Below are 144,179 nucleotides of genomic sequence, written 5' to 3' on the forward strand. Positions count from 1 at the left end.
CCTCATTTCAGATCTTCCCCTTAGATTTACAGTAACTACACTTCCAAGTGCACTTTCAGAGCACTTGTAGTGCAAAGTGGATTTGTCTTTTGTAAATAACCCCCAATGAGTAGGTGCAGTAATGTGAATTGGTGATTTCCTCTTCAGTGCAGTCACACCTTAATGTGCAATGGCTCCTTACCTTACCGCTGTAAGGTAACAGTGTAAAAATAGCCATTGGCAATCTGGAAATCCGGGGTCCTGCAGTAGGCAGGGCCGTTTGAAGAAATTTGGGACCCCAAGCAAAATGGACATGGAGGCCCCCCCCCCCCGCACGCACACAAAGCCTACAGGAATCACAGCATAGCGATACAGTTGAAGTTCACCGACACTTTACATAATATATATTAAATAAAAAACTTGACAGTGCAAATATTGCTGTTGCATATAATGTGCATAAAATTTGAACATTTTTAATAATTGAACATTTGCAAAAAAAACACCACTGTACCATAAAATCAAACATACATGAAAAATTTGTCATCTGTCAGTGTCCTCTCCTGCCGCCCCTTATCCGCCTCCTCTGCACAGTGCACTGAGAGGCTTGCTATCTCCAGGGCAGGCTGACACACACTCTGGGTTTCTTTGAAGTGCTGACAGTTCAGCACAGAACTCTGGCTGCTGGGGGAGAGTTGACAGGATTTTAACCCAATGGATCTGTCATGTTGGTGAGCACTTTACTTGCCTTTCTACCCTGCAATCTGTCTCAAGAGTTTCTTCTGCATGCCGCTTCCTGGCTGGACTCGAGAACATACAGGGAGGAGGTGGGTGGAGCTAAATCACCTCCACTGTGATAGGTCTCTGTCTCTCTCCTGCTCATGACGTCACTGGTTGCTACACGCCAAGCAGGTGGCAGGTAGCAACCAGTTTGGGCACTGAGCCAGCGGTGGTGGTGAAGGGTCTCTGCAAGCTAGGGGTCCACCACAGACTGAGACAATGACAGACAGAGACAATGCAAAGGCTATTTTAGGGGCATTAGATCGACCATGGGTGCAGCCAATTGCGGGATTGTCCCGGGCAATCCGGGAAACGGGCACTCTAGGCTGGGGCCCCAGGCCACCTCGGGGCCCTAAGCAATTGCTTGTTTTGCCTGTCCTATTGCGGTGGGCCTGGCAGTAGAAGAATTTCTTATGGATGGCAATATAATAAGTATCATCTATGGAGCCCGGTGTCCTGGTGGATGGTTCTCATCAAAAAAAAAAATCTCCATTAATGATATAGAGAAAGAGAACACGGGACCCAGACAGTGAAGTATATAAGCACTGGGTATTTATTTAATAACAGCCAAGATTGGTACTCACATAAAAGCAGATGTATAACACAAAACAAAACTCGCAGCGAGCTCGCAGTCTGACGTCAATTCCGGCCATTCATCTTCGGAGACTTTCAGCGTCTTCTTGTCCTCTGTACTGCGCAGTACAGGGCGGACACTATCCGACGGGGGACAGTATTTGACACTACACCCAACTATTCCGATGCGTATTGTCACGGTCACGTGACTTCATCAGGGAATCAAGTAGTCTTCTTTTTTTCTTTTTTGGTGAGTCTGCCAGTCTCCAGATTATTTTTTATTTTTTTTATAATGTAATAAAATTCTCATTGTGAACCCAGCAACATCATTATATGCAGTGCCCATTTGTATATAGTTTTTCCACTGCCTATTACTAGGTACTTTAGAACTAAGAAAATGTTAATTTTGCGTCTTCTTTAGTTGCTCTTTAATTCTATATGCTTGCCCCACATGTGATGTATTATCCTTGAAATGAAACATTATTGCTTGTCTGTGCTAACCTAATAAGGTTTAAGAGCAATATTTAATAAAGAAAAGCCAACGATTGTGGAATCACATTTCCATATGCTGACCACACACTAAAAAAAGACTACAATTTGATTGGTTATAATACAGTAGGTGATTATACATCATGACACTTTGTGTCACGTTTTTTTTACAGTGTGCTTGAAAATTGACTGCGATACAAGATTCTTAAACTGTATAATAAAGACGCTGGTTTAATAATTATAGGTTATCATACCAGATTATCACATATGTAGATTGGAAAAAAAATAATTATACAAAACAAAATAATGAAACTGTAACTGGAATTAATTAGATCACACAAGTGATGGCTTGTTCAATTTGGGTGCATCAGGCATCATGCAAGATATATTTTTCTATATTTTCCAGCACGGGTGATAAGCATTGACAAGAGAAACCCATTGTTTTCAATAGGGCCAGTTCACACCATTCAATTGTATTGCAGTGGATTTGGAAAAAAACAAAACAAAAATGTTGCATTTTGAATACACTGACCTACATGTTGTTTATCAAGTCAATACAATTCTTTTGAAAATGAGATGCAGTTCAAAAAGTCTAAAAAATTCCATCAGTGAAACTCATGTTAGAGCTAATACACCTTTACTATTCCCTAGGATGTCCCTGACTCTGTGTGTTAATTGATAGAAGCAGAACCCTGCAAAGAATTTTGTTGTTGAATATTTGTTGTTTGTCTTGTATTCTCTTCATTATTTCTCTTAATTTTGGGGATTTTCAAGTTCATGACATCTCTTGTTGGTGCTCACACTGAATTCTTTGGCATTCAGTGTTTATTTAGTGCTAAATACACTCTTTCTATTGTGAGTAAAACATATTTGAAAAATACAAAGAACAGCTAAAACTATTATTCAAATTAATTTTAAGTAGGTATGAAATTTCATTTTTTGTTCATTTTAGATTTTCAGCCACTAGATGGAGATTTAGGCTGAATGAGTCTATTGGATAGAGACAGTCTGAAAACAAACAGGTTCTGTTGTGCTCTCTCTTTAGAAAACCCATAATGCTCTGCCAATCCTTTGTGAATTAAGTGTTTATTTGTACAATAAAGGCTTTATATACACAGTAAAAAACATCAAAACCAATTACTGTAAAAAAGTAGATATCGTGACCAAAACCCATCAAACTTCAAGTTCCACTTCTATTTGGCATTAGTTAAAGTGATATTAAAGCCTTTTAAAAAAAAAATAACAAACATGTTATACTTATCTGCTCTGTGCAGGGATTTTGCACAGAGCAGCTCAGATCTTCCTCTTCTCTAGTCCCACGACAGAGCTCCTGGCTCCTCCCTCCTGCCAGGTGCCCTCACAACAAGCAGCTTGCTCTGAGGGCCACCAAGCAGGCGCGTTCCTGACCCACGGCTCTGTGTGAGCATTCACACATGGAGCCGCTGCTCTGCGTTGCCCCCTCCGTCTCCTGATTGGCTCACTAACTGTGATTGATATCAGCTGCCAAAAGCCAATCAAGAGTGCTAGCCCCTAGAGAGGCAAGGCTCTTGTGAACATCACTGGATCCAGAGGGGTGCTCGGGTAAATATTAGGGGCACACAAAAGGTTCTTTACCTTCATGCATAATAAAAAACCTTGTGCCTTTACAACCACTTTAATCAGCACAGTGTGACACCAGTAGTTTTTAAATACGTGTGGGAAAGAACATATAAGTAAATTATGTTTTTACAGCTTTAACCTTCCGTGGAACTTCTCAATGATATTTAGCATACTTAAAGCTTTACTACTCTGCATCTGAGCACCACAAACCAAAAATGCTATTTAATTCTCTTATATTATTCAAAGTAGGGGTGGACCGATTATCAGTGGCCGATATCCACTTTTTTTTGAAGCATAGGTATCAGTCACAAACTTACTGATGTTACCGATATTGCTTCAAGGGGTTGAACCAAGGTGATGTCTGCAGCTGATGCCAGGGTGATGCCTGCAGTTCTTTAGAGCGGATGGTTGGCTTTCTTGTAATTACAACCAGCATGGCTCAGCAGCCGCTCGGCTGTTATTATAAGTAGCGTGAGAAGACATCCCCCTCCCGCCAGCTTCCTCTGCTCCACCCAGGTCTCTCGTCCCACTGGGAGGCCCCAGCAACCAGCAGGCATGTCTGCTTGCCAAAGACTTGAACAGGGCAGATTGGCTTTGTTCAGGTCTCGGATCTAGTAACCCGGAAGGGATGTCATGAAATCACTTCTGGATTACTGCTATCAGTTCAGCGAAACTGGCCCCCTACAATCGGTACAAATAAAAGCTCAAGTGTGTTTCTTTAGTGCTATGTTTGTGCTGTTTTTATTTTTAAGATAGAAGATATTAGCAATTGTTTTTTCCAGACTATGACATCACCTAGCCCCCCTACAACAGCCAAATGGCATGAAGCGGGTCTCATTGGTTAGTGCTATGTTTGTGCTGATTAAATTTCCGTTCTATCTTTTATTGTTTTTGCGTTATTAATGATTTATTAAAGGTCACTCAGCCCCCCTACAATGCCCAAATGACACAAAACTGGTCTCGTTGGTTAGTGCTATGTTTGTGCTGTTTTGTGCTGCTAAAATTTCCATTCTATCTTTTATCATTTTTGGGTTATTAATGATTTATTAAAGGTCACCAAAGGTCACTCAGCCCCCCTACAACAACCAAATGACATGAAACTGGTCTCGTTGGTTAGTGCTACGTTTGTGCTGCTAAAATTTGTATTTGTGCTGTTATGGTTTTTAAAGCGGAGGTCCATCCTAAAGTGGACCTTCCACTCAATGGAATCCTCCCCCCCCACCGGCACCACAATTGGCACCTTTCAGGGTGGAGGGGGTGCAGGTACCTGTACAGTACAGGTATCTGCACCCACTTCCGGCGTAGATTCTGCAGAAGGTACGCCCCTTTCCGCAGAATCTACGCCCCTTTCCGAAAGTCCCCCGCTGCCTGCTGGGAAACACACGGATCCCAGAGACAGCAGGGACCATCCTTATTGCGCAGCACGACTCGCGCATGCGCAGTAGGGAAACGGGAAATTAAGCCTAAAGGCTCCACTTCCTGATTCCCATACCCAAGATGGCGGCGGCAGCACCCGAGAGACGATCGAGAGATCGGCTTCGGGTGCCGACATCGCGGGCGCGCTGGGCGGGTAAGTGTCACTATTTTAAAAGTCAGCAGCTGCAGAATTTGTAGCTGCTGGCTTTTAAAAAAAAAAAAACGGCGGACTCCCGGCGGACTCCTGCTTTAAGTTATAACAGTTAATTTTTTTTTTCAAACCTCACTCACTTTGCCTCCCTACAATCAGCACAAAGACTCAAGTGTTTCTTTAGTACTACGTTTGTGTTGTTTTGTGCTGCTAAAATTTCCGTTCTATCTTTTATCGTTTTTGGGTTATTAATGATTTATTAAAGGACACCAAAGGTCAGTCAGCCCCCCTACAACACCCAAATTACACAAAACTGGTTTCATTGGTTAGTGCTATGTTTGTGCTGTTATGTGCTGCTAAAATTTCCATTCTATCTTTTATCGTTTTTGCATTATTAATGATTTAGTAAAGGTCACCAAAGGTCACTCAGCCCACCTACAGCACCCAAATGACATGAAACTGGTCTTGTTGGTTAGTGCTATGTTTGTGCTGGTTTGTGCTGCTAAAATTTTTATTTGTACCATTATGGTTTTTAAGTTTTCAAACCCCACTCACTTTTCCCCACCTACAATCAACACAAATGAAAACTCAAGTGTGTTTCTTTAGTGCTACGTTTGTGTTGTTTAAATTTTCGTTCTATATTTTATTTTATGTTTTTGCGTTATTAATAATTTATTAAAGGTCACCAAAGGTCACTCAGCCCACCTACAGCACCCAAAAGACACTAAATGGTCTGGTTGGTTAGTGCCTCATTTGTGCTGGTTTGTGCTGCTAAAATTTTTATTTTTGCTGTTATGATTTTTTAGTTATAACAGCTTGTTTATATTTGATAACACCTACCCTTTTTGCACCCCATGTTATTAAATCTTAAAAACAAACATACTATTTGTTGTGTTAAAAAAAAAAAATTGTGTTGCTTTTATTTTTAAGATAATAGCAATTTGTTTTTTCCAGACGATGACATCATCCTGCCCTCCTGTCACGTACCTGGTTAGTGAGCTCCTGATTAGACAGCAGCCATGGGAGCACAGCGAGGTATGAGTGCCTGTGATCAGTCCAGTAGACTGCGTCAGCAGTCAGCAGGTGGATGTGGCAGCAGAACAGGCTGGTGGCAGATGAGCTGGCACTAGCTTTGTGAAGTTGGCACCCCATGTTTGTAAAACGTGAATAAAAATATACTATTCGCTTGTGCCGCGTTTATGCTGATTTGTGCCGCAATAATGAGCGTTTGTGCCGATTTGGTTTCTGAGATATTAGATACTCAATTTAATGTAAGCCCTGCCCAATTTGCACCCCATTTTGCTGAATTTTAAAAACAAACACGCCATTCGTTTGTGCAGCATTTGTACTTGTTTGTACCGCAAAAATGAATGCCACTTTGGTTTGGGAGATATTGTGTGTTATAGTTGCTTAAACCCCACCCACTTTGCAACCCATGTTGTTGAATTTTAAAAACAAACACGCCATTAGTTTGTGCCGCATTTGTGCTGGTTTGTGCCTCAAAAATAAACTTTTGTGCCGCTTTGGTTTAGAAGATATTGTGCGTTTTATGTTGCCAAACCACACTGACTTTACACCTCGTTATTAAATCTTGCACACATGCTCCGCTTGGGTTTCCTTAATATAATGCTCCTCCCACTGTAACGGGCACTGCACTTCATACTGTACCCTGGAAAAGGCATGACCATTGTAGAACAGATGTTCCATCCTTAGCCAATAACTGGCAGACCAACCCCATACGCCATCCCACCCGTACCATTAAATCCCATTAATGGAGACCACACCATAAATGGAGTAAAAAATTGTCTCTTGGAGCCTCTCTATTAACAAATAAACTTAAATGAACATAAACCATAAAAAACATTTATTAAACCAAAAACCCATCAGTCACTAATCGCGGTGGTCTTTGCAGGAACCCTAACTATCGTGTGTTCAAGAATGCACTGCGGTACCTTTTACTATACTAGGCCTCCAGCTGACATACTGGCTCGGAGATAACCCACTAACTGCAGGGACCTATACCACCAATGGGTCACAAATCCTTCTTTATCCTAAGTTTCTTCATTCGCCAGCAAAGACAAACCTCAGCCACAGCGCACAAGGTGAAGACTGTACTCTTGAGTGCCCCTCCACACCCTCAAAGCGGTTGATGACTTGTACCACCCCAAGATTGTCACCGTGAAACTGCACTTTAAGGTCCTTCTTAGGCACGACCCCTATGGGGCGAGATCACCAAATCTGCTAAAGGCTGCGAGGGGAAAGGGCCACCCATGCGGCCCAATGCAAATTCCTTCTGCAATTTCTCAGAAATCACTGCAGGATTCTGGGACACTGGTGGAACAGAGGCCAGGGAACAAGGTATGCAAAACCCACCTCTAACAACCGAGCAGCCTCCCAATCCAGATATCTATAGAGGAAAGGATGCATCCTTTCCACCCTCACTAACGTCATCCCTTTTGTTAACAGATTCACCGGCATGGCTCTTCCCCTACTTGAAGCAGCGGACAAGGGATGCAAACCGCTGGAGCACTTGTGCTGGTAACGGCAAGCCTCCCCAAACACCCAGGAGCCCTCATTATACTGCCAGGAGACACCCCTTTTCTTTGCGGCCGGTTGTTCGGGGGATGCTGTGCCTCTGGCCCCCCCCTGAAAAAAAAACTGATTAAGGGCCAGCGCCGAGGTCATAAGTTGCATCCACAAACTAATGTCCTTGTGGTCCCACCACAAGGACGGGCGGATAGATCTCTGCTGCCAGAACTGCTCGTCGTACCTCAACCAAGCGGATTCCCCATAGACCCTGTAGGCCTCCCTGATGGCGTCAAGATAACAGAAGAGCGCTGAACAGTGTTCCGGAATCTTCTCCCCAACAACACTTGCAAAAGCCTGCAGCCAGTTAGGGAAAGTCTGCGGGATAAGCCTTTACAGCCGTTTTTCTTCATCCTCCTTTTTGCTCTCCTCTGGCTTGACCCTATCCAGATAACATTTTTCCAGGGGTAGCAAAGAGAATATCCCCACATACTCGCCCTTCCAATTTTTTTGCAGAATTCTGGCTGCAGGTGCACACCCAGAGGCCCCTCAAAACAAACATAAAGCTCACATTTCGCATTGTTGGCCAATCTAACTGAATCCTGTTTGGCAACGGCCTCCCCCGCCTTGTCACTCAAGACCAACTTGTGCCCTGCCGCAGACTGGCCCGACGCCGCAATTGCCACTGCGGCAGGCACTACAGGGGGATCAACCCTGGACACTGAAGCTAGCCTCGTTGCCTCTGACCCACCCACCGGCGAAACCAACGGCAACTACGGCATGGCACCCAGGGCCCTGGGTGCTCGCCACTGGTCTCATATCGCCGCTTCTCCGCACTTCTGACATCACCTGGTGCTGGCCGGTCCTGAGATGTAAAGGGCCTGGGGGCCATAGCAGCACGATTCCCCTGCCGAGGCTCTGCCCCGCTGACTCATCGCCGGGGGAGGAGCCCGCCTGTTCCTGATCATGATGCCAGGCGGACCGGGGCGAAACACAGACACCCCCGGAAGCCCCGCCCCCAACGATGAAGCGGATTCCTTCCAGGAGCACTACCCACGGGAGCAGCCGATCGCTTTGCAGGTAGTCCTGAAGGGGCACTCATTGGACTCCTAGTGTGGCACTGAGCTCTGGGGTAGGAGACCAGAGAGAAGCGCTCCAAGGGCCGAGACCTCTGAGCTCATTTGGACTCCTGCCCCTCTGTCCCTGGCTCAATCTCGCAGGACAGATGAGAGCTGTTCCTGCAGCCACTCCGCTCCTCTGGACGCCGCCTCCGCCCTGAACTGGGAAAGCAGCCTGTCCACATCTGCCATCTCGCCCAGCAACCACAGGGGATAAAAGTTGCTACCTGCGCTGTGAGATCCTCTGGACGCTGAGTTTCAGCAAATATAACGCACAATATCTCCAAAACCAAAGTGCCACAAATGCGGCACAAATGAATGGCGTGTTTGTTTTAAAATTCAGCAACAAGGGGTGCAAAGTGGGCGGGGCTCACATCAAATTGAATGTTTAATATCTCAGAAACCGGACCGGCACAAATGCTCATTTTTAACGCACAAACGCAACACAAACAAATGGTATGTTTTTATTCAGGTTTTACAAGCATGGGGTGCCAACTTCACACAGCTCAAACGTAGCACTAAGCAACAAGAGTTTTGTGTCATTTGGGTGTTGTGGGGGCTGAGAAACCTGGTGATCTTTAATAAATCATTAATAACGCAAAAACAATAAAAGTCATAAAGGAAATTTAAACAGCACAAAACAGCACAAGCGTAGCACTAAAGAAACACACTTGAGTTTTTATTTGTGCTGCTTGTAGGGGGGGGGGTCAAAGTGAGTGGGGTTTTAAAAAAAACTGTTATAACTTAAAAACCATAATAGCACAAATAGAAATTTTAGCAGCACAAACCAGCACAAACATAGCACTAACCAACGAGACCAGTTTTGTGTCATTTGGGTGTTGTAGGGGGGCTGAGTGACCTTTAATAAATCATTATTAACCCAAAAATGATAAAAGATAGAGCAGAATTTTAGCAGCACAAAACAGCACAAACGTAGCACTAACCAACAAGACCAGTTTCATGTCATTTGGGTGTTGTAGGGGGGCTGAGTGACCTTTGGTGATCTTTAATAAAGCATTAAGAACTCAAAAACAATAAAAGATAGAACGGAAATGTAAACAGCACAAACGTAGCACTAACCAATGAGACCAGTTTTGTGCCATTTGGCTGTTGTAGGAGGGCTAGGTGATGTCATAGTCTGGAAAAAACAATTGCTAATATCTTAAAAATAAAAGCAGCACAAATGTACATTTTTACGGCACAAAACAGCACAAATGTAGCACTAAAGAAACACATTTGAGTTTTTATTTGTGCTGATTGTAGGGGGGCCAGCTTCACTGAGCTCCATCCTAGAGGCTTTAAAAAATCGAAAGTATTAAAAAACGCTGATCTTGACGTTTTGAATACTTTCAAGTGCAGAGGAGTAGTTTGGGGCCTTATAGACCCCAGATCCTTCCATAAAGAGTACCAGTGCTGCCTATTACTGTCACAAGGGATGTTTACAGAATCATCTACACTTAATCTACAGAATATTGGCACCTGATATCGGCTATCGGCCTCAAAGACAGCCAATAAAATCGGTATTGTATCGGCCCTAAAAAAAAATTATATTGATCAACCCCTAATTCAAAACAATCTCACCTATCCATCCATTTCTCCATGCTTTATTTTACTGAGAAATCATTTAGAAAAAGACCCCCTAGGTTTTGTAGCCGTGGCCATCCTGAGAAATTGCAAATTAATTATGTAGCATTTAATTTCTGGAATCCATCTGCCCTGAGCTCAGGCATGCAGGCAGGAGGGTGTGCTTAGCTGGGAAAACCCTCTTCCCCATCTGAGGTCTGCTGGAACATAGACCATTTACCTAGTAATGGAAACCAGGAAGTACGAGAAGAAATGTAAAAAAATTATATTTTCTGTGGGCCAATAGCCAGACAAAGGTTTAATTGCCTATGTATGCTGTGAATGAGATACTAATGGCAGTCTCTGAACTCCTCACTGCATCAGACTTTTGTATCCGGTCGGCAAAAGTCAGGCTTTAAACCCAGCAACGCAATGAAAGAGGTTATCTGGGGCATTTGCAAAATTGTAACCAGCTGATAAAAAATTGCACAATAGTCCAGAAAGTGGAACTACGTTGAACATACATGGTACTGGAACTGGGGCCTTGCAACTAAGGGTTGTCTGTTAAGGGTCAAAGAGGCCTCCTCTCATGAATAGAGCAGTGATTGGGCTAAGGTTCAGATGCTGTATAACTACAAAGCCTTATTACTGATGCCTTTGCACTCAAGTACTGCACTCCTTTTAGTATCAGTGATGCTGCCAGTCAGCATTACACTGCACCCAAACTTCTTTGAAGAAGGTTAGTGAAGCACAAGAAGATGATTCATTTAACTTCCAATGTTGTATTGAATTCAAAAGTGGTAACTCATCGACTGCAACAAGGAAAAGCAACAGAAAAGTTATTTAGCCAATATACTCTACACTATAGCTAACAGGCACTCACATATATACTTCTACTTATGGTTGTTAGAAACTCACAGCCGTAACTAGCTTTCCACAAAGACTGCCAGTGATGTGCTTTAGAAATAAAAGTGCTTTTCAATTTACCATCTTACTCTATTGTCACCTTCACTGCCCCCAGTTTATAATTGATGGCATCCCACTTAGATATTGGTGATCAGTGGGCTAGAATATACTCTATGCACTCCAGATTGTGACCCGCTGATAACTGGGAAATCTCTTATCAGCTGCCACAGTTCTCAAAACTCTACAGTCCTTGTAATTCCACCCTGTCATAGCCATAGTTTAACAATAATCGGCTACAAAAGGTTCATATAGATGAAGGATGCCTGCCATTGTTTATCTGTCGCTATGGTAAGGTGATGTTAGCATATTTTTTTATAGGATACTCCTTGGCTTGACATGGGCTGATAGCAAATCTCAAGAGACTAAGCAACTTTCTAGCTATCCAGAGATCACATTTTTTCACTTACTGTTCCTTATATCCAAAGTAATGCAAGAGGTCCTGTGAGCAAATGGAAATCTAGTTTAAAAATAAATAGATTAAATATATTACTGCATCATTACATTTTCTTAGAACTAGGTTGTTATGGTCTAAATCAGATCATTTTCCTATTATCCTGTTTGAGCTCACCAAGTAATTGGCTGTTTATGGTCCAGTATACCTAAAATCAAAAATGTATGGAAGAACATTTTCATAAAACTGATGACTCAAAAGGACATTTAGTATCATGCTATGTAGTTGTTACTTGTATTACTATGAGGTCAGCAACCACAACCCACATTATCACACCTACTTTAACATCTAGATGCCCAAATTCTAGATTAAAGTGGTTCCGCACCTTTAAAAAAAATATTAAAAGCCAGCAGCTACAAATATTGCAGCTACTGACTTTTAATAAATTCACACTTACCTGTCCCAGGGTCCAGCGATGTCGGCGGCAGATGACGAGCGATCGCTCGTCTCTCTACTGCCCCCGCCGCCATCCTCTGTCAGGGAATCGGGAAGTGAAGCATTGCGGCTTCACTGCCCGGTTCTCTACTGCGAATGCGCGAGTCGCGCTGCACGTCTCTGCTGGTCCCCGCTGTGTCCTGGGAACTGTGTGTTTCCCAGAACACAATGGGGGGGGGGGCGGGGCATCTACGGCGGTCTGCGGGGGTCTTTTCCCAGAAGTGGGTGCAGATACCTGGATTATCCAGGTGCCACAATCGGCACCTTTCAGGGGGGAGGGATCAGATGAGCGGAACTTCCACTTCAGGGTGGAGGACCGCTTTAACATTTATCCACATACTATTGTAGAACTAGGAGTGTGTTCTCCTTCTTCTAAGCCCTTGTACACACGGTCGGACATTCCAACAACAAAATCCGGTGGATTTTTTGGGACGGATTTTGTCCGAAAGTGATGTTGCATACACATGGTCGGACAAAGTTGTCGGAAAATCCAATCATTCGGAACGTGATGACGTTCTTGCCTTGCGACGGGACTACGTTGCGGCTAGTAGCCAATAGCTTTGGTGTCGTAATTTCATCTGAACATGCATGCCACTTTGTCCGATCGGAATTCTCTACAAACGATCGGACAAAGTCATCTGATTCTGATCATGTTGTCGGAAAATTTTGTACTCCAGCTCTCAAACTTTGTATATTCCGAATATATTCCGGATATTCTGACGGAAACAGTCCGATGGAGCCCACACATGGTCGGATTATCCGATTGGACATTTTCCGTCTGAATATCCGACTGTGTGTACAAGGGCTAAGACTATGCTGTTCCTGATTTTTGCTGGTTCACACTATTGATCAGGAACCTTGGAGAATGACTGAAATTTTGTTGAACTTGATTTGTGTTTTGAAATAAGTAGTAGTTTGTGTTGTGATATTTGAAGTTTTGCGTTCAAAGAAAGTTTGCCAAAATGCAAGGTGTAATTAGTACAAAAAAGAGTCATTTGTAATTTATTGTATTAAGGACTTCTTACCCTCTTATTCACATCATTTTTTACTCTGTATACTGAGCTGAGGATGCCGGTTGCTGGCATTAATTAACTTTCATGAGCCTGCCCAGGAGGTGCATCATCATGGGCAAGCCAATCAAGTCATACAAGATATACTATTAAGATGGACAAAGATGGTGAACCTGGAAGAAACCAGCTAGAAATAACATGGTGGGGCTAATTTACTAAAACCAGAGCGTGCTTCTTATTTATGTTATGTTTTCTTATCAGCTTCCACGTTTTTCTTTGAAAGCTTAACTTTACAAGCTGAAGTTAGAAGCTGATTGGCTACCATGCACATCTGTACCAGATTTTGCATTCTCCTGTTTTAGTAAATCAACTCCCTTAGTGACCACTGAATCAGGCAGACTACAGCTTTTACAGTACAGTACAGTGTGTAAATAAAAAATAATTAGTTAACCATAAAGGTTCAAAAATGTTATTAAAACTATCATGGGTAAATTCATAAAAAATATTCATTTTTAAAACATTTTTGTTTTAAAAACTTGAAAATTTAAAAATCATTGGGTGGACCATTTCATTTTAGAGTTATAGTCAATCTACAAGCACAAGTCATAAAATAAGATAATAATTGCCTCATCCAAACAAACACAGACAAATTATAGGATAATATCTGGAAACAACATTTCCAGTACCTACAATGGTGGACTATAGCATCTACTTTCCAGCTGTGGGTGGTGACACCATAGAACTGACGGCTCAGACATAGATGGGATCTCATATTGGGTTGTTGATCCCCATTCCTGTGGATGATTTAATGCATTACCTAAACTAGAAGCACTGAGCAGTGTGTGTACAAGGCTCTTCCCATTATACCCATACAATTACATCTATATAGCATTTATACAGTATTGGGTTTTCAAGTACTGTAGTACTGATGTCTATCTATAAGGAATTCTGGTATCCTTTCTCTACATCAATATTCTATGTTCTTGAGCCTCTCTTCTGGTTCTCTCTCACCTGCATAGATGCCTCCCTCCCCCCTGGAGGCTCGGGTGGGGGTTCTTGGTCTGGTGTGCCCCTAGGCCCGCCCCGGGGCAATTTATGTGTGAGCTCCTTTACTACATGTGATCACTGGTATAACTTTTTCACCTTGCTATCTGGGTCCTGAGGAAGCCAAGTGTAGGGCAAACCATTGACCTTGCAGACGTTGTCTTATATGATGCCAATTGTATGTTTTTGATCATGCTCACACCTTGACCATGTATGCTTTTATCCTGTATTGGGTTACATATTGGTACCCCTGGGTATAGGGGGTTACCATGTCTATTTTTTTGTAACTATATATTTTAGCAATGTATAATGAAAATTACTTTTTTATGATATTCTTGTCATGATGCTGCCACTATAGTCCACCATTGTAGGTACTGAAAACATTGCAAACAGGTGCATACCAATGCTGCTACATTTGGTCTGGGTAGCTTGGCTTTAATGACCTCTGGGTTTAAACAATACATGAACAGTAGCTTTCGTTAAACCTTTACACTGTTCGACCTCTTGCACATAAAAGGTAGATTTATAATTTTCAATGAATCTTTTTTTTTTTTTAATTATTGAAACAAAGAAAGCAGACTGTGAAAATTAATGGAAAATCCAATACAGATTAGCAGAAAGTGGGTAATCAAGCTTAGCCATAATACCTGGCCATGCATCAATAATTGAATGTTCAAAGAATTACCCACTACAAGTTGCACAAAGCAGCAGACATGGAGGCTCCATAATTTTATATTGCTTTATTAAAGCATCAAAAATAAATATCTCATTTGCCTATGTTTTCCCTTAATTGTTAATACACATATGGTAAAATCTCCTGGATCATGAAATTATATTCAGTGTCAATAAGCAAAGGTTAGGATGTTGACACGGATAAAATATATCTGCTACTTCAAACATTTTCACAGCTAAAGTTTTGTTAAAAAAAACACATATGGTTTTCAAAGTGCAGTTATAGTGCAGTAATAAAGTGTCCAGTCATTCCTGGCCATTATATCAATGTAAAGCACACCCTACTGCTGCCTGTAGGAGCTTGAGAGCACACATCAGAATGCACTTCACAGCTCCATTCCTGAACTTGGTCAAGAATATAAAGAGAACCAGTCATGTGACTGGGCCTATGTAAAGATCTGAATATTAAGCTCTAAATGATTGGAAATGTGAAAACATTGTATGAATGATTTATATTTTTCTCTTTTTTTTGAGTGTCTTCTTTTGTCCGAGCCTGACCTTTCAGCTTGAGTGTCAGTAAGTCAGAGGTCACCAGAAGTCAGGCAGCTGATATCTGGTCAACAGTCTGTCCTCGAACACTTTCTCCCAACCGCCAGGAGTCTATAACATTTTTATATTACAGAACCTTATGGTTGCTTACATGCAAGTTAAAGTTAAGTTCTTTTCAGTCAAGAAAGCTACCATCTTGGTCTCTATTTAATCTGCAACTGCCATGGTGCTGCACATCAGTTATGACACCAGCCATTTGATGGTTTGACAGTTTGGTTGAGAACACAAGCAAAGGTGACAGTTTGCAATCCTGGCAGGAAACTGTTAAATCAATAGGTTTAGCTCCACTTTAACAATGGGGCTCTTCTACTTGACTCAGGTGTGTACTTAGGTGACTATTATGATGTTAAGCAGCTGACATGCCAATAACTTTAAAATTCCATATGATCTTTGATGCCTAACATTTGAACTGAACCGTTATATTGAGGCTTAATGTATGCTGTCAATTTTACAGGTGGATCTGAACAGAAGCTCCATGGACAGGCATCCTTTTTGAATTATTTTTTATTTTTTTTGTCTAAATGTGACATATCAGAGGTAGAAGGATGTAAATAGATGCAGGTGCATTTACATCTATCTGCCTAGAGAACAATATAGATCAGTTTAGCTTGAGCCAGAAAAAAATGAATGGACACAGATGTCACAAATAGTGATGGACGAACTTCCGACGGGACGTTTCGCGAACGCGAAACGCGAACGGACACAAACGTTCGCGAAAACGACCGTTCGCCGCGGGCTCCATTGACTTCAATGGGAGGCGAATTTCGCAAACCTTTAGGTCGAATTTGCGGCCACGGGGTAATTATTAGGGGGTAGCACGTAGTCCCACCACCTGGACAATAGCATAATACATGTATGAGGTGAATTTGGGATCGATAACTACAAGCATTTTTTTTTTATTTGGGAAATTGTTCTGACAATTCAGGACTATGGAGCTAATGAAGGCAATGGAGGAGAGGGAAGGTCAGGGACCAGGGTAGGCAAACAAGAGGGTGCAGGAGATACAGAGCACTGACAGCAGCACCGTAATACAGAGCACTGACATCAGCACCGTGACATACAGCGCTGACAGCAGCTCCGTGACATACAGCGCTGACAGCAGCTCCGTGACATACAGCGCTGACAGCAGCTCCGTGACATACAGCGCTGACAGCAGCTCCGTGACATACAGCGCTGACAGCAGCTCCGTGACATACAGCGCTGACAGCAGCACCGTGACATACAGCGCTGACAGCAGCTCCGTGACATACAGCGCTGACAGCAGCTCCGTGACATACAGCGCTGACAGCAGCTCCGTGACATACAGCACTGACAGCAGCTCCGTGACATACAGCGCTGACAGCAGCTCCGTGACATACAGCGCTGACAGCAGCACCGTGACATACAGCGCTGACAGCAGCTCCGTGACATACAGCGCTGACAGCAGCTCCGTGACATACAGCGCTGACAGCAGCTCCGTGACATACAGCGCTGACAGCAGCTCCGTGACATACAGCGCTGACAGCAGCTCCGTGACATACAGCGCTGACAGCAGCTCCGTGACATACAGCGCTGACAGCAGCTCCGTGACATACAGCGCTGACAGCAGCTCCGTGACATACAGCGCTGACAGCAGCTCCGTGACATACAGCGCTGACAGCAGCTCCGTGACATACAGCGCTGACAGCAGCTCCGTGACATACAGCGCTGACAGCAGCTCCGTGACATACAGCGCTGACAGCAGCACCGTGACATACAGCGCTGACAGCAGCTCCGTGACATACAGCGCTGACAGCAGCTCCGTGACATACAGCGCTGACAGCAGCTCCGTGACATACAGCACTGACAGCAGCTCCGTGACATACAGCGCTGACAGCAGCTCCGTGACATACAGCGCTGACAGCAGCACCGTGACATACAGCGCTGACAGCAGCTCCGTGACATACAGCGCTGACAGCAGCTCCGTGACATACAGCGCTGACAGCAGCTCCGTGACATACAGCGCTGACAGCAGCTCCGTGACATACAGCGCTGACAGCAGCTCCGTGACATACAGCGCTGACAGCAGCTCCGTGACATACAGCGCTGACAGCAGCTCCGTGACATACAGCGCTGACAGCAGCTCCGTGACATACAGCGCTGACAGCAGCTCCGTGACATACAGCGCTGACAGCAGCACCGTAAGCAGCCCCAGGAGGAAGTCAGCACAGCACAGGGATGGTGTGATCCCCTCATAATAAGAACCCCCAGGAGGAAGTCAGCACAGCACAGGGATGGTGGGAGCCCCTCATAATAAGAACACCCAGGAGGAAGTCAGCACAGCACAGGGATGGTGGGAACCCCTCATAATAAGCAGCCCCAGTAGAAATATGACACCGCTCAACCTCTTCAAAGAGGAGGGTAGGGGCATATAGTACGGTGTGCTTTTTTGGGTCAGGGAAGTGAGCCAAATGAATTAAGAAGGTCTGTGTGCTTGATTCCAAAAATTGTTTATAGACATATACATGGTCTACTGATCACATGTGTTGAATTCCTCCGAGATCCATGCCTCATTCATTTTTAGAAATGTGAGGTAGTTAACACTGTGGTGAGCTAGGCGAGTACGCTTATCGGTCACAATCCCCCCTGCTGCGCTGAACGTCCTTTCGGACAGGACACTGGATGAGGGGCAAGCCAACAGTTCGATTGCAAATTGGGCAAGCTCTGGCCAGAGGTCAAGCCTGCCCACCCAGTAGTCTAGGGGTTCATCACTCCTCAGAGCGTCCACATCGGCCGTTAACCCAATGTAGTCGGACACCTGACGGTCTAGGCGTTCCCTGATGCTGGATCCGGATGACACCTGTCGATGGGTCGGCTGAAAGAATGACCTCATATCCGAAGTCACCAACACATCTTCAAACCGGCCTCTTCTTGCAGGCGCTGTTGGATTGGTACCCGCAAATCCTTCTCTGGGAGTGGGAATTGCTCCTCTGCCAGCGCACGCAAAAGCAGAATGCAGCATTTCTCGAAGCAAGGCCTGGAAGTGCTGCATTCTGACAGCCCTCTGCGACGGCGGTAACATTTCCGCCATTTTGTGTTTGTACCGGGGGTCTAAGTACGTTGCCACCCAGTACTGGTCCTTGACCCTCATGCTTTTTATACGGGGGTCCCTATTAAAACACTGGAGCATGAAGGCCCCCATTTGCACTAAAGTGGAAGCGGTGTGGTGGCCTGGCTCCTGCTCATCATCCAGGATAATGTCGTCCTCTTCATTCTCCTCTCCCCATCCTCGCACAACAGGGATCCCAGAAAGGTTTAAAGCATGCTCTTCTTGCTCCTGCTCATCCGCCCCGGCACCATCCTCCTCTGACTCCTCATCAGACTCCTGTTGTTGACTTGTCTCAGATAGAGTAGCCCCCCCTGGGAATTCATCCAGCATTGCGACTTCCTCATCTTCCCGCTCCTGCTCCTCCACAGCCTGATCAATGACACGACGCAATGCACGCTCCAGAAAGAAGGCATAAGGTACCATGTCACTGATGGCGCCATGGCTGCGACTGACCAGTTTGGTGATCTCCTCAAATGGCCGCAGAAGTCTGCATGTGTCGCGCATGAGCAGCCACTGGCGCGGTGAAAAAAAACCCAGCTCCCCAGAACCGTTTCTTTCGCAGAGTTCATACAGGTAGACGTTAACTGCACGTTTCTGCTGGAGCAGCCTATCAAGCATATAGAAGGTTGAGTTCCATCGCGTCGGGCAATCGCAAATAAGACGTCTGACCGGCAGATGGTGTCGCCGCTGAATGTCAGCAAGGCGAGCCATGGCCGTGTAAGATCTTCTGAAATGGGCCGAGATTTTCCTTGCCTGCCGCAAGATGTCCTGGACCCCAGGGTATTTGACAAGGAATCGCTGCACGACCAAGTTTAAGACGTGTGCCATGCACGGCACGTGCGTGATTTTGCCCTGTTTCAATGCGCTAAGCAGATTGGCACCGTTGTCACACACCACTTTACCAACTGTCAAATTGAGCGGTGTTAGCCACTCATCTGCCTGTGAACGCAAAGCTGAAAGGAGTGCCGGGCCAGTGTGGCTCTTTGCTTCCAGGCACAACAGACGCAGCACGGCATGGCAACGTCTCACCTGGCATGTGGAATAGGTTCTGGGGAGCTTGGGCGGTGCAGTGGAAGAGACGCTAGCAGCGGAAAAGGAGGAGGCAGCTGAGGAGGAGAGGGAGGAGGATGGAGTAGGAGGAGGAGAAGAAGAGTCAGGCCTGCATGCAATCCGTGGCGGTAAAACCAAATCTACACGGGTGCCACGGGTTACATGCTTGACGGCCGTCAGAAGGTTCACCCAGTGGGCAGTAAAACTGATATACCTTCCCTGCCCGTGTTTGCTAGACCACGTGTCTGTGGTCAGATGTATCTTGGCACCGACACTGTGTGCCAGAGATACATTCACTTGCCGCTGAACATGGCCATATAGCTCTGGGATGCCCTTCTCTGAGAAATACTTCCTTCCTGGGACCTTCCATTGTGGTGTTCCAATGGCCACAAATTTGCGAAAGGCCTCCGAGTCCACCAGTTTATATGGCAGTAGTTGGCGGGCTATGAGTTCTGACAAGCCAGCCGCCAACCGTTGGGCAAGAGGGTTATCCGGCGTCATCATTTTTTTACGCTCAAACATTAGGCCCACGGAAGCCTGCCTTTTTGCAGAAAAATGTGAGCTTGGCGTGATGGAAGGTGGAGTGGAGGACAATTGTGAGGAGAGAGGAGAAGGAGAAGTAGAAGACGAGGCTGGACGGTGAGAGCCTGCAGTGTGGCTTTGTGTGTTCCGTTGCTCCCACTGGGCTCGGTGATGGCTGCTCATGTGCCTTCTTAAGGCGGTCGTCCCTAGGTGAGTATTGGGCTTACCGCGACTAACGCGTTGACTGCAAAGATTGCAGATGGCAACGCTATTGTCAGCAGCGGACACGTTAAAAAAAGCCCACACTGCGGAGCCATGTGCCGGTGTCCTGGGAGCGCCAGATGTGACCGTACATGGTCGATGACTCGCTCCTGATACATTTGCAGTCTGCTTTGTCCCTGCTGTGCAATGTAAGTCATTGCTGCTTCTCCTCCCTATCTGCTGGTCCATATCTCCCTCTGAACTCCCCTCCTCTTCCTCTCTTGTGGGCACCCACGTGACATCACTAGACACGTCATCATCAACGTCACCTTCCCCACCGCTATAAGTAGAGTAGGCAGCAACACCGGGGACCAACCTCCTCCTTGGGCTGATCTGGGTACTGGCGTCAGACTGCTGAGTAGCGCTTGTTGCTACCTCCTCTTCCTGATCCAATACCAAGAGTGGCTGCGCATCAGAAATGTCCTCTTGATATGGATCGGAAAATAATTCCAGTGACTCAAGCGGAAGGTATGTGGTGGTGGTGGTGGTGGTCGTGTTGTTGGTGGTAGTGTCTTTGGGGGTGCACATAGCAGAGAGTGAAGAAGAGGGTGCAGATCGAGAGGATGAGGAGGGTGCAGAAGAGTAAGGCTGAGCGAGCCACTCAACCAAGTCTGGTGCATCCTTTAAAGTAATTGAACGCACCTTCTGCAACTTCCCACTTTGGCTCAAGCCTGTTGCTCCTGCCCTACCCCTACCACCCCTGCGGAAGGGCCTGCCTCTTCCTCTGCATGTCATTTTTTAAATGACCCTGTGACAAAACTCTTAGTCCCTATACCGCTGAAGGACTGCTGCAGTATAGGTGAGCGGTCAGCAGTGGTGCACGTCAACCCTATCTATTGTGGACCTATAGCGGTCCTTACAGAACAGCAGACTGTACCGCACTCAAGCCTATGTACCGTAGCACCCTATACCAAGTTACCAGTCCTTATAAGAACTTTTGTGGACCAAGCAGGTTGTGTATTAGTGTTTAGCAGACTGTACGTCAGTCCCTATACCGCTGAAGGACTGCTGCAGTATAGGGCAGCGGTCAGCAGTGGTGCACGTCAACCCTATCTATTGTGGACCGATAGCGGTCCTTACAGAACAGCAGACTGTACCGCACTCAAGCCTATGTACCGTAGCACCCTATACCAAGTTACCAGTCCTTATAAGAACTTTTGTGGACCAAGCAGGTTGTGTGTTAGTGTTTAGCAGACTGTGCGTCAGTCCCTATACCGCTGAAGGACTGCTGCAGTATAGGGCAGCGGTCAGCAGTAGTGCACGGCAACCCTATGTATTGTGGACCGATAGCGGTCCTTACAGAACAGCAGACTGTAACGCACTCAGGCCTATGTACCGTAGCACCCTATACCAAGTTACCAGTCCTTATAAGAACTTTTGTGGACCAAGCAGGTTGTGTGTTAGTGATTAGCAGACTGTACGTCAGTCCCTATACCAATGAAGGACTGCTGCAGTATAGGGCAGCGGTCAGCAGTAGTGCACGGCAACCCTATGTATTGTGGACCGATAGCGGTCCTTACAGAACAGCAGACTGTAACGCACTCAGGCCTATGTACCGTAGCACCCTATACCAAGTTACCAGTCCTTATAAAAACTTTTGTGGACCAAGCAGGTTGTGTGTTAGTGTTTAGCAGACTGTGCGTCAGTCCCTATACCGCTGAAGGACTGCTGCAGTATAGGGCAGCGGTCAGCAGTGGTGCACGTCAACCCTATCTATTGTGGACCGATAGCGGTCCTTACAGAACAGCAGACTGTACCGCACTCAAGCCTATGTACCGTAGCACCCTATACCAAGTTACCAGTCCTTATAAGAACTTTTGTGGACCAAGCAGGTTGTGTATTAGTGTTTAGCAGACTGTACGTCAGTCCCTATACCGCTGAAGGACTGCTGCAGTATAGGGCAGCGGTCAGCAGTGGTGCACGTCAACCCTATCTATTGTGGACCGATAGCGGTCCTTACAGAACAGCAGACTGTACCGCACTCAAGCCTATGTACCGTAGCACCCTATACCAAGTTACCAGTCCTTATAAGAACTTTTGTGGAACAAGCAGGTTGTGTGTTAGTGATTAGCAGACTGTACGTCAGTCCCTATACCAATGAAGGACTGCTGCAGTATAGGGCAGCGGTCAGCAGTAGTGCACGGCAACCCTATGTATTGTGGACCGATAGCGGTCCTTACAGAACAGCAGACTGTACTGCACTCAGGCCTATGTACCGTAGCACCCTATACCAAGTTACCAGTCCTTATAAGAACTTTTGTGGACCAAGCAGGTTGTGTGTTAGTGTTTAGCAGACTGTGCGTCAGTCCCTATACCGCTGAAGGACTGCTGCAGTATAGGGCAGCGGTCAGCAGTAGTGCACGGCAACCCTATGTATTGTGGACCGATAGCGGTCCTTACAGAACAGCAGACTGTAACGCACTCAGGCCTATGTACCGTAGCACCCTATACCAAGTTACCAGTCCTTATAAGAACTTTTGTGGACCAAGCAGGTTGTGTGTTAGTGATTAGCAGACTGTACGTCAGTCCCTATACCAATGAAGGACTGCTGCAGTATAGGGCAGCGGTCAGCAGTAGTGCACGGCAACCCTATGTATTGTGGACCGATAGCGGTCCTTACAGAACAGCAGACTGTAACGCACTCAGGCCTATGTACCGTAGCACCCTATACCAAGTTACCAGTCCTTATAAAAACTTTTGTGGACCAAGCAGGTTGTGTGTTAGTGTTTAGCAGACTGTGCGTCAGTCCCTATACCGCTGAAGGACTGCTGCAGTATAGGGCAGCGGTCAGCAGTGGTGCACGTCAACCCTATCTATTGTGGACCGATAGCGGTCCTTACAGAACAGCAGACTGTACCGCACTCAAGCCTATGTACCGTAGCACCCTATACCAAGTTACCAGTCCTTATAAGAACTTTTGTGGACCAAGCAGGTTGTGTATTAGTGTTTAGCAGACTGTACGTCAGTCCCTATACCGCTGAAGGACTGCTGCAGTATAGGGCAGCGGTCAGCAGTGGTGCACGTCAACCCTATCTATTGTGGACCGATAGCGGTCCTTACAGAACAGCAGACTGTACCGCACTCAAGCCTATGTACCGTAGCACCCTATACCAAGTTACCAGTCCTTATAAGAACTTTTGTGGAACAAGCAGGTTGTGTGTTAGTGATTAGCAGACTGTACGTCAGTCCCTATACCAATGAAGGACTGCTGCAGTATAGGGCAGCGGTCAGCAGTAGTGCACGGCAACCCTATGTATTGTGGACCGATAGCGGTCCTTACAGAACAGCAGACTGTAACGCACTCAGGCCTATGTACCGTAGCACCCTATACCAAGTTACCAGTCCTTATAAGAACTTTTGTGGACCAAGCAGGTTGTGTGTTAGTGATTAGCAGACTGTACGTCAGTCCCTATACCAATGAAGGACTGCTGCAGTATAGGGCAGCGGTCAGCAGTAGTGCACGGCAACCCTATGTATTGTGGACCGATAGCGGTCCTTACAGAACAGCAGACTGTACTGCACTCAGGCCTATGTACCGTAGCACCCTATACCAAGTTACCAGTCCTTATAAAAACTTTTGTGGACCAAGCAGGTTGTGTGTTAGTGTTTAGCAGACTGTGCGTCAGTCCCTATACCGCTGAAGGACTGCTGCAGTATAGGGCAGCGGTCAGCAGTAGTGCACGGCAACCCTATGTATTGTGGACCGATAGCGGTCCTTACAGAACAGCAGACTGTAACGCACTCAGGCCTATGTACCGTAGCACCCTATACCAAGTTACCAGTCCTTATAAGAACTTTTGTGGACCAAGCAGGTTGTGTGTTAGTGATTAGCAGACTGTACGTCAGTCCCTATACCAATGAAGGACTGCTGCAGTATAGGGCAGCGGTCAGCAGTAGTGCACGGCAACCCTATGTATTGTGGACCGATAGCGGTCCTTACAGAACAGCAGACTGTACCGCACCCAAGCCTATGTACCGTAGCACCCTAGACAGACCAAGTTACCAGTCCTGATAAAGAGCTTTGTGGAACAAGTGAGTTGTGAATGATTAGCAGACTGCAGCAGAAGGGCAGCAGTCAAGTATAATATTCTTTCTATATTTGGAAGAAAGAATATTATACGTGTACAAGCCTATTACCGTACCACTGATACCAGTCCTGAAAAGAACCTTTGTGGAACTAATAGTAACAGCAAGTCTTTAAAATTATCCTCACTGCCTGACACACTGCTTCCTGCCTGTCCCTATACAAATTGGCAAAAAAGAGTAGGCTGGAACGATTAGCTGGAACAGCTCTTTTGTGGACCTGATAGTAACAGCTAATGATGATGATGATGATGATGATGAAGAAAGACTAATCTGGCTGAGCTGTCCCTAAAATAGCAGCATACAGCGCTCTGTCCCTTTATCTAAACTGACAAAAGAAACTCAGGCTGCTGACCTAACACCTATACCAGTCCTGAAAAGAACTTTTGTGTACCAAATAGCTAGCGTTTTCTCTGTCCCTACTCCACACAGGATCCTTTCCCTACAGTGACAGAAGAAAGAATGTAAAATGGCCACCGGATCGGGTGTATTTATAGGTTAGGGGGAATGTCCAAGTGTCCATGAGCTGTCATGTCTCAATTGGTTGTCCTGTAACACATGATAAACGTGTCACGAAAGGTTAAAGTTCTTGTATACATTAAACACGTAAGTCCGCCGGGGCGAACGACGGAAAAAGGCGTTCGAACCCGCGGACGGCGAAAGTCGGAAATTCGCCGCGAAACGACCGCCGGGCGAACCGTTCGGCCATCACTAGTCACAAATGTGACATCTATAAAGTTTAGCTCAGATTCAGAAGGTGGTCTGTTTACTGAGGGCTCGCTGAGGGCCCACTGAGTAAAGCTAAAAAAAGGGGCAATATATAAATATTACATAAATAAGTTTGCACAATTAGAATAAATTAAAACTGAATATTCAGGTCCTTAAATAAGACCAGTAGTGATAGCTTCATTCGAAATGCCACAGTTGTGAAATTTAATGATAGGAATTATTTTTATGATGTGAAAAAGTTGTATATTGTGTAGCTTTGAAAATTGTAATGTTTACAACTGTAATGCCCTGTACACACGATCAGAATTTTGGTCGGAAAAAGCTCTGATGGTTTTCCTGATGGAATTCCGACGGGATTTCTCTCAAGCTGTCTTGCAAACACACGGTCACATCAAATTCCGACCGTCAAGAATGCGGAGACGTACAACACATACAATGGGACTAGAAAAAGGAAGTTCAATAGCCAGTAGCCAATAGCTTCCGTCTCGTAGTTGAGCATGCGCGAGTTTTTGCATGTCAGAATTGCATACACACGATCAGAATTTCCGACAAAAAACTCTCATTGCTCTTTTGCTGGCCGAAATTCCAACCGTGTGTGTAAGCAGCATAAGAGAACTGCTTAAAATTTTGTTTGGTAAGGGTGGCAGTTAGACCTGTTGTAGACAGTTACTTTAGTACCATGTTATAAAAAAACTAGTATTATGGGAGAAAATACAGAGGTCACCATTAGGGATGAGCTTTGTGTTCGAGTCGAACATACGTTCGACTCGAACATCGGCTGTTCGCCCGTTCGGCGAATTCCGAACGTTATGGGCCGTTCGCGCCAAATTCGTGTGGCGCTCACGGCCCACAATGCACTGCGTCATCGCAGTGCATTGCTGGCTCATGATTGGCCAAGCATGCACTGTGATCACGCATGCTTGGCCAATCACAGCGCCAGCAGCGAGGAGAGCCATGATTGGCCACAGGCAGGATGCCTGTGGCCAATCATAGCTCAGGCTGTGTAGTACACGCCCCCACACTATATAAGGCCGCCAGCACGGCGGCCTTGTGTAGTGTGTTGCCATCTGAAGCAGTTAGTGGGTGTTCTGTGTACCTTCAACACAGTACACACCAATCGTTATCGGCCGATTTTCGATCTTGCTGTTGTGTAGTGGTTGTTGTCTGCGTGCCCTGACCGCAGTATACACCGCTATATTCACCTCACCTATATAGGCTCCGCCTGTGCAGGGCGCTGCCTCTGCGCGTTATTCTAAAAGTTCTTTGGTGTGGGCCTTTTTTGAGACGAGTGCATCAGATCGCACCGCTGCTATTTGCAACATATGTCTCAAGCGTATCTCGCATGGCCAAAACATCAGCAGCTTGGGCACCACATGCTTGACCAGACATATGTTGACCTGCCATGCAGCTCGTTGGCTAGCATACCTCAAAGACCCACACCAAAGAACAAAGCGGACCTCTCCTTGCTCCTCATCAGCTGGCATCTCCAACCCCACTAGACCTTCAGTCCTCTCTGAAACCTGCTCTGAGAGGAATGAAGGTGTAGAATTAGGTGTGTCACAGCCAAGTGCTTCCGGGCACTCCGCTAACAGTACACCCACGTCCGATTATAGCAGGCAAATGTCCCTGCCCCAGCTGCTGGACCGGCGAAAGAAGTTCACTCCCAGCCATCCACATGCCCAGCGGTTGAATGCTAGCTTGGCTAAATTGCTAGCACTTCAACTGCTGCCTTTTCAGTTGGTAGACTCGGCCCCCTTCCGTGAGTTTGTACAATGTGCGGTTCCTCAGTGGCAGGTCTCCAAACGCCACTTTTTCTCACGGAAGGCGATTCCGGCTCTCTACCGGCATGTGGAAGGCAATGTCCTTGCCTCGCTGGACAGGGCGGTCAGCGGTAAGGTGCATATTACCGCTGACTCATGGTCCAGCAGGCATGGACAGGGACGTTACCTGTCTTTCACGGCCCATTGGGTCACTCTTCTGGCAGCTGGGAAGGATGCAGGACAAGGTGCAGTAGTGTTGGAGGTTGTTCCGCCACCACACCTCCAAAATGCTACTATTGGTTGTGACACACCTCTCTCCTCCACCCCCTCCTCTTCTTCTTCCTCCATGGCCTCTTCCAGTGCTCTGTCCTCAGAACCAGCGGTGCTCCGTAGGCGTTCCAGGGGCTACGCAAGTATGCAGGCAAAATGATGCCATGCCGTGCTTGCGCTGGTTTGTTTGGGGGACAGGAGCCACACTGGGGCGGATGTTTTGTCAGCTCTGCAGGGGCAGGCCGAGAGGTGGTTGACGCCACGCCAGCTTAAGCCAGGAATGGTGGATTGCGACAATGGCACCAACCTCCTCTCCGCCCTCCGACAGGGACAACTGACCCATGTGCCCTGTGTAGCTCACGTCCTTAACCTGGTGGTGCAGCGGTTCTTGGGCAGGTACCCCGGCTTACAGGATGTCCTGAAGCAGGCCAGGAAAGTCTGTGTGCATTTCCGCCGATCATTTAATGCCTGTGCTCGGCTGGCTGAGCTCCAAAAGGAGTTGAACCTGCCCAAGAACCGCCTTATATGTGACATGCCCACCAGGTGGAACTCAGCGTTGGCCATGCTGCAGCGGCTGCACACGCAGCAGAGGGCCATCAACGAGTACCTGTGCGACTACGGCACCAGGACAGGGTCAGGGGAGCTCGGTTTTTTCTCACCACGCCAGTGGGGCATGATCAGGGATGCATGCACTGTCCTGTCACCGTTTGAGGAGGCCACAAGGATGGTAAGCAGTGACAGTGCATGCATCAGTGACACTGTACCTCTTGTCCACCTCTTGGAGCATACGCTGCGTGGAATAATGGACAGGGCACTTGAGGCAGAACAGAAGCAGGAAGAGGAGGACTTCCTTGCCTCTCAAGGCCCCCTTTATCCAGACAGTGTTCCTGCTGTGCCACCCATCACACAGGAAGAGGATGAGGAGGAGGAAGAGGAGGAGGAGGATGATTGTGTCAGCATGGAGGTGGAGGCTGGCACTCAGCATCAGCAGCAGCAGTCTTGTAGGGATGATTTACAGTCCCAAGAAACACGTTGACTTGTACGTGGCTGGGAGGAGGTAGCTGCGGATCATGTTGTCCTTAGTGACCCAGAGGACTCCGGACCGAATGCCTCAGCTAACCTACGCTGCATGGCCTCCCTGATCCTGCAAAGCCTGCGGAAGGATCCTCGTATTCTTCGGATCAAGGAGAGGGACCATTACTGGCTGGCCACTCTCCTTGATCCACGGTACAAGGGTAAGGTTGCCGACCTTATCTTGCCATCGCAGAGGGAGCAGAGGATGAGACATCTCCGGGAGGCCTTGCAGAAAGGTCTGTGCAACGCGTTCCCAGAGACTGGGAGGTTACAAACTCCTGGTCCTGGACAACGTGTTGCTGAGGCATCGGTCAGAAGGAGCGGTGGAGAAGGTGGCCGTCTGACTGATGCTTTCAGACAATTTTTTAGTCCGCAGCCCCAAGGTATGATCGGTTCCAGCAACCATCGCCAGTGTCTGATTTACATGGTGCAGGAATACCTAGGGGCAAGGTCAGACTTGGACACCTTTCCCACCGAAAATCCTCTGGCTTACTGGGTCTTGAGGATGGATCACTGGCCAGAGCTTGCACAGTATGCAATTGAGCTACTGGCCTGTCCTGCATCCAGCGTTCTTTCGGAACGCACCTTCAGTACTGCTGGTGGCTTTGTTACCGATCACAGGGTGTGCCTGTCCACCGAATCAGTTGATCGACTGACCTTCATCAAGATGAATCAGTCTTGGATCACCCACAGCTACCAAGCACCTGAAGCTGATGTAACCGAACAATTTTTTTTGAAATATCACATCCCTTCAAGACTGCCTATGCTGATGCTGAGTGACTGTCCTGTTATGTTGATTGTCTATCCTTTTCCTCCTCTGCTGATATGTTGGAAGAACATTTCTGGTTCTGGGTGATGCCATCAGCCCAATTTTTCTGCCCCTGTTTAACAGGGGCATTTAATTACAATTTTTGATGCAATACTTTGCAGCAGGGCTAATTCCTGCAATAATAATAGAGTATATGGGAGAGGTTGCAGTGTGGTGGCACCAGCACCAGTGCCTAAGGCCCAATTTTTCTGCCCCTGTTTAACAGGGGCGTTTAATTACAATTTTTGATGCAATGCTTTGCAGCAGGGCTAATTCCTGCAATAAAACTAGAGTATATGGGAGAGGTTGCAGTGTGGTGGCACCAGCACCAGTGCCTAAGGCCCAATTTTTCTGCCCCTGTTTAACAGGGGCATTTAATTACAATTTTTGATGCAATGCTTTGCAGCAGGGCTAATTCCTGCAATAAAACTAGAGTATATGGGAGAGGTTGCAGTGTGGTGGCACCAGCACCAGTGCCTAAGGCTCAATTTTTCTGCCCCTGTTTAACAGGGGCGTTTAATTACAATTTTTGATGCAATGCTTTGCAGCAGGGCTAATTCCTGCAATAAAACTAGAGTATATGGGAGAGGTTGCAATGTGGTGGCACCAGCACCAGTGCCTAAGGCCCAATTTTTCTGCCCCTGTTTAACAGGGACATGTAATTACAATTCTTGATATAATATTTCACAGGAGGGCCCGTTCCTGTGCCCACCCAGAGTAACTGTGAGGACTTATAGTGTTGTGGCACCAGCACCACAACCACCAAAGGTCAATTTTTCTACCACTGTTCAACAATGGCATGTAATTACAATTCTTGATATAATCGTTCACAGCAGGGCGCTCCAGCGCCCACCAAGACTCACTTTCAGGGCTTACAAAGTTGTGGCAAAACCAACACCTTGTTCCGCCATTTCTGCAGAGCATATAAAGCAGGCCCCTACTTTCAAACATCCAACTTACAAACATCTCCTACTTGCAAACGGAAGGAGACAACAGCAAGTGAGATGAAAAAAGATGTACGACAAAACAAATTATACAGGGGTGATAACCCTTCCCTATGTTTTCCAAAAAGCTTAAAAATTGTTTTTTTGACTGGAGCTACACTTTAAAAATGTACCAGTTGAAAATTACAAACAGATTCAACTTAACACAACAAACCTACACAGTCCCTGTCTTGTTTGCACCGCCTGTATACTGCTGTTCTGAGTATATGGGGCCTGGGGGCCACACACATTTCCTTTTTTTAATATGGGTACGGGGTTCCCCTTAATATGCGTACAAGACCCAAAGGGGCTGGTAATGGGCAGGGAGGGCTACCCATGCCATTTTTCTCAATGATTTTCAATCATATTGCAGGAACCAGATATAACATTAAAACCGCAAGCAGCTTTAAATGACGTTATTTCCGTTAAATGTCATTTTGTGCAGGGACTGTTCTAAACACGGGAAACACGTGGCACTTCACAGGCATACTACAGACACCCCCCAGGCACCATATTTAAAGGAATATTTCACTTTTTTTTCCTCTTTAATCGTCATTAAAATCAGTGCTCCTGCCAAAACGGCCATTTTTAAAAACATTTTAGGCATTGACCCATGTCCCCTGGGGCAGGAGCCAGGTCCCCAAACCCTTTTTAGGACAGTATCTTGCATATTAGCTGTTAAAATTAGCACTTTTAATTTAGAACGTTCGAGTCCCATAGACTTCAATGGGGTTCTAACGTTCGCACGAATTTGGGGTCCGTTCGAAAGTTCTGGTGCGAACCAAACCGGGGGGTATTCGGCTCATCCCTAGTCACCATGATGATCTGGCAGTTTTATCCTGCATTTCATTAGTGATGTAATGAAACTATTGAAAAGGGACAGGATGACGCTATGTCATGGTGTTTTGCAGGTGAGACTGGATTGCAGGATCATGAAACTGTTTCGTTCTTGTGTACATGAACGAGACAGTAAAGGTGGTTGAGCTGTAATTTTATCCCAAACACCTAGCCACAAATCAGCAGTGGCCATATCGGTACACATGACAACAGTTGTGCTGCAGCATGATGAGAATAATACAACCTATCACTTTTGGCAGGTGGTACCACCACCAAACGCAATTCATTCAAGTGCACTGGACCGTACAAGTTTTAGCACAGTGCCCTGGGTTTTTAATGGTTTAACACAAATTGAGAAAAAGAGAGGTATTGCCTCCAAGACACCTGTCAAAGACCTCTGAGAAGTTATTTACCATAGATCACTTTTGAGAAAACAGCCACATGTGTAAACATCTAGATTCTCACCTATACAGGGTGAGGTGCTCCAGGACATCTGTTAAAGTGGTTGTAAACCCTTACAACACACTTTGACCTACAGGTAAGCCTAAATTAAGGCTTACCTGTAGGTCCAAGAAATATCTCCTAAACCTACATGGTTTAGGAGATATTTGCCGAAAGACAGGCACCGCTGTCTACGGCGCATACGGTGTAGACAGCAGCGCGCAGGCGCACTGAGCGTGGCACCTGTCAATGGCGATATGCCGCGTGTGGTGGCTCCCGTGCGCATGCGCGGGAGTGACGTCATCACGGCTTTGCCGAATGACAGCGGCGGAGCGGAGAGACCCACCGAGAAGATGGATGCGCCGGACTACAGAGGACAGCGGTGACATCGCTGGCTCCTGTGTCAGGTAAGTGACACATAATGGACTACTATGCGATGTATAGTAGTCCATTATGCTTTACCTTTGCAGGGAATGAAAGAGGAAGTAAACTCTTCAGGGTTTACTTCCTCTTTAAGTAGAGAGAAAACAAGCATGTTGGGTTTCTCAGCACTTGGTACAGTAAATCCTGGATTCAGTTCTGGGACTTGTAGGCTTCTTAGAGACTTGTGTGGCGCTGACCCCCGAAAGAGCCACTAAGAATATGCCCAGGTTCTCCCTAGTAGTACAGAGGATGCCAATCACACAAGCTCAGTCCTACTCACACTATCAATTCAGGCTCAGTATATGGGATGCCTTTTCAGTATTTATTGCTTAAGAACTTCAACAGGAGAAGGGTCAAACGTCTCTCTAATCTTCCAAAAGTAGCTTTTCTGGAGGTAGCAGGGAATGGCCAAAATATCTAGGACTCCACTGCAGCAGTCCATAAAACCACTTCTGGCACTTAGTTCCCTTAGGTCACTTACACGCCTATCAGTCATCGGCAAGGTCTTTACTCAAAGAAACTGTCTGCCACCCAGCATCTGCAGGTAGGTCCTAAGTAAGAGAGATTAAGTAGATCCTTCCCCAGACCCAGGACTTTAGTGCAGTGCTGTCCAGCAAATGTTATCCTCCAACAGACTTACCCTGGTCCTCAGCCCAGCAGCTGCGGAGAACCAAACTGCAGTTTCTTGTCTCAGTAACTCTCTCTCAGAGACAACAGCCCTCCAGGAGACTGGAACCCACCCTAAAGAAGAAAAGAAGAAGGACCTCCTGCACATTTATCACCTCCCCAGCCACCTTCTTGATGCCCCTCCAGGGACTGGCTGGGGCTTGATAAATATTCAGGTAATCATTTGAATCTCCTGGGCCTATGCTCTGGAAGCATCTTTTAGAAAACCCTAAGCAGACCTGCATAATCAATCACTGCTTCTTTTACTACATAATGGAGGCAAAACGTAATTTACCTAGCGGCCTATCTAGAGGAGGGTGCTACACCTATGAAGGCCAAGATCTCCAACCAGAGGTGTAGCTTGAAGCTCGTGAGTGCCCGACGGACATCACGGGCTCCGGGCTCACGCATTGGCTCCTCGGTGACGCGGCATCTTACGCGTGCCCCCAATACCACCAGGAAGCCGAGGACCTCATATGGCTCCCACCCAGGATGGGAGATTCCATCTGCATCATATGTCTATGGGTGGGTAGGGAAGTGGTTAACCTCCCTGGCGGTATTCCCGAGTCTGGCTCGGGGTGAGATCTCAGTACTGTAAGCGTTATTCCTGAGCCAGGCTCGGGATCGCATCGCAGGATCCATGTAGAGGTTTACTTACCTTGTCCCCTGGATCCCGCGATGTCTCCCCGCTGTGATCAGCGAGCCGCCGTGTCTTGCTCGATCTGTAACAGTGCTGAGCTCCGTTCCCTGTGAGCGTTGCGATGCACGGGGACGGAGTTCGGCGCCAAATTCAAAAAGTAAAAAACACAGTATAGATACAGTATACTGTAATCTTACAGATTACAGTACTGTATCAAATAATTACACATCCCCTTTGTCACTAGTGGTTTGTCCAGTGTCCTGCATGCAGTTTTATATTTTAAATACTATTCACTACTAAAAGTAATGACAGCGACAATTCTGCAACTCAGCACATTTCAGTGTTTTTGATTTGATTACATTATTGAATCATTTTTATTATATATATATTATATAAATATATTATTATTATTATTATTTTATATATATATATATATATATATATATATATATATATATATATATATATATATAAAATAATAATAATAATAATATATAATAACAAAAATTACACAATATATATTATATTATATTATATTATATTATATTATATTATAATTTATGATTTTGGATTTCAAATTTTATCATACCCGGGATGTCTATTAGACTCTTGTTTGGACGGATTTAAGTGAATTACTTCTAAGAATTACAGGCCTACAATATAAAACACCAAATTTCCATGCAAAATAATGGAACGGCTTTCAGCACCTAAAATCTGAAATAATCAGGGAGGTTAAGCTATGTAGTGCCTAACTGAATACAATTTAAAGTTGTTTAGTTTTGACCTCATATTATTTTTGGTAAAACTAAAGGAAAATTGTACAAGTGATTTGAACAGGTATGACCAGCCTTATAAAGCTAAGAACAGTGAACACCCTGCTTTTCTCCCTGAAAACAATCTATACATAGTTACATATTTAATCTGGCTAAAAAAAGACACAAGTCCATCCAGTTCAACCAACAGAGAAGAAAAAAAAAACACAAATCTAAAACCTCCATATACACTGTCATCTACCCACAGCCGATCCAGAGGAAGGCAAAAAAAACCCCCCAAGAAAGCATGATCCAACTTGCTCCAGTGGGGGGGGGGGATTATTTTTAGATCCCCCAAGAGGAGGCATTCCCATGGGTAATTTTTACAATAACCAGGATGTTCATTCACAGCTAATTGCATGTTAGGTGATCCCTTCATAGTATCTGAACAACAACATAAGCTTACCTGTAAGCAGACAACAATGGATGTCACTTTTAGAAAGTTTCCAACTTTGGTGAAACATTTTAAACCCACATTTCTTTCTCAGGTTTTCTATCGACAGTCTACTGAAGGCTTGATTCATGTACAATGTAGAATGAAACTAGGTGCACCGCTCGGTGTGTACATCCTCATAAACTCCAGTTAATTTAGTAAGGAGAAGAAGCTTTTCACTTTACAAAATGCACTTCTTTTCAAAAGAGTTCAAAAAGTCTAGTGCACTCATAGCTTTTTATTCCTGCAATAAATCAAGTCTAACAACATTCTGACCAAGACTGTTTTCCATGAAAAATGTGCTTTTTTTAAGGCATTCAATAAATGTTCACTTTGTAAAGTGTATGTTAACATAAAGTAATAATAAATGCTTAGCAGTTTTTTGTTACCTCAATTGATTCTCAGCATTAAGGTAAAACATTCCCCAGTAGGCCCCTTTCACACGGGCGGATAGAATTGTTCTTTTAGCTGCGGACAGATGACGTTATCTACCGCAGCTAAATGCACACAATGCTTTCCTATGGCCCCATTCACACACTGTGTTTAGTGACGGTTTTGTTACATGCGGTTTTGTACAGATAGAAAAAATAAAGTTGACTGCGTCCAGGTACGATTTACTGCAGCTATCTGCACATAACTGCAGGTAATCACAGTGTACTATTTCTGCAGATAGCAGCAGCAACAAGCAAAGAAAAACAATAGGAAGCACATCAGAAATGGCAAGAATTTTCCAAACACAGCTAAACGCAGACGCAGCTAAACGCAGCTAATCGCAATGTACAACTGCAAGTGAATGCTGTGCCAGGATACTCTGAATTTCAGAATAACAAAAAATAACAAAACATGCTTTTAACAGTGGCAGAACAGCCGTCCATGTGAAAGGGGCCGTACAGTCCCCGTTTAAGGCCTCTGGCTCCAGGTCCCACAGAACCGCGTCTTCCAACTTCTGGTTAGGAGAACACACGCCCATCACATGCAGTGGGTGCTGCAGTTGCCTGAATACACTGGAGATTCCTCTATCCAGGCTGTTAGCATAAAAGAAGGAATCAACAGGATTCTTTTTCTTCTTCCCTCAAAGACTGAACATTCAAGTCATTTATGTCTGTCTTTGGGCTGTTTGGGCTGATTTATTAAAACTGGAGAGTGCAAAATCTGGTGCAGCTCTGCATGGAAAGCAATGAGCTACCGGGTTTTTTTGTTGTTGAAGGTTTACTGAATAAGCTAAAAGCTGATTGGCCAGCATGCACAGGTGCACCAGTTTTTGCACTTTCCAGTTTTAGTAAATCAATCCCAATGCGTTTGCTGCATACCCAATACGTCAAGGGAAATAAAAAACAACTTTTGGTTGCACATAGTTGGATGACTGTAGTGAACACTGTTGCACTTCATTCACTAAGCTAAGTGAACATAGATTTTACAAAGTGAACATGCTCTATTCCTATAGAAAGTGAACCCCACTGATATATATCCTGAAGACATACGTATTTGCTGTGGGAAGGGAGGTAAATAAAAGTGAAGATATTGCTAGAGGATTTATTTAATTACAAATCCCCAGTAACAAAATGACAAGTGGACTCCTAAGGGATATCACTGATAAATATTCCCCAGGTTCACATTTATACAGTTGCAGTTGATGCAGTTTTCTGGTGAAATTTGCTGTGCTTTTGCATGTTTGAACTTGCTTTTTGATACATTTTTAATGCTTTTTGCTGTGTTTTTTTCCTCCTTAAGAAACTATGAGCAGGCAGCCATGGAGTCCTTAACAACCGATGAGTCACCAGCTGTCAGCGGGGTTCCCACCATCTGACAGTTCTTAAATAACTAAGGGGCAGGCCACCCGATGGCATCACCAGGTGACCCCTCCCCCTTGTGACGTCATCGACCTGGGGCATGTTAAGATCATGTGGCCTGGTATGGTTAATTGCCCCAGGCTGATTAATCATTTTCTATTCACAGTTTGTTAAGGAGAAAAAACATGCATTTAAAAACACATCATAAATGCAACGCTTGAGTTTTCGGTGCAGGTCCAATGATGTCTATTACATGCAATCTGCTGTGGGAAAAAAGGTCCCTGACCCTTTCCAAAAATGCAGCGGCTGAAAAACGCATAGTTGTGAATGTGTCCCGTAGGAAATCATGTTATCAATGGACTGTCGTGTGCTTATGGAAACTGCACTAAAAAATGCATAGGTGTGAACCAAGGCTTAGTGATAGAGCTCAGGAGTATAAAGAACAACAATCAAATCAAATAGAAAAAGGAAAAATCATCAAAATGTAAGGGTTAAAATCTATATCTAAAAACATGAGCAAACCGTCCCATCAAAATATGTTTGTACGTTTAAAGTCGTTTATTATTCATATAAAATAACATATCCCATTCACAGAGAAGTAATAGTAAAATAACATGAAGACACATATATTGATACCTTTCCTGCATCTGGCTAGTATTGATAAATTTATTTCTATTTTCTATTTTCATTTATTAATAAAAAAATAAATAAAAACTGTTTAGGGGGCCAGGTACACTGGCTTAAAAATCGCTGCTTCTACAGGAGTTTTGTGTTTTGCCTGTAGAAGCGGCTCAATGTTATCCTATGTGAATATGCACATTAGGACAATTACAGACATATTTTGAGCTCAGCGTTTAGAGGCAGAAAAAAAGCCTTCTGGTTTGCGTTTCCGATTGGAACTTTCTGTCAGAAGAAACACAAAACTCTCCTAAACTCGTCTAAACTATGTACAAAAAAAACGCTCTATATGAGCATTTTTTTCTGCCAAGGGAGCTGGCATTTTTTTAAGCCCAGTGTGCATGGACCCTATAAGCTGCCCAGGGCCAATTTTGTTACATTACACAAACCATGCTGGAGGTAATAGGATGCAATGAGGCTGATTTACTAAAGAAACTGACAATATTCAAAAGCATCTGCATATGATTGGGTAATCAAAGTGAACAAAGATTTGCTTTTCAAAAAAAAGGAAGGAAAAGGGGGAGCGCCACCTAAGTGCAGCATCACAATAAACTTCTCATCACATACTTGTACGTTGCCTTTTAAGAGGCAGCCAGCGCGCGCACGCACGCCCGAGGCAAGCTCCGCGAGGTGGGTTGCGGGTCCCAGGGGATACCCGCAATTGCCTCACGGGGAGGAAGAATGGGGAGATGCTAATGTAAACAAGCCTCTCCCTGTTCTGCCTAGTGACAGTGTCACTGATCTCTGCTCCGTGTGATCGGAGCAGAGATCAGTGATGTGTCATACACAGCCACGTCCCCCCCACAGTTAGAAACACGCCCCTCGGACACACTTAACCCCTACACTACCACCTAGTGGTTAACCCCTTCACTGCCAGTGTCATTTACACAGAAATCAGTGCATTTGTATAGCACCGATTGCTCTATAAATGACAATGGTCATAAAAATGTGTCAAAAATGTCCAATGTGTCTGCCATAATGTTGCAGTGACGATAAAAATCCCTGCCATTTAAAAAAAATATATATATATATATATATTAATAAAAATGCCATAAAACTATCCCTAATTTTGTAAACGCTATAACTTTTGTGCAAACCAATCAATAATCGCTTATTGCAATTTTTTTTACCAAAAATATGTAAAAGAATACATATCGGCCTAAACTGAGGAAAAAAATCATTTTTTATATATTTTTGGGGGATATTTATTATAGAAAACGTAAAAAATAATGTGTTTTTTTTTTCAAAATTGTCGCTCTTTTTTTGTTTATAGCACAAAAAATAAAAACCGCAGGGGTGATCAATTCCAAAAAAAGAAAACTCTACTTGTGGGAAAAAAAAGGACGTCAATTCTGTTTGGAGGCCACGTCGCACAACCGCAGTGCCAAATTGCAAAAAGTACTCTGGTCCGCAAGGGGGTAAATTCTTCCGGGGCTGGTTAATGTAGCAGGATTGGCCCTGAGCAGATTATAATTTGATTTTTATTAAATTAAAATAGAAAATAGAAATGAATCTAGCAAGGCCATTCAGATGCAGGAAGAGCATCAATTTAAGTGTGCGCGTGCGTGGTTATTTTACTATTACTACAGTATATTTTATTTTATCTGTGTGATAAACTGCTAAACACAATCACCTAGAGGAGACAGTTTCCAACTCCTTTAGTAAGTCAGGCTCTATATATGTGATTTACAAACAAGTAGCCGAAAAACACCATACATATGTGAATATTTTTTCTCATCTCTGTTTGCTATAGTTTACAGAAGAGAAATGTAAAGCTTACAGGTTTTAGCCAATGCATGTTTCACTCTATAGAGCCTCTTTGATGCTCAATTACCTTAAACAAACACTTTGAGTGCTGCAATCATTTGCTTTCAAATACAAACGACGCCATCTCTGTCATATTACCATTGAAGTATTTATTCTAATTAGTGCTTATTGGCCCGTCAATTTAATTATTTTTGTATAAGAAGGAAATTAACCAGTAGCTGTTTTTTGTTAAGCTCATGACAAAAGTACTAATTACAAAGCTAATAAATCCTGAAGCAACATGAACCCACCGCCACGTTCTAAATTTGTAATAGGTCATAATTTTTCCCTACATTATCAAACAGAAATAATTGAATATGTTGGCATTCCAAGCATGACTTCATAATAGCAGCCCGTTTTTCATTTGCAAAGGTAATAATCACAAATGTTTCTGTACTGTGGATTGGAACCGTCTAAGCATTCAGATAATTTGAGTTGATAAATTTTAAATTTGAAACAATATTATAAAGCAGGGGTAGGCAACCCCTGGCACTGGTGCCGCAAGCAGCACACAAAGCCTCTTTTGCCAGCACTCGACTCCCTCCCCATCAGCAGAGCAGCGCAGGGAAGTGTCAGTGAGACGCTGATGCGTTCCAATTTCAGAATTACCCACACCGCACCTGCACTGTGGGGTAGGTACTGTGCTCCGACATATTGTAAAAGATGGGAAATATTGTTTGGTTCTAACTTTGCTGTAGCTGCAATTGTCAGCTTTTGTGATGGGGGATAGATTGGGTGCAGTTCTGCTGTCCCTTTTCCAGGAGGAGGAGGACTGTCATTGGCCACTGCTGAAGCCAATCACAGTCCTGCTAGCCCCGCCCACCATTTGGAGGAAGATGACTCTCTTGGTTGCCACTACCAATCTCAGAAAGATTGAGAAAAGATTGAGAAAACCACAATCAGGTGACAGTTTTTGGCATTACTGTTGAGCTTCTGGGAACTTTGTTGAAATTATTCCTGAACCTTTGCGTCACTTACTACTGAACTCCTGCACTCTGTGTCCCTTTAAGCCAGAATCAGTATTCAATGCAATGGAAATCACACTCAACTTTTCAGAGTGCCACACTTTTTCTCAGCTGCAGGGGCCCAAATTATGATCCTGCACACAAGCCCACTGCTTTCCGAAAATGCCCCTGACCTGAGCTCATCATTGCGCATCCATTTCAGATGCTTGTGTAGCGCTGACATGCTTGTTTATTAATGTGTGTTTCCATGTAATAATCAAAAGTCTATAGACATTACTATGGCTTAGTATTTGGCGCCATCTAGCGGCCAAATACTGGTACTGAACTTAAATGTTTATTGCTTTGAAGAAAGCACAAAAGAGATATACAGGAATGACTGTTGTTTTGATCAGAAGGTTAAACCTTTTACCCAGGAGGCTTGATGACCTAGCCTTGAACACTTTCTCTGGCAGTGCATGCTGGGTAGGACATAAAAGGATTCTGAGCGGCCATTTTAGGTCTCTTGGGATCGCATGGCCAGCCTGTGAGGAACTGTGTGAAGGTCCTCCCGGAGACAGGGCCCACAGCCTTTGTGGAACGCAAATCTCGCTTGTTTGTGCGAGTGATCTGACGGTGCTAGAGAGACAGTGACTGGATTGGAGAGATTCAGATTCACTCATTTGAGCATCAGAGGACCGGGCTCACCCAGCGGAGTGGAATAGAGAGACAGGCCCAGCTGACTGAGAAGCAAGCTCCAGTCACCGGACCAAAGCTACTACACGGAGCTCCGGTCCAGTTGGTGAGCGGGTCACAGCCCACAGTTTATTAACTTTCACATGCAGTTAGACTCATACACAGGCTTCACTGGGATTTATAGTTCCACGGAGGAGGAGCAGAGCAACTGACACTGAGCAGGCTTGAGGCCTACCTACTCTGATATCCCACGCCTTGTAGAATAAGTACTGAAGTTATATCAGGAGCACCTTTACCTCAACTTAACCTACTTTAATCTGTGGATTACAAATCACAAGGAATTATTTTAGCTAGCAAAGACAAGAAGACCAACGACCAAGTATTTTAAGTGAGGTCTCAGGGATAGCTTAAAAAGTAAGGGGAGCTCCCGGGTATTTATCTATATGTATATTGTTTGATATTGTTTATATTGAATCCCATTGTACTGTCGTCCTATGTTGGGATGACAGCGCAATTACTGTAATCACCTCTCTGAATATTTTCGCAGTAAAATATACTGTTATTTAAGCATCCAGTTGTGTGGCGTACTGTTTTCTCCCAGCAGGTGGAGCCAGTGGATCCTGAGGTTATAATACAGGTACCTTGCATTGTATTATATTGTACTGTATTGTATTGCACCACAGCTGTGTCAAGGGAATAGAGAGCCAAGTTAGTGGGGTGTTATTACCAGAGTGCAGGCCCAAATGAAACCAGCCGCTCCTTCGGGAGTCAGTGCTACATGTGGGAAAGTCTTCCGGGATCCTGTCACTCTGAAAACAAGCCCACCTCAGCAGTGCCAGTATGGATCCCCTCACAGTGGTCCAGTGGGGCGAAGCAGAAGGCACATGCTCAGAAGCGAGCATGGCCATTGAACTCCCAGGAGAAGATTGGAGGGAGAATCAAGTTAAAGAAATTGTGCAAGCATTGTCCCCAGACAGAAAAGCTTATGTGGTCGCAGTGAGACCAGACTATGAGACTGATTGTACTTACGCATTACTAGAGTGGAGGCAGGGTGTCCCTGAAAACTTTCAAGGTGCCAGTGTAAAATTGTCAGAGAAGACAAAGTTCTACCTGACACATCCCACCAGGTCAAAAAAGGACTGTTCGGGTCGGAAGCAGATAGAACCCTTTGACAAGGAAGTAGGGACCGCTGCCAAATCACGGTCAGAGCAACAGTTGGCTGACCTGAAAAGGCAATATAGTGACATACAGGAGACCTCTAGTATGATAGCTGAGCACATTAATAGATGAAGTGTCGCATGCGGAGGTCAGAAAGACAGCCAGACTACGCCAAAACCTGGGTCGGTAATGAAGAAGCGTACCCATGGCTGCCTGCATTAAGTGACTATCCGGAAAGATTTCAGCATTGATGGCCAGATAGGAGAGAGTGGGCAGAAAGACAAACTGTCCTACACAAAACTCCTGCACCAAATTGAGTTGGGGCTACAAAAAGGATATTTAGAGTCTGAAATCAGAGAGGCTGTAATCCATGCCATTAGCCCAGGTTTAAGTGTCAGGAGCATGCTGGAGAGGAAAAGTGGATTGACTCTGACTCAGCTCAAGAGAAAATTAAAGAGTTATTATGAGGAGGAAGATGCCACTGAACTATTCCACCAGCTAATAAATATGGCACAGAGCAGTCAAGAAACTCCCCAGAACTTTTTATTCCAAGCCATTGAACTTAAAGACCGCCTGTTGTCTGTATCACAGGGGGAAGGCGCTGGAGAACACTTTGGAGCTGAACTGATTCAGAAAAAATTCCGGAGGTCCGTTACTACAGGACTGAGGAGTGACTACATCAAGTTACAGCTGAAGCAGTACCTGGAAGATCTCTCCACTCCAGATGAGATACTCATTGAGAAAGTTAATGAGGCAGACAAGATGGAGACTGAGAGAGATCAAAAACAGAGAAAGCTTCAACCTCCCAGCACCACAAGTGGCAAAGTCCATCAGTTAGAGGTTCCCGAAAGCACTCGAGAACTCAGTGTCCTAACAGCAAGGGCTGAACAGAGACCGTGGGTTTCATCCACTCACCATCTACCCACAAGCCAGCTTGAACTGGAAAAGCTGCTCCAGACACAGAAAGAAATACTGGAAATGGTGGCCCTGTTGACTGCCAGATACACCATTCCTCCGGATAGAGAGGTTCCTGCGCCTAAAGAACTGACTAGTCCCACAGTGATAAAATAACCCATGACCTGCCTCAACTGTGGAGGAGTGGGACATCTCAGGCGAGTGTGCCCAAGCTCAAAAAAGGGGACAAAACCCCAAAAGCCAGCTTTAAACTTCAAAGAGCCCCAGTGAAGGAGTCAACTGGGTGCCCAGTTATCAAAAGGAACTCCAATCCAACCCGTACACACCAGACCCCTGAGACTGCAGTAAAGTCAAGGTGGAAGAAGGGGAGGCCACAAAAGCCAATTGTCAAGGTAGAAGCCACTAAGAAGGCCAAAAGTGCCACCTGCCGTGGGCTCCCTCCTAAGTTAGTGAGGCCCTCTCCAATTGTCCCCATCCAGATAGAGGGCATATACACCAAAGCCCTGCTGGACACTGGAGCACAGGTGACATTGCTCTACAGGGACTTCTATGATAAGCATCTCAAGCACCTGCCTTTACAAAAACTGGAGTAGCTGGAGATATAGGGATTAGGGACCCAGAACTTCCCATATGACGGTTACCTGCCAGTCAAGCTCACTTTCGACCCGAGTACAGCAGGGAAGGCGGAAACCTTTGACACCTTGGCAGTAGTGTGCCCTTGCCCTCCAGGAGCTGACAGAAGTTCCCTCATCATTGGAACAAACACTGACTTGGTGAGAAGACTACTTGCACCGCTTGTACAGCAGGAAAAGACTCTCCCCACAAAAATACACCCACTGTTAGCCCAGGTGTACCAAGACCTTAAACATGAAGAGAAGGCTCCAGAAGAGGGAGTGGGAAAAGTCTGACTTCTAGACAAGAAAGAAAGACTGGTTCAGCCAGGTGAAGTAGTCTACCTGAGAGCTTCCGTCAAGTTAAGCTGGAAGAGATCGGGTCCTTTCATTGTTCTTGAGACTTCAAACCAGGAAGAACACAGGGGGTTAGAACTTATCCCTGAAGTATTGCCAACCAAGGCATTGAAGAGGAATCATGGCAAGATTTTAGTCAGTGTCCGCAACACAGCAGCTGTGCCAGTGATGGTGCCAGCCAGAAGACTGTTGGGACAGGCCAGCCCAGCAACTCCAGTCTGGCCATGTGGATCAATGGGAGAACAGGCCGGAGAGACTCCCCAAGAAGAATTCTCCCTGAAGAATGTACCTCTTACTCCGGCCTGGATGGAGAGAGCCAAAGCCCAACTCCTGAGATGGAAGTCAACTTTCTCTTCAAGTGAGTTTGATGTGGGGCTGGCGAAGAGTGCGACTCACCAGATTCGTCTGGAAGAAGACAAGCCCTTTAGGGAGAGAGTCAGGTGAGTCAGGCGGATCTTGAAGATTTGAGAGAACAGCTGGCTGAACTCAAAAGGACGGAAATTATTAGAGAGTCCTGGAGTCCTTACGCCTCTCCAATAGTGGTGGTAAGAAAGAAGAACGGGTCCCTACGGCTGTGCATTGATTACAGGACCCTGAACCGGAGGACCATTCCTGACCAGTACACCACACCTCGGATAGAAGATGCCCTGCAGAGCCTGTCGAGACGAAGTGGTTCAGTGTGCTGGAACTAAAAAGCGGGTACTATCAAATCCGCATGTGCCCTGAAGATAGGGAGAAGACCGCTTTTATCACTCCTGTGGGTTTCTTCGAATTCAATAGGATGCCACAAGGCCTGCCTGGAGCTCCAGCAACCTTCCAGAGACTAATGGAGAAGACAGTGGGCAACATCAACCTGATTGAAGTGCTGGTATACCTGGTCGATATCATAGTGTTTGGGAGAACATTAGAAGATTACGAAGAACGCCTGGAGAAAGTCCTGAAGAAGCTCCATGATGAAGGCCTGAAGCTCTCCATGGAGAAATACCGATTTTACCAACCTTCAGTGAACTACCTAGGACACATTGTGTCTGAAGAGGGAGTAGCAACAGATTCTGAGAAATTGGAAGCTGTTACATCTTGGCCCAGGCCTACTAATGTGACCAAACTCAGGTCGTTCCTAGGATTCTGCTCGTACTACAGGAGGTTCATGGAAGGGTTTGCTAAAATAGCCCACCCACTCACTGAGCTTCTGAAGAACCAGAAGAAGCTGGTGCAGACTCAGATCAGCCTGGAAAGGCAAAGGAAGGGCCCAGGAAGAAGAAAGAATCCATACAGGATCAGTGGACTCCAGAATGTGAGGAAGCCTTCAGTCAGTTGAAGTGGAGCCTCACCACTGCTCCGGTACTGGCCTATGCAGACCCTGCCAAACCCTACGAATTACATGTAGATGCCAGCCAAGATGGCCTAGGAGGGGTACTCTACCAGGAGTAGACACATCACTGTACTGGTTCATGCCTACAACAGTACCAAAAGTGACGCCACTGGGTATTCACCTTACAGACTGATGTTCGGCCGTGAAACCCCCTGTGCAGGGGGTTACAGTGGTGGGGCAGATGTGCAGGGGGCTTCATTGGTGGAACAGATGAGAAAGGGGGTACATTGGTGGAGCAGATGAGAAAGGGGGTACATTGGTGGAGCAGATGAGAAAGGGGGTACATTGGTGGAGCAGATGAGAAAAGGGGTACATTGGTGGGGCAGATGAGAAAGGGGGTACATTGATGGGGCAGATTAGCAGGGTGGTACAGTGGTGGGGAAGATGTACAGGGGTTACAGTGGTGGGGCAGGTGAGCAGGGGGTTACAGAGGTGGGGCAGATGAGCAGGGGGGTTCAGTGTTGGGACAGAGGAGAAAGGAGGTACATCAGTGGAACACATGAGCAGGGGGTTACAGTGGTGGGGCAGAAGAGCAGGGAGTACAATGGTGGGACAGATGTGCAGGAGGTACAGTAGTGGGACAGATGAGAAAGGGGGTTACAGTGGTGGGGCAGACGAGCAGATAAGTTCAGTGCTAGGACAGATGAGAAGATTATTTAGCGGTGAAACAGAAGAGCATGGGGGTATGGCGTTGGAGCAGATGTGCAGGGAATTACAGTGGTGGGGCAGATGAGAAAGGGGGGACATTGGTGGGGCATATGAGCAGGGTGGTACAGTGGTGGGACAGAAGAGTAGTGGGTTACAGTGGTGGGGCGGATGAGCAGGGGGGTACAGTGGTGGGACAGATTTGCAGGGGGGGGGGGGGGGCAGTGATCTGAGGTATGAAGGTGCATGCATTGGGGCTGATCTGAGGTGTGGAGTTGCAGGAATTGGGGCTGATCTGAGGCGTGACAGTGCAATTTCTCACTACTAAAGTAGTTTACTAGTTGCCTTTACTTTATAAAAAATCCTTTTTGTAATTGAGCTTGTGAAGTTGACGTGTTATAAAATCGACACGCTCAATTTCTTTGAAAAATTTTTTTGCCACACTGTGCTCAAAAGGTTGCCTACCGCTGTTATAGAGTGTCAAGCAAATGAAAATAATAGTAATTTGGGACAACAAGAAACACTATATTTTTTAAACCGCTCTAAATTATAAAAAAAAAAAAAAAAAAAAAAAAAGCATGTTTCTATAGTTTCTGGAATATAATGTTATATTAACCACTTCAGCCCCAGAAGGATTTACTCACTTCCTGACCAGGTCATTTTTTGCGATACGGCACTGCATTGCTATACATTTTTTACTTTCTGATATAAAACATTTACAAAAAAATTGTAAAAAAAATAATTTATTCATGAAGTTCGGCCGATATGTATTCTGCTACATATTTTTGGTTTAGCAGAAAGACAGGATCTGTGTGATCTCCTATGTCATAACAGAGATTTGCCTTGTTTACACAGAGAGATCCCTGTTCTGTCACTGCTGGGAACGATGGCGGGTGGCTGGTCCACTGGACCTGCTGATTGGCTCCCCCTCTGTCCAATGGAAGCCGAGGTACACCTACAGCGATTTGCAGGATCGCCGCGGTATAATGGCAGTGGCAGGTCGGCAAGCAGTTAATGTACAAATTAGTTTGTCATACACAGAGGAAGTGTTGTTTGCATTGTCATTGTGTTTTCAAGTAGAGGTGTTCAGCTCATCCTAAGGTTCACCAAAAGGGATAAAGTTACATAGTTATTCAGGTTGAAAAAAAGACACTAATGCATCTACAGCAGTTCAAACAATAAAATAAATAAAAACACACACACACACACACACACACACACACGAAACCTCCATATACACTATCCTCCACCCACAGTTGATCCAGAGGAAGGCAAAAAAAGACCCAATAAAGCTTAATCCATTTTGCTCCAGTGAGCAAAAAAATGTCTTTGTGAGAGAGAGTGCTCCCTTGTCCTCTGTAATGGCCTGAAAGTGAATAACTCAACAAAAAGTTCCCTTTAAGGACCACTTATGTATTTATACATGCTGATCACATCCCCCCTTAATCGCATCTTCTCAAGAGAGAATCACCCATACCAACACAAAATAAACTGATAAGCAGGGATGAGCTTTATGTTCGAGTCAAACTCATGTTCGACTTGAACATTGGCTGTTCGTCAGTTCACCGAACAGCGAACAATTTTGGGTGTTTCGCGGCAAATTTGAAAGCCGCAGAACACCCTTTAAAAGTCTATGGGAGAAATCAAAAGTGCTAATTTTAAAGGCTTATATGCATGGTATTGTCATAAAAAAGTGTTTGGGGACCTAGGTCCTGTCCCAGAGTACATGTAACAATGCAACAATGCAAAAAAAAGTTTTCAAAATGTCTGTTTTTTCAGGAGCAGTGATTTTAATAATGCTTAAAGTGAAACAATAAAAGTGTAATATTCCTTTAAATTTCGTACCTGGGGGGTGTCTATAGTATGCTTGTGAAGGGTTTCCCGTGTTTAGAACAGTCTGACAGCAAAATTACATTTCTAAAGAAAAAAAAAGTCATGGGGCGTGGCTTGGACGAGCTCGATGGCGGACGCATAACTCGAGAGCTCCGGCACCTCAGGCGAACATACACCAGCACTCCGAGGTACGATCGCGCCATTCACCCCCTAACGATGGGTACAGCTTCCCGGAACTCCTTGGCCTCACGATCCCGCTCCCCGCGCGAAAATACAGGCGGGCAGAGCCAAATCATCCCTGACATGTTCCGCTCACAGAGGGGAAACATGGCGCCGTCCCGTCAGGGCGCCTCACAGGCCTCAACGACGCATCCTCCCCCGCAGGCTAACATTGTCCTGTCAGAGACCTCTCCCCGTACGGCTTCCTCCGATCATAGGCCCAGCGGGTACCCATATTCAGGAGAAAAGTCCTCATCTCCGCTTAACATGCAGGACCTGCGTCTAGTTGCTTCAGACATAAAGGACACTCTGTCGGCGGCCATTGCGGAGCTCCGCCTGGACATTAGGGCTCTTTCCGATCGCGTGCAGACAGTAGAGACACTGTATGACCAACACGACCCTGTGCTGCGCAAAACCACCAGGAAGGTAGATGGACATACCTTACAACTTAGGGAGATGCAAAGAAACATGGAGGATTTGGACAACAGGGGGAGACGCCATAACCTCAGGGTCAGAGGCCTCCCCGAATCCATAGAAGGTGAACACATCTCCCCAGCCGTGGTCTCTATTTTTAACAGTGTTCTAGATAGACCCCCACAGACGGCTATCGCCATGGAAAGGATTCACCGCGCACTGCGGCCTAGGGGTAGAGACACTGACCCCCCGTGTGACATAGTATGCTGCCTGGTGGATTTTCAGCTCAAGGAAAACATCTTAAAGCGGGAGTCCACCGGGACTTCGCGTTTTTTTTTTTTTTTAAAAGCCAGCAGCTACAAATACTGCAGCTGCTGACTTTTAAAATAGTGACACTTACCTGTCCAGCGCGCCCGCGATGTCGGCACCCGAAGCCGATCTCTAGGTCATCTGTCGGGTCCTGCCGCTGCCATCTTGGGTATGGGAATCAGGAAATGGAGCCTTTCGGCTTCATTTCCTGGTTCCCTACTGCGCATGCGCGAATCGCGCTGCGCAATAAGGACGCTCCCCGCTGCCTCTGGGATCTGTGTGTTTCCCAGCAGGCAGCGGGGCACTTGCGGGAAGGGGCGGGCACTTGCGGAAAGGGGCGTAAGTTACGCCCCTTTCCGCAGAGAGCTATCCCGGAAGTGGGTGCAGTTACCTGGATTATCCAGGTAACTGCACCCCCCTCCCCCCTGAAAGGTGCCGATTGTGGCACCGGAGGAGGGGAGGGTTCCGATGATCGGAAGATCCACTTTAGGGTGGACCTCTGCTTTAAGAAACGCCAGAACCAAGTCACCGATCACATACGAATCAGCCCCTATTCAAATCTTTCAGGACCTCTCAGGCATCACACTGCAACAACGGAGAGACCTGAGACCTCTATTAGAGGCACTGAAAACCAGAGGTATTGTATACAAGTGGAGGTTCCCCTTCTGCCTCACTGCATCTCATCTGGGCCGCACTGCGCACCTCAAAATGCCGGAGGACTTACCCAACTTTTGCGCAACGCTAGACATCCCTGAGATTGCTGTTCCTAATTGGTACGCAAATTTTCGCCCGCTGGCCTACAAAGCGACCAAACAGCAACCAGAGCGAATGGAAACTCAAGATTCTGGTCACAGCAGGAGAAGATCACCCTCCAACTTCAGAGGACGCCGTTACAGTGACCACACTTCCAGAGACCTCAGCCCTTCTACCTCTCCGCGTTCCCGGAGGGCTAGGAGGGATCACTGAGGGCTGCAGCTCCCTTCTATAGCTCCCTTTTGCAGCCATATCTGCTTCTTTCTATACCCAGAACCTAACTCCGCTCTAAGGTTCTCGGACACAACCTTCTCTTCTCTGAGGACTCACACTGTAATACCATACATCCCCCCAGAAACTTTTCAGTTTTTTGGCTTGCTTTATTAACTTTTGTTCCTTTTTCCTCCTATAACTGATGGCAGATGCTCAAAACTACACCTCTCTGATGGCGATACTGGTGTTGTCACACTTCCCTGAATGGGCGGAACTTTACTACATATGACCCCAGGAAGACCAAATAAGGTTAGTCTGCATTACCTTCCCAATATCCGGAGTGATCTTTGGTGTCGTCTGTTTAGGCGATTGAGGCTACCGTGACACACAACTTACCTTGCCTATCATCACCTTTTGTAGACTCATGGCAGCACTTCTCTCTTGCACATATAAGTTGAACTGATGAGTTCCATCTAATGCACTTCTGGAGAGCTGCTACCACCGACCACTTGGAGTGGTCGTGCGGACCAACCTTTGAACTGACTGCCATATATAAATACTTACGCCACACAAACTATCTTGAACTCAACCTCCCTTCCTTCCCCCCTCCCCCCCCCTTTTTTTTTTCCCCTAAGGGATGGTGGTCCATTGCAATATGTGTCCTCATTATTGTTCTCTTGAACGTGTTCATTCTAATTATTTTGGTTGATGTTATACTCCTGCTCACCACATATACGGTTTTTACCGGTGATGACCAGGAGTACTGTTATGCACTGATTACTGGGTTGCATTGAACTAATGTATTTTATAACTTGCTAAACATATGGCTTAAGTTATCCATTTTGTCAGTATTGCAGTTTAACATGATTGATGCTTTGGTTCCTACCCTTGACTTTCTATTGTTAAAGACTTTACAGGTATATGGGCCACATGAACAGTACCCTAACCGCACGATCTACTATTAGACTATCGCACACGTAGAGTTGTTATGCTACCATGTGAAAAGTACACAGAGGGTTGTCTAAATCAAAACTTGGCCTACAGTGACAGACCTTACGCCCCTCTACATTTCTTTTCGGGGTTCACTTTGACTTCCTACATACACAGATTGTACCCCACTACAGTGCTCATATCTCCTAAATCCTGGGGGTGCCGAGCCATCAATCCATCTATTGTTTTATTTTACGTCCGCAGTAGGTTTTGTACTTGCTAACCCCCACGTTTGGGTGGGCTATAGGGATCCGGGCCCATTTTGATGTGGGCCCCCTTCACCCACTCGACACATTGTATTATACGACACCACCCTAGAAGGTGGTACGCACTTCCATCGTGTGAGGACTATTTCCTCTTCTTCGCGCTATCTTTCAGGGTAGCCCTTCACCCGTTACTTTAACGCCTCCACGCCCTGGTTCCCCCTCCCTCTCCCTTACCTCCCCTATTCCTAACATGACGGACTGTACATCTTCTGACTACCATTCCTCATCCCATGCCAATGTACATAACAACACTAACTTTTACTCACTCAACATTAGAGGCCTCAACACGCCCGAAAAAAGAGCTCAACTACTATATACCCTGCGCAAGGCTAAAGCTCATATAGCTCTCCTACAAGAGACACATTTTAGAACAGATGCGGTTCCCAAGCTACGTAACACCTACTATCCAACGGTTTTTCACGCGACAAATACCCAAGCAAAATCTAAAGGGGTCTCGATATTGATTTCAAAAGATTGCCCCATTTCCATCACGGATACTCTACAAGATCCAATGGGTCGTTATCTATTCATTAAAGGTACCATATATCAAAAGCCCATAACTATAGCGAACATCTATGCCCCGAATTCTCACCAAGTGTCCTTTTTTCGCGAAGTTCTATCCCAACTCACTACCTTTCAACAAGAAATTCTCCTCTTAGGAGGTGATTTTAATATACCGCTCACACCTTCTCTGGATACATCCAATGGCACAACGTGCTTGAAATATAGTGCGTTGAGGGCCATAAAATTGCACCTACAAACATTGACTTTACACGACACGTGGCGCACTCTACACCCAACAGAGAAAGACTTCACCTTCTTCTCTCCCCCACATCAGAAATATTCAAGACTTGACCACTTTTTCATTTCCCAAGCTGACATTCACTGCCTAGAAAAAGCTACGATTGAACCTAAGCTCCTCTCCGACCATAACCCAATCACTATTTCGCTACGTCTTTCCTACAACCATCCTAGATCTCACATATGGAGGTTGGACGATTCCCTACTGTTAGATGAGGAAAACAAAGCTTCCATTGTGGAATGTCTTTCTCGTTATTTTGAGGAAAATTCCTCGACTGACATGCCCCCTGCCTCAGTTTGGGCAGCACACAAATGTGTAATACGAGGTCTATTTCTATCACTGACAGCGAAAAGAAATAAAAATAGGAAAGCACATTTGGACTCGCTCTACGCACGCATCCAATTACTGGAACGAGCTCACAAACATACGTTAGCTGATACATATCTTGCTGAACTTACTAAGACCAGAGAAGATCTTTTAGATGCACTTCAGAAAACGTTAAAAAATTTTTTTATCTTGTCGAAAAAATTGTTTTATGAGTTTGGCAATAAATCTGGTAAGCTGTTGGCTAGAGCCCTCCAAAAGCAGAAAGCTAGTTTCAATATACATAAGATTACAACTCCCACAGGAGAGGCTGTTATAGACTCGGATGCTATCGCCCAACATTTTGTGTCCTATTTTCATTCCCTATATAACCTGCCGCAACACCCGCCCGCGGATAGCAGGAATAATAGAGCCGACCTAATAACAACCTTTCTAACAGAATACTCCCCTCCTCCCATATCTCCCACTTTGCGCGCTAATATAAATGCCCCTCTGACTATAGAAGAAGTGACCTGCGCCCTTAAACAACTTAAAGCGGGCAAAAGCCCGGGCCCCGATGGCTTAACGGCAGCGTACTATAAATCTTTTTCGGAACAATTGTTACAACACCTGCTCCAGACCTTCAACACCTTCTCTTCCTCTACTAGACCCATGACTGATCTTTTAGAAGTGCATATTACATTGATCCCCAAACCAGGCAAAGACACCACACTAATCCCTAATTACCGCCCCATTTCCTTACTCAACGTGGATATCAAACTATATGCAAAAATGTTAGCAAACCGCATCTTGCCCCTTCTCCCAGATCTTATATCCACTGATCAGGTAGGATTTATCCCTGGCAGGGAAGCCAGGGATAATACCATAAAAACCCTCAACATCCACCATTGGCTGACCTCATCTCACACCAAAGGATTTCTCCTATCACTAGATGCAGAGAAGGCGTTCGATAGAGTGGCCTGGGACTACATGACAACGGTATTGACGCACCTAGGTATCCCCCCATTGATGGTTCAAATGATTTCCATCCTATATTCATCCCCTACTGCTAGAATACGGGTCAACAGCCGCCTATCGAACGCCTTCTCCATTGCCAATGGAACTCGTGAAGGGTGTCCCCTTTCCCCGCTTATATTTGTGCTTACCATGGAGCCGCTCCTTCGCATGCTTAGGGCGAATCCAAACATTCGTGGAGTTACCATTAAAGATTCACACTATAAAATCGCCGCATATGCGGATGACATCATGCTATTCCTCACAGATCCCGTTATCACTTTACCTAATCTTCTGAAAGACTTAGACACTTTTCGCACCCTTTCCAATCTCAAAATAAATTTTGAGAAATCGAAAACTCTAAATATCTCCCTACCTGACAATATTGTTGACCAATGCCGCCAAAACTTTCCCTTTAGCTGGGAAAGACATGACTTGACATACTTAGGCATTAAAATCCCTTCTGACTTATCACAGCTGTATGCCAAAAATTTTAGTCCAGCACTCTCCAAAATACAAGACAACCTTCAGAATTGGCACAAAGGTCACCTTTCCTGGTTTGGCAGAATTGCGGTTTTAAAAATGAATATCCTCCCTAGACTACTTTATTTGCTCCAAACTATCCCTATCACGCTCCCTAAATCCTTTTTTCTCACATACAAAACTATTTGCAGAAAATTTCTTTGGTCCCTTCAACCCCCCAAGATTGAGTTGGGCTAAACTAATCCTTCCCAAACAGTGTGGCGGATTAGGTGTACCAGACATCCACACCTACTATAATGCGAGTTTACTCACTAGAATAGTAGACTGGCACCTACACCATGTCGCTAAGGCATGGATTCATCTTGAACAGGCTGTTACACACATCCCACTACCCAATCTTCCTTGGATCTCTAAACGGGCAATCCCTGCTAATTGTTGGTCCCACCCTTTTATAGGCCCTACTCTAAAGGCGTTTGTACACACATGTAATTCGCTGAACACAATGCAGCCGCACGGACCCATGACCCCTATCTCACGAAATCCTGAATTTCCCCCAGATCTGACGGGTCATGACTCTCGTCTCCCACTTCAAGACCCACCCTACAGAGCGCATCAATTCTTTGAACGGGGCAAACTACTCTCCCATCCCACAATGATTGCTAAATTTCCAAACCTACACCTCCCGTTCTTTAAATTTCTCCAAATTAGACACTTTCTGACTTCAGCGACACCACTCTCATTTTGGCACCGGGACCTAACCCCCTTCGAAACATTATGCAATAGCTCAGAACCCCAAAAACATTTGATTTCGCTTATTGCGAAAATGTTGAGCTCCGACACCTCACCACACAAACCTACCTTACAATGCTGGGAAAAGGACCTAACGACCAAACTGACGGACCACAACTGGAGTATGATCTACGAACATACACATAAGGGCACACTTAATGTGTCAGCGCAAGAAAACAGATACAAAATATACTCCAGATGGTACCGCACTCCTGACAAAGTACATAAAATTGTGCCGGAGATCCCTCCAACGTGCTGGAGGTGCCAAGCTACCTTTGGTTCCTTCATGCATATTTGGTGGGATTGTCCACTACTCCAACCATACTGGAGTGAGGTCCATCGTGTCATAGTCCAAGTAACTACACACCATCCAGAATTCTCCCCATCCCAATACCTACTACATCATACGTCCCTCCCAAAAAAGACTTATCGGAAATCACTACTCCTACATATGATTAACGCGGCCACCCAATGTATCCCCAGGCACTGGAGATCTACAACTCCCCCGACTATTGAGGAATGGTATAGACAAATTGACAGAACGGAAGAAATGGAAAGACTGGTTCACCAGGCACATGACAGACACTCCACATTCACCAACACCTGGGCCTGCTGTATTCATTTTCGAGCCTCCTTGAACCAAACTTCCGCCACTACATCGTGACCACCTTGATGTAATGCTAAGACAGATGGCCTGAAATACTGCTCGGACTCCGTCCCCCCTTTACCCCACCTTGCTGACCCTCACTCATATCTCTACCCTGTCCTCTCATCTAGCGGGGTTAGCCCCCCTCCCCACCTTCCCTTATACTCTATTTCCACCCTAATCGAAAGATCATACCCTGCTATATGCTCCTGCAGAAATTCTCCTTCTCTATGTTAATAAATCAAAACTAGGATACGTCCATTACACTACACTGTGGCTTGACCTACTTCACCAGCTTTGTTCAGTCTCTGAATAAACAACCTTATTTTACTGAGAGTACTTCTCCATCCACAGTGTGCTCCCCTTTGGGGTGGATGGATTGCTTGGAGACTGGACATGGCTACAATTGACCACACATGGACATATCCCATTATACCAATGTACCCACATATATATCTGGTGTGAGTTTTTGCCTGATACCGGTTATGCTTCATGAGCTTCTGTTTATTATACTTCAGGTGATTGCTGCAAAATCACACAATTGCCGTTAAAACATTGATTAGCCCCCCCGGGGGTGTTTCGGCTTTTTACCTTTGTAATTCAATACTTCAGACGAGTACTAGCTCATTTGATTTGATAACATGAAACGGATTATGATGGCTGTGTTATATTGTTTATCCTGCTTTCCCCCCATTCTTTTTCTTAAGCCGCGTACACACGGGCGGACTGTCTGGCCAACTTAGTCCGCCGAAACACATTTCAGCGGACAGTCCGCTCGTGTGTGGGCTTCAGCGGACTTTTTCAGCGTGCAGTCTGGCGGACTAAGTATTTCGGAATTTCCGTAATACTGTCCGTCGGACTCGCATTTCGGCGGACAATCCGCCCGTGTGTATGCCAGTCTGCCGCACTTTTGAAATGAGCGGACTTTTCCCGCTCTGAGAAAAGTCCGCTCATTTTGAGAAGGTATCCAGGTAGGCGGGGCCCGCGAAGGAGACGTCGCTGGCCCCACCGCCTGGTATGGACTTAAAGGGGAACCCCAACGCCCAAAAAAATCGGCGTGGGCGTCCCCCCCAAGTCCACAACAGACCCTTGTCTGAGCACGCTACCCGGCCGGCCAGGAAAGGGGGGCGAGCGAGCGCCCCCCCTCCTGAGCCGTACCAGGCCGCGTGCCCTCAACATGGGGGGGGTGCCTTGCACCATGTCCCCATGTTGATGAGGACAAGGGCCTCTTCCCGACAACCCTGGCCGTTGGTTGTCGGGGTCTGCGGGCGGGGGGCTTATCGGAATCCAGGAGCCCCCTTTAATAAGGGGGCCCCCGGATACCGCCCCCCCACCCTATGTGAATGAGTATGGGGTACAATGTACCCCTACCCATTCACCTGTAAAATAAAAGTACAAAAAAAAACACAACACACGAGATAAAATACTTTATTGCACAGCTCCGGGGGTCTTCCGTCTTCGGGGGTCTTCTCGCCGGACTCCTCCGCTATCTTCTTGTAGCTCTTTTGCTAGCGGAGGAGTCCGGCTTTCTTCCTCGCCGCCGGCCTCTTCTCCCGACTTCGGGGGTCTTGTCCCCCTCTTCGGTTCTTCTGCCGGGCCACCGCGCCTTCTTATAGCTCTTTTACAGGCAGTGGCCCGGTCTTCTGTCGCTGGCGAGAAGACCCCCGAAGACAGAAGACCCCCGGAGCTGTGCAATAAAGTATTTTATCTCGTGTGTTGTGTTTTTTTTTGTACTTTTATTTTACAGGTGAATGGGTAGGGGTACATTGTACCCCATACTCATTCACATAGGGTGGGGGGCCGGTATCCAGGGGCCCCCTTATTAAAGGGGGCTCCCGTATTCCGATAAGCCCCCCGCCCGCAGACCCCGACAACCAACGGCCAGGGTTGTCGGGAAGAGGCCCTTGTCCTCATCAACATGGGGACAAGGTGCTTTGGGGTGGGGGGGCCGCGCGGCCCCCCCTTCCCCAAGGCACCCCCCCATGTTGAGGGCACGCGGCCTGGTACGGCTCACTCGCCCCCCTTTCCTGGCCGGCCGGGTAGCGTGCTCGGACAAGGGTCTGTTGTGGACTTGGGGGGGGGACCCCCACGCCGATTTTTTTCGGCGTTGGGGTTCCCCTTTAAGTCCATACCAGGCGGCGGGGTCAGCGACGTCTCCTTCGCGGGCCCCGCCTACCTGGAGACGCGCTCGAAATGAGCGGACTTTCCTCCGCGTGTGTGGGCGAGTCCGTTCATTTCAAAAGTAGGGCGGATAGTATGGCGGACTTAGTACGCCGTATTAGTCCGCTCAAAAAGTGGTGTGTGTGGTCAAGTCCGTTCATTCGAAAGTATGACGGACTGTCCGTCGGATTGTCTGACGGACTAAGTTGGCCAGACAGTCCGCCCGTGTGTACGCGGCTTTAGTTTTCTCATCTTATCCGTTATGATATATGTGCATTTACGCCAAAATGCTGTTAACTGATCTGTATTGTCTCGTAGTACTGCTCCATGTTCTTACTACTTGCACTAGCTTACTACGAATGTTATTTGTTCTTTGTAATCTTTACAATATCTGTCAATAAACTTCTTGGAAAAAAAAATAAAAATAAAAAATAAAAAAGTCATTTAAAACTACTCGTGGCTACAATGAATTGTGAGTCCGCAATACTCATAAATGTTCATTGATAAAAACGGCATGGGGATTTCTCCACAGGGGAACCCCGAACCAAAATTTAAGCAAAAAAATGCGTGGGAGTCCCCCTAAATTCCATACCAGGCCCTTCAGGTCTGGTATGGATATTAAGGGGAACACCGCGCCAAAACTTAAAAAAAAAATGGTGTGGGCTCCCCCAAAAATCCATACCAGACCCTTATCTGAGCAGGCAAGCTGGCAGGCCACAGGAAAAGAGGGGGGATGAGAGAGCACCCCACTCCTGAACCGTACCAGTCCACATGCCCTCAACATTGGGAGGGTGATTTGAGGTAGTCCCTCAAAGCACCTTGTCCCCTTGTTCATGGGGAGAAGGGCCTCATCCCCACAACCCTTGCCTGGTGGTTGTGGGGGTCTGCGGGGGGCTTATCGGAATCCGGAAGCCCCCTTTTACAAGGGGACCCCCAGATCCTGCCCCCCCTGTGGGAATTGGTAATGGGGTACAAATGTACCCCTACCATTTCACAAAAAAAGTGACAAAAAGGTTAAAAAAGACAAAAGAAATTTTTTGACAAGTCCTTTATTAAATTCTTCTTTTTTGCGCTTCTTCTTTTATCTTCTTTCTTCTGGTCTTCTTTCGGTGTTGTTCTTCTCCATCTTCTTCTTCTCCATCTTCTTCTTCTTCGTCTGCTTCTTCCACTGCTCTTCTCATCCGGCATGTTGCTCCGGCTTCTTCTCCACGCCGTCCACGCGATCCGCCTCTGTAGGAGCAGGGGCGGATCCAGGGGGGGGGGGCAACAGGACAATTGCTCCCCCCGAGAAAATATTGCTGACTGTGAGGCTGAGAGCGCCCCGAGAATTCAGACCCATGGTCGGGATAACTCACAGCCATTCTGAACATTAGGAATTACTGCTCATACGCTGGGGACTGCACTCTCCGCCCCCTGTACCTCCCCCAGCAGTTTTCCAAACTCTCTCCTGTAAGCTGTTGCTTGAGTGGGAGGGAAGGGGATGTGCCTGACCCCTGAGACCACGCCCGCTGGAAGAGGGAGGTGTGAAGCCGAGCAGAGGGAGCCGAGTGACTGAACTTCCTGGAAAGGTGAGCTCAGCTAGAAGCATATCGTGGATTTGTTTACAGACACCTCTATGATGATTCTGCCGTTACTGCAGCTTAGCATAGAGGATCTGTTAGCTGACAAATGGGATTGCATCTTTTCATGTGGCACAGTCAGAAATTGTGCCCTCCTGATCCCCTCATTGTGTGCCCTCCTGATCCCTTCAGTATGTGCCCTCCTGATCCCTTCAGTGTGTGCCCTCCTGATCCCTTCAGTGTGTGCCCTCCTGATCCCTTCAGTGTGTGCCCTCCTGATCCCCTCATTGTGTGCCCTCCTGATCCCCCCCAGTGTGTGCCCTCCTGATCCCTTCAGTGTGTGCCCTCCTGATCCCCTCATTGTGTGCCCTCCTGATCCCCTCATTGTGTGCCCTCCTGATCCCTTCAATGTGTGCCCTCCTGATCCCTTCAGTGTGTGCCCTCCTGATCCCTTCAGTGTGTGCCCTCCTGATCCCTTCAGTATGTGCCCTCCTGATCCCTTCAGTGTGTGCCCTCCTGATCCCTTCAGTGTGTGCCCTCCTGATCCCTTCAGTGTGTGCCCTCCTGATCCCCTCATTGTGTGCCCTCCTGATCCCCTCATTGTGTGCCCTCCTGATCCCCTCATTGTGTGCCCTCCTGATCCCTTCAGTATGTGCCCTCCTGATCCCTTCAGTATGTGCCCTCCTGATCCCTTCAGTGTGTGCCCTCCTGATCCCTTCAGTGTGTGCCCTCCTGATCCCTTCAGTGTGTGCCCTCCTGATCCCTTCAGTGTGTGCCCTCCTGATCCCCTCATTGTGTGCCCTCCTGATCCCCCCCAGTGTGTGCCCTCCTGATCCCTTCAGTGTGTGCCCTCCTGATCCCCTCATTGTGTGCCCTCCTGATCCCCCCAGTGTGTGCCCTCCTGATCCCCTCATTGTGTGCCCTCCTGATCCCCTCATTGTGTGCCCTCCTGATCCCTTTAGTGTGTGCCCTCCTGATCACCTCATTGTGTGCCCTGATCCCTTCAGTGTGTGCCCTACTGATCCCCTCAGTGTGTGCCCTCCTGATCCCCTCATTGTGTGCCCTACTGATCCCCTCAGTGTGTGCCCTCCTGATCCCCTCAGTGTGTGCCCTCCTGATCCCTTCAGTGTGTGCCCTCCTGATCCCTTCAGTGTGTGCCCTCCTGATCCCTTCAGTATGTGCCCTCCTGATCCCTTCAGTGTGTGCCCTCCTGATCCCTTCAGTGTGTGCCCTCCTGATCCCTTCAGTGTGTGCCCTCCTGATCCCCTCATTGTGTGCCCTCCTGATCCCCTCATTGTGTGCCCTCCTGATCCCCTCATTGTGTGCCCTCCTGATCCCTTCAGTATGTGCCCTCCTGATCCCTTCAGTATGTGCCCTCCTGATCCCTTCAGTGTGTGCCCTCCTGATCCCTTCAGTGTGTGCCCTCCTGATCCCTTCAGTGTGTGCCCTCCTGATCCCCTCATTGTGTGCCCTCCTGATCCCCCCAGTGTGTGCCCTCCTGATCCCTTCAGTGTGTGCCCTCCTGATCCCTTCAGTGTGTGCCCTCCTGATCCCCCCAGTGTGTTCCCTCCTGATCCCCTCATTGTGTGCCCTCCTGATCCCCTCATTGTGTGCCCTCCTGATCCCCTCATTGTGTGTCCTCCTGATCCCCTCATTGTGTGCCCTGATCCCTTCAGTGTGTGCCCTCCTGATCCCCTCAGTGTGTGCCCTCCTGATCCCCTCATTGTGTGCCCTCCTGATCCCTTCAGTGTGTGCCCTCCTGATCCCTTCAGTGTGTGCCCTCCTGATCCCTTCAGTGTGTCCCCTCATTGTGTGCCCTCCTGATCCCCCCCAGTGTGTGCCCTCATGATCCCCACAGTATGTGCCCTCCTGATCCCCTCATTGTGTGCCCTCCTGATCCCTTCATTGTGTGCCCTCCTGATCCCTTCAGTGTGTGCCCTCCTGATCCCCTCAGTGTGTGCCCTCCTGATCCCCTCGGTGTGTGCCCTTCTGTTCCCCTTGGTGCGTGCCCTCCTGATCCCTTCATTGTGTGCCCTCCTGATCCCTTCATTGTGTGCCCTCCTGATCCCTTCAGTGTGTGCCCTCCTGTAGACTTGTGCACAATGGAAAATTTCGTTTAGTTTCGGTTCGTTGTCATTCGTAAAATACATAATTTCGTTCTGTTATATTCGTCATGTTACGTTAATAAGTTTTCGGATAATTCGTTATTATTCGTAGAGTGTCGAATTCATTCGTTCGTATTCGTTGAAATTCGATATTTATGTATGTATAGACATTCGTAGTGATTCGTAGTTTGGAAAGTCGTTTGTTTATTGAATCTTTTAACACACACAATGACAACATCTCTTCTCCTCGGCTCAAATACAATACAACACCCTTCTAACTCAGTTCTCAGGAATGCACTTTGCCAGTAATCCATCCTCCGGCACAAAATTAATTAGCTGATTGGACTATAAGATTTACTTTGAACTGACCTTTTGTTTCATTAGATCTTTAAAGAATTACCAAATTCATTTGAATTAATTTGAATTAATTTGAATTCATTCGTTATATTTCTTTCGTATTCGTTGTTATTCGTTATTTTTTTATTCGGACATTCGGATGCATCGATTCGTAGTTTGGAAAGTCGTTTGTTTATTGAATCTTTTAACACACACAATGACAACGTCTCTTCTCCTCGGCTCAAATACAATACATCACCCTTCTAACTCAGTTCTCAGGAATGCACTTTGCCAGTAATCCAACCTCTGACACAAAATTAATTAGCTGATTGGACTATAAGATTTACTTTGAGCTGACCTTTTGTTTCATTGGATCTTTAAAGAATTACCAAATTCATTTGAATTCATTCGAATTCATTCGTTATATTTCTTTCGTATTCGTTGTTATTCGTTATTTTTTTATTCGGACATTCGGATGCATCTGAATGTCCGAAAGATGCAAAATTCGGCCGAATTTAGATTCGTTACGAAACGAATTGCACAAGCCTACCCTCCTGATACCCTCAGTGTGTGCCCTCCTGATACCCTTCAGTGTGTGCCCTCCTGATCCCCTTGGTGTGTGCCCTCCTGATCCCCTCAGTGTGTGCCCTCCTGATCCCCTCAGTGTGTGCCCTCCTGATCCCCTCAGTGTGTGCCCTCCTGATCCCCTCAGTGTGTGCCCTCCTGATCCCCTCATTGTGTGCCCTCCTGATCCCCTCATTGTGTGCCCTCCTGATCCCCTTGGTGTGTGCCCTCCTGATCCTTTCAGTGTTTGCCCTCCTGATCCCTTCAGTGTGTGCCCTCCTGATCCCCTTGGTGTGTGCCCTCCTGATCCCTTCAGTGTGTGCTCTCCTTATCCCCTCAGTGTGTGCCCTCCTGATTCCCCCCCCCAGTGTGTGCCCTCCTGATTCCTCCCCCCCAGTGTATGCCCTCCCGATATTCCCCCCCCAGTGTGTTCCCTCCTGATTTCCCCCCCAGTGTGTGCCCTCCTGACCCCCCCCCCCCAGTGTGTGCCCTCCTGACCCCCCCCCAGTGTGTGCCCTCCTGATTTCCCCCCCAGTGTGTGCCCTCCTGACCCCCCCCCAGTGTGTGCCCTCCTGACCCCCCCCCCAGTGTGTGCACTCCTGACCCCATACTGTGCCATCCTGACCTCCAGCCCTTGTGTGCTCTCCTGACCCCTCCACCCAGTTATGTAAGCAACACCTTATTTTTGGGCAGTGCCCCTCCCGAGACTAGACTCTGGATCCGCCCCTGTGTAGGAGTCTTCAGCAGTGTGATGCTCCGCTTCTTCTGACACTTCTTAAATAACAGAGGGGGGGCCACCCGGTGACTCCGCCCTGCTCTGGTGCACGGGGACTTCCCTATGGCTTTCCCCATGATGTCAGAGGGGGGCAGGGTCACCCAAGACCCAAGGAATAGGACCATGACACACTATAGTTTAGTCCCAGGCACTGACCAGGGCTAGGCAGACATTGAGAAGCAAAGCGGACACAAAACCTAATAGCCATAAAATAAAAGTATTTTTGAGAATGTCCTTTTAACTTGTGCTTGCCATATTGAATTTTGGTACCTTGTTCTACCTACAAGAATAGAAATGGAAATAGCTATTAGTTTTACAGACGATTTTATATGATATAGTCCTCTATCCAGCCAGAAGATGGAGCTCTAGTCCCCTTTCATATATATCATTTTATTTATGATGAGACCATGTTGAAAGAAGCTCATTTATTTACTAAAGGAGCATAGAGGGTTTATTTTTCAAAATGAATGTGTTCACTGAAATTAGGTACATTTGTGTATACTTCAATCATCCAGGCATGTGTGTAGCACCCTGGTGTTTAGGTAGGGTTGCTCCTAAATTTACCTGCCAGATCTAGTTACCTTACCTTTGCTCATTGTTAGGAATCAATTGATTTCACCCCAAGTGCACCTCTCTCTTCTGCCACTGGGTGGCTGGGTACCTGGTGGCACTAGATAAGTCAAGGGCAAAGCAAGCACAGATTAGGAGTATATGGGGTATCTTAGCCAATGGGCAGGGGTTTCCTTGGCCTGCTGGAAGAGCCTATATATTTGGGTGGAGTCAGGTGATCAGTGTTTTGTGCCATCTGGATGGCTGCCTGGGTAGACATGTGTTGTGCTGCCCTGGGCTACTAGACCAGACTGCTAGGCTTCCTAAGGGCCTATCCAGAATCAAGAGAGCAGCGTAGGGTTGGGATTGCAGCTTGCAGTCCAACCAGAAGTGACGGTTCTGCCGGCCGGAGAACCTGTCATGGTCAGAGGTAGAGGGGAAGCTGTCGCCACTAAGAGACCAACCACCTTATTACCAGGGACCACAGTGAGTAACTCAAGCAAGTACCATAGCAGAATTCTCACAAAGCGATGATGGTGAAGAATAATAAACTTCAGTTGGTATCAAGCCAGAGACCCAGCCAGCGGAGGTGACGCTTGCAGTTCAGCCTTGTGTTTCAAGCCAGGAATCAGGCAGGTCAGTGGGGTGAAGCTTGAGAAGTATCTTGAGTGCCAAGCTAGAGAACACAGCAGCGAGGTGGGGGTGACGCTTGAGGAAGATACAGTGAAGATTGGAAGAGCTCATGAGATTCAGTGGCAGTGAATCATCTAGTCTAGTGAGAGAGACTGAAAGCTCAGTGGGCTGAAGAACTACAAGAAGTGATTGTAGTGGAAGTGAAACTGTAGTGGAACTGTTACACTTTGTGTTAGAAACTGTTATGCCCTGTACACACGATCGGATTTTGCAGCAGACTAGGTCCGACGAACTTCCCGCCGGAATTCCGGCGGAGTTCCAACAGACTTTCCGAACGAAGGGATCTGCCCACACATGACCGGACTTTCCGCCAGACTAGGTCCGCCGGTCTTCCTGACGGAGTTCTGAAGGAATTCTGGCAGACTTACAAATTAACGGACTTGCCCACATACAGACTAAAGTTTTTTGAATGTGATGAGTTATGACGGGACTAGAAAAAGGAAGTCAATCTCGCCGCTTTTATCGGCAAGATTGAAACCTTGCGAGCCCCGTCACCTGGTATGGATTTTAAGGCGAAGCCCCTATGCCGAAAAAACGGCATAGGGTCCCCCCTGAAATCCATACCAGACCCTTATCCGAGCACGCAGTCCAGCCGGTCAGGAAAGGGGGTGGGGACGAGCGAGCGCCCCCCTCCTGAGCCCTACCAGGCCGCATACCCTCAACATGGGAGGTGGGTGCTTTGGGGGAGGGGGGTGTCCTGTGGGCTTCACCACCCAAAAGCACCTTGTCCCCATGTTGATGAGGACAAGGGCCTCTTCCCAACAACCCTGGCCATTGGTTGTCAGGGTCTGTGGGCAGGGGGCTTATCAGAATCCGAGAGCCCCCTTTAATAAGAGGGCCCCCAGATCCCACCCTATGTGAATAAGTATGGGGTACATCGTACCCCTACCCATTCACCTGGGGGAAAGAAAGTCAATAAAAAACACACTAGACAGGTTTTTAAAGTAGTTTATTAGGCATCTTCCATCTTCGGGGGTCTCTTCTGACTCCTCCGCTCTCTCCGGCCTCTTCTCCCGCTCCCTGATTCTTCTCCCGGGCTCCTCCGCTATCTTCTGCTCTTTTGCCGCTCGTTTGCTAGTGGTGGCCCGGTTTTCTCCTTCGTTGCCGCCTCTCTCCCGCTGTAATGCTGTGGACACGGTGTGCAACGCCTTATATAGGGATGGGGGCGGGGTCATCGGTTGATGTCACACGGTGACACCGCCCCTTATGACGTCACAGTCCCAGCGTGCCCCGTCCTCTCCCTTCCATGTATTCTCTATTTTTATTTCTTCTCTTACTCCTTTATGGGGGGAATGGGATGAGTGGCAGTGCTGCTGGGGGTGGGATGAGTGGCAGCGCTGGGGGGAGTTCTGATCAGCCAACTTTGGTGCACTTGATCAAGGTCATCTGCTGATCTGAGAACTGTAATGGGAACGTTTAATGGCAATTATAATCACAGGTAGTGTTACTCACTCTGTCTCCGGATTCACTGTGTCTCCGACTTTGTAGTGTCTCGTAGCAGTGACAACTATGCTGAAATCAGGAAATAGGGTCTCCTTAAGCCTCTCCCACTTCACATTCCTCACCATTCAGCTGACCTCTAGTCTCTGCCCCCCACCCATGCCCTGAACTGAATAGGCGGCTGCAAAGAGGCTGAGTGGGTGGCCGCGGGCTCCAGGGACAGTCCTGCTGGGCGGCCACGGGCTCCAAGGAGAGCCCTGCTGGGCAGCCGTGGCTCCATGGACAACCCTACTGGGCAGCCGCAGGCTCCAGGAACAGGCATGCTGGGAGGCCACAGGCACCAGGGACAACCCTGCTGGGCAGGCGCAAAAAGGCTGGGAGAGTGGTGCAGGCTTCAGGAAGAGTCCAGGATTCGAGGACCCCTGGCAAATCATCATTCGACCCCCAGGTTGAGAACCACTGCTTTATATGAACTCTGCAGATGTGGGTGGCTTCACAATTCAATGGTAGTGACAAACAAAATGTGCCAGCGCACCTCATGTTGGCACAGCTGCTTGTACTGCAACTCTGGAGCACTCAAGAAAGCGTGACAACGCTGCAGCTGAACTAAGGAAAACCTAGGAAAACAAGTCCCTGTTTAAAAGACCTTTTGGTATGATTAAGCAGTATATAAAAAAAAAATTACACTTTTATATGTTACCAGAACATGTTCAACAACATATATGGTTCAGGAATTTGGATACATTTACTGTATGTAAAAAGTTTCATATTACAAAAAATTAATCTTTAAACTCCAGCAGGAATTTAACTCCCTCCCAGCCCACCTTCCAGCTTTCCTGTCTGCTCTCTGGGCTGACAAAAAGAAAAACTCTCCTTCAAGCCTGTTTTGGCATACCTGAAGCTATAATCCCATGATCATTCAACGTCGGGTCCTTCCCCTCACTTTTAAAATGGAACTAAAGCTGAAAAAAATTGCAAACAGGCAGCTCTTTATTACAGAAGAAATATTCAATGTATCTCCTGCAATAAAATACATTTACCTGCCTGTTTGCATCCCCCGTAGAATGTACACTGAGCTGCACATGCACCGCTCAGTTTATATTCCAGCACAATGCCTGTATGCTGACTGCACTCCTGCACATATGTAGAAGTGACTTCATCTTTTGTTAACCAATGAAGATGGCTGAAGAGCAGCACCTTGAAGAATCTTGGGGGAAGATGCTGGTACCAGTGTGGAAGCTCACTAGAGTTGGACTGTTGGAAATAAGGTAAATATTATTGCCTATAATTCTGCTTTAACTTCCTGAATGAGTCTTTCTTCTGGGTGTCCATATCACTGCTGGCATCATGTGGACGATTTCCATTAGCCAGCCAGTGGAGGGGATCTCTTAGGATTCTGAAGAGAGATGGCATCAGACAGATAGGAGTGCATGGGACCAGCCGCATTGGGTTAACAAGCAATGCTGGATTAGTCCCTACAGGAGCAAATAGCGTCAGGAAGGGGCCTGGATGGGGGGGACTTTACTCTGGCAATGATGGGTTAGAGGAGTGAGAGGGAGAAATGAACAAAAAAATAATAATTGTTGAGTGGAGTTGAGCTTTAAGTCAAAAGATGGCCCCCCTTCTGTGAATGCCTGCTACACCTAGCTATGCAATAGCATGACTGATTAATCAGTGCACCTGTTACCAACACCAATCACCATCCAGCCAGCATTCCTCCTCATAGAAGGAGTGTTCATGAAGAGAAATTTGTGTATAGAAAGGATTGTTTGAGCCTTTTTTAAATACCAGTACTTCATAAAAATGTTTTAGTGCAAGGAGGGTTCTCCTGCCATTTGTGATTAGGGATTTTTCCTATGAATTAATATTGTTTGTCAAGTTTTCTATCTCTACTAATATCTGTGTTTACAGCAAGCAGATATGCCAGCTAACACAGGGTGGCTTACTTGAAAACAAAATAAGACAAGAGCAGTAACTGAAGGCAAATTCACCTTTTAGTAAACTGGGAACTGATTGGCTGCTATGGAATGCCCCTGTTTGCACTTGTTATGCACATGTTTTTGAACACAATTACTACTTATTCTGGTGTTCCTATTTTCCCTAGGTTTCCAAGCACCAAACAGATACAGTTTTTGTTTCTTCACCCTTTATATTTGTCCCGGTGACCATTGTCCCCAAGATTGTAAGTGAGGAAAGACCCAAAATTGGAGTTGCCACCGGAACAGGAATACAGTTGCAATCTTTCAACAGTACCACTGGTTGGAGACAGCTGTCTAAAGATGCCCATTTGTGGTTCATTTTTTTCCATTCAGCCAGAAGGCTAAACAAAAAAAAACGTACCCAATTTCCCCATCCACACATTTGAGGTGAATAGGGAAATCCTCCCCGCTGTGTCACTGTATTCTAACAACAAGACTTCCCTGCCATAAGAACACACTGATCAGTGCTGCAGCTGATTTGCTGAAAGTGCTAATCAGAGCAAAATGTTTAAACAAGATCATTCATTCCTGCTGAACCAACCAAATTACAACCCATGTATGGCCAGCTTAAGAGCAGATATTACCTTTCCACCTTTAGAAAGGGCAAGGGAGTAAAGAAAAATCTCCCCAGTGGGACACAGATGCCAAAAAAGTTTTTTTTTTCTCAATTTCCCACTCTATCCAATGTAAACAATGTAAAATTGGGCCTATTAACCATTTTCCCTCTCCAGTGTGATGTGACTTATTAGTGTTACAAAGTCTCAGGAGTGAATGAGGAGCAGGTGTGTTAAATTTGGTGTTATCGCTCTCACTCTCTTATACTGGTCACTAGAGGTTCAACATGGCACCTCATGGCAAAGAACTCTCCGAGGATCTGAAAAAAAGAATTGTTGCTCTACATAAAGATGGCCCAGGCTATAAGAAAATTGCCAAGACCCTGAAACTGAGCTGGAGCATGGTGGCCAAAATCATACAGCGGTTTAACAGAACAGGCCTCGTGATGGTCGACCAAAGGAGTTGAGTGCACATGCTCAGCGTCATATTCAGAGGTTGTCTTTGGGAAATAGTCGTTTGAGTGCTGCCAGCTTTGCTGCAGAGGTTGAAGGGGTGGGGGGGTCAGCCCGTCAGTGCTCAGATCATACAATGCTCACTGCATGAAATTGGTCTGCATGGCTGTCGTCCCAGAAGGAAGCCTCTTCTAAATATGAGGCAAAAGAAAGCCTGCAAACAGTTTGCTGAAGACAAGCAGACTAAGGGCATGGATTACTGGAACCATGTCCTGTGGTCTGATGAGACCAAGATAAACTTATTTGGTTCAGATGGTGTCAAGTGTGTGTGGCAGCAACCAGGTGAGGAGTACAAAGACAAGCTTGTCCTGCCTACAGTCAAGCATGGTGGTTGGAGTGTCATGGTCTGGCGCTGCATGAGTGCTGCTGACACTGGGGAGCTACAGTTTATTGAGGGAACCATGAATGCCAATATGGATTGTGACATACTGAAGCAGAGCATGATCCCCTCCCTTCAGAGACTGGGCCACAGGGCAGTATTCCAACATGATAACAACCCCAAACACACCTCCAAGATGACCACTGGCTTGCAAAAGAAGCTGAGGGTAAAGGTGATGGACTGGCCAAGCAAGTCTCCAGACCTAAACCCTATTGAGCATCGGTGGGGTATACTCAAACGAAAGGTGGAGGCGTGCAAGGTCTCTAACATCCATCAGCTCTGTGATGTAGTCATGCAGGAGTGGAAGAGGACTCCAGTGGCAACCTGTGAAGCTCTGGTGAACTCCATGCCCAAGAGGCATGCAGTGCTGGAAAATAATGGTGGTCACACAAAATATGGACACTTCGGATCCAATTTGGAAATTTTCACCTAGGGGTGTACTCACTTTTGTTACCGGCGGTTTAGACATTAATGGCTGTGTGTTGAGTTATTTTGAGCGGACAGCAAATGTACACCGTTATAGAAGCTGTACACTCTCTACATTGTAGCAAAGTGTCTTTTCTTCAGTGTTGTCACATGACAAGCTATAATAAAATATTTACAACAATGTGAGGGTGTACTCACTTTTGTGAGATACTGTATATACCATAGTTTGTAACTTTCACACAGACTAAATAATATACACTGATTTGGGTTATTTTCACTAAAGAAATGTAGCAGAATACATTTGGCCTAAATTTATGAAGAAAGATTATTTATTTGCAATATTTTATTATTTTATTTAAGAAAAACAAATAAAAAAAATTTATTTTATTTTGCAAAAAATAAAAACCCCAGTGGTGATTAAATACCACCAAAAGAAAGTTCTATATGTGTGAAAAAAATGATAAAAAGTTAATATATGTATAGTGTTACATGACCGTGCAATTGTCATTCAAAGTGGGACAGCCCTGAAAGCTAAAAATTGGCCTGGGCAGGAAGGGGGTGAATGTGCCCGGTATTAAAGTGGTTAGGTTACATTTGATCTTATTCATAATTATTAGTCAGAATCTATCCTATACTTTGAGTGCTGTGAACAAGGCTTATCACCGAAACTAGTCTGCTGCTGACTGTACTCAATGTGAAGGCTTGAAAATTAATACGCTTGATGTTATGGAGTTGCCGGCTGCTTTTATTCAATGACCGTTTGTGTATTGGTGTGTGGGAGGACACCTCAGCTTGGACACCCTGACTGCAAACTTCCAAAGTTAGACTTTGTTTCCCACTGCTCTGAGCCATACAATCTTTGATCAAATCATTATACTTTGAGTTATTGTACCTAAGATTAAGAATTCTTTGTTGAATAAGGCCAAAACAATCCTAGTTTATTATAATCTACAGTTGTCTAGGCAACATACATAAGTCTTTGGAAAAGGGTGTGTCAGGGGCTACTCCAAAATATTGCCCCATGACAACAAAAATGTTGCGCAGTGGGTGAGATCGACCCAGTGACGTTAGGCTCTGGCGTTAGCAGATGCAATGACGTGGGCCGGGTTGGATGCTCTCAAAAATGTGCTTAGGGCGACCCTCATTCAGATGGCTGCCACCTGGGAACAGGCTCTATCACAAGCATTTCAAGGTAAGACGGATCTGTTCAGTCAGGTCACTTTTGTGAGTGGCTGCTTTGGTTGCCGCTTATACACGTCAGCGTTACCTGTGCTTTCATGAAAGGAAGTCGTTGACTTGGCACTTGCTGATATTGTTATGCTATGTGGACTATTGCTTATGCTGTGGACCAACGGTCCATATCTTTATATGTACTCACTGCATTTGTTTCTTTAGCCTAACGGCTATAGGGGACCTGTTGCTGGCCACGTCTGACCACTGAACATTGCTCCTTACAAACAAGTTTACCTGCCTTTATCCTTGGAATATGGCTGTATTTTTGAGTCCTGCCTTTGATCCCCGGGTGACATACTACTTATATGCTATCCATTGGGTGGGTTAGTCTTTTGATTGGATTGATGATTCCCTTCCCATTCCCATCCCTTTTCCCCCTATCCCTCTCCCTTCCCAACACCTCTCTCGGCCCCTCTCCCCCCTTCCCCCCCCCCTTCCCCGTCCTTTAGTTCTGTGTTTGTTCCCTTTCCATAGACTATATAGACCCACATTAGAATATTTCTTATATCTTTTGATTTCAGTTATTGCACCTTTCAGTGCCTCCCGTGTTCCCGTGTGGGGGGATTACCCATTTAGGGTGCCTCAAATTGTGCCATCTGGTGCCCATATGGGCTTCCACTGGTAAGCTATACCTGACTATAACACTCCAAAACTATCTTATTTACTGTATTTTCCTATATTTGTAGTTTTTTCTATTGTTTTTATTATTTCTGATTATGTAACTATGAGACTGTATTTTTCTATAGATGTTGATGGTTGTTTCCTCCTGAAAAAGTGACTTGTATCGTTAAACATGTAGAGGATTACATTTGGACCTACATCTTTACTCCCCATATACCAGAAGGGTTAATATGTTCTTTTTTGAACTATCTGTAACTGTATGCAATAACTATTTTAAGTATTGTTGTACTTAATGTTTTTTTTTGTATCTATGGCCTTCCTTCAATAAATTTACACTTTTTATATTTACCTTGTCTAAATCCCTGGTTACCGAGATAGTCCACAACATTTTTGTTGTTGTGGGGCAATATTTTGGAGTAGCCCCTGACACACCTTTTGCACTATCCTAATTTCAAGGGTGATGGTACCCGTCCCTATTTCTCCTGACTATCCAGATTGAGGCAACATCCTATACACAAGTCTTTACAGGAATGATATACCAGTGATAAAAGAAATGTAAATAAAAGCCTACAAGTATGATACTTTTAGCAAATACATCCAGGTTTATCCTCATCTCTGGTCCCTCCAGTACTTGTCTTTGTCCATTTTGGATTGCCACCCTCTATCCTTTCAGCTTAGATATTAATGGGTTAATTTGGCTTTCATTACAGTTACAAACATCATAATTCAAGACACAGTCATACAACTGAGAACAATGTGACAGATATTTTAGCCTAAATCCCATTTAACAGGGGTTCCAAATCCGATATTCCTATTAATGCATAAAATATCATTTTGTCGTTAGGCTAGTCCCCTTGGTTCAATAAAGTTATAACCCTACTGCTCTTGAGCAAAGCTACAATTAAAATACACCACATTTACATTATACAAAATCTTCAGGCCCAGAAAGGAATGAGCAAAGCTATATATTCCATTATTTCTGCACCAGTTCGACCATTTAAATCTCTCGACTTCAACATATATCCTTCAGCAGTCTTTACTTTCTGGATTTCATTTTTAAGTCCTCCAGGCTGCATCTGTCATAGCGATATTATGAATTTAAAGTGCTAATGCCTTCAAGACTAGGGAAACATTGAAATATATCCTTTCCTGATTAAATTACCACCTCTAGCTACTTTACATACTTATGTCTAAACAGATTGCTGTTTTCTTGCCAAGTACTGGATCTGTGAGATTGGAAATATGTAATTTCATGGGAAGAAATTGTGTGTATTGCTACAGACAAGTACATTCTACTTAAGTATCTTTCAAATGTATTTAGATATTATGTTTCTATGTGTGTCTGATATTTATAATTGCGTGCATTCATTTGCCAAATAACGTCTGGAGCAGTTGGCAAGTGTTGCTAATTTGTCAAATAAAATGTCTCCATGCCACATTTATTTTAAATTAGTGTATATTTGTTTAAGGATAAATAATTTCTGCTTGAGGATTTTCTGATTGTGGTGATGAGTTTTAGGAATGCCTTTAGCACCTTAAGTAGAGAATAACAATCAAATTAAGCAAGAGTGGCATAGCTATTGTTTAACTTTCATCAGCTAAAGGGAAATGTAGGGCTCTACTGTGCAGGGAAATGTATCCATTGTGCCACTGTACCATCAAGACTTTACACTATTCTCTGCCCATGAGTTCTACAGTGCCTTGCAAAAGTATTCACCCCCCCTTGGCATTTTTCGTGTTTTGTTGCCTCACAACCTGGAATTAGCATGGATTGTTTGAGGATTTGCATAATTTAATTTACAGAACATGCCCACAAGTTTGAGGATGTTTGTTGTTTGCTTCACAATAAAAATAAATAAACAGGACAAAATAACATAAAAAGTCAATGTACATAACTATTCATCCCCCTAGTCAATACTTTTGTAGAGCTACCTTTTGCTTGCCACATCTTACCACTGGTATTTTTGCCCATTCCTCCTTGCAAAACTGCTCCAGCTCCTTCAAGTTTGATGGTTTGCGCTTGTAAATAGCAATCTTTAATTCTGACCACAGATTTTCTATTGGATTGAGGTCTGGGCTTTGACTGGGCCATTCCAACACATTTACATGTTTCCCCTTAAATCACTCAAGTGTTGCTTTAGCAGTATGTTTGGGGTCATTGCCCTGCTGGAAGGTGAAACTCCGTCCTAGCCTCAAATCACACACAGAGTGGTACAGGTTTTGCTCAGGAATATCCCTGTATTTAGCACCATCCATCATTCCCTCAACCCTGACCAGTTTCCCAGTCCCGACTGCTGAAAAACATCCCCACAGCATGATGCTGCCACCACCAGTTTCACTGTGGGGATGGTGTTCTTTGAGTGATGTGTTGGGTTTGCGCCAGTTCAATTTTAGTTTCATCAGACCAGAACACCTTCCTCCATACTATTTGGGAGTCTCCCACGTGCCTTTTTTTTCCAAACAAAAAACGTGACATTTTGTTTTTTGCTGAAAGTAATGGCTTTCTTCTGGCCAGTCTGCCATAAAACTCAACTCTATGTAGCGTACGGCTTATTGTTGTCCTATGTACAGATACTCCAGTCTCTGCTGTATAACTCTGCAGCTCCTCCAGGGTTACCTTAGGTCTCTGTGCTGCCTCTCTGATTAATGCCCTCCTTGCCCGGTCCATGAGTTTTGGTGTGCGGCCATCTCTTGGCAGGTTTTCTGTTGTGACATGTTCTTTCCATTTGGTTATGATAGATTTGATGGTGCACCTAGGTATCATCAAAGATTTGGACTTTTTTATAACCTAATCCTGACTTGTACATCTCAACAATATTTTCTCTTACTTGTTTGGAGAGTTCCTTGGTCTTCATGGCAGTGTTTGGTTAGTGGTGCCTCTTGCTTAGGTGATGCAACCTTTGGGGCCTTTCAAAAAGGTGTGTATATGTAATGAAAGATCGTGTGACACTTAGATTGCACACAGGTGGACATCATTTCACTAATTATGTGACGTCTGAGGGTAATTGGTTACACCGGAGCTTTTTATGGGCTTCATAACAAAGGAGGTGAATACATGCACACATGCCAATTAACAGTTTTTTTATTTCTGAACGATAGGTTTATGTATATATTTTTCTAATTTTACTTCACCAACTTAGACTATTGTGTTCTGATCCATCACATTATAATACAGATTAAAAAAAACATTGACCTAAAGGCTGTAATGTAACAAAATAGGTAAGAAGGCGGGGAATACTTTTGCAAGGCACTGTATATCAAAGTGAATGAAGCCTGCTGACCACAGGTCCCGCAAATAGCTGCAGCACTGCCAGGTTATTTGCACTACTGTAGGATCCTATGACCCCTAGCAGCTATTCCCATACTACCTGATAAAAAGCATGTGGCCAATTGTGGGAGAGGAGTGGCAATTTTCTGCTGGTTTTACATAAATTGGGGCCTTATGCAAAATTCAATCTGGGGCCTTCTTGGTTGGAATACTGCTGGCCCTCCGACACAACCCACTGTACCCACTGAATACAGAACACTCTGCTGTATTCCTTTGTGTTTTTCTACCATTCTGATTTCAGTTACCTAGCAGTGGAACAGACTTTTTACAAGAATTCTTCAAGAGATATGTTGGAAGGGGGTTTATATCACTATATATTTATATCAGGAGATAAATATCACTATGGAAAGGGAAAGCTTAGGAGAGGATGGGAGCTGAGAAGACCAATCAAAATACACACTCCACTCCCAAACACTGATTCTCTGTGGTGTGAGAACTTGCCAAAGGGAATTCCTTCCTGTCAATATGCTTAAACTCTGAAATCACATATTCTTCTTTGTATGAAAGGCCAACTCTGAGCAATACTAAACTTTATAGCAGGGCTTCTCTGCAGAACTTATTTTTCACCATTGTATGTCCTCAATCATCTGGGTTGAAGGTTGCCGGACATTCCTTCAACCTGGAAAACAGAACCCATACTATGAATGCATCATGGCCCTCCCTCAAGGGGCATCATCACAGATCCTTTTTATTCATGATGATTGAAACAGAGAGGGCACTGGCATCATCACATCAGAGGACCGCCCTCTCTGGTTTGGAGAAGGGGCAAAAATAAAGAAGACCCAGGAGGTTTATTTACTAAAGGCAAATAGACTGTACATTTTGCAAAGTGCATTTGCACTCTGAAAGTTCAATTGCTCCAGAGCTTGACTTTAGTAAATCAACCCCAGTGTGTCACATGGTCAGCATGAAGACATCTAAGAAAGGCAAGTATATAAAAAACAAAACAAAAAAACCTACAAAGTGGAGGTTGGGATGCAGGTAAAGACAGATTTCAGTGAACTAAAGGTGCACCACACAAACTGAGCTGAGTGATTAATGACCATGGTGAAAGGTGGCTGTCTTGAAAAATGTGATTTATTAAGAAAACACACTTCAAATTGAACAACACCATCCAATAGCAACACACATTTAGAAAACAAGAATTGCTAAAAGTAACAAAAATCAGTCACATGGGGTTTTAAAGGTTCTCTCTTTATTCTTGCTGTTTTCAAAATCCACATGCCCAGTCACCGGTTGGATACAGGGAATGACCAAGCAGTATAGCTTTTAGTAGAACTCCAGCCAAAATAATAAAATAAATATTACTAGGCTTTAAAAAATAAAAATAAACATCATTTGTTTCTCTAGTCACTTTCAATCCAGAACTCTCCGCCAGAGTGCTTCTTTTTCTGCCACAATATGCCCTCAGTCTGATGGTCAGCATCAGTCAACCCACTTGAGTCCAGAATGTCATGGACCTTTCCCAACCCGTTACTGGACAGTGAAAGTCGAAGAAGAACAGTGATGAGCTCATCTTGTTGTTAATCTGCTTACTCCTCCTATCAGCATGATGGTATAAGGTGTGGATTCGCTGCTATCATGGGTTTGAGGTAAATCCTGTGTGTTCAAGGTTTGGGGTCCGGTTGAATTTATGGTAATATATGCAGAGCCAAGTTTTTTGTAACCATAATGTACTACATGGCTTTTGATCTTGGGTCATCTTATAAGGGCCAATAATAGGGGCTTTGTTATGTGCTATAAAAGGGTGGGTTTCTAGCAACCATTTATTAGGGTGTTGGAGCAGCTTAAGGAGAGCTGAGTCTTTCTAGGGAGGGTCACTGGCTATACAGTTCTATATTGTACTATATTACTGTGGATTGAAGTGTAGGCTATCCGGGTTGGGGAAATATGCTGGAATTTTTGTTGCATGGGATCAGACGCCTGTGAACAAGAGATCTAACTAGTTTCATTTCACATTTACAACACTGCTTACATACAGTTTAGCCACTGCAAATATTTGTGGCTATTGTCTCTCAAAGTATACACTCTAATTTCTATTTCAAGATAAAACATTTCTCATCCCTCCCTTTTTCATCACAACCTTACTACCGGTAAGTTGCTTCTATACTTTTCAGCCACTGTTCAATAACTATGTTTATTGTTTCTCAGATAATATACTCTAATTTTTATTGCAAGATAAAACTCTTGTCTCTCCTTCCAATATTGTGGCCTACCCAAGCTGCTTACACACTGTCCAGCCACATAACAATATTTATGGCTATTGTCTCTCAAAAAAATAAATTAATTTGTATTGCAACATAAAACCTGCCATCTCTCTCTCTCTTTGGTGCCTATTTAGGTGCTTGAGTACTATATTGATACTAGCTAATTTCGTTTGCAATTCCACATATGTTTGTAAGTAAACAATTGTAGATAAAGGGGTGGGAAGGGGTTCGGGTAATGTGTGTTTGTGTTTTTTAATGTTTTTTTATACACTATTTTCATTTTTTTTAATTTTCAAAACAATGCAGTGAAGTGCTGCAAAACAAAACCTCACAAACAATATAAGAGTAAATTCTCATATAGCTTTTAGATCTGATATAGTTGCTACTTCCACCAGTCCATTCAGACCGATTACTGCTTGATAAAAAAATGTAATGTCTAACAATATTTTTCTCTTATTTCCTTTCTGTACCATTGACAGAATTTTGTTATATCTAACAAGCTCATAATGTCTTATGCTCTCTGCCCATACTGCACTGTTATCAGTTAAAACTGTTCTAAGCTGATTCTGTGTGCTGCAAAACACTTTACAGCCAATGTCACAGGGATGAAGAAAGTGGGAAGTGTACTGTAGTCCTAACACACTTTCTGGTCAAGGATGATATCATGTTACACATGCATTGTCTGCTTGTTTGCCTTCAATAATTGTGTCCCTACTTCACTCTATGGCTTGGGAATGAACTATGTAGTTAGCCCTACCCTTCTTCCCTATGCTTTAGCCTCCATTCACCACATGTACTGTATTTTGCAGGGCTGGACATACTGTGTTTTTTTTTTTTACCTATCTGTGGTTCATCTGTCATGATCTGCACAAGTTTTATGATCTGCAAGATGTTACTTGAATTGAGTTACTGTCCGTCAAGCTGCAGAGACTGTAAGTTAAGCTTTCTTACCACAATTGGATCAGTTATACAGATCACACTTCCAGTGCTTAGATTGCAGAAGCAGAAGAGATGACAACGCTGCTTCCCCAAAGACCCAGGACAGTGATGAGCTTTTTCACCCTGGGACAGGAAGCGTATTACTAGCAAGATCACGAGGTGAAAATAGAGGAAAATTTTTTTGAAAATAGAAACCTAACTCAGCCATCACATCTAAAGACTGGTAAGTTGCAATGTATTACTTATTGGATTATTATCTTATTGGATTTAGATACACTTTTAGAGGTGTTGAGGCACCTACATACATACAGTGAGGGAAAAAAGCATTTGATACCCTGCTGATTTTGTACGTTTGCCCACTGACAAAGAAGTTTATCTTAACAGTGAGAGACAGAATAACAACAAAATATCCAGAAAAACACATTTAAAAAAAGTTATAAATTGATTTGCATTTTAATGAGTGAAATAAGTATTTGACCCCTTTACAAAACATGACTTAGTATTTGGTGACAAAACCCTTGTTGGCAATCACAGAGGTCAGGCGTTTCTTGTAGTTGGCCACTAGGTTTGCACACATCTCAGGAGGAATTTTGCCCCACTCCTCTTTGCAGATCCTCTTCAAGTCATTAAGGTTTCAAGGCTGACGTTTGGTAACTCGAACCTTCAGCTCCCTCTGCATATTTTCTATGGGATTAAGGTCTGGTGACTGGCAAGGCCTCTACAGGACCTTAATGTTCTTCTTCTTGAGCCATTCCTTTGTTACCTTGGCTGTGTGTTTTGGGTCATTGTCATGCTTGAATACCCATCCATGACCCATTTTCAATGCCCTGGCTGAGGGAAGGAGGTTCTCACCCAAGATACAAGGAGACATTTGTACTGTATGTCCACATGGCTTCCCAGGCAATTAAGCCTACTCAGGGGAATGAGATACATTTTGCCAGCAGACCACTATTGTTTTTCTCTCATGACAGGCCTGTGTCTGTAGTGTTCTCATTACCATCTCCATAAACACAAACATGCAAGTTTACCCGATTTTGTGCAATGTTTGTTCATAAGTCTGTTTTAGTAGCTTTAGTATCATCTGTATATAGTCTGTATTGACACCTTTTGGACAGCCTTGTAGCCTTGTTGCGTTGTATTAACTAAAAACAATAAATATTTCTGTGCCCAGATTTCCAGTAAACCACAGCTGGTTAAAAAACAAACAAAAAAAAACGTAAGGTAATTTCATGATGTGCTACAATGCATTGCATACTAGCACATTATAAAATACTTACCTTAGGTCGAAACCCTCCTGTGGTACGATGTCACTACTCAGAAGACTGACATCTCTTTCTGGTCTTTCTTCTAGGTTTGCACGCTCCGGTGTTTGATTTGCCAGAGCTGCGACGAGGTCACTGTGTTTGGTTCCAGCACGAAGCTCTGAATTTCTGGCGAGGTATGCCAGAACTTCAGAGCACAAGCGCCAGTGATGTCATCAACTGCATCCAGGGTGGATATCTCCTAAACGGTGCATGTTTAAGAGATATTCATCTTACCTACAGGTAAGCCTTATTATAGGCTTACCTGTAGGTAAAAAAATCACAAAGTAGGCTTTACTACCTCTTTAACCAAAAATATGTATATGGTGAATTTTAGGTGTTATGTTACAATAGCTAAATATGGAAAGCAATTATCATCAAAGAAATAGAACAATTCTGTTTCAATGAGCATAACTGAGCATGAAGTGCTTTAATGAAAATTCCAGTGCAACAGTAATTTAATCTTTCCCACAGAATGTAAAAATTAGAGGTTTTTTTTTTTATACTTTAGTTGCAATGCCTTTAATAAAGAATGTTCTGTATTCATACACTCTAAATATTGTTTTCAGATTTAAGGTATACATTAAGAATTGGTTTGTACACCCATTAGCGGGAGTTATTTTATAAAATGTGCATTGACCTTCAATATGAAAATCACATTATACAACAGTTAACCTTGTAAATCTGAATAGCTAGAGTGTATTCTTCCTGCAAGGCAGATGTATACTACCTAGCATTGTCGAACAAAGATACGATACCAGCATTGATGTGGATTCATGTAAAATACATTATGCAAAATGTACCCAATGTATTACATACAGGATTATTATGCCTTTCTACTGACACTGGTATTTTTCTTTGATTCTATGCTGTAGGACTGTATGCATGCTTGCCATTACTCTTGCCCTTTCACATAGTGATTGTGTATGTGCTTTTCTTATTTTCATTATTGCTAACTGGCAGCTTATAAGGGACAATCAGACTAATTGTTTTGTACGTTAAACTAATCCTCTCTTGGATAAATACGTGATTATAAAGCTAGTAACCCACTACTATGTGTTAATCACATAAAAAACAAAAGACAATACTTACACTAACGTTAGCACATGCTTTCTTCTATTAATTCATGGTGAGAGAACATTAAATACACATCTTCTCTAAGATCCTGTAAACCACAGTTTAAATTACACAGATTTCAAGTGGATACGATGAGTAGATGGCCAAGGGCTAAAGTCCTGGTCATTAGATGGCAACTATAAACTGCCCTATTTTAATCCAGTACTAAACACTGTTTATATATACTACTAATCATTTTTTATATACTAAAACTTTTACTGTATATATTACAATCTTTATTATACTGTATGCTACTAATACTGTCATTACTACTAATATTAAGTGCCGGGGACATGCGGTGGGGTCAGTGGCTGGTGAGGCACTGGCTAGTATCAGAGCCAGATACACACAGGTTACATATGCTGCGAACATTAGAGCGAGAGCAATAATTCTATCACTAGACCTCCTCTGTAAACATGTAACCTGTATAAGATTTTAAAGCGCCGTCTATGGAGATTTTTAAGTACTGATATTTGGCACCATTCCACAAAGTGTGTGCAATTTTAAAGCATGACATATTAGGTATCTATTTACTATGCGCAACATCATCTTTCCTAGTATATAAAAATAATCGGGCTAACTTTAGTGTTTTTTTTTCTTTCCAAAAAAATGCGTTTGAAAAATTGCTGCTCAAATACCGTGTAACATAAAAAGTTGCAATGATAACCATTGTTTTCCCTAGGATGTCTGCTCAAACAATATATACAATGTTTGGGGGTTCTGAGTAATTTTCTACCAACAAAAATTATTATTTTTACATGAAGGAAAGTAGTGTCAAAATTGGCCTGGAAGGGGTCTGTCCACCTTTACTTCCCTGTTGACGATTCAAGTCCCTGAGAACCTGGGACCGACTTAATGCCAATTTAACACTGGTGCCCCCTGTGTCCCCACTGGCCCCACTGGGGGGTTACTTATGGTCCCCCCCTTGGGGAACAGGCTGCTTTATTCGGCCCCTGGCAGATGATGGAGACGCTAGTTGTGGTAAATTAATGCAGAATGGCAAACTAATGTCCCTAGAAACTCTACCAGATCGGAGGGGGAGCTTCACTATGGACTTCTGGCGGTATAGGCAACTCCACCATTTTTTTAAAACACAGGGAGACTCCATACGGCATATCTCCTCCCTCACACCTTTCGAACGTCTCTTCATAGCGGAAGAACCAATACCACACATGGTCTCTGAACTCTATCAACTGCTTAACTCTGCATCCCCCACAGTGAAGCCCACTTACATCAGAGCCTGGGAAAGGGACTTGGAGAAAACTTTCACCCCTGCCCAAATATCTTGCCTCTACCAACTTACCCGGTCCAGCTCGATTGATTCCAAGATGCAAGAAATGAACTAAAAGCTACTGATGCGCTGGTACTGTGTGCCGGCAGATTTAGCAAGCATATACCCATCCACGTCAGATTAATGTTGGCGGGACTGTGGCCACAGGGGCACTCTTCTGCACATTTGGTGGGATTGCCCTGCGATCAGACCTTACTGGGAGGACATTAAATCTCTGATCAAAGAAATCACAGGCATTGATATTCCTCTGTCCCCGATTCACTTCCTGCTACCCATTCCTCCCATGCCAGTGAGCCAGTACAAGAAGAGTGTGCTGCCTCATTTGCTAAATGCAGTTAAGCGGCTGCTCCCTAAGTAAGGAGGAGTGGCGCCGCAGGGTGGGTGACATCCGGGAGGCAGAGGGGTGGATTGCCACTTGCAGGGGGGCCCATGACCGCTTCACCGCGATTTGGCAGCCCTGGCTAGTGTATATATCAAACCCTGGACACATTTCATCCAGTTTGGATGTGGCCCTTCTGGAACTGGTGGAGCCATCCCTAAGGGGATGCTCCCAGGGCTTACAGATGGGGACCAGGAGCTGAGGAGACTCCAACACTCAATTTAACATTTAATTAATCAGGGGTGGGGAGACAGGATGCTATTCTCTCTCATCACTCACCCCCTTGATCAACCTACATGTATGGAGAGGTTGACGGAGCTCGGGGAGGAGGCAGAGTCGGATGAGAGGCTTCAGGTATGCTCTAAACCACTTTTCTTTTCCCTTCTTTTTCTCACTTAACTACTTTCTAGTACTTTATGACTTGAATAGTTATGGCTTCCTACGGACAGATGGTTGATATGTTGAGTGCCAGGTGACGGGTGAGGAATGGAGGACTTGGGTGGCCCAACAAAAATTTGGCGACCTGACGCCATGGGACAACCTGACTTGAGCAGGGAAATGGCACTTTGGTGCCGCTATTACGCAGGACTGCCCCCCTTCCCTCCGCGCGCGGTCGTCTAGGAAGCCGTCTAGGAAGCCGTCGGCCCCACGTGAGTTACCTTGAACGTTAAAGCTGACCAAGCGTATCACGCATGAGAACCCCTTACAAGAGCACAGACCAGACTGCGGAATGGGATTACTCAGCCCAACAAACGAGTTGACCTACCATGCTGACCCATCACCTGGTAAATACTCAATAACCTAATCAGTACCAAGTTAATTTATGACTGTTGACTATTCATGTTCTTGTTCCCACTACAAATGAAAAACAAAAAAGGAACGACTGGAGTATTACGTATCAGCATTACCTACAGCAAATGTTTATCCTCTCTGTTCATTTTCATTTTTTCTCATTCTTTTACTGTATATCAAGCTGTAATACCCTGTCTCCTATAAATAAAGATTGTTTAAAAAAATTGGCCTGGATGGCAAGGGGTTAATTACTATAAGTAATTAATATACAAATAATTATTATATATTGTTTTTAAGGTAATTTACTATATTTTCAAAAATTGGACTCAAGCAGGTGGCTTAATGGACAAATTACTGAAGTTTGAACTCATAACTTCAAACCAGTAAATTCACAGTAAATAGATAAATAATACATTATTATCTTATAACATATAGCATAATAATATATTATTTAGCTTGTACCTCTTCAGCAGCAGCAGCAGGTTCTCATTCTCTCTCTTAACTGTGTGAGAAAAACATCGGATTATGGGTAAATCTTATACACATAAACACATGTTTTTTCCTTCTAGTTAAAAGGGCTGGCTGGAAGGGAATATTTGTCTTGACATATGCCCCCTTCTATGACACTGCAGTGAGAGGAGAGCCTACACTGCAGAATTTTTATTGGACAGCTTGGGCCAATGGTAGTTTACCATTGGTCAAAGACTCCAAGCTGTCAAGTGAGCTCAGTCCCTCTGAAAAGAAGTGAGGAGAGGCACTGTGAGCTCATCCTCTCAGTCGTCTGTGGCAAACAGAGTGTGTCAGCTTGCATTTCAACTGACTGCTCTGTATTTAGCTTCTGACAGGCTGCACAAGGAGCCCCGCATCTCTGGAACCATAGATGATAGGAGACCGAATTTTTTTTAATGCTTATGGTAGATGAGGCTTGGCCTCACCTGACTGCATGTCCCTGCTAAGTGCTGTTTTTGGTTTGCTGACCCCAAGACATGCTGAGCACAGCTGAAATAAGGTGCTGAAAGGAAAAAACCCACCCACAAACTTTGTTTTTTCCTTTCAGCACCTCATTTCAGCTATAGCTGCTCAGCATGTCTCGTAAGCTTACCCAATCTTACTACTCACTTTCCTCTCAGTGCACTCTTTGTGATATTCTTTGATACCCATCACCATTTTTGAGTTTCACCCTCTTCCCCATTCCAGGGGTCTTGTAGTCTTGGCCCTCCTTCTGTGCCTGTCCATGGGTCCATTCATAATCATCAGCTTTCAGTTGGAACCATCTCTGTGGGTTTTTCACAGTATTGAGATCCTGGTGTCTATATTCTTGTGCCTTTTGGCTCGTTTGTTTTGCTTACCCTCAGTATCTGCATCATTGGTGTAAGTATATTCCTCATACATATTATGGAATTTTCCTTTTTTTTATGCATTTTTTTAACTTAAATACACCAATGTAAATTATGCAATTTATTGTTTTTCACGACATGGTTTTTCCACAGATATGTACACAAAAAATTTAATTTGAGCTGTCTCGTTAAGAAGTGAGAGCTGTCCCATGAAACCTATAGAGGGTCTTTAGGCCTCCATGAATTGAATAATCACATGTTTCAGCAATGATGGGTGATACGTTGTGTATACATGTCTGACGTGTGGATATTGATGTTATTATCAAATCAAATTATACTATAATGTGTACGCTTTTAATACCGTGTTTGGACCCCTCTTAAGCACCACTCACAAAAGTCCCATGGACATTTTTCTTTTTGGTCTTTCCTGTATAGCAGGAACTATACTGAGAGTGCTGCTGCAGTTTGAACTTAGGTGGCCTTTTTTCTTGTTTATGGTGAAGACAAATCATCAATGTCATCAGTGAATCAGCCACTGAAACCCATCGCACTCAGTCTTTCAGTCTTGTGACCTTCTGATGGGGGTTAATTTACTAAAGGAATGGAAGCATCTTCACTTCACACATTTATGTTCACTTAGCTTAATAAAATGAATGATAGACTGTAGTCTGCTCAGATAATTTGTAATAAAAACATCTTTGTCATTCTGAAGCTCCCTTCCAACCACTTTACATATGATTTTATATATACTGTAATTCTGTACTTGCTAAACATGCTGCCGAAATCTCCCTCCAATGAGTCTGGCTGCAGCCATTTTAACTGAGGGCAGCTGAAGCTGCTGCCTGTTCACTTCCTGGATTTACACAGACACACAGATGCACTCCATCTCTGCAGCTTTCATTGGCCCTCTTATGACTCTCCCCCCTGCCTTCCTGGAAATCTTTCACGAGAGTGAGAGAGAGAGCTGTGCATAATGTCATCATAAGCCTAGGCTTTTTTCCAGACAAGAAACAGGAAGTGGGCTGTATAAGGTATTTACTGGCAGAAAAAAAAAATGTTTTACTATCCAAAATTAAAACAACAAGGGCAGAAGATATAATAATAATAATAGATGAAAAGTTTAACACGGTTACTCTGGAAGCTGCATATAAAGTCCTTCTATGATGGTTTTGGGTTCTGGATCGGATTGCGAGTTTGAACCCAGCCTATATTGACCAGTGATTTAGAGGATGTGGCCAACAGGTGATGTGATACACACTTGGTGGGCTTGTCCACACCTCACAGAGTTTTGTTCCAGGGTGTTTGGACTTCTACACCTATATGCAGAGATGCTAAAATTGCTTTGTTGCACTACCCGATTAGGGGCTTGTTCTCATACCAACAAAAATTGGCATCTTATCTGTTCATTGCGGCTAAAAGGGTTATAGCCAGAGCATGGAAGAGACCCTCTGTTCCGTTTGCAATTTGCAATTTACTATTAAATGTGGAGCATCTTAAATGATTCTCACTCTAAATTCTAAAAAGGTATGGTCACGTTCTTGTTCCTATGCTCTTCCCACTTTGCACCCGAACAGTCTGGGCCTCTCCTGAGAGCTAACCGTTCAGGGCTTCCTCCTCCAGGACCATCACCTCCTCTTTCTTTGCCCCCCCCTTCTTTCCTTACTCTTGCAACCAGCGATTGTGCCTTGGGCTGCCCTTGGTTATTTTTTACCTTGGGGTGACCCTAGATCCCTGGATTTAGGGCTTCAGCTAATATGTGGTCACTGCTGCTTCAACACACATTTTCTGTATCCCACGACTGAATATTTGCCCCGACCTGTATTGGGGATATCCAAGTACATTTATCTCCCTTTGTTGATATTCTGTGCTCCTGCATCTAGGGCCCCAGTTAGCTGGCCCTTAGGCTCAGGAATTTCAATGGACTCCTGGGTTATCCCGTGTGGTCGCCCAGTGGATAGTTAATATCAATAACAGTTGCTTCACTGTTTTACTTACTGCGCTATACCCCTGCATGGGTGAACATTTGTTGCAATATTATTCTTTCATACAATAAAAATTATTGTACCAGAAAAAAATGACTGAAGTGTCGCTTTAAGTTGAGCTGTGTTTATTTCAAACATCAAATCTCATGCAAGCAAAAATCCTGTTTTGTTAGTAGTTTCCCTAGCACATGATTGCATATCCAAAGTAAACTCAGATTCACCTTTTATTTTTAATAACCTTAGTGAACTTACACTTTTCAAAGTGAACATTCACTGAGCAATGTGAACAGACTTTTCTCATCAGTCCCATTGTGTTGCAAATTAGTAGCTTAGTGCATATGTCAGGGGATCAATAGGAATGTCCTAATTACTTAATTTGTTTCTGTTTTCACAATGTTTTAGTATGCAATTGTTTTCAGGAATTCATACAAAGTAGGTATTAAAAATCATCAAAAATGTTGGGGATAGTTGGTTGCATGTCATGTAATCCTTTTAGGAAAAAAATTATAGTGTGCTAATATCTTCTACACATTTTCTTTGTATAAGGTACAAATTAGGCTTTGGTTTGCTTTTTTCCTATATCAATGTCAGTCTGTGATGTGTCCTAAAGCTGATTGCCCATATGAAATGCATCTGTGTTACAGGTGTAGACTTTTATATATACATAAAACAGAATTTTATGGGTGTGAGGGACTTTTAAAGGCACCAAAACCAACAACACAAATTGTAAAAAAGTACTTCACATCTTTATTATCATAACATTAAAAGATATGCATAAAAAAACAAACATAGGCTAGCTGTCTATCAAATATTTATACTCTCCTAGACAAAGATGAAAAGATAAACATGGTTCAAACTTCCAACTTCCTTTCATAAAGCCCAACATGCTTTGAGTATTTCACTCTTTTTCAGAGGGCATATGTTGATACTGACTGTCAAAAATAGTATATATGCATAAACATACATCAAAAAGTACACAGACAGTAGTACCTGCATATAGCAGATTACTTAATCAAAATTCTATAACATTAAGATATACTCCTACAATATCAGAAAGAGATTTATGACCATCAGCCTATAACATTAGAAAAGAAACAACCCAGGTGATGCAAAGAGGCAAAGGGGCAAGGGTGCATGCAGAGAACCTTGGAACTGCAGAGGATCTGAAATACATGTACACTATAGCCAGAAAAATAAATAGTGGGTACCTAAATAAAAAAAATAAGGCCAAACAAAAAAGATAACACAACTAAATGTATTCAACAAAACAGAGGAGTCTATTCAGGAGCACAACTCCAAATGCCAGTGGAAAACACTGAGCATACAGAGAAGCTCCAAAAATACTGCAGGTATGCCCTCGATGGAAGAGGTCGCATGAGAGCTAGTTGATATGGTCACCTCTCTCAGGCAAAAATTTGGCAGCTCTGTGGAGCAGGTACGAACAACCCTGGGCAGCAGTCAGCCCCCTCCGGAGGGACCTCGATATTGACGGAAAATGCTGGCAGTGTGGACAGTTAGGCCACGTCGCAAGAAATTGTGCAAGATGGGGAGCCCAGAACGTATAAAACCATCCTTTAAACTAGAGATTCCTGTGGCGGAGGGGCGACCCACTGGAAATGTTCATTCACTGCCTCAACGTGATCCTGCAATGATTTCTGGGTGCCCAGTGGAGACATTGATGATCAATGGACAGCTGGCTAGATGTCTGGTGAACACTGGATCAGAAGTCACCACCATGGCCTATTCGTTCTACCAGCAACAGTTTGGGCCGATCTCAACCCTCCTGGTTGACACTGAAAGCTGCCAACAACCTATCAATTCTACTTGGATGTCCATGAAAGTGTATGAGCAAACCCTCCCTAGGGTCGGGTTGTTGTGACCTGAAAGTCCTCCTTCCCAGAAATTCCAGTGATGTTGGGCATGAATGCCCTAAAAGAACTGGACTTAACTCGCCTTCTACGGGAGGCTTCAACACAAGCATCTGGGCAGCCAGAGCCACAACTGCAGAATCTGATCAACGTTTGTCAGACTGTTCAGATGCAGAGTCATAAACACACAGATAAGGTGGGGGTAATCCGTCTCCCTGCCTGTCATCGGGTTATTATACCCCCACCTCAAGAGTTGGTGTGCCCCCTTTCTGTGGTAGCTATAAGACACATAAGAGGGGCCACTGTGATGGTCGAACCACAACGCAACCTGGAAACCAAAGGGGAATGGTTGGTAGCCAGAACTCTGTCTGTTGTCCAGCAGGAACAAGTGTTGGTGCAACTGGTTAACTTGGGGTCCACCCTAATACAAGTACCCACGGACATGGCCATTGCAGATTTGTATACAGTAACTTTGGGTGGAAGTCACTTGTGCTGCTTTGCAGACGACTACCTGATTCAGCAGAGACCCAGCTCCTGAAATTGTTAACAGAACTGGCACTTACGGTGCAGGAGATGACCCCGGAACAAAGCAACAAGCTCCAGCAACTATTTCACAGACATTTGATGGCATTCTCTCAAGGCCCTGAAGACTACAGCTGCACTAATGCTTTGGATCATTCTATCCACACTGGAGACAGGTCTCCTACTTGGGAAAGGTATTGTAATATATCCTCGGCTCTTAGCCAAGAGGTCAAAGACTTATTACACAGCATGCTGCAAGGTGGGGTGATTTGAAAGAGTCGTAGTCGTAGTCCCGGTGTGCCTATAGTTCTTGTGTGGAAAAAGGGTGGCAACTTAAGTTTTTGTGTGGACTACTGCAGACTGAATGCCTGTATCCATCGGGATGCTTACCCTTTACCCGGGTCAAAGAATCCCTAATGTATTTCTCCACCCTAGATTTGGCCAGCAGATATTGGCAGATCCCAGTAAAAGAGGAAGATTGTGAAAAAATGGCCTTTATCACCCCTCTGGGACTATATGAGTCTAATCGGATGCCCTTTGGCCTGATTAATGCCCCCAGTATGTTCCAAAGGCTAATGGAACATTGCTTGGGAGACTTGAACTTTGAATCTGTCCTGATTTACCTAGATGACATTATTATCTGTTCCATAACATTTGAGGACCATTTGAAACATCTGGATCAAGTCCTCCAGTGGCTAGCTCAGTATGGCCTTCGGCTCAAACTGAAAAAGTGTCATCTCATGAAAACAAAAATACTGTATTTGGAACATGTGGTCGAGGTAAAAGGGGTGTCCCCTGATCCGACAAAATTCAGGCTGTACAGACATGGACAACTCCTAAAACGGTAACAGAGCTTTGCTCTTTCTTAGGGCTTGTGGGTTACTACCACAGATTCATTCCAAACTTTGCGACTATTGCAGCCCCTTTGACCCATTTGTTGTGTGGGCAACCGGCCAATCAAAAAGGATAATCTTCTCCCAGCATTACTGACAGTTGGGGTGCAGCACAAAGTGAGGCATTGGAGGCCCTCAAGGCAGAGCTGATTTCCACTCCCATATTGGCTTACGCTGACTATCATAAACCCTTCCGGGTGCACACCGATGCCAGTCTCCAAGGATTGGGGACTGTGCTGGCTCAAGAACAAGATGAAACAGGGCATTTGAGTCAGGGTTTAAGCCCTACCGAACGTAATCCAACCAACTATAGTTCCTTTAAACTCGAGTTGTTAGCGGTAGTCTGGGCCGTCACTGAAAAGTTTCTTAATAAGTGAAGAGTACTTAGTAAGTGGTCACGTGGACATATATACTGACAACAATCCTCTTGCCTATCTAGAGACTGCTAAACCAAGGGCATTGGAGCAACGTTGGGTGGCCCAACTGGACCGGTTCAACTATACTATTCACTATAAGCCAGGACGCTCCAATGGTAATGCTGATGCTCTCTCCCGATTTCCTCTCAACGGTCCTAAGGATGATCTAGTTCAACAACTCAAGGAGGATAGGAGGATAAGGTTGTCCCCCCGGGATCCACTGGCAAGAGCAACTGGCTTCAACGGCTCTGCAGAGCAATCAAGTTACGCCAAGAGGGCCAGGGTTTCATACTCCTTGAGAGTGGCTGCATCTCCAGCAGCAAGACCCTGACATTGATCAGCTCATGAGATATTGGGTCAGGAATCTGAAACCAGATGTGCGGGAGCGAAGAAGGCTCTTGTCGACGTTGTGTCAGCTTCTAAAACAGTGGGATAGGCTGGAAAGATATAATGGACTCGTATACCGAAAGGCACGGATTCCAGGGGAGCTGCGAGTTATTCATCAACTGATTATACCTCAATCAGAGGCCTTAGAGGTTTGTCAAGTCTTTCACCATATTGGAGGATACTTCTGTGCAGAACGGACGGAGGCCTTTATTCGTAAGTAAATATTTTGAAGTTATCCAAGTGGGTGCAGAAGGCATGTCAGGGGTGTAAGAGTTGTGCCATCCACAAAGGGAGAACTGAGAAAACTACCCATGTGATGGTGAGCACAGGGGAACCCTTTGAATTACTGACCATGGACTTTCTGACAGTAGCTGACACCTCTTCAGGGTATTGCTACGCCTTGGTGTTTGTGGACCACTTCTCTAAGTTCGCCATCGTGGTGCCAACTAAAAATCAGACTGCTGCCATCACAGCTAAACTGTTCTGGACCCATGTAGTCCAGCCCCCACGGGTGCCCCAAATGGATTCTGTCCGACCACGGGCCCGAAATTTGAGTCTAGGGTGTTTTCTGAACTGTGCCGTCTTAGTGGTATTTGGAAGTCCCATACTACTCCTTACCACCCCCAGGGAAATGGGGTTTGTGAATGCATTAATTGCACATTGTTGGGATTGATTTTCACATTAGAGCAAGGGCATCGAGAATGTTGGCAACAGTATGTAGGAGATGTTGTTTGGTCTTACAATCAGACTGTGTATCGAGCCACTAGCTATACCCCCCATTTTCTGATGTTTGGGCATTGTGGCCATCTACTGGTGGATTTACTCTTGGAATCTCTACAGGCTATTACGTCAAGGACCAACGATGAATAGATCCAAGATCACTGGCCCCGCCTGGATCAAGCCAAACAGATAGTACCGGGAAAGCACCAGAATTTAGCCGAGGAAGTACTGTTCTATTGTTGCCACTTACACGGAGAGACAGAGTCTTGGTGAGGAATCCTAAACACTTGAGGGGTAGCAAGCTGGAGCCCAAGTGGGAGTCCTGTCCATATAGAGTCAAGCAACAACCTTTCCCCAATTGCTAGATGGGACAACAGCCAGGATGTCCTCAACAGTGACTGTGCTACTTGGTACCTGCCCCCTCTGCCGGCGGTAGAGACCTTATCCCTAGCTGGGAGATACAGAGAACCAGGCTGCTGCTACTGAATGGGGCTTATCTTTGAAGGAGCCAGATGTGCACGGTGCCCCCACTCTTGAGGAGAACGAGCCTCTTGTGGAAGAAATAGCACCTACCAATCCTGTTGCCTCAGAGGGAGATAGAGATTTGGAAGACCCGGAGCCTCGCTTGCCCAAGAGTATTACCAGGAGACTGAAACCTGTCCAGTATTCTGACTATATGACTTGAACTGTTATGTATTGCTTGTTTTATTGCTTGCTCTATTATTGCACTGTGTTAATTACCTCTCCCTAGGTGCATGCAAGGGATTGCAATTCTTAAAGTGGGGGAGGAATGTAGGCAGCTGTAGTGCAGGGCAGCATAGCTGGTTGCGAGAGGTAGTGGGTTAGAAAGTGTTTATGTATACATATGTTCAGAGTTGTCTGGCCTCTATCATTGTCTCTAGCACCATTTTGGAGAAGCCTGCTGTCCTGATAGGACAGCAAATCTCAGGAGATCTCAGGAGGTTATGGACGTGAGCCACACAGGGCACATGGATCAGTTGTCCCTGTCGGAGAGGAGGTTGGTGCCATTGTCGCAAACCACCAATCCTGGCTTAAGCTGGCGTGTCAACCACCTCTCGCCCTGCCCCTGCAGAGCTGACAAAATCTCTGCCCCAGTGTGGCTCCTGTCCCCCAAACAAACCAGCGCAAGCACGGCATGGCATCGTTTTGCCTGCATGCTTGCGTAGCCCCTTGAACGCCTACGGTGCACCGCTGGTTCCACTGGAAGAGGCCATGGAGGAAGAAGAAGAGGAGGGGTGGAGGAGAGAGGTGTGTCACAACCAGTAGTAGCATTTTGGAGGCGTGGTGGCGGAACAACCTCCAACACTACTGCACCTTGTCCTGCATACTTCCCAGCTGCTAGAAGAGTGACCCAATGGGCCGAGAAAGACAGGTAACATCCCTGTCCATTCCTGCTGGACCATGAGTCAGCGGTAATATGCACCTTACCGCAGACCGCCCTGTCCAGCGAGGCAAGGACATTGCCTTCCACGTGCCGGTAGAGAGCCAGAATCGCCTTCCATGAAAAAAAGTGGCGTTTGGGGACCTGCCACTGAGGAACCGCACATTGCACAAACTCATGGAAGGGGGCCGAGTCTACCAACTGAAAAGGTAGCAGTTGAAGTGCTAGCAATTTAGCCAAGCTAGCATTCAACCGCTGGGCATGTGCATGGCTGGGAGTGAACTTCTTTCTACAGTCCAGCAGCTGGGGCAGGGAAATTTGCCTGCTACAATCGGATGTGGGTGTACTGCTAGCAGAGTGCCCACAAGCACTTGGCTGTGACACGCCTAATTCTACACCTTCATTCCTCTCAGTGCAGGTTTCAGAGAGGACTGAAGGTCTAGTGGGGTTGGAGATCCCAGCTGATGAGCAGCAAGGAGAGGTCTGCTTTGTTCTTTGGTGTGGGTCTTTGAGGTAAGCTTGCCAATGAGCTGCATGGCAGGTCAACATATGTCTGGTCAAGCATGTGGTGCCCAAGCGGCTGATGTTTTGGCCACGCGAGATACGCTTGAGACATATGTTTTAAATAGCAGCGGTGCGATCTGATGCACTCGTCTCAAAATAGGCCCACACCAAAGAACTTTTAGAATAACGCGCAGAGGCTGTGCCCTGCACAGGCGGAGCTCTGCGGTGTGATTCAGTCGGTGTGCTGCCCCTAAGTTGGCCCCCGGAGGGCATCCCGCCTCGTTGGAGATGTGCCTCCTCCTCCTCCTCTCTCCTACCAGGCACCCACGTGGAGTCAGTGCCCTCATCTTCCCCCTCCTCTTCATCACTGGAGCAAACCTGGCAGTATGCTGCAGCTTGTGGAACATGACTGCTAGATTGCTGTCCTTCTTAAGCATCCCCTCTCTCTGCGCTCATGCTACTGCCTTCCTCTAGCTGAGTATCATCATCAGAGCCTACAAAACACTGGGCATCCTCCTGGAGCATGTACCCAACACTGTGCTCAAAGAGTTCGGGGGGCTCCTCAGGAGGATGTGGTGGGTCTAGGGAAGGAGTCACTGATGATGACATTGAGACAAGGGAAGAGGATGTGTTGGCAGCTGCTTTGCTAGTACCCTGAGCCTGGGTGAGAGAGGATGAGGAGGATGAAGAGGGCTTGGTCATACACTCTACCAAGTCTTCGGCATGATGCGGCTCAACACTTCCAGCTGCCGAAAATAAGGACAAGCGTGTCCCATGGCCACGTGCTGATGACGATGCACCTCGTCCACGACCAGCACTGTTGTCTCTAGACACAGAGCCTGCTTGCCCTCTTTTATTGGCTCGTGCCTGTCTGCCTCTCCTTGTTGGCCTTCCAGACATGGTAATGGCCTGAAAGGAGATGGGAAAACCAGCAATTGGGTAGTGTATATTGTGCTGGAGGCACAAAACACCCACTAACTCCTGCAGATGCCTTTATTATAGAACACCAGCAATAAAGGGTAGATACAGGTGTATATTGTGCTGTGCTGGAGGCACACAACACCCACTAACTCCTGCAGATGCCTTTATTATAGAACATCAGGAATTAAAGGGTAGATACTGGTGTATACTGTGCTGTGCTTCAGGCACACAACACCCACTAACTCCTGCAGATGCCTTTATTATAGAACGCCAGCAATTAAAGGGTAGATACCGGTGTATACTGTGCTGTGCTGAAGGCACACAGACAACACCCACAAACTCCTGCAGATGGCTGATGGCTCAACTAGAGAAAAGCAATATAGGTAGTTACAGGTGTATACTGCGCTGAAGGCACACAGACAACACCCACAAACTCCTGCAGATGGCTGATGGCTCAATGAGAGAAGAGCTATATAGCAATATAGGTAGATACAGGTGTATACTGCGCTGAAGGCACACAGACAACACTTACAAACTCCTGCAGATGGCTGATGACTCAATTAGAGAAGAGCAATATAGCAATATAGCAATATAGGTAGATACAGGTGTATACTGTGCTGGAGGCACACAACACCAACTAACTCCTGCAGATGGCAGATGGCTCAATTAGGAAAGAGCAATATAGGTAAATACAGGTGTATACTGCGCTGAAGGCACACAGACAACACCCACAAACTCCTGCAGATGGCTGATGGCTCAATTAGAGAAGAACAATATAGTAATATAGGTAGATTCAGGTCTATACTGCTCTGAAGGCACACAGACAACACCCACAAATTCCTTCAGAAGGCAGATGGCTCAATTAGAGAAGAGCAATATATGTAGATACAGGTGTATACTGTGCTGAAGGCACACAGACAATACCCACAAACTCCTGCAGATGGCTGATGGCTCAATTAGAGAAGAGCAATATAGCAATATAGGTAGATACAGGTGTATACTGCGCTGAAGGCACACAGACAATACCCACAAACTTCTGCAGATGGCTGATGGCTCAATTAGAGAAGAGCAATATAGCAATATATGTAGATACAGTTGTATACTGTGCTGAAGGCACACAGACAACACCCACAAACTCCTGCAGATGGCTGATGGCTCAATTAGAGAAGAGCAATATAGCAATATAGGTAGATACAGGTGTATACTGTGCTGGAGGCACACAACACCAACTAATGCCTACAGAAGGCAGATGGCTCAATTAGAGAAGAGCAATATATGTAGATGCAGGTGTATACTGCGCTGAAGGCACACAGACAATACCCACAAACTCCTGCAGATGGCTGATTGCTCAATTAGAGAAGAGCAATATAGCAATATAGGTAGGTACAGGTGTATACTGCTCTGAAGGCAAACAGACAATACCCACAAACTCCTGCAGATGGCTGATGGCTCAATTAGAGAAGAGCGATATAGCAATATATGTAGATACAGTTGTATACTGCGCTGAAGGCACACAGACAACACCCACAAACTCCTGCAGATGGCTGATGGCTCAATTAGAGAAGAGCAATATAGCAATATAGGTAGATACAGGTGTATACTGCGCTAAAGGCACACAGACAACACCCACAAACTCGCTGGCGGCCTTATATAGTGTGGGGTGTGTACTACACAGCCTGAGCTATAATTGGCCACAGGCATCCTGCCTGTGGCCAATCATGGCTCTCCTCGCTGCTGGCACTGTGATTGGCCAAGCATGCAGGGTCACAGTGCATGCTTGGCCAATCATGAGCCAGCAATGCACTGCGTTGGCGCAGTGCATTGAGGGCCGTGAGCGCCACACGAATTTGGCGCATACAGCCCACAGAGTTCTGGCTTTGCCGAACGGGCAAACACCCTGTGTTCGAGTCGAACATGCGTTGGGCTTGAACACCAAGCTCATCCCTAGTGAAGATACAGTATCCAGGTGTGTATGAAAGGAGAGTTGATGGGGAAGTGGGAGGAGGTTATGGGGGACCTACTAAATGATGAAGAAAGAGCAAGTTTTATGAGTGGGTGTAATTGGGGAGGAGGGCAAAATGCATCACACCTTAAGTAAACCCTTGGATAGTGAAGAGGATAGAAGCTAAGAATCTGCGTGTGGAGTTGCATTCAACATGATTTATATAGGGGGAGTCTAGAGGTCTCCATATAGGGTATTTTCAAGGGACCCTTGCAGGTATTTGTTAGGTAATGTATGCCTCAATATACAAGGCAGGACTTTAAAATGTATGTGATAGGGGCTCTGCTGGACATCTGCCATGCAATTGAAAACAAGGATTAAGGTTGGAAGGAGTAGATATTGTTGAATGAGGTGCACGTGATTAAATTATGGAAGTCAGAAGCGCCTCATTTACTAAGCCCCGCAGAAAATGCCATTGCAGAGTGCAACTGCATCTTCAGAGTGCACAGTCTATTTCCCTTTAGTAAATACACCCCTATGTCTATTGTAAATGTTCATTCATGAGCTAGGTCTAAAATAACAAACAAATTATCACAACAGAGCTTCAAAAACAGAGAGATTATACTGTATGTTGATAGAGACAGGGTGTTGGACTCAGTAGATGTTAATATTTAAGTAAATAAGTGGGGTTGTGATGGAAGGAGCAAGTTTGCTCAAGGGGCTGAAGAACTACAAGTAGAAGTTGTAGTAAAGCTAAGAGAACTGTTATGTTTGAATCCGGAACCGTTAAGTACTGTAGCCATAGGGGACAGCAAACCTGCATGTGCAGAAGTGGCACCTTGCTGGGGCTTTTCCCTGTATGGCTGTCCTCCTATTGAAGCCTCGGAGTCTGCCTATTGAAATTGCAACGACTGAACCTCCCTGGCGGTATGATTCAGTCTGGTTTTAGGTGTTGAAAGCGGTACAATTATTTTGCATGGAAATTTGGCGTTTTATATTGTAGTCCTGTAATTCTTAGGAATAACTCTCTTAAATCTGTTCAAACCAGAGTCTAGTAGACACCCCAGGTATGATAAAGTTTATAATATAATAAATAATAATAAAAAATATTCAATAATGTAATCAAATCCTAAAACACTGAAAAAGGAACACTTTTTGGTTGCTATGGACAATCTCCAAATTCCAGGCAGAAAAAACAGTATTTATAATATAAAAGTGCATGCAGGGCACTGCACAGACCACTAGGGACAAATGGGGTGTGTATTTTTTAATACAGTACTGTAATCTGTAAGATTACAGTGCTGTGTGTGTTTTGTGTCTTTTAACTTTTTTGAATTTGCCGCCATTCTCCGCTCCCGTGCGCCGTAACGTCGCAGGGAACGGAGCTCGGCGGCATTCGGCACTGTGATTTGAGTGGAGGACAGCTCGATGACACAGCACGGAGGACATCGCTGGATCCAGGGGACAAGGTAAATAACTCTCCCTGTGTCCTCCTTGCATCCAGCAATGCGATCCCGAGTCTGGCGATCCCGAGACTTACCGCCAGGGAGGTTAAGGGTGTCTTGGCCCCAACTCTCTTTCCCTTGCAAAATATAAAAGGAGTGTTAAAAGAATAAAACCTCTTTTGCATCCAAGAAATGTCTGGCACCCAATGACTTTTACCACCTTTGCACAACCCACTACATATTGAAGGATGTCAGTGGTCTGTAGCCTCAAAGGTTCTTATTGGACTGGAAGAGGTTAGAGATTCTGCTACATGCTACTCATCTGACTGTTCTCAGAGAAGATGTGTTCCTTTTGCTGATTTGGATATCACAGGCATATAAGCGTGATTGACTCTGCACCTTTGGTATGGGAGGCCACTCTATCTGGTAATCGCGTTTGCCCCCTTTCCATTGTAGTGGTTCACGGGAAAAATGGGTGCTTTATGGACTGAAACTTGGTGATTCTCATATTGAAGAGGACTCTAGAATAATCACTGTGGTGTCAATACTCTGGACTACATGTTACACATTTTAATTTTATTGCTTGTATTTACATTTGTTTTACTAACAGTATATTCACTTTAAGCGCTGTGCTAATGTTATATTTTGGTTAATATCTATTGTTAGATGATACAGAATGCCAAGATTTCAAACAGATTCATCTAGGCTTGACAACAGGTTAGAGAGTTTAAAAACAAACAATGGTTGCATTCAAAGGACGATTAACTGATTAACACTTAGGGCCGGTTCACACAGCGAGGCGAGGCGAGGCGACACGGCTCGCCTCGCCTCGCCTCGCTCCCGCAAGTCGCCCCCATTCAGTACTATGGAACCGTTCTGAGAGGAGCGACTCGAGTCGCTCCGACTCAGAAAAAAGGTTCCTGTACTACTTCGGGGCGACTTCGGGGGCGACTTGCATTGACTTCTATACAGAAGTCCTCTGCAAGTCGCCGCTGAGCTCCCCGCAGGTCGCGGCGAGGTAAGTCGGAGACGCCTCGCCGCGCATCGCTGTGTGAACCGGCCCTAACCTGTTTCAGGGAGGAAGTGTTCTTGCTAGGAAAAAACAAAGTTGTTAGGGTGAACTACCACCAGTGTGGATATGTTGAAGTGTTTGCTTCTGTTGAAGGGTGATCTTGTGGCTTTTTAGCTAGGGACATTGTCACCATTCTCTGATCAGCAAGCCTGGGAGAAGAGGTTTAAAGGGCTACCGAAGTCAATTTGAAAAGCTCCCAAAAAGCTTTGTGTCTATCTTTGGAAGCAATTCATTAAAACATTAAAACTCCACTTTTGTTGAGAAAAAACATTCCCCTCTGGGTGATCTATGTACTTTTCAAGGATTATAACAACCTTTGTTGCAGATTCCTACCTTTTGTTATTCTGAAGAAATCCCTGTATGTTCCTCTGTGCCTCTGTAATGAGTGGGTCTAAAGCCGCGTACATACGTAGCCGTCTGTCCGACGGACTTAGTCTGGCAGACTTCCCGTCAGACTGTCCGTCGGACTTTCCAAACGGGCTACTTGCCCACACACGGCATTTTTTCAGTGGACTAATACGACGTACTAAGTCCGCCGTACTATCCGCCCTACTTTTGAAATGAACGGACTCGCCCACACACGCGGAGGAAAGTCCACTCATTTCGAGCGCGTCTCCAGGTAGGCGGGGCCAGCGACGTCTCCTTCGCGGGCCCCGCCTACCTGGAGACGCGCTCGAAATGAGTGGACTTTCCTCCGCGTGTGTGGGCGAGTCCGTTCATTTCAAAAGTAGGGCGGATAGTACGGCGGACTTAGTACGTCGTATTAGTCCACTGAAAAAATGCCGTGTGTGGGCAAGTAGCCCGTTTGGAAAGTCCGACGGACAGTCTGACGGGAAGTCTGCCAGACTAAGTCCGTCGGACAGACGGCTCCTGAGCCGTACCAGGCCGCGTGCCCTCAACATGGGGGGTGCCTTGGGAAAGGGGGGCCGCGCGGCCCCCCCACCCCAAAGCACCTTGTCCCCATGTTGATGAGGACAAGGGCCTCTTCCCGACAACCCTGGCCGTTGGTTGTCGGGGTCTGCGGGCAAGGGGCTTATCGGAATCCGGGAGCCCCCTTTAATAAGGGGGCCCCCGGATACCGGCCCCCCACCCTATGTGAATGAGTATGGGGTACAATGTACCCCTACCCATTCACCTGTAAAATAAAATACAAAAAAAACACAACACACAAGATAAAATAGTTTATTGCACAGCTCCGGGGGTCTTCGGTCTTCGGGGGTCTTCTCGTCGGACTCCTCCGCTATCTTCTTGTAGCTCTTTTACTATCTTCTTGTAGCTCTTTTACTAGCGGCGGCGACAGCGGCGACAGAACCGAACCGAAGAGGGGGGACAAGACCCCCGAAGTCGGAAGAAGAGGGCGGCGGCGAGGAAGAAAGCCAGACTCCTCCGCTAGTAAAAGAGCTACAAGAAGATAGCGGAGGAGTCCGGCGAGAAGACCCCCGAAGACGGAAGACCCCTGGAGCTGTGCAATAAACTATTTTATCTTGTGTGTTGTGTTTTTTTTGTACTTTATTTTACAGGTGAATGGGTAGGGGTACATTGTACCCCATACTCATTCACATAGGGTGGGGGGGCCGGTATCCAGGGGCCCCCTTATTAAAGGGGGCTCCCGGATTCCAATAAGCCCCTCGCCCGCAGACCCCGACAACCAACGGCCAGGGTTGTCGGGAAGAGGCCCTTGTCCTCATCAACATGGGGACAAGGTGCTTTGGGGTGGGGGGGCCGCGCGGCCCCCCTTCCCCAAGGCACCCCTCATGTTGAGGGCACGCGGCCTGGTACGGCTCAGGAGGGGGGGCGCTCGCTCGTCCCCCCCTTTCCTGGTCCGCCGGGTAGCGTGCTCGGACAAGGGTCTGTTGTGGACTTAGGGGGGACCCCCACGCCGATTTTTTTCGGCGTTCGGGGTTCCCCTTTAAGTCCATACCAGGTGGCGGGGCAAGCGACGTATCCTTCGCGGGCCCCACCTACCTGGAGACCCGCTCGAATGAGCGGACTTTTCTCTGGGCGGGAAAGTCCGCTCATTTCAAAAGTACGGCGGACTGGCATACACACGGCCGGATTGTCCGCCGAAATGCGAGTCCGGCGGGAAGATTGGAGTGCAAAACTACTTTCTAAGTCCGCCGTACTTTCGGGTCAAAAAAGTATGCCGGAGGCTACACACGGGAGGGATTGTCCGGCAGACTTCAGTTTGCCGGACTTTTCCACCCGCTTGTTTGATCGTGTGTACGTGGCATAATGGGAATGGTTTCATAATTTTCTCTTAGCTGTGCATCTGCACAGCATTAATGAGGAAATCTGCTGGGCCTGCATCCCTATAGACGTGTTCCTATTGGGAGTATCTCACCAAAAATTAAATTTTTGTTGCAGGGGATGCCTGAAATCTGACTTGTATCTTAGGCAGACTTCTGGTAAAATTGGTGAGCCAATCACACAAGCAGGAAATTATGTTTCCAGGGAGTTGTCAGTACACAATCTGTGTACAGAACAACTCCAGGTAGCCATATTGACAGAAAATTACAGTGGCTGCAGATTGAAAAGAAAAGGTATTTTTTAATAAAATTCAATAATAATATGACGTGTCGCAATTGTATGCACTATATTATTTTTTATTTATTTGCTATTTCTTTTCCCCACGAAAGTGGAGTTAGCCTTTAACCATTTACAGACCGCCCACTGTCCTTATATTGGGATATTGTTGTTATGGCAGCAGCTAGCTGCCATATCTCCAGTATCTTCTTCAGCAGGTGATCCACTTTCAGATAAAAGTAGTCTCTGCGGAGAATTTGACGCCAGATCACTTTTATCGGCAGCGGGAGGTGGGAGGGGAGGGGGCCCTCCCGCTGCTTTCTGGTGCCCTCCGCCGATTACCGTGGCTGACTGCAGTGGTGGAGGTGATCACTTCCTTCTCCCTGTCAGGTATGGAGATGAGTGAGCGGAACATGGCCCCCACCCGTCTCCATACCATTGCAGGGCGGAAGCAACGTCAAAAAGCCACTTTTGCCCATAGCTCTTAAAGCAACATTTTGTTTTTTCAAATGACATTTATTTTTTATTTAATTTTTTATTGCATTTTAGTGTAAATATGAGATCTGAGGTTTTTTTGACCCCAGATCTCATATTTAAGAGGTCCTGTCATGCTTTTATTTTCTATTACAAGGGATGTTTACATTCCTTGTAATAGGAATAAAAGTAACACAATTATTTTTTTTAAAAGAACAGAAAAAAAAGAAAAAAAGGGTAAAACAGACGCATGCACGGAAGCATCCAAGATGGCCGCTTAGACCGGGAGCTCCGCACCACCCTGCCTTAACGCCCGCCGCACAAGCGTTCTGAGCCCTCATTTTCGCCCGCAAACGGCTCCATCTGACTGGGGACACCTCAGGCTACCCCCCGATGTCCGCAGCTCAAGCCCGCCGAAGCCTCACACCCGCTCTCAATACAGCGGCAGCTCCGACAGGCCGATCCAAGATGGCCGCCGTCACCTCACAAGGCACAGCCTGTCCTGAGGAATCCATAGCGGATCAAGATCAGACAGACTTGCGACCCTCAGCAGCTGCAGACAGAGCAGTGAGTACTTATCAACCCGGGGCTCCCTCACCAGCTTCCACAGATTCTCTCCTGAGACACACTATGGGGGAATGTACCCCCTCCCCACAGCATATGCTCCCACACAGCCCTGAACCATGGGACACAGATGCCAGAGACTCTCCCCCCCCCCACAGACTTCTCCTCCATGATGGCTGCATTCTCCCAAATGCTGACTAGAGGCCTGTCTCAAACAGCAACACAGATCACAGCCTCCATACATGCTGATCTGCAACAATTAGGGACCAGGATTGAAGCGATCGAACTTAAATCTGATCAATCATGCCTGCGCATTAACCAAAACACAGCCAGGATACAAGAACTACAGGACCATCTCGAGGCTGCCACCGCCAAAATTGACGACCTCGAAAACAGGTCGAGGAGGTATAATTTCCGTGTCAGAGGCCTCCCTGAATCTGTCAAAGGCACCCATCTTGCAGTCCAGGACCTCATCAAAAGTTTAATTCCCACCATCCCACCGCATCGTCTGGAATTAGACAGGGCGCACAGGGCTCTGTAACCTCCTCGCTCAGATGGTCTACCGAGAGATATTATAGTGAAACCACACTACTACTCGGTGAAAGAAGAGGTAATGAGGGTGTCCGGAACCTCAGAAAACCTGACTTTCCAGGGTCCTCCAATTCAAATTTTCACTGACCTATCACCATACACAGTCCAAAAGCGTCGGGCATTGAAACCACTACTTCAAGTTCTGACAAGCAAAGAAATCCCCTACAGATGGGCCTTCCCTCTAAGCCTGAACTTCTCGTATCACAATAAACCTTATAACTTCTCAACATTCCAGGATGGAGAACGCATCTTGCTGCAATTGGGATTGATCAACCAGGAGCTGCCACAGATTTCTACACCTAAAGGAACCTCGTCATCCAAACGTCCTTCACCAACAAGCCCCTTGACGCAAATGTGGCAGAAGCAGATGCCCAAGAGATCGAGGGAATCCCCACCAACATGAACCTCCAACTGGACTGTTCATATCTTGCTTGAAAACGACTTCCTTATAGATTGTGCTCAGGGCCGAACTTTCCCCAAGCTGGGGTGATAACAGGTCCTGTCCCACCTGGAGGCATCTCCAGGCTTGATCCTCAGAGGAAATTTCTTCCACTCTACCTCCGATTCGATTTTTCCTTACATTTAATACCGCTATTGTGCCTGTACTACACTCCCCTCCCTCTAAAATAGTATTTAATTTTTTCTTCAGTCTTTTTGGCTTTTTACTTGCTGCCTTTTTTACGCTCTCCCTACCATTGAGTCATAGTCATTCGCCCCCTGGGGGAGAAGGAGGGTAGTCATACGAAATATGCATGATCCCTTTGCCTCACTTAGCCAGGGCTCAGACCTTTTACTGTTAGAGCTTACGAGATCAACAACCTCTGCGGCGGGGTTGTCCAGGGTGGGCACAATGCGCCTCCCTTTAACCCCGATAGGAGAACACTAGTTCATTCTCCTACTGGGGTTTGACTGCAACGACCCATTAGGGTCGCTTTGATTTTCCCTTGGGTAGGGTACGGGCGGAGATGGATCACTGCCTGGACCCGGGGTTTCAGGTTTTCTTGGGGATTTTTTCTTAAATTTTTTTTATTAATTTTATTTTTTTACAGTATACTTTTTCTTGATTTGAATTGTCATTTTGAACAATGCATATTTTGATGTATCTTCTTTTTATTCCTCTTTCCACTACCTCTATTTTCTCTCTCCCTTTCACCTTCCTCCCTCCCCCCTCCTCTCCTCATCCTTCCCAGCCCCCCCTCCCTCCCCTTCCTATCTCCCTTATACAGGGTCAGGGTCTGGTTGATTTCTCCTCGTCTCAATCCCACAAGCGATACTCCAGCGGAACGTCTACTCCTATCTGCCAGGGACTACTTCAAGGACAGGTACTCCTTTTATACACAGCACACACCATTCCACGTTCTTTCCAAGACTAAACCCACGCAGTCGAAATCTAATCTCCTCATAATGTCCAATAATGTCCAGGGCTTTAACTCCCCAGTAAAACGGCGCAAAATTATGCAACAATTTCACGCCCGGAAGGCGGATGTTGTTATGATGCAGGAGACGCACTTCCCTATTTCATACAACCCCACTTTCATCCACAAAAACGTTACTCAATTTTACTTAGCTAATGCACCCAATAAAACAAGAGGGGTAGCGATCTGCTTTGCCAACAAAGTTCATTTTTCACACTCCAAAACGATCAGAGACCCAGAAGGCCGCTACATCCTGGTCTCTGGGACACTTGACGCAGTAACATACACGTTCATTTCCTACTATGCTTCAAACTCCCGCCAGGACTCCTTCTTTACAAAGACCCTCACAGCATTGAAACCCCATCTGGAGGGGACTGTGATTCTGGCGGGAGATTCGAACATTCCTTTCGACCTTTCCTCAGACAGATCCAACCCTGCAAAACCAATGCCCAAACTACCTCCTAAATGCAGCCTTCGTGTTGCGCAATCCATTCAATCAGCGGGCCTGATAGACATATGGAGGGAGATGAATCCCCGTTCCAGAGACTACACACACTTCTCTGTCCCTCATAATACGCTAACCAGGATAGACCATATCTTTATACCGCCACGATTAACTCCTTTGGTTGCAGCCTCCAAAATGTATGCATGCCTCGTCTCTGTCCGATCACTCCATTGTCTCCTTAACTCTCCGGGGGGGGAGGGGCAGTGATAAGCGACCATTTCAATGGCGTCTTAACTAGTCACTTTTGAACAATCAGGCCCACTGCGCAGTTCTAGACTCGGCCCTGACGGACTACTTCGCAGACAATAGCACGGATTCGATTTCACCAGGCTCTCTGTGGGCGGCGCACCAGGTGGTCATGCGGGGCAGAATAATACAACTTTCCGCCCGGCTTAAAAAAGAACACTCCGCAGATCTTGTACGGCTCACAGAGGAGTTCCGTATGCTTAGTAAACGCCACAAACGACACCCCACCCTGGATAGCCTGGCTGAACTCGATAGGGCACGGATTGCACTTAACCTTCTGCTCACCACCTCCGCAGAAAAACATCTGCGCTGGATGGGAGCTCGCTTCTATTATCAAAAAAGGATAAAATAGGCGCCAAGCTTGCGAGCAAATTGTGTCCCCGGACTCGTACCTTGGTCTTCCCCAAAATCAGGCAGTCTTTGGGTACCCTTACACAAAACCCTGTGGAGATTTTAAAATCATTTCATGACTATTATGAGAACCTCTACACCGAGACACCCCACTCACATTCTAAAGCTAGGGACAAGTTCCTCGGGAATCTCCATCTACCTTCCCTACAACAAACACACAAGGAACTAATGGACGAACCCTTCTCCTCTGCCGAGATACTGGACCTAATAAAATCCCTGAAATCAGACTCAGCCCCGGGCCCCGATGGTTTTCCAGTCAGATATTACAAGACATTTGGAACAAAGTTAGCTCCCTATATGGCCAAATTCTTCAATTCTCTCCGGGATGGAGCCCCCCTTCCGAATGACTCTAACACAGCATTTATTTCAGTAATACCGAAACCTGGTAAAGACACTTGCGAAGTGGGAAACTACAGGCCCATATCGTTAATCAACAATGATTTTAAGATTATGACTAAGATACTGGCAAACAGAATGTCCAGCTTTATACCTAATTACATTCATAAGGATCAGGTGGGCTTCATCCCGGGAAGACAGGGACCGGACCAGGTGAGAAGAGCAATTGACCTACTATCCCTGTTGAATTCTCGTTGGGACGGGGGCTCGGCACAAGAAGGCCTTCTGCTATCTTCGGATCTGCAGAAGGCATTCGATTCGGTTTCGTGGCCATATCTTTTTGAAGTTCTCACTAAATGGGGTTTTGGGGCAAGTTTCCTAAAGATTCTGCACACCCTCTACTCTACCCCGTCTGCTCAAGTACGTTTATTAGGTCATCTTTCAAAGCCATTGGACATCCGTAGAGGCACTAGACAGGGATGCCCCCTGTTGCCTTTAATTTTCGCCATAGCAATAGAGACACTGGCCATTGCCATTAGAGCGGACATAAACATTAAAGGTGTTCACTGCGGCTCAGAAGAGCATAAATGTGCTCTCTTCGCTGATGACATGCTAATATTTCTGACCTCGCCACTAGTCTCCACCCCCAATTTACTTCGACTACTACGGGACTTCGGTACTATTTCATGCCTCCAGATTAACACAACGAAGTCAGTCGCCCTCAATATCTCGGTTCCCCCTTCAACCGTTACCCAACTTACGCCTTTCTTTCCCTTTTCCTGGGCCACGGATAAGATTCCATATCTGGGTGTTTTTTTGACCAAGTGCGTCAGCAATTTATACAATGCCAATTATCCCCCCGCTTTCCGATCTTTGGAGGCGGATCTCGCTAAATGGTCTAAGGAAGGCTTATCTTGGCTTGGCAGGCTCAACGCAGTCAAGATGACCTTACTACCACGCGTATTGTACCTATTTAGATCCCTCCCCATACCTATAAAAAAGTCTATCCTATCCAACTTTCAATCAAAGGTGGTTGGATTTGTCTGGGGAAAGCGGGGACATAGGCTGGCACGAGATATTCTGTTCCGCCGGACAACCCAAGGTGGCTTAGGACTACCTAACCTTTGTTTATATTACCAAGCAGCACAACTGCCACAATTCTCAGCAATATATACTAAGACCTCTAGGCCCGACTGGGTTTCCATCGAGAGACAGGCAGTGCCTAGCTATACATTCGATTATCTGTTATGGAGACCAGCAAAGTACAGACCCGCTATCTTAGCCCCCACACTGTCCCACTCCCTATCACTATGTGATCAACTACACGAAAATGAACGCTTGATATTCCCACTGATACCTCTCACACACCTATTCCACAACCCCGATTTTCCTCCAGGCATGAACATACAGGCATTTCACTGGTGGCTGAACAAAGGCCTTTTCAGAATTGGACATTTCCTTTCACCCAACGGTCCCATTTCAGTAGACCACTGCCGTGCCAAACTGGAAATGCCCGCTTCAGAACAATTCAGACTTACACAGATTAGGCATTTCCTTCATTCCCTCGAAGCAGACAAACCAAATATCTACAAGGTAACGATATACGAGCAATGGTGTACGAACCCGGGTCTCTGCAAGGGAGGTATTTCCCTCATTTACTCGTCCCTGGCAGATAGGAATGACAAGCCAGCATACGCCCACTCTTGGGAAAGGGACTTGGACATCCAGCTGGACCCGGAGATGTGGTTTCAAGTCTTCAGACGATCATCTAAAGGTATTCTGAACATTTAATTAATCAAAGCTAACATCAAAATTCTAACAAAATGGTACTATGTCCCTGTGAGACTCTACAAGATGTTCCCAAAGACTTCACCCCTCTGTTTCAGAGGATGCGGTCATTTAGGCACGATGTTCCATATCTGGTGGACATGCCCGCCCATACGAAATTTTTGGAACAAATTTCTGCATTTAGTGCGAAAGGTTACAGGGGCTCCAGTTCCTCAGGACCCTTCGTATATTCTGCTGAACCGCAGGTTATACCACACCCTTAAGCACACTCAACGACTAATTTTCTTCATGTGCTTGGGAGCCAAGATCACGTTAGCAAAGGCCTGGAAAACCTCTAAGGTATCCCTCTTGGCTGCCAGGTACAAAATCTCCTGGATTATGGTTCAGGAACAAACAGTAGCTAAACTGCGGAATACCACCCAACAATTCGAGTTGACCTGGGAACCATGGGCCCAGTACATCAAAGTTCCACTCTATCCAGGGCACTTACAATCATAAGATCTACACGGATGGAACCACGACCCTGATCCCTGTATAATCTTCACCCCCCACACCTCTCCCTCTCCTATCCTAGTCCTACTTTCTCCTTTCTCTTTTTACTTTCCTTACGCAGGATTTCTAACAATATGATACTGGTCTGATGTTCTCTTCACCCTAGAGTTTTCACCTTACGTTAATCTTTGTTGAACTGACTGGATATAGCCGGTACTGGAAAGGTTTACCTAAGAGGGCCTGAGAGCTCCAGCGTATGTCCCGCTGTCTCCCACCCGGGGGCCACAACTTCTGAATGCCCCCGGGGGAGCAGAGGGAAGCAGGTGGGGGCCTCTTTATCGGGAGTCCCCCGAGCTATCCCACTCCACAGTGTGAGCCCATTGGGGTGGAGTGATGATCTTGGGCGCTACCGCGGGAGGCACCACCGGGTTTATAACACTACTTCCTAGCCTCCCACTCGGGCCTTCTTTTACATTATTGCCGAAAGGTTGAGTTTCAATAGTACCGAAGCCTTGTTTTGCGACAGGCACCAAGACTAAGGAGAGCAAACCTTCCTCTAGCTATGCACAGGAGGTCTTCTCCACTTTTCTAGTCACTACTTGACCTGGGGAAATCTTGTTGGAAATTTTTACCCTTTTTTTGGCTTTCCTCTCATGTCAAGTACAAGTAGTTTAAGACAGGGATTGCCCCCCCCCCCCTCTTCAATAATCCGTATTTTTTTGAGGTCCCAGGGGCCCAAATACAGACATGATACAATATAGGCTGTTTATTACTGTTTTCCTATGGTTATAGATTCACAAGCATACTTAACACTTAGGGGCTGTTTCCCTGAAGGAGATGCACCTTCGCACTCCAAGTCTCCCATGCACTGCTCTGGTCTCTCAAGATTGTGCGTGCGAGATACTGTTTTACATTGTTCTGAAATAGTTACTGAATCCTGTTTAGATTCGATCTTATATTATTTCATGTGATCGCTCTATGATTGTTGTACATGATACATGATGTATTTGTTAAAACTCAATAAAAACTATTGAAAGAGAAAAATGTATTTATTTTTATTCATTTATATTTTATTATATTTTAGCCCTGGATCTCCTCTGTAACTAAAAACATGCAACCTGTAGAATTTTCTAAATGTTGTATTTGGAGATTTTTAAGGGAAAAAGTTTGTCGCCATTCCACGAGTGGGCATAACTTTGAAGCATGACATGTTGGGTATCAATTTACTCAGTGTAACATCATCTTTCACAATATAAAAAGAAAATTGGGCTAACTTTACTGTTGTCTTATTTTTTAATTTGAAAAAAAGTGATTTTTTTGCTTAAAAAGTGCGCTTGTAAGACCGCTGCGCAAATACGCTGTGACGAAAAGTATTGTAACAACCACCATTTTATTCTCTAGGGTGTTAGAAAAAAATGAAATAAAAAAAAAAAAAATATATATATATATATATATATATATATATATATATATATATATATATATATATATATATAATGTTTGGGGGTTCTAAGCAAAAAAAATAAAAAAATTATTTTAACTTGCAAACAACAAGTTTGAAAAATATATCCGGTCCTTAAGTGGTTAAAAAGGGGTAACTCGATTTGTATTAAATCCCATATGTATTGAAAGATTACAACAATGCTTTAAGAACTTGGCATAGCTGCTGTTTGCACATGGAGAGATAAGCCAGGAGGAGTATTGGCTTTCTGTTAAACATGATCTCATCTGAGGAGCAGGCAGTTAGCGTTACAATTTCTTTTACCTTATACAAAATAATATGATTTATTATGTCTCTTGGCCTATCTAGGTCAGAGAAGCAAGGTCGCAAAAGCATGATGTGCTCTATCTACATACAGATCAGTGGCTTTTTCCTTGGTTAATAGTTGATTAAAAATTGATTTTAGCATTGGTATGAGATCTTTGGGTGCAATCGATTATGCAACAATGTGGACTTTAATATTCTTCCAGAAGGAAAGGTTTTTCTGGTTATCTAGTTGATATAGGTGATTTCCACCTTGTAAGCCTCCTGTACACATGAGATGTATCTTTGCAGATCTGGCTGTATGGGTAATGTTTGGCTCGGTGAGGGTTGGCCAGGGTTGAGGGAGTCAGTGGAGGGAGATCTGCGAGGTAAAGAGCCAAGGCTGTGCTCAGGAATTTAAAAGAAATCAATAGCACTGCAACAGCTTGTGCCATACTAGGAGGACTGGTGGGAAGAGATAGTAGTTGTGATACCTGGAAAAGGCTGATAGTTGTTGGGATTTGTTTCCTCCTGGATTAGGGGTGAATTTAGGGTTGTTCTTGCTCCCCATGGTGAGCTGTGGGAGTAGTTAATGAACCAAAATATTGCTGGAGTAGTGTGGAAAGCAGGGAGCTGCATAAGTTAGCCATGTCCGGGAAGTTTGAAATTGAAAATGTAGCACTGACCCCCGAAGGAGCTGCTGGTTTTATTTGGGCTCACCATTACCTCACTTGTTTGCTTCTCCATCTTGGGGTTCCTGTGGTGGATGGCCCAAAGAATGTGGAAACTGACACTGAATCCTCTTTTGGGTTATTTATTTAGAACAAAACAAAGTCTCTCAATAAAGGGTAGAGGGTTAGGAGTGAGTTAAAGCACTTAGATTGCAAGATGGAAGTCTTTAGAGAAAATCCAGAGATTAAAAACTGTTTCACAACTGGATTTAACAACCCCCGGATAGACCTCTCTCACTAGCCTACCAGCCGGTGGGGTGCTCGACAACGTCTCTGCCACAGACTTGTGAGATACACTTGAGCGTTACTGAGGGATGTGGATAAATTTAAAAAACTGACATACAGTACCAGTTTCTCTCAGCCGATCAGACTATACCATATGATTGTTGATCAGGGCTGCAACCTTCAACTAAGCCTCCAGGCTCCTCCAGAGAAACCAGCCTTGCGCAGGTCTTCTCCTGAAAGAGTCCTACCCTGGGGTTTTTCAGTTGCTGGGCCTCTCCCTTCAGATGAGATGGCACTGGACAACCCTTGGATCAGTAGGCCTCAAAATTGGCTTGGGCGTGTCCCTACAGTTGCGTCGCCTCAGGCCTGCCGGCCCCGAGGCTCGGGATGCACAGTTCCACACCCCAGGCCAGGAGGGCCATGGGGCTGGGTCAGGAGGACAACTAGAACCAAACAAACAGAAAATAATCTCCCGCCAGCATGGCGTTGGTACCTTAAATACCACCCCCCCATGCTCAGCAGGAAAGCACTCCCACAGGGCTGGTTCCGAGAGATAAGTGGCATTCAATGCACCCAGCTTAACTGCGTCTCTACTCTTGCTGGTGGTGACAGCGACACCTGTGGTCAAGGAGAACTCAGTGCAACCCAGCTAGGCTGGTACTGAAACCAGAAATTTAGAGAAATAGGCCCAAAGCCCAACTGTGGCTTCAGGCAACTTAACTTTTCAAAAGCCATATTGTCTGCTCGTCAGGAGCCAGCTCTACAAAAAGGGTTAGTTTTAAATCGATAGCATGTGCTATGTTACCCTCCATTTTCTGAAGATGGGGAATCTCACTTGAACCATTTGAATGAGCTTTGGTAGGTATACCCTAATTTAAAGGGACCCTCGTGTTTTTACACCTTAATGCATCCTATGGATTAAGGTGAAAAAACTTCTGACAGTGATTGGCCCCCTTGCCCCCCCCCCCCCCATTTTACTCACCTGGCCCCCTCAATCCCTCGGCGGAAATGCGCTGGACCTCTCTGCCTAGGGTTCTCGGCTCTTGATTGGATAGATTGATAGGAGCGCAGCCAGTGGCTCAGGCTGCCATCAATCAAATCCAAGTCCAATATTCTGTGTCTAAGGACGCAAATGCTGGACTCGAAAGTGTGCCTGCGAGGAGCTGATAGCGCTGCTGGGGGACCCCAGAAGTGGATGATCGGGGCCACACTGTGCAAAATGAACTGCACAGTGGAGGTAAGTATAACATTTAAAAAACAAAACAAAACAAAACAAAAAAGCTTTACAATCACTTTAAGTTCTTTATTTTTTGTTTATTTTAAGTTTGGTGAATATCTTGTAGTCTAATAATGGTAAGAATCTGTAGTTTGGAAGTGATAGGCAGTCTTCATTAGGTTTGGGTAATTTTTATTTATGTAAGGGTATTTGAAAAAGAGTTACAAGTCTTTAAATAGATGCCTGTAAAAGGGAAAAGGGTAGGAAGGAAGAATTTTAAGTTTGGACTGTAGATTGTTAGATTTTATTTCACTACTTTGTCATTAGTTACAACCAGTGACTACTTGTTAGGTGCAACTAATCTAGTATCATATACAAGAATAATATTATTATTTTTTCATTGGATCATAGGTTACAGTCAGTAGATTATTTACTTTATTTAGCTACTAATTACTAAATATAACTCCTTTGACCATTAAAATTAGAATTTTTCACACAATGGATTTAACCTCCGTGAAGGTATTTCTAAGTCTGGCTCGGGATGAGATTTCAGTATCAAAAGCGGTAACCCCGACCCAGACCCGGGATTGCATCGTAGGATCCATGTAGAGGTTACTAACCTTGTCTCCTGGATCCCGCGATGTGTCCCCGCTGTGATCTACGAGCGTTGCGATGCACGGGGACGGAGTTCGGCGCCAAATTCAAAAAGTAAAAAACACAGTATAGATACAGTATACTGTAATCTTACAGATTACAGTACTGTATCAAATAATTACACATCCCCTTTGTCCCTAGTGGTTTGTCCAGTGTCCTGCATGCAGTTTTATATTATAAATACTGTTCTTTCTGCCAGGAAACTGGAGACTGTCCATAGCAACCAAAAAATGTCCCTTTCCATCAAAAGTGCTTTTAGACCAGCTAGAAAACAGTGATAATAAATTAGAATCACTTGCAGAATTGAGCGATAGTGATTTGTGGGGAAATTCATCATCAAACACTAAAAGTAATGACAACGACAATTCTGCAACTGAGCAAATTTATGTGTTTTTGATTTGTTTACATTATTGAATATTTTTTAATATTATTATATTATTATTTGTTATAATTATTTATAGTTATTTATGATAATTTATGATTTTGTGTTTCAAACGTTATCATACTCGGGATGTCTACTAGACTCTTGTTTGGACAGATTTAAGTTGAGTTATTCCTAAAAATTACAGGCCTACACTATAAAATGCCAAATTTTCATGCAAAATAATGGTACCAGTTTCAGCACCTAAAATATGAAATAATCATACCGCCAGAGAGGTTAAGAAAGTACTGGAATATTCCTTCAGCATTTTTCCACATTGACCTTAAAGTGGATGTAAATCCGAAAAAAAAAAAAATTATTTTGTCTGGCACAATATAGAGTATGGGATTTCAGATCAGCTGTTCCCAGTCTTGCCACAAAGAGTTAATCCAGCAGGTGATTTACATATCTCGTGCACTAGCTTAAGACATGTATTCTTTTTTAATTCCCACCCCCACTCCTTTCTTCAGCAGCTCTGCAGGGATTGGCTGTTCCACACCTCAGCATGATTTGGCATGCTGAATTCATGTGGGGACTTTTCTGGGTTTTGACTGGATGTTAGTGATCACAGCAGAAGTTCAGTGTAAGAAACACACAGGAGAAAATGCATGTTGATAAGGGGAGTGTAGAGGTGGGCGGGGAGTCTACTAACATCACGACTCCACCCACTGAGCCCTGGAAAACAGACCCACCCACAAAATCTGCAGTTTTTCGGGTCTCATAACAGACAGAGGGGAGACATTTGACAGATAAGTATACATGCAGGAGGCATGTATAGCCTTCTAGATAACCAATATTGCAGTAGTTTAGAAAGAATGAGAGTGGGTTTACATCCACTTTAATTGCACTACTAAACTTTGCTTAAGAAAGGATTGTGCTAACCAGAAACACAGTAACGTGTTTCGTTATGTAGTGCTGTGTTTGTCACATTGCTCTTTTGACAAGGCAACAGTAAAAATGTTTAGTTCAAAGTCACTTAGCTTATGTATCATCCTCATTCTCTTTCCACAACTTCTTTGATTTCCTGCATGTTTTACAGGTTCTCCTGTTATCATTTGATTTTTTTTTGTTTATTTTCTAGGGACTACATGCTGTATCCCAGGGTACCTTTCTGCCTACAAGCAGTGATTCCCGTGTTAACTCTGCCTCCTGAAACTCCACCTGGAAGCACCTACTGTGGTTAAGAAGGCAGGCTCTATGAAATGTGTGACACAGCAGTGTCTGTTGACAGGGCATTAGTAAATATGTGTCACAGAATTCAAAGAAGTAAATGGCTCCAAATGCTAAGCTTGGTTCTCTCCTTGGATTCATCCTTGGCCTTGTTTGTTGCCTTCCAATGCTGTCTTGCTGCAATGGCCAGTTATAGGTGGGGCAGTGGGCACTGTTTTTGTATTATAACACTTTTTTTTTTTTTTTTTAATTCTTTATTTCTTTGCAAGAACAAAACAATATATAGGTTATTAACAACCATTATACATAAGAAACACTTTCTCATAACCGTATCTTGCCATTTTTATAAACAAAACAAAACAGTATCCGTACAATCTCAATACCGTATCAATTTCCCTCAATGATTCCCGACCCTCTCCTTAGGAGAGAAAAAAAAAAAAAGGAGGAGTCCGACATCACCCTTCCAATAGGTAGGGTTTACATCCCTCAGCCATTTGATTTAGTCCTCAGTTTCCTCTCCAATCAACCTCTTCCCTTCCTCTGACTGCAAAAATATTTCCCATGGAGCCCAGACTTGCGCTATAGCCTCCCTTTCCTCGGGAGGCATCGGGATCAGACTCTCCAAGATCCCAATTTTCCTAACTTTATTTAACCATTGCAAAATTCGTGGAGAACCTGTTTCTTTCCAGCATGTGGTGATGCAGCTTTTAGCTGCATTCACCAAGTGACATAGCATTGAGTTCTTGTATCTCTCTAATGGGATGTGTATACTTTGTATTTTGTATAATACTTTTTATGCAATGGGGTTTATTTACTAAAGCTGGAGCGTGCAAAATCGGGCTCACTTCTGCATAGAAACCAATCAGTTACTAACCTTAGCTTGTTAAGTGTTAGCAATAAAACCTGGAAGCTGATTGGTTTCTATGCAGAATTGAGCCTGATTTTGCACTTTCTAGCTTTAGCAAATAAACCAATATGTGTTTTTTTTTCTTTTTTGTTTTTTTTTTGTTTTGAGGAAAGTGTAACTTCCTCTGGGGTCTGTTCCTGTACAGTTTTTCCTGTAGAATTTCTATTCCTGCTGTTGCTTTGCTGTAGGAAGCTAAACATGAGATACTGCTGTGCTTATTTGCACATCTATTAGTGTTTCTTTTAGTAAAATGCATACCTTTTAGCTTGACTATCTGCATTTAGTCTTTTAAATTCCTATTATGCCAGCTTATATTTCCTGTTTGAATATAAACCTTTGACATTTAATTCAATTATTTTAATCATTAAACTTTGTAGAATTAAAGAGCTAAAATGTGTAAACCTAAGGCTCATGTAGCTAACTGGACAAAGTAGTTGTTTACAGGAGTAAGATTTAGATGGACAGTTACAAATTGATTTTATTGGTCTTAAAGTACACTCTGGAAAGACCGAAAAACAAAGAATAGAAGAGAAAAAAAGGCTGAAAAAGTGTCTGCAGTCAAATACCTCAATAAATGTTAAATGACCCCTTTCTGCTGTATGCTGCAGCAATCAATCTGTTAATTACCAAAGTATTATCATTTATTTCTGGAATAATGTAGGTGTGGCCCTCTATAGGCATAATTCTACTTATTTAATACAACTCAGTTCTGCCCACGGTTTCACAAGTTAGTTATGTCTGCTGTAGAGAATTAAGTATAAAGACTCAACTGAGTGGGGTTGATTTACTAAAACCGGAGAGTGTAAAATCTGGTGCACCTCGGCAGAGAAACCAATCAGCTTCCAGATTTTTGCAGCTAAGTTTAACCACTTAAGGACCGCCTCCTGCACATATTCGTTGGCAGAATGGCACGGCTGAGCACAATCACGTAACTGTATGTGGCTCTTTAATTGCCCGGCCGTGGGTCGCGAAAAAACAAACTTAGTGATGTCACCCAGTGACCCGCCCCTTATGAGGTCACATCCCCAGGGGACATTCTGTAGCGTTAGCGCTCCAAGGTGGAGAAAATAGGTTATGAGCACAATATAGATAGGAGCATTGACAGCTGACGCATATGTTTGCAATTATGTCCCAAAAAAAACTCTGTTTTTAATGTGAAATGTTAGACAGGGTCACTTTGTTGTTGTTTTTTGGAGGTTTTTGCAGGCTAGCTGGTAATTGTGCTGGGAATTCTGTGTTTGTGATGCTGTAGAGAATGTCACCAATGATGTCATGGCTGCTATGGCTGCCAGAAGGCAACACTGGAATTTGATTCCAGGATAAAGTAATTGATACACTGTTCCAAGTATCCTGCTCCACTGGACACAATATACTGTATTGACATTTTTATTGTATTCAATAAAACATATGTTTATTCATTGCATCTAAAATGTAATGCACTGGAAACTATATTTACAATAAATCCTCCCTTCACAAGCTAGTCTCTAGATTTGATCTACTTTTTATTGTTATTTTATTTTTGCTTTCTATGATAAGATTTTTCTTACTCACTCTTTTCTATTTTTAAAGACAAGTTTGTAAATAATAAATCGCTAAATTAAAGTGCACAGTGTTCAAAAGCATCTCACTTTATTTTCCTTTATTTGAATAGGTTTTCCTGATTCTCTATGATAATAGCAAGTTACCTTCTCTGATTCAAGCAGAGCAAAACCTATATCTTATAATATACAAAAACTTCAGACCAATTTGAGCACATGAATACTAAACCACTCCAATTTCAGTCCATCAATTGGGTAATAATACTAGTAATAATAATTATTATTAAAATAATACATTCTGGTTAATATATTTTAATTAAATTAAAGGGATTGTAAAGGAAAGTTTTTCTTTTAATAACAAAAATCTCTATACTTGCCTGCTCTGTGCAATGGAACTGCACAGAGTGGTCCAAACCTCTTCTTCATGGATCCCTTGCCGGCGTTTCTAGCTCCTCCTCTCTGTCCAGTGCCCTCACAGGAAGCCACTTCCCATGGGGGCACTCGTGCATGCTCCCATGGGTGCTGCCCCAAGCTCCCTTGTCACTGGCTTTGATTGACAGCACTGGCTCCTGGTTCACCAGCAAAGCCAATGAGACACGTAAGTGAGGGGAACGAAGAGCTGCAGACGTGCACAGTGCTGGACTGAATGAGGGCTCAGGTAAATTTATGGGGGGTGGATGAGGGGCCAAAATCGATGCCTAAACATTTTTACTTCAATGTAAGGAATGAATTGAGGTAAAAAAAGTATGGTTTAGTATTTATGTAAGTTTTTGTACATTTATTTTGATACTTCCAGTGCTATTGGCAATATCAGATTATTATGGAGATGTAGTCCTCATGGTCTTTTTAGCCCTGATGAAGGGGGAGCTCTTTGACCCCCAAAACAGGTTGGCTTCTTTTTGGATGCTCCTTATGAATTTTTTTGGAATAAAGTTGTTTCTGGACCACGCAGTGGTGTGGTGCTTCAATTTAAAATTTTGTTACATTACACTACAAGCCAAGGAGGCCATATATAGTTGCATAGTAGGCAAGGTTGAATAAAGTCAATATTCTATCCAGTTCATCTTGTGTATGTTTACTTGTGTCAGTGTCTACAATCATTTACCATATCCGTGTATGTTAAGTTCTTTTAGATGCATGTTCAAGAGTCTTTTAAACATATCCACACTCCCCGCTGACACCACCAATTGTGGAAGAGAGTTTCACATTCTTATCGCCCTGACAATGAAAACACCCCCGCGCAGCTTACGGTGAAACTGCTTCTCCTCCAATCTCATTGTGTGGTCCTGTGTCCTCTTACACTCCCTGAGACTGATTATTTTTTTCCTATGCTGGGATTACCATTTTAGTATTTGTAAATTGTGATCATGTTCCCGTTTCAAGTGTCTCTTCTCCAGTGAGAATAAATTTAGTCCTTGTAGTCGTTCCTTGCAATTAAGGTCTGCCAATCCCCTTATTCATTTTGTTGCTCTTCTTTGGACTCTCTCCAGCACCAGCACATCCCTTCTGAGGACTGGTGACCAGAACTGAACAGAATACTCCAGATGTGGCCTAACCAGAGTTTTATGAAGTGGCAGGATTATAGTTTTATCTCTGGAGTATATCTCGTTTTTTATGCATGCTAGAATTCTGCCAGATTTGGTAGCTGCAGCTTGACATTGCATGCTATTGCTTAGTCTGTCTTCTACTAGGACCCCCAGATCTTTCTCCATCCTTGATTCCCCCAGTGAGTAGGTTGCATTTATGTTTTTAGTCCCCAAGTGCATTACCTTGCATTTCTCCACATTAATCTTTATTTGCCATGTAGTTGCCCACTCCATTATTTTGTTCAGGTCTTTGTGTAAAATTTCTATATCCTGATGTGAAGTTATTGTCCTGCATATTTTTGTGTCGTCCACAAAAATTGAGATTGAGCTATTTATACCATCCTCTATAGAATAAACTAAACAGAATTGGTCCCAAGACAGAGCCCTGGGGTGCCCCATTTACCACTCTAGACTAGTCTGAGTGCACGTTATTTATCATCACCCTTTGGACACACCCCTCTAACCAGTTTTCTATCCAAGAGCAAACCTTATGGTCCATGCCTGCAGACCTCAAGTTGTAGATTATGCATTTATGGGGAAGCACTGCGTAAACTTTTGGCGCTATATAAATCCTGAATAATAATAATAATCATAGCTTTATGGAAAGCTTTTACAAAATGTAGGTGCACCACATCCACAGGCTTCCCCCTATCTAGGTGGCAGCTCACTTCTGTTAACAGATTCATCTGTCAGGAACGACCCTTCATAACCCATTGTGATTACTAGACATGTGCATTCGTTTTAGTCCGAATGCATTTTCGTCCGAATTTCAGGCATTTTCATTTTGACAAACGATAACGAAAGTGCAGAATCCGAAAAATGAAAGATCCGACATAAATAAATGCTTTATTTTCAAGATTATATAGAGAAAAGATTTGACAGAGAGAAAATATTCAACATAGAGAGAAAAGATTTGACAGAGAGAAAAGATTCTTGAATTGGGGGGGGGGGGGGGGAGTAAAATATAAATAATGATGATGAGGAATGTTATTGGCTGATTGTAATCAAAGAGGAGGAGCAGTAAAATAGCTAGAACTAAGTACACACGTACAGCCAACTTACTTTCACTTATGATTGCTAGCAGAGAGAGACACACACACTGAATCATTTCAGAAGACAGTCAATCTTAGCTGGTCTATTTGAATTGTCACTTGCCACAGAACCCGAATTATTATTAAGCATAATCACAGCAGCAGAACAATAGTGAAGCAAGCTACAGTTTAACTTAGCTTTTTCCTAATAATCTGCTGCTATTGTGTTAGTGGGAGAACCTTATAGTGATACTAGTGTTGCTGCTAGTGTTGTTGTGATAGCCTCAGAGGCTGCCTGTGTTGTGGGGGGGATTTATTATTTTAGAATCGTGTTACCTGTCTGATCAGTGATTGCTATCACCAGTCCATCAGTTTCTGTTTGAACGAGTACATAATATATATACAGAAACACTTGTAGATGGCCCAGGAACGTCCTCCAATGCCTCCATGTCGCTCTCACAATGGGTTGCTGCTATATTCATTAATCAGTCACTCACTATCTGACACCTGACACTGTGAGACTTAGCCCCTGTACACACGGTCGGAGATTCTGCCAACCAAATCCGTCGGATTTTGCCCGTCGGATTTAGTCCGACGGATTGTGTCCGAAACTGTTGCATACACACGGTCGGGCCAAGTTGGCGAAAAATCCGATCTTTCAGAACGTGATGACGTAATTTCGTTACGATGGGACTACATTCAGGCTAGTAGCCAATAGCTTTGATGTAGGAATTTGATCTGAGCATGCGTGGCACTTGGTCCGATCAAAATGCTATACACATGATCGGATTAGGTCCGACCAGCCCAGTTGGTCGGGAAATATTTCCAACATGTTGGAAAATTGGGTCGGACAATGATTCGGACGGAATCAGTCCGATACATACCACACACAGTCGGATTATCTGACGACACGGTCCAATAAGACGCATTCCGACAGATTCTCCGACCGTGTGTACAGGGCTTTAGACCATTCATTCAACATGAATGACGGAGATTCGACAAAGCAACGAAAAACACACACGTTTATAATAATATTCGACGGAGCATTGAAACTGTACGACGCTGCAATCATACATTTCCGGAGTCAAATGCTCCGCCTATAGGCTATATAGAGTTTAGCAGCTCTGTCGAATCTTCTTTATACATTTAACAGACACCATAAGCCTTCAAAAAAAAGATTCAACCGTAATTCATGTGGATTTTCGGACGAATGCAATTTTTGAACCAAAAAGTAAATAAATAAAAATGAATTTCGGGAGTACCTAAATAAATTAATTTTTCGGACGAAAACTAAATTCCAAAACAAAATATTTCACTCTGCACATGTCTCCTGATTACTACTAATGATACTGTTTTTTCAGCAAATTCTTGGATATAGTCCCTTATCATCCCCTCCAATAATTTACCTACCATTTTTGTTAGGCTGACTGGCCTGTAGTTTCCAGGAATATGTCTCTGCCCTTTTCTGAATATTGGTACCACAATTGACTTATCTCTAAACAGCTGGTACAATTCCTATCAGTATGCTGTCCACAAAGATTAGGAATGATGGTCTAGCTATAACCTGACTGAGTTCTTTGAGGACTCTCGGACATAATCCATCTAGTCATGGTGATTAATTTGTGTTAAGCTTATCTAGTCTTTTCTTGACTCCAGCCTCTGTTAGCCACAAGGGTGCGTCCTGTGATGTGTTACTAACAATACTGTCATTGTCTGTATACCCCTCCTTTTTCCTGTGTAAAAATTGAGGAGTAAGTAAGTAAGCATTTGGTAGTTTTCTGTGTCATCTTTAACTATCCTCCTATCATCTTTTATGTGGGTAATGTGCTCTGATCTTGCTTTTTTAATGTTAATAAATCTAAATTATTCCTTGGGACTTGTTTTACTCTGCTGTGTGTTTCTCATAGTCTTTTTAGCCACCGTGATTTTGTTATTACACTTCTTATTGCATTCCTTGTAGTGTTGGAATGCTGATAATGACCCATCCACTTTATATTTTTTAAAGTCCATTTTTTCTCTTTAACCACTTAAGCCGCGGACCAATTTGCAGCCAAAGGACCAAGCCCCTTTTTGCGATTCGGCACTGCGTCACTTTGACAATTGCGCGGCCGTGCGACATGGCTCCCAAACAAAATTGGCGTCCTTTTTTTCTCACAAATAGAGCTTTCTTTTGGTGGTATTTGATCACCTCTGCGGTTTTTATTTTTTGTGCTATAAACAAAAATAGAGCGACAATTTTTTACTTTTTGCTATAATGAATATCCCCCAAAAAAATTTAAAAAACACTTTTTTTCCTCAGTTTAGGCCGATACGTATTCTTCTACATATTTTTGGTAAAAAAAAAAATCACAATTAGTGATTATTGATTGGTTAGCGCAAAAGTTATAGCGTTTACAAAATAGGGGATAGTTTTATAGCATTTTTATTATTATTTTTTTAGTAATGGCGGTGATCAGCAAATTTGTATTGTGACTGCGACATTATGGCGGACACATCGGACATTTTTTACACATTTTTGGGACCATTGTCATTTATACAGCAATCAGTGCTATTTAAATCCACTGATTCCTGTGTAAATGACACTGGCAGTGAAGGCGTTAACCACTAGGAGGCGAGGAGGGGTTATGTGTGACGTTATGTGTTTTTTTTATTGTAGGGGGTGTGGCCGTGCATGTGACATCACTGATCATCTTTCCCTATAACAGGGAACAGACGATCGGTGACAGCCAAAGTAGGACGCAGGGGAGAGGTTTGTTTACACAGACCTCTCCTCGTTCCTCAGCCCTGTGACCTGATCGCAGGAAACCAGTGGCGATCAGGTCCGCGGGTCCAGCGGACACGGTCATGGAGCTCAGGACCGGGTCGTGAGCGCCCTGCCGCCGGTGTGCTCGTGACCCACGGCTGGGCACTTAAAGAGCCACTTACAGGTACGTGATTGTGCCCAGACGTGCCATTCTGCCGACGTATATGTGCAGGAGGCGGTCCTTAAGCGGTTAATAAGACTTTTTACATCACGGTTCAGCCACCCAGGTTTCACCTTCACTCTTCTATATTTATTGCCCATTGGAATACACTGTGTGATAACTTTATTTAATATATTTGTAAAGCATTCCCATTTTTCTTCCGTGTTCAATGTTTCTAGGATTTGGTTCTAGTTGATATCTTGTAGTATTATGCACAGTTCAGAAAAGTTTGCTAGTTTGAGATCTAGTGTTCTTCTGCTAACCTTGTGCCTCCTTTTCCTATGACTGACGCCAAGTTGTCCTGTACTCCCACATCCGGGATCAGGCTTTGTTTGTAACTAATAGATCTAGCAATGCATTCTTTATAGTCAGGGAATCTACCAATTGAGACATGAAGTTGTTCTGTAAGACAATTATGAAATGATTGGCCTTTAATGAGTGAGCTGTCCCCTCTGTCCAGTCAATATTGAGATAATTGAAGTCCCCCATTATGATGACATTTCCCTGCCCCACTGCCATTTTTAACTGTGATAGAAGGTCCAGCTCCTCCTCTTCCTTCAGGTTGTGGGGCCTGTAAAATACCTCCACTATTAATTTCCCACTTATGTCTTCTCTTTGCAGTTCTACCCAAACTGATTCCACCTCCACCCTTGTCCCATGACACAATGCCACTCCTCTCTACCACCCTTACATAATTTTTGATATAATGTATAGACACACCCCTCCCCCTATTCTACCTTCTCCGTCTTTCCGATACAGAGAAAACCACTGGATATTTGCCAGCCAGTCATGTGAGCTGTCAAACCAAGTTTCTGTTATTCCCACAAAGTCTAAGTCCTCCTCGTGTAATAGCAGCTCCAGTTCATCCATTTTGTTAGCTAGGCTTCTGGCATTTCTGTATATGTGTATTTGTGTAGAACCTCTGGGGTGTATAAGCCTGCTCAGGAACCAGATCGTTTACATCAACATCAACACTTTAAGATAGTAACACCAGTGAAATAACCATGTGGGTGCAGCGGAATTTTTCCACTTTACTCAAATGTCCAAAAGCTCATATAGCATGTTTGGATCCTCTGCCAATTACCTATAGTATGTCTGCAGTCTCATATATTTTGTAACAGGCCCATAGTCTTTAACTATCTCTAAGTACATGTCTGCAGTCTCTGACAGGTTTCTTTAGCGTAACATTCACTGATATTATGAGCAGCCCATTTGTGATGTCAGGGGCACACCCAATACTAGACATGTGCACACTGAAATATTTTGTTTCGGAATTTCGTTTTCGCCTGAAAACTACATTTAGTTACTCCTGAAATTCATTTTTATTTATTTTGTTTCATAAAAAAATGCATTTGTCCGAAAATCCAAAATAATTAAGGTCGAATCTGTCATTGAAGGCTTATGGTGTCTGTCAAATGTTCTAAGAAGATTTGACGGAGCAGCTAAACTGTACGTCACGACAATCATACATTTCCGGTCGAATGTTCAGCCTACAAGCTATAGTAGAATTCTAATGTTGTGTGACACTAGTAATAATTATATTTATTAATTATTATTACTCGTTAACCAACATTAGACTGCTTCTATAGCCTATGGGTGGAGCATTTGACCATAAATGTCTGCTTGCAGCGACTGCTTCGTCTAATCTTCATGTTGAATATTTTCTCTCTACGATGAATAATCTTGGACTAATAAAGTTAGGTTAGCCACATTCGACCTTTTTTGCTATTGCCTCTATAATGTCAAATCTTTTCTCTCTATGTCGAATCTTTTCACTCTATGTGTAGAATAATCTTGGACTAATAGAGCTAAGGTTAGGCACATTCGACCACAGGTTAGATGGACACAGATCGCTATTGTCAGCGTCATGTCGAATCTCCTATTTATATTGAACTATTGTCACAACGAAAATGAAAATAAAGCATTTGTTTATGTCGGATCTTTCGGTTTTCGGATTCTGCACATTCGTTATGGTTTGTTAAAATGATAACAAAAATACCCGAAATTCAGCCGAAAATGCATTCGGACGAAAATGAATGCACATGTCTACCCAATACCCAATATCCAGAAAGTTGACCATAACTGGTAAAAAATATAGCAGTAAGGACTAATAAGCATGCCCTCTTTGTTGTGTAACTAGCAACATAGTGTTTAAAGTGCAGCAGTCAAGACTGGGTAACATACCACACGGTGTATAGGTGCAGAGATCAGGCCTATATAATGTAAAACATAATGTATAGAGTGCAGTGGTTAAGACTATGTAACAAACAACTTATTATATACTTTACATACACAGTACAGCAGTCAGAGCTATGTAAGGCACAACAGGGCAGGTGTCAGGACTATGAAACTGTGCATCACAGTGCAGTAGTCAACAACTGTCATTTTATGTGATCCCTCCCCCCTTTATTAGTGATTAGTGTGCCCCCTACAATTGGTAGTCACTGTTTCGCCTTTTACATATTGTATATATGTGAAATAAATAAAATATATGAATTAATATGCCCACTGTCCAATCTTGAATTGTAACAGGAAAAATTATACATTATGCATATTTCTAAAATGGTGGTTCGGATTTACCTATTTTTTGGATTTCTTATTGGTTCATGAATTCGAGTTATGGGTGAAATATTTATATATAATTTTTCCTGTTAAAACTAAAGATTGGACAGTGGACATATTAATTCATATATTTTATTTATTTATTTCACATATATTTAGATTTGTAATATATTGATTATGCGTGATTTTTAGAATTTTATGAGAGGTTCTATGTGGGTTAATTTGACCCCCATTTGTTATTTGTGTTTGGAATGACTTCTTGTCACACCTTGCGAGGGGAGGGACCTCTTAATTATCTCGTATGATTTCTTTAGTCTATAAATACTCTGGCAATGTGGGGGGGTCTGAGATATACCACAGTCGATGACCTATTGTGTCAAAACGTGTCGGGTACGCTTATCTTGTGCTTCCCACATTGCTTTTATATAACTTTATCTTTTATGTGATCACATATATTTGTCACATCTGTGTTTATGCTTGATGTGAATAAAACTTGTAGTCCTTTTTTGACCTGCACCATTGGGATTCTTTCCATCTTTTCTATATTTTTTACATTTATCGGATATATACTGGGCTATTTTGGGCACATCACATTAGACTCCTGCCATTACAAGACTAGTGGCGTGGATCAAGTGTGGGATGGGCGTCCTTCAGTCCTGACCGTCTGGATTCAGCCTGGTTTGGTTCCCTCCTTGAGTTAACACTTGGAGCGCTATAAGCTTGTATGACATATTGCCATATGGTACTTGTATCCAACATTTCTGGTAAGAGTGTTTCATCTTCCAATATAACTTCTATTCCCTTGAGATCCATTCAAGATCCAAAGAGATTATATCGCCTTGTTTACTGGGGCATTTTTTTTATCAATATTGCATTCTTGGTTTTAGCGCATTTTTTTTTTCACTTGCACAAAACACTGTGGTACCTAGGTTGTCATAACAAAGGTTAGGAGTGACATCAGGTGCTTGACTGATGTCAAGAGGCTTCTCTTTTACTTCATAATGGCAAGGGCACTGTTTGAAGTGGGATGCACGTCCATTTCCTAACATGCAAGTTTTGAAGGACTGGATATCGGATGACGTACGCATTCTATCTAAGCATATGTTGCCCATGATTACCCAGCCTAGATCGAGTTTTTGTGCGTAAGGGGCATCATCAGGTCCATTGCACTGCTTGCGTACTTTGTGTACTCTGAGAATGTCTCTTTCTAGCAAGATCAAGATTTCAGCATTCTTGTCCACAGGGATGTGTGTCTCTCTATACGAAAGATCTCAAAGAATGTAGGCTTAACCAGGGATCTGTTGCTCTGTTCATCCATTATGGCATACATCCTAATAGCTTCCTCAGGTTGACCCTTTGGGTATATCTTGACTAGGCATATCTTACCACAGCATTTGTGATCTAAGCCTTCTCCACAGACTTCTGTGCATGAAGAAGAAACGTTAGCTGTGGCTGAAGCATGACCTTGTTGCTCCCCGCCATGACTCGAGACAGGGCTAAAGGTAGGAGGCTGCTGTGAATTGCATTCTGTGCACTTGATGACAACTTTACAATCTTTAGAAAATGTCCATAACAAGCACAGCACCTTTAGCATAGTCCAAGTTTCTGAAGAATTTTCCTGTGCTCTTGTAACGTCTTTGCCCTAAGCAAACAACATTTCTTTAGGGGGTGAGGCTTCTTGTGAATAGGGCACTGATGATTAGGGTCTTTATCTCTGTCATCCAAATCACTCTGGTGAGCAGGAGAGGATACTTGTGGTGAGATGTCTGTCCTTTTAACAGATATTGCTCTATTAAACTCTCTACATTTAGCTGCTATGTTATCATACCTTGATGAAGATGATGATAATGAAGCAGGCAGGTTGGGTTCACTGAAACTGAAGCTGGGATCGTTTCTCATCCAGGCTTGATCACTGATGAACCTGCAAAAAATAGAATTTTTATAACAGCTTACCTGTAAAATCTTTTTCTTGGAGTACATTATGGGACACAGAACCTTAAGTAATTACTTAATGGGTTATAGGCCACCTTCAGGTGATGGACACTGGTTATACCCAATCCAGAAACATCACTCCCTATATAACCCCTCCTCCTTCCAGGAGCACATCAATTTTTGTAACAAAGAAATATATGTAAATCCCCAAAAAAGGGGAGGGATCTCTGTCTTATGATATACTCCAAGAAAATAATTTTACAGGTAAGCAGGTAAAAATCCTATTTTCTTTATCATACATCATGGGACACAGCGCCTTAAGTAATTACTTATTGGGACATCACATAGCAATGCTACTTGAGGGGAGGGAGACACAACCTGGAGGGTACCCCCAAACTTAAGGATCTATACTGCTGCCTGCAGCATACTGTGCCTGATGGAAATATCCTCATACCTCCTTACATGCAGCCGATAAAATGTTATGAATGTATGCACTGAAGACCAAGTTGTGCCTTAGAGATCTGAGCCATGGAGGCCTGATGAAGCACTGCCCAAGAAGCAATAACCACCCTGGTAGAGTGCGCTTTAACTTGAAAAGGGAGAATCTTACCCCTTAAATCATAAGTTTGAATTATCACTTGCCGAATCCACTTAGCGACAGTGGATTTCAGCGCTGCCTGTCCTTTCTCAGGACCCTCTGGCAGAATAAATAAGACATCAGTATTACGAATCTGAGCAGTTGTCTTTAAATAGATTTTCACTGCTCTCACCACATCAAGGCAATGTAGTGACTTTTCTTCCCTGGAACATGGTTTTTGAAAAAAGACGGCAGGACAATATCTTGGTTCAGGTTAAAACCTGAAACCACTTTTGGCAAAAAAGTCTGGATGAGAGCGTAACACCACTCTGTCCTTAGTACAAATCAAATAAGGCTCTTTACAAGAAAGAGCAGCCAAGTCCGAAACCCTCCTTGCTGAGGATATAGTAACCAAAAATACCAACTTCCTTGTAAGAAGCACTAGGGGAATATGTTGTATTGGATCAAATGGCTGTTTTTGTAACACAGACAAAACTAAGTTAAAGTTGCTCAGGCACAGATATCAAATCCAGTGATGTAGTGACAAACAGTGCTGTGTTTATTTGTGTTATATAAAAGTCCAAATACAGCCGTGTCTCAGCTCTAACTATACAAGAGGCAGCCCCTAGCTACCAGGCTGAACAAGCCTACCACTTGTCAGTCTCTACATAAACTGCTTAACAGCTTTTACCAAACTTTTTCTCTTCACAGACCAACTTTGCCTGGGACATACAGACAGAGAGACAAAGCTGTCTGCTCAGGTGAGCTTAAATTAGCCTGGAGAAGAGGACCAAGACCCGAACTGGATCATGGATCAGAGATTTCTGAATGTATACGAGAGGAGCCTGGGAGACATATAAACCCTGAACAGGACTTTTTCTGGCTCTCTCTGGGATAATCTGCTACATATCCTCCCCCTTGTTTCAATGTTTCAACCCCAGGGTTGGAACACCTGTGGCCCAACAGGAGTGGACACGGGACAGGGCATCTACATTAACCATCTCAATACCTGGCCTGTGTTTTACAGTGAAGGAGTAATCCTGTAGAGCCAAAAACCACCGTTTCACTTGTCTATTAGTCTCCTTCTTTTGGGCCATCCATTTCAGGGGAGCATGGTCAGGTATTAAACTGGCGCCCTAACAAATAGTACCTGAACACATCCACGGCCCACTTTATGGCTAAACATTCCTTTTCAATGACTGCATACTTTTTCTCATGGTCATTGAGCTTTCTGCTTAGGTACACCACAGGGTGTTCTTCCCCATTGTGTACCTGTGATAGAGAGACAAGGCTGTCTGCACAGGTGAGCTTAAATTAGCCTGGGGAAGAGGACCAAGACCCGAACTGGATCATGGATCAGAAATTTCTGAATGTGTACGAGAGGAGCCTGGGAGATGTATAAACCCTGAACAGGACTTTTCCTGGCTCTCTCTGGGACGCTCTGCTACAGCAGATTAAGCTGTGTCACCCCTTGTATAAAACCCCAGACTAAAGAATGAGTAGCAAGAGGTCTTTGAAATAAGACCGATAAAGCTGAGACTTTAATAGAACTCAAGGCCAATTTCATTTCTACCCCTAATTGTAGAAAGGCAAGAATGGTACCAAAATCCCATTTGGTTTTGATACCATAAAAAGATTTGAATAAAACCCCAGACCTTGCTCTTTTGTGTGGATCTGTATGATTACCCCTTGAAATATTAATCAGTCTAGTGCCTTAAAACAGAGATTGTTTTTTCTCTGGATCTTTGGGAACGCTTGACCTCAGGAAGCGACACGGTGGAAATTCCCGAAATTCCAGCTTGTACCCCAGCGTTACCGTGGAGATGACAGATCTGTCCTAAATTTCCTCTTGCCAGATTTCTGAAAACTGCAGAAGTCCTCCCCCAACCTTGGTGAGGGGGGTTGCTTCTTCTTGATGAGGCTTTAGGATTCTGCTTTGCAGATTTCCACCCCAGGACTTCTTTGGAGCCTGGGTCTGACTCTGAGATTTTCCTCTAGAGACTGACGGCGGAGGCCGTTGCCACTGCCTAGAGACGGAAGTCCCTGCCGCAGTGGAAAGAGCCTGTTTAAATGAAAGGCGGCTATATTTTCTTTTGACTGGCAAAAGAGTACTTTTCCCACTAGAAATTATTTGGATATATTTGTCCAAGTCTTCTCCAAATAGTTGCTCCCCATGAAAAGGGAACCCAGTTAGGAGGTTTTTACATGGTGCTTCAGCTGACCAATTTTTTAACCACAGGATTCTAAGCATATGCACAAGCATAAGCATAAGGCGTGATGCCTGGTGAATAGAATCTTTAATGGCATCTATGGCAAAGCATAATGCTTTTGGTAGTTCAGCCAAATCCCGAGCTTGTTGTGCAGGAAGCTCTCTAAAGGCTTGTTTAAATTGGTCCTTTAGGGATTGACAGATGCCTATTGCAGTGACTGCAGGCTGAGTAATGGCACCTGCCTAGGAAAAAGTAGATTTTAACAGGGATTCCAACTTTTTATCTGTTGGATCCTTAAGAATTTGTGCATTGTCTACAGGACAAGTTAGGCCTTTATTCACACTGGAAATCACGGTGTCAACTGCTGGTACCTTCCATTTTTTGGAGAATTTCTCCTCCAGGGGATAGAGAATTGAAAATCTCTTAGAAGGGAGAAAATGCTTATCCGGGTGATCTCATTCAGCAAAAATAAGCTGTTCTAGTAATGCATGTGCAGGAAATGCATGCAAAGGCTGAGAAGGTTTTAAGGAACCCAAGGAAGAAACCGGGCTTTCAGGGGACTGCGTTAGGGGCAGCATGAAAGTGGAACGAACCATCTCGTAAGAGTTTGTATCAGCAATTTCTCAGATTGTAAGACTAAAAAAGGTTCATCTATCGTTGTTTCCTCCACAGAGGAAACATTTGTTTGTTTTTCCTCCTGATCGACTGAGGGTAACACCTCATCCTGAGCCCACTGTTCCCCTTGCAAAGGTTCTGAAGTGGGGGAGGGGGATCTATCAAGCTTCCTATCCATTTGAATGGAGGATACAATTAAAGCCGCTAATCTTCCTTCTAGACCCTCTTGGGAGGAAGAAAGGACATCTTCACTCACATGTACAGGGGAAGAGATGTGAGAAGCAGTTGCACCATCAATTTGTTTCAATGGCTCACCCTGGCTTGCCATAACTGGAAATTCAGGCAAGGATGACAGCGTGGAAATGCGACTCGAGATCCTAATTCCTGGGGAGAAACCTTTACTTTTTTGTTTTTTGTGGTGTCTTTTTTGGTAGGCATAGTCCTAAGTACAAAAACAGAAGCACTATACAAATTGCACTTAATTGCTGAAAATAGTCATGACATTTAAAGCCACTATAAATTTCAGCCTATTGCTGGGAAAAAGGTGTCCTTCTTGTATCAGGAATGCCAGTTTTCAGCCCATATCTGTACCACAGCTCCTGTATCCCTGTGTTGCAGGCTGCTTGTTTCCTCCTCATCAGTCGAGGAGAGCTTTATCAGTTTTAACCTGCCGTGTGTCCTCGTGGACGTTCACGGCACAGAGCTTAGGCCCCATCCCCGATAAAAAACCCCGCCTTTTTATATTTAAAATGTTCCCTGCTTGTGCGCAGCATTTTCGGATCCACGGACCCAACACGAGGGGGGGGGGGGGGGGAAGGCAGAGACCCGTCCAGCAGCAGGCACAAACAAAGCAAAATCAGCCAACAGTAATAAATTTAGCGGTATTAGCGGGATCTCTGCCCCCCCCCCCGTGGTGGGGGGGTTAATGTAAAGGGGGTACAGTGCTGATGTCCCCCTAACCTTCCGGTGCCTTCAGGGGGGAGAAAGAAAACATTTTGCAAATTTTGTTTTACCTTGAAAAAATATCCCTGCACACGCTGCTGCAACCACACACAGACTGAGCTTTACAGTGAAGACAACAGAGTAAGGTATGTGCATAGACTCCATCTAGTGTAGATTTAAGGCATGACAACATTTTTTCCCTAATGGAAATAATACATAGGTGTTTTTAATACCTACGTTTCTTGCCTTACCTTATCCCCATCACAGGATTTTCTGAATTAACAGACAATCCAACCTTCACCCATCATGGCGGGCTCCGTTTAGCAAACCTTCAAGGATCGGGTCCCTAGATATCGGGGTTCCAACTCCCTTGGACCTATAAAGCACCCCACCAGGAAAGATAGGTAATGTAGCAAGACCAAAGCCCTTGGTTCCTGGGGTCCAGCCCTACAAAGAGATGCATTACAGGCAAAACCTTGTGCTTTGGATACAAGGCCCCAGGTACCATCCTTTTAGGCCTTAGAGGCATATTGGATGGATCTGGCCTTTATAGATTTAAATCCAGCATGGTTCCCTCCAGTGGAGTTCCTCAGATTAGATCTTCACTCATGTCCAACACGTTAGACACTGGGGAAAAAAATTATGTGCTCCTGGAAGGAGGAGGGGTTACATAGGGAGTGAACTTCCTGGATTGGGTATAACCAGTGTCCATCACCTGAAGATGGCCTATAACCCATTAAGTAATTATTTAAGGCTCTGTGTCCCATGATGTATGATTAAGAAATATGCGAATGGAGGAAAAGATACGTTATAGTCTCTTTTGTACCTTGAGCCTTGTTGTGCCCATTTCTCTTGCAGGCCGTATGGCAGGTTAGACACCACTGGATTGACACCATGAGTATTGTCCAAGAAGCTTAGACCAGGTAGACGTGGGTATGTCTTTGCCAACTCCAGCTCTATGAGAAGATCACTCAGATCTTGGAGCTTGTGACAGTCTTTGTTCCCTATTTTTTGGAAAGTTTTGCAGTCTCTTGAATAGAGCACTTTTTATGGCTTCAGAGCTACCATAGGCTTGCTAAATTCTTGCCCATGCAGCAACAAGACCTGCATCTGCGTGGTCAACATGCACTGCTCTCCGTCTTTTAACATGATCTGCAGATTCTGGCCCCAGCCACTTTATGAGCAAATCCAGTGCCTCCTTGGTGGTAAGGTTGAGATCAGCAATGGTAGCCTTGAAGGTTGATCTCCAGGCCCTGTAGCTCTCCGGACAGTCGTCAAACCTTGAGAGGGTAGTGTTAATGAGCTCATGGCATACCATATATCTGGCGAAGTCATTCAAGTCTTGTCTCTCACTCTTTGGTGCCAAAGAAACTTGCGGAACCCCTCAGGTGTGAAAGTTCTCTGGTTAAGTAGGGTGAGGTTTACCAGGATGATATGATGTTGCAAGAGCATTTGACTGTGGTGTAGTCCCTAAGGCTTGTGCTGGCTGTGGCTTGACACTGGAAGTCACCTTGTCATCAGCAAGAGATGATGAGGTTTGGTGTATAGATGCACTTGTGTTGTAGACTTGAAGAGGCTCAGGCATTTGGAGCTGGAAGATCTCTGTGTGGAGAGTCAGAACAGTGTTGTTAGTAAGACATACTGGAGATAACTCTGTATCATTGCAAACATTATGCTTTAGTACATATTCACTGATGCGTTCAACAGGCAGTTCCGCTGAGATGAACCAGTCTGAGTTAGCACTTTCTCCCATCACTTGTTCGATGCCTCTCAGCCTTCCTCCCTTTCCATTTGCAGAATCTTTAATTGGGAATCTAATTGGAAATCTGCCTCTGCTTGTTGATCTTTCATCTTTGCCTTTTGTGTCTTTAATTGGGAATCTGCCTCTGCTTGTTGAGTTTTCATCTTTGCCTTTTGTGTTGCATTTTGTGATTATAGTTCTGCTTCCCTTCTGGCAAAGGAGCTTTGCACTTTTTTTGATTCCGCATCAGCATGGGCCTCTATTATCTTATCGTTGAACTTTTGGAGCTAGAGGATCTAGAAGAACGTGTAGTGTGCTTGGTTGATGTGGATCTGTGAGATCTGGTCTCCTGCAGTTCAGCAATGCGGATTTCTGCCTTGCACTGGGCACTTTGCACTAAGATCCCTCTGCTGGTTTAGTGCACCCGCCCTGGTCAGTTCTGCTGAAGAGTCCTCTATATTACTGTCCTGCAAGAAAGCTGTGTATTTTGTAAATAGCCGCTGGTATTGTTCGTACGTCACATATAAGCGATCTATAGTCTCTTAGTTCAGCTGGTTGATCATTAAAGTGTGACAAAACTGACATGCAGTGTGAAGTTCGGTCCCATATGTCTGACAGATTGCTGGAGAACACATCTCTAGTGGTTTCATAGTTTTCTCTGAGTTTCTGTGTCAGTTTTATTATACGTTTGGGTCTTACACTCTGTTTGGCAATATCTGCAGAATCTGCTCCCTGTTCATGTGTGGGGTCAGAGGCATGATGAATTTGCGTTGGTTCAGCCTCAAAGAGGTGCTCAGAGTCTTGTCTAGACATTTTTCACGTTTTTGCAAGAAATAGTACTGTCTCTTTAAGAAGACGAACAGCAGCTTAGGCAGGTGGAATAACGCAGTTCAATGTAGAGAAACAGTTTTTAACATTCACATGAGGTGCAGTAAACTCGTGTGACCATGTGCTTTACAAGATGGGGGATGGCACTGAGCTTGCAGATCAGGCACACACATATACACAGCAGGCTGTGGGAATTCTATACATCTTTTGACTATTCTCACTGATTGTTGTGAAGCAATTTATCCCTTGTGAGACCTCTATGCCTGGCCTGTATAAGATATAATCACTGAGGACAACCCTCATCAGATAGCCTGAACTCACCAAATACTGATTCCATGCACAAATGTGCTTTTATTCTGAACATCAGCTTACAGCAGATGAGAGGATACAAACAGATGAATAGGTTGTAGTATTTATGCGGTCAAAAGATGATATTGTCTGTAGCTTACTATGCAGAATACATGTGGCTTGTTAGCTGCATCCACGACACAGGAAGTACAATCTCAGGAAGAAGGGTGGAGAATTACATACAAAGGAAGTGTGTCATAACATAAGAGAAGGAAACATGAGAAACAAGTGCATTACCACAAAAGATCACTAGATAGCAGCATGTGAATTAAATATAAAATGTCCATCGAAAATGGTTAAGGAACAATCTATATAAATTCTATGCCCCGTTGGGACGGCACAGAGGTAATATAATTACTGTATGTCTTGCATTGCTTTAAATCCCTGTTGTCAGATTTCCTCTATCTTTGCTTTGTGGCTATAATGCACTTGCAATCCTGTCATTGGCAACAGTTCATCAACAACAGGATCTTTATATAGGGCAGAAAAGTAAATATCTGTTCCCACAGCTTTGCTCTTTGTTGGCTGTAGTGTGTAAGAATATAAATGCAGTAGGTCTAATAGCCCATACACACAATCCAAAAATCGGACAGCAGATCGTTGTTTTTATTATGTTTGTTTTTTTGCATTCTAGTCATATATCGAAAATTGTGAGGTTATTAAAGGTATGAAAATTCTTGTACAACAGAATAAAAAATCTGAAATGAGGCCACGTGTGTAGTATTTTCCGTCCGATTTTCGGATCGGGCCATAAGTCTCAAGTCTTTTATACAAGTTATAGAACTCTAAATGGACCTCATATATATATTATTGTTTATATTTATATAGAATAAACCATGGCCTAATAATGCTGACAAGAATAAACTGATATACATTGTTGGAGTGCTATCGAACCCAATGTTTAATAATGCAATGGCCAATGTACCGTATTTATCGGCGTATAACACGCACTTTTTCCCCCTTAAAATCAGGGGAAAATCATGGGTGCGTGTTATACGCCGATCACCCGCCGATTGCGAGCTCGTCTGCCTTTTCTGCCGGTCTCGGCAGCTTTCAATTATTTTTGGCTATTTCCGGCCGCTCTAGGCTATTTTCGGCCGTTCTCGGCGGCTTCCGAGAACAGCCGAAAATAGCAGAGAATGGCCGAGTGCAGCCAAAAATAGCCGAGAATGGGCGAGAGCTACCGAGCGCCGCCGAGATACGCAGGACATCCGCTCTTTTTCCCTCGGTGGAGCCACTTTTAAACGGAAAGCCTGCAAAAGGAACTGACAAGGCTGCAAATGACTGACAAGGCTGCAATGGAAGGCTAAAAAATGACTGGGAAGGCTGCAATGGAAGGCTGCTAATGACATGCAAGGCTGCAAATGACTGACAAGGCTGCAATGCAAAGCTGCAAATGACATTGACAAGGCTACATTGATGGACATTTAAATGTAAGTTTTTTTCCTTAAACTTCCCTCCTGAAAGTTTTTTTCTTTAAAATTCCCTCCTAAAATTAGGGTGCGTGTTATACGCCGACGAGTGTTATACGCCGATAAATACGGTACATAAAGGAAAACTATTAGTCAGGACCAAAAAAAAAAATACTTTTTAAAAGTTCTTAGTCAAGTAAAATTGTAAAATGCATAATAATATTACATAGTGTTCTATTTAGCCAGTGGGTGGAGCCCTAGTCTATTTTTTATGTACTGTATAATGTATTATAGTCATTACAACTGTGCTGTAGTGATGAATGAAACGTGCCTGAGTGTTTCTCATTCAATGTCTGCCAAACAGTTAAAAAAAAAAGAAAAAAGTTCACTGCTCCCAGGAACGGTCCATGAGGGAAGAATCTTCCAAAAAAACTTTTCCAGTCTTTAAAGGTAATAGATAGTGAATTGTCAAAGAAGGTAGCTGGGCATTGTTGAGGGAACATGCACCACTTCAAAAAAATTATTTAAAAAATACAATTCAGCAGGCAGCAGCAAGTTTAAAAAGGTTTAAAAGACAACAATAAAAATGTGCAATTCCTTAAAATAGCTTGCTTGGGGGCAGGGGTGGATTGACAACTCATGGGGCCTCCGGGCAATAGGAGATTATGGGGCCCCCAGGCAATCAGAGATTATGGGGCCACACAGTATACACAAATACACACACACAGTATACAATCACACAGTATACACAGACATGTTTCTATTGGCTGAGAAGGTACTGGAGAGGTGGGCCAGCTATAATCTCTGGATTTTTAGACCAAAAGGATGTCGGTAAGGGATATATCAGAGACAGATATAAAAAAAACTGATTTTTACATACTGTCCCTGGTTTTACTGAGGCTGGCAACCCTGATAGGGCCCCCTAGTGGCCCGGGGCCCTCAGACAGTGCCCGAGTAGCCAAATGGTCAGTCAGCCCCTGCTCGGGGGATGTCCTAAGCCCGCTTGTAATATGGTGCACTTGTCCATGTACTACAGCAAAAGTGACTATTACAAAAGCAAAAAAAATGCTGTTCAATGACAGTTTCCAGCAGCTTTGTTCTGTTTGTAATCAAGTGTCTAGAGATTCCCATTAATGTCTATGCCAGACCTTTGTCCAGCATACCAGATGCTTCAATGGATTTAAACTAAATGCAGGCCAGAGAAGGCAGAACTCAAGTGGCAGCCAGTACTTCTGCAGTGATAGAAAAAAGGAGAAGTGGTTCCCCAAAACCACAAAGTAAGGGCACATCCAGGAACTGGAATTAGAATGATTGTTAGGAGCAAATTCTGCCCAAGGGAGTAAAGGAACCCAGTCATTGTGGTGAGAATTGACAGGAGCTGATCCAGAAACAAGTTGGTCAAATTCAGATTGATGCCAAAGGCTTTGCATGAGGCTGTCTGAAATCTAAAGATGAATTGGACCCCTCTATCCAATGTGAGTGGGCAAACCAGTTCCACGGTAAGGTCATCCAGTCCCTTCCATTTATTACATATGAGTCAGATTCTTTTAATGACAAGAAAATATTTATCCATTTTGGAACACAATTGCTTTAAAGCTAAGGGTAGCTAAAATAAAAAACAGGAAAATAGGCACAAGGGAAAAAACTTACAATGAGTAGGATGTGTCTCTTGTGTTGATTTCTCTTCTACTAGTATAAACCCTCTTCAGTCCATAGCCCCAACCCGCTGCCATAATCTTTCTGTGCAGTGAGGACTGATACAATAAAAATGGCTGTCCCACGCTCTCATCAAGAGATCCTGACTATGCCTACCCTTTCTGCTCAGCTGTTCCATTAAAAGATGCCATACTACAGCTTCTATGAGTGAAACAGGATGTAAGAATGGAGGATGGGTGGATGATTGATAACTCCAATCCCTCTACTCATTAAATGAGTCTCTCAGTCGAGTTGCTTTAGGCCAGATTTGCAATGTTCCATTGTCCATGAGGCACTCACAGGCACTGTCACTGGTAGAATACCAGTTGGATAGGTTAGGAATCTTTGGCCAAATCTAATTATAAACCCTCTGATAAGCCAGTTCTGGCAATGTCTTCAGCATGCCTTCCCAGGTGAGTAGAGTCAGATCTACAGAGATACATGATGGTATTTCACCCTTAACTGCATGTACTCAAATCTGAATTGTCACTTTTAAAATGTTTTACTACCCAGCTACTGATTATTACTAATTACTAACTATTATTACTTCTGTTTAAATTACTACTGAAAAAAAAATGGCACACACAAACACCTGACAATAATTTTGAAAAGGTCCTTTCAGTCTACAGCAAGTAGGGGGCTACATAGCCCCCACCCTCTATTATTATTTTGCAAGGATGAGGAAAAAGCAAAAAATAACCTACAAAAAACATTCTAAGAAAAAGAAAATAACCTTGGACCCTGGCTTTTCACAGCTTCTTCTAGGTGGAGCATTCTCATAGAAAACTGGGAAGGTTGAGGACCCCAAATCTCATGAGATCGTGCTGCACAGCTTTGTAGTTGAACAACAGCTCAGGGTTTCAGGATAGCAGTCAGGCTATATACCTGGCCAGCCAGGCTCATCATGCACTTTTAGAGGCCTGGGGGCAGGGCTTAAACTCAAAACTCCTTCTACAGGTGCTCCCTCCTGAGTAAAGGCTGCATGGGGCAGGGTCAGAGTGTCAGCGAAGCTCCTGGCCCAGCCCCCTCTTTGCTGGCTGGGAAATACAGAGGTCTGGGGCTACCAGTAAGCTCTCAGCTCCTACTACTGTAGCACCACTCCTTCCCGAGTACACAGGCTACATGGGGTGGGGTCAGAGCATCAGTGGTGCTCCCAGCCCCACCCCCTCTCTACTGGCTGGGTAATACAGTGCTGCTTCCTGTGTCCCCTGTGCGTTCTGTGGTGCCATCATCTGGGCCACAATTTGCAGATGGGACAGCGCAGAGCAAACAGGACAGCTGCTTTGGCCAGTAATATTTTCGGGGGGGGGGGGCAATTTCCCTACTGCCCCACTCCAGATCTGCCCCTGGTTAAGTGCAGCCCGTACACATTAAACATTCTCAGGTGTTCTCCTTGTTGCAGGCCTTGCAGAACATGGATCACTTTCAACAGATTCTTGACCATCTTTAAAATCTTGTGTGCCACACTTTCATTTGCACCACACTCATTGCATTGCCCCAAAAGCCTTCATTTGTTGCTCTACTATCTCAGTTATTTTGAATGTGAAGGCCACAGAGTACACATACTCACTCAACAGCGTCTAGCACACTCACTGACTAGTACAGTGGAGTTGTCATTGTTCATGCATGCACATTTCAGTCCAATCTACTTGGCTGCCAGATTACATCAATGTCGCACAAACTGTTCTCGATTTAGTTTCATAGTTTCATAGTTAGTAAGGTTGAATAAAGTCTTTGGATTGTGGGAGGAAACCTGAGTACCCGGAGGAAACCCACACAGGCATATGGAGAACATGCAAACTCCAGGCAGGTAGTGTCGTGGTTGGGATTACGAACCAGTGACCCTTCTTACTGCTAGGCGAGAGTGCTAACCACTACACCACTGTGCCACCCACAATGCCTGGACTTTTTCCAGACAGACTTCCTACATTGATAAACTGGTACAGCAGGAGGAGGGAGACTGCAAATGCAATTTAAGCTAATAGTCGCTTAATCACATTTTGCTGTCTACGCTGGTCGAATCTAAAAATGTGATTACTAATGTAGTGCTACCCCAGAGGATCTGCTGGTTTAGTGGGTTCTTCATCTTCTGGAGGTGGCTCCTGACTACCTGGTTGGGTAGTACCAGAACTAACCATCACACCTGGGATTTTGCAAGGGTTTTTTGGGGGGAAGTAGGCCTGGCAAAATATTAAGAAAAGGCAACAGGCAAACAATGATTCACTGAAGTAAAATATGTTTATATAGAAAAAACAAGACCCCACTCCAATACGTTTAAGACAATAGTTGGCTATTATTAATACATTTAAAAAAGAATTGTCATACAAACATTAAAATGCCCTACATATTGGACGTGTAAAGGTACATCTCTACAACATACTAATACAAATGTTACATGGTGCAGCCATCAAGGAGAAGTATAATCCATGGGGTTATCTCAAATTGTAGGAGTATTGGTTGCTAATAGCTTGTTCTATGCGTTTCACGGGACATCCACCCGCTTCTTCAGGAAGAAAGCAATAAATACAGTATATCTCTGTTATAAATACTGACCAATGTGCCTAAAAACATAAGAGAGAGGAAATGGCTTGCACCAGGTGACACCAATGAAAAGAGCAGATCCTAGTATTTTGAGAAAGCTGTCCTTCAAATGTCCAATTATAAAAACTATTGTGATTAAAAGGATTAGTTGTTATATGCAGAAAGACTCATCCAGATTGTCAGCATAAATAAACGTTTCTACTGGTGGATGGGATAGTTAGAAAACCCTCCACCTTGGAGGGTTTTCCAGTCGCCCTTGGGACCCTGTATCTTTGATTGGAGCACTTTCTGCCAACTGGGAGTATTCGTAATCCCAAGGGTTAACAATGTTAAACAAGAACAAATGGCTGAAGGCTTCTCCAGATGACACAGCAGCATCCTCAGCGACAGTCCTCTCCACTGCAGTCACACTACACTGCACCCTGTAACTCAGACCCTGGTGTACACAACACAACACCCTTGTAGTAATATATCTCCTAGCCAGCGCAAGTGTCAGCATTTTTAACACACAGCTTCAGATGGTTTAGCACAATAACACTTGTACTCACCGTTGCTAGCAGCACAGTTTTGCAGCAACACTCCTGGAACAGCAGATCCCTGGAACAGCAGGTCTCTGAAACAAAAGTGTACAGTCCTTTCAGTTAGCACTGTACAGCATCACCTCTTACTGTCTGAGGTAGCCTTGCACATTGTTCCTTTCCACAGCTCATGGAACTCCACTCTCCTGAGTTGTTAGGATTTATTGACAAAAATAAGTGCCGCAATGTCAAAGCCCATCAGCACCATTCCTCCAAGGACACAGCAAAGCTAACACTTAGACACGTGCTCATGTGTATTGAGCCGCAACACTTCAATCACCCTGGGTTTGGTTCCATTTTACATCATATACCAAGTGATAGGTTGGCCACGCATGGCTATTTTTAACCAACTTTATTCACTCCAATTTCAAGCGTTTTTTATCTGCAAAAAGGAATGAACAGATCATGGTTTTCTACTGTTATCCTTTTAAGGTGTCAAAAAAAACTTTTTATTGGTAAAACTGTAATATGTGTGGCCAACAATAGAGAGAGCGAAAGAGAGAGAAAAAGAAAGAGTGAATGACAACAATCTGCTAAAGTAACTTTTAACAGATATAATTTCAGCATTCAACTTTGAAAACATTAAAACTGTAGTTATCTTCAGAAAAACAATAACACAATAACCACAAAGAACTTTTTAATTTGCAGCATACATTTTTTTTCTAATTATGTACTTCAGTTCAAATACAATGAATTGAACTTGAATGTCAAAAAGAGGAAATTGTGATTTGACTTGTAGCTGAGTATACAAACCTCCTGACTACAGCAATATTCATCTTTGTGTTCTTAAATGGTCTCATTGTTTTACTAATTGGCTTAATTATATCTAATGCAAATGACGATTAGCTCAGTTTATTTTTCATATTGATTTCCTGTCAAAAAATGGCATTTGAAATATGGCTGTGAAAGAATGTAATCCTAAAATTTAAGGTGGAACATCTGCAGAAATTGGGCTAAAGGGTTCTTTGGTGATAAAACATACGTTGGTCAATGCCACATACACACGACCAGACTTTCCGGCAGAAAAGGTCGGACGGTATCATTTCATTGCATATTCCGATATGCGTGTATGGGCTTAGGCTGACTTTTTTTTTCCCAAAATTCTGATGGACCTAGAAATAGAACATGTTTTAAAACTTTCCAACGGAATCAATTCCTATTGTTCATCTATATGCTATTCCGATGGACCAAAAATCACTCAAGGGCAGCTATTGGCTTCTGGCTATTGAACTTTCTTTTCTAGTCCATCATATGTCATACATTATCGCGTTTTAAATGATCGGACTTTGGTATGATCGTGTGTAGGCAAGTCCATTTCATCAGAACTCCCTTGGAAAGACTGTCAGAGTTTATTCTGACGGAAAGTCCGGTCGTGTGTAAGCGGCATTAGAAGAGCTGAGACAGAGAGACTGTCTGCTAAAATTACATGTTTAGTGCTGTAATAAGAGGAAAACTTCTGGTAAAGGCAATCTGTCTGCAGAGGTCTAACAGAAGAACCAGAATTCTCCAATCCGCTGGGGACATGAGCTTAGGTCTGAATCAGGGGGGAATTCTGGACCTCTGTAGAGAGATCTGCCTGGACTACTTGAACGTGGGATCTCTGCTGTGTCAGGCGATGATTCTTCTCCCTGAGCTACCTGAAATGCTGGACAGTACCCTGTCTGATCCACTGGACAATCCCTTCTTGTGCTCTGACTTCTGCTGAACCTTGAACTCTTTGTTCCTCCCATGACCTTCTTGATTTAAGCCATGTCTCTGCACTTCCTGTTTGCCAGAGTATTGTGCTCTGTCCAGGAAGTATCTCACTCTCGTCTTCCCTGCTGCCATCCATATCATGCTACCACTTGTTATCAATCCTTGGCTTGTTCCTTGACTGCCTGATCCCAACCTGCAACTACTCGTTACTGACCTTTTGGCTTGTTTTACTGACTACACTTCTGTTTGAGCCCTACCTTCTTATCCAGTTCTGAACCCCAGTTTGCTCACCTCCTGGTGCGATCCCGAGGACCATCCTGAGGACCAACACGCAGCAAAATCCATCTCTACCATCAGGAGCTCTGGTGATCACCAGTTAGTACTTAGACCCTACACCACAGGTGAGCCTGCATCATCTGCCAGGGTGACTGCCTGTGTACCTATCCTGCTGGTCGGTGGTAGTCCTGCTACTGCTATAGCAACTGGTCTTCAGGTCTGACCCCTGATCGTGACAAGATCACTGCTTCCATATCGAGAGCAAAGGTCCTTCTCTGTAGTATGCCATGCGGGATCAGGCTATTCTACTCAGAGTGTGGCTGCTTTTTAAATGGTAAGACTTTGGGCTGGGTTCAAACTATTGCAAATTGGATGCGGCTTTCACCACATCCAATTCACATAGCAGGAGATTGTGACCTGCTCTCCATGGAGCCACTTCACAAATCACCGCAGCGGCTCCAGTGAGAATTGCACAGGAGCCCTGTGCGTCTTTTGGTCCATTTCAGGTCTGATTTCAGCACAAAATTCAGGCTGAAATCGGACCTGAAAAGGTGAATGTGGACTTCTGTTGTGAGCCGCTGCATGCTGTAGTGTGAACCCAGCCTAAATCACTTCTTGTGCTTCTGAAATGTGTTTGGGTGATTTACGCTAAAACATCAGTTAGGCTTTAATAGTATAGCCTCATCCTGTTGGAGTCTGGTCTAATGTGTATAGTTTATACTGTATGCTTGCACTGTGATTAGAAATATTGTCTTAAAAAAACTTTAATTCAGAGAAAGAACAGACTATGAAAACGAAAGCGTTTATTTGTAATAGCATGAACAAACAGAAAAAAACTCTGTAAGGGTGACTTGGCAAGCTGTGCTTGTTTGTTAGCAATCCTGTTTTGTGCTTCTTCCAACAGACTACAGCACCCTGGTGCATTTAAAATAGAGGTTATATAACAATAAATCTACATCTAGTCAAAATTTTACTTTTCATTTTTATCTACTTAAAGTGTAGCTAAACTTACGGAAATTCTCACCTTCTCATTCTAGCAATGTGGCGGTTACTTCCGTACCGGCCTCTGCCATCTTCTTACTTGCTACTTCTGGCTGCTGGGTTTTCAGCCTCTTGATTGGCCAGTCTGGGAATGACATCATCCCACACACAGATATGGTAGCTGGTCATTCTGGCATAGCAGGAGTGTGCCAGGAATGCACTCTGGGCTCCATATATGACTGTGAGCAGGCAAGAAAGTGTTAGTTTTTGCAGAAGAGACATATATATTGTATATATATATATATAAAAAAGTATTTATAAATATATTTTTTTTACATTTCTATAATGATATATTGATTTTATCATAAGTGATAGTAACAACATGATGAGTGTTTTTTTTTTTTTTTTATGTATCTTATGAATCGCATCATATTGATTTATTAAAGCTCATGAACTTTTTAGTACAGTATTGTGTGAGGTGTGTATAATTCTGAATTATTTACTGGTATTTGTTACACAAGCTGACATTCTGGTAATTGTAGTCTGCCACTGGCATCACTAAGCTGTGAACTGCAGTGCTATCCTTACCCCAAGCTAATCTTTAGAGCCCTTTCACACTGAGCCATGGGGCAGCGTTAGCGGTAAAGTGCCACAGTGCTTTACCACTGTTTTAGCGGTGCTATTTGGCCACTAGCAGAGAAAGGGAGCGGAGCAAAGAAAGGGTTAAATGCGCCAGTGTAGTGCCATTGTTGAAATGCTTTGGCAGTGGTGCCTATTCATTTCAATGGGCAGGGGCAGTTTAGGAGTGGTATATTCACCGCTCCTCCACCGCCCCAAAGATGCTGCTTGCAGGACTTTTTTGAATGTCCTGCCAGCGCAACGCCCCAGTGTGAAAGCACTCGGGCTTTCACATTGGGGTGGCAGGGGAGGCATTTTTCAGGCGCTATTTTTAGACCTTTAGCACCTGAAAAATGCCTCAGTGTAAAAGGGGTCTAAACCTGGAACTAAACGCATCAATTTAACAGTTTAAAAAATGTGTTACTGAATGATAGCTGTCACATTTGCTTGTGCTCCCAACCAAATTGTCAAACCATTAAAGTGGTTGTAAACCCTTACAACCCACTTTGACCTACAGGTAAGACTAGATTAAGGCTTACCTGTAGGTCCAAGAAATATCTCCTAAACCGTGTATATTTGCCAAAAGACAAAAGCATGTATATTTGCCAAAAGACAGGCACCGCTGTCTATGGCGCATGCGCCGTAGACAGCGGCGTGCAGGCGCACTGAGCACGCCGCTGTCAACGGCGATATGCCGCGAGTGGCGGCTCCCGTGCGCATGCACGGGAGTGACGTCATCGCGGCTTCTTCAAATGACCCGCGCGGAGCAGCGAGACCCACCGAGAAGATGGATGCTCTGGACTACAGGGGACAGCGGTGACTTCGCTGGCTCCTGTGTCAGGTAAGTGACACATAATGGACTACTATGCGATGCATAGTAGTCCATTATGCTTTACCTTTGCAGGGAATCAAAGTGGAAGTAAACACATCAGGGTTTACTTCCTCTTTAAATGGCTGGTGCAATGGCTGATCACATGTGCAACATCACGGCAGTTGCAGATCAAACAGAAGCTAAGATGGCAGCTTCATTGGCTGAAAAAGATAGGAGTGTTTAATTCTGCTTTAAAGTTGTCTCTTTCTACCCTTTGGGTAGACTTGATAAAGAAGGAGGTGCCCTCAAAACATGTTGCTTCCCATCTTTTCTAGTACCCTCTGCTGTGTTTTGCCTGTGCGGCTGTGCAGTGAGAATGACCATAGACACCGTCGATAGCATACATTTTTGGTGGGTCCTGAGCTTGTGCCAGGCATGTTGATCTGACTGCTTCAATGTAACCATGTTGACACTCTGTCTTCCTGCACGGTGAACCTCACACAGTTATTCTTCATGTAAGTGACACTATTGTTTGTTAATAAACTTGCAACAACTTTTCTAATTCCTGTGCTATCCAACTTTGTTTCCTTTACATGATGCTGGCTGGATCACCCACTAATCTGTATTGGGGAGCTGGGAATTGTGTTCTCTCTGAAGTTCACATTTGTCATAGAACTGTTCTATGGTCGTGGCACAATTTAATGGACTATACATTTATTTGGGCTGATTAAGCGCTGGATTAATTACCTATGTGCTTTGTCCGTTGATAAATGATTTTATCTGTTAGTATGAGACTGACAGCTGTTAGTGAAAGCTCTATATATGAATTGATTAGTTCTAAAATGGAATGTAGATCAATGTTCTCTCAGCCCTAGAGTTGAGGTTGGGAAGTGCATAATTCCTAACCATTTGACATTTTGACATTTTGGGTACACAGCCAAATTCTGATTTGTACCACTCCTTCACAAGTTTGTACCAGTTCTGCGGTTGTCACTTAAAACTAAAGAGCCATATCACCAGGCCTACAGGTGTACAATTTGTATTCAGTCAAGCAGTCCCTTGCACTAAATAGTTGAAGTTGAAGCTAAAGGAAATTGAATAAGAAAATTGTATAAGGTTGAACTGGATGAACTTGTGTCTTTTTTCAACCTCACCAACTATGTAATGTATGGGCAGCTTAGCAAGTGAACATTGTAACACACACATGTGAAACACAAAGCCCGTGTGCCAAATCCAGCCCGCCAGGCTTTGTCATGTCACCTTTGCAGCCGGAACTTCTAGATTTGTAGGGCACCCTGAACTCTGTACATAATGCACCCCTGAACTCTGCATGTAATGCACTCATGAACACTGTACTCTGTACGTAATGTACTCCTGAACTCTGCACTCTGTACGT

This window comes from Lithobates pipiens, unplaced genomic scaffold (assembly GCF_037356315.1).
Source record: "Lithobates pipiens isolate NorthernLeopardFrog02 unplaced genomic scaffold, aLitPip1_a1.2 Scaffold_16, whole genome shotgun sequence".
Taxonomy (NCBI): Eukaryota; Metazoa; Chordata; class Amphibia; order Anura; family Ranidae; genus Lithobates; species Lithobates pipiens.